General features: G+C 50.7%; 2 protein-coding genes and 1 long non-coding RNA gene across 8 annotated transcripts; 1 reads left to right on the top strand and 2 right to left on the bottom strand.

Moving 5' to 3' along the window:
• Positions 1-4,013: 4,013 nt before the first annotated feature.
• Positions 4,014-19,780, bottom strand: LOC126501267 (uncharacterized). Of its 4 annotated transcripts, none has more exons than XR_007591629.1 (5): positions 14,732-19,780; positions 12,574-12,841; positions 12,282-12,369; positions 5,180-10,010; positions 4,014-4,491 (listed from the first exon to the last, which is right to left on the bottom strand). It is a non-coding gene; the product is annotated as an uncharacterized lncRNA (long non-coding RNA). The 4 variants fall into 4 exon arrangements; XR_007591628.1 differs by lacking the exon at positions 14,732-19,780 and adding an exon at positions 14,038-14,496; XR_007591626.1 differs by lacking the exon at positions 14,732-19,780 and adding an exon at positions 13,921-14,496.
• On the top strand, positions 13,048-70,472 carry Col18a1 (collagen type XVIII alpha 1 chain). Its single transcript, XM_050141814.1, is given in 41 exon segments — positions 13,048-13,752; positions 29,431-29,975; positions 36,516-36,602; positions 38,533-38,589; positions 40,230-40,359; positions 44,596-44,666; positions 44,909-45,094; positions 45,970-45,996; positions 46,728-46,790; positions 46,903-46,980; positions 47,227-47,280; positions 47,432-47,590; positions 48,043-48,105; positions 48,868-48,894; positions 50,263-50,394; positions 50,887-50,949; positions 51,769-51,795; positions 52,970-53,005; positions 53,553-53,624; positions 53,903-53,938; positions 54,198-54,287; positions 55,211-55,240; positions 55,342-55,368; positions 55,680-55,742; positions 55,956-56,030; positions 56,907-56,933; positions 57,132-57,185; positions 57,537-57,611; positions 58,787-58,855; positions 59,252-59,294; positions 59,793-59,855; positions 62,709-62,752; positions 63,066-63,194; positions 63,658-63,802; positions 63,885-63,958; positions 64,240-64,368; positions 65,525-65,557; positions 66,549-66,794; positions 67,376-67,573; positions 68,106-68,221; positions 69,227-70,472. Coding segments are annotated over 41 exon segments (4,557 nt in total). The 5' UTR covers positions 13,048-13,052; the 3' UTR covers positions 69,441-70,472.
• A 1,595-nt stretch (positions 70,473-72,067) lies between these two features.
• Positions 72,068-86,136, bottom strand: Slc19a1 (solute carrier family 19 member 1). 3 transcript variants are annotated; one of them, XM_050141824.1, is made up of 6 exons: positions 86,005-86,136; positions 80,653-80,882; positions 78,281-79,025; positions 77,874-78,069; positions 75,805-75,946; positions 72,068-72,967 (listed from the first exon to the last, which is right to left on the bottom strand). In XM_050141824.1, exons 2-6 carry the CDS (start codon positions 80,833-80,835, stop codon positions 72,704-72,706), a joined length of 1,530 nt encoding a protein of 509 aa, XP_049997781.1. In that variant the 5' UTR covers positions 80,836-80,882; positions 86,005-86,136; the 3' UTR covers positions 72,068-72,703. The 3 variants fall into 3 exon arrangements, with proteins under 3 accessions (XP_049997781.1, XP_049997792.1, XP_049997801.1); XM_050141835.1 differs by lacking the exon at positions 86,005-86,136 and adding an exon at positions 85,468-85,559; XM_050141844.1 differs by lacking the exon at positions 86,005-86,136 and adding an exon at positions 84,857-84,942.
• Positions 86,137-141,786: the final 55,650 nt, after the last annotated feature.

Below are 141,786 nucleotides of genomic sequence, written 5' to 3' on the forward strand. Positions count from 1 at the left end.
CTGAGGCCCCACTAACCCAATTACGGCAAGCCCTCGTCTCCCCACCCTTGGGAATCTAGTAGCGTGAATATGCGCTCCATCCTTCCGTGAAAGGATCCAGTTAATAAACAACTGTTAAAGCCTTAAAAGCCAAATGGGGGCATTCACCAAGGCTGTCTAGCCAGGGCATCCAGGAGGCCTCCGTGCTATTTACCATCTGCAGCCCACAACTACTGAGGACCCCCATCCTGGGCAGGAGGCCTCAGGCTCCGGCCTCTGCTCTGGTCCGTGTGTTCTAGGTACTCAGGTCCTGGAAGTGAGGACGGTGCTGTGCCTATACTTGGTGCGTGTGAGTCACGCCCCACGAGAGCCGTTGCCCTCCCGTGTGAAGGATGAGGTGATTATGTCCAGTCAAATATTAATTTGCTGGGTCAAGAGTCTTGGCTTGGGGGAAAGCCCAGGCTCTCTGTGTGAGGTCACAGAGAGGGACAGTTGATTCTGGGCAGCAGGGCAGTGCCCTTGGTATGTGCCCAACCCACAGTGCATCTCCCAGGGGCCTGGCATCACTTAGCCCCAAGGCTCCTAGGAAGGAAATGTCATCCCTGCCTAGGCTGTTGTGCTCCTCCCCTCCCATACTCGTCCTGATGGTCACTCACAGCCACCTTTCTGCACTTGGCAGTGGGCCTCTCCGTAGCTGGCACTCCAAGGCTGTTGATACAGAGATCCTCCACTGTGTGGTACATCCAAAAACCCAGAGCAGCCAGGGTGTAGTTGCTGAAGGCTAAAGGAAAATATGTCCACATGATGGGAGGAGGAGAAGGGCACAGAGTGCTACTGTCCTCTCTGTTGTCATGGTAGGGGGTCTATGTGACAGTGGGCGGGGGGTCTGACCCCGGCAGCTATGTCTAAAGCAAGCCTCAAGCGCTGGGAGCCCATGTGGCTCCTTTAGGATGAGGAGCGGTGGGGGCCACAGAGGCCGCTGTTGCGTTGGGAAAGCTTGTTAACTGTATCACTAAGGGAACTTGTAATTTAAGGACATTATGAATAACTTCCTTAGAAAACGAGACCGAAGAGATGTGAAAGAAACATTTCGTGAAATCCTCGAGAAACACCGGCCTCATTAAAGATCAAATACGTTCAGATTAAGGATCTTGGGGTTTGGAAATGTGGGTGTTTTCTTGCTTTTTACAGCTTTGTTGACGTCATTCACAAGCCTGCAACCCACTCATTTAGAGATATAATTCATTGTTTCTGGCGCATTCCGAGGTAATACTATCAACTTTAGAACCGTTTCCTTAAACCGTTTGGCTTTCAGCCCCTTCCCCAGCCCCTCCTCTCCATCAGTTTCTGGTTTCTGCCAGAGTATTGCCAATCCTGGGTATTCTGTGTGAATGACTCACAGCGTCTGGCTCCTTTCACTCAGCAAGGTGTCTCTGGGGGAGTCTAAACCATCTGTCATCCATAGCATAGCACATGCCGGTGCTTCGTTCCTTTATGTGGCTGGATAATATTCCATTGTTCAACGAACCACATTCACGCCTGTCGGTAGTGGATGAGTAGTTTGCTGTTTGTACTGGGCCATCTTCCCGGCTCTGCTATCTTTCTGCCTTTTTTTTTTTTTTTTGACTTTTCGAGACAGCGTTTCTCCATAGCTTTTGGTTCCTGTCCTGGAACTAGCTCTTGTAGACCAGGCTGGCCTCGAACTCACAGAGATCCGCCTGCCTCTGCCTCCCGAGTGCTGGGATTAAAGGCGTGCGCCACCACGCCTTTTGACTGGAAGCCTCAGTGGTGAAAACTTGCGTTTTCAGTGGCTGAGGGTTTAGAGTCTTTGACTGTACTGGTAGTTTATCTCCGTTGAAAATGGTGTTTATTTGGATTCCTTGATACTAATAGTAGAATTGCGTACTACTCTTGTGTTGTGAGTTCTTTGTATATCCCAGCTACAAACCCTTATCAAGCACACAAATGCAAGGCTTTCTTCCATTCTCGATGCCATTTCACGGCCCTGAGGCATGGTCTGCCTTTCTTTCCTTTGTTGCTCAAGCTGTTTGTGGTCATGTCTAGGAATTTGCCACATCCAAGGCCACGAAGGTTTATTCCCATCTCCTCTTCCAAGAGTTTTGTGCTTTTAGCTCTTACCTTTGAGTCTTCTTTGGTAAATGGTGTGAGGCTGGGGTTGGCATCGTCCCTGACACATGCCTGCCTTACTGTACTATCTGTTCAAAGGTGACTCCTTCCCCACTGTCCAGTCTTGGTGCTCACGTCAAGAGGCAGCAAACCGTAACCAAGTGGGTTTCTTTTGGTTCTGCTGTTCCGATTTGTACACCTCTGCTTGTCCAACTCTATGGTGCCTTTGCAGTTAAGTGTTGAAACTCAGACATCTCGGTCCCCCAGCTTTGCTCTAACACAGGGCTGCGCACAGATGAAATCAACTTACGTGATCAGTGAAATGAACGTGTTCCTACAACGATACTAACTTGTTAAACTAAGTCTGCAAGAAATGGACACTTGATCGACATGTGTGAGTGTTAACTGCCCAACTGGACAGAGTCTAGAATCACCTGAGAGAGAGGTCTCTGGGCGTGCCTGTCAGGGATTGCCTGACTACATTAATTAATAGGGGAAGACCCATCTTCGGCTGGGACCGTTCTCTGGCAGGGGATCCTGGACTGTATCTCTATCCCAGAGAGGGTGAGCTGAGCACTGGCAAGCATGCATGCTTCTGACTTGGCTATACTGTGCCCATTTGCTTCTGACTCCTTCATGGTGCCTTAGCTTTCCGATGTGATGGATCCGAGAGCTGTGAACTAAAGTCAGTCTCTCCTCCCTGCAGTTACTCTTGTTAGGGTCTTTAATCCCGGCAACAGGAAAAGGAAGTGAGACAACAAACCAAAAGCAGAAAGGGAGACTGAATAACTCGAAAACGGTCTGTCAAGAAAAACCAGCCACCTACCAGAGCTCTTCACGAACTCTCAAAAGACGTAAGAATAGGGACCTCCCCACCTCCCCACACTTCCAGAGAGACAGGGCTTCACCATGTAGCCCCAGCTGGCCCACCCCTGACTCATTTTTGAGAAAAGACAAGATTATTCCTGATAGCAAAGTTAGGCAAAGACATTGAAAAGAAAGGGAGGGAGGAAGGGAGGGAGGGAAAGAGGGAGCAAGGAAGGAAGGAAGAAAGAAAGAAGAATAAACTACAGTTACAAACATACAAACATGAACATGGAGAGAGAAAAATTTAACAAAATGATAGCAGATCGGGCTAGACATGGATGGTGCACATCTTTAATTTTATCATTTGGGAGGCAGAGGCAGGTGAGTCTCTGAGTTTCAAGGCAGCCTGCTTGCTCTACAGAGCAAGCTTCAGGCCAGTCAAGACTGCAAAGAGAAACCCTCGCTTAAAAAAAAAAAAGCAAACCAAATGTGCAACACATCAAAAAGATTATATACTCATGACCAAGTGGGATTTACCCCAACAAAGCAAGGTAGTCTTAACATCTTGAAATTAATACAATTGCATTATATTGATAGAGTAACAATATCTCATGGATTTCTCAACAGATCCAGAAAATGCATTTGACGAAATCCATGCCCTGACCCCCCCACCAAAAGAATTTCATCAACTTATTAAATGACATTTATGGAACACGGAGAACTAGCCCAGCTAAGGCTGGACACTCCCTCTGAGGTCAGGACAAGGCAGGGTTGTCCGCTCTCACCCCTCCTATTCACCATTCACCATGGTCCTGAAGGAGCAGCCAGGCCAGTTAGGCAAGAAAAGGACATAAAAGACACCCACATTGGGAAGCAAGAAGTGAAACCATCTCTGTTTGTAGATTCTGGGCCTTGAATTATAAAAAGTCCCAAGGACTCCACCAGGAAGCAGTCAGGACTAATGAGTTCTGCAAGCTTGCGGGACACCAGAGCCATAGTCAAGAGCCAGCGCATGTGTACCCTGGCAACAGACAGCCCTCAAAAGTCAAGAGAAAAAGCCTGCTTATAATAGCTTCAAAAATTCATAAAATAGCAAGGGATAAAGTTAACAAAAAAAGTGTAAAGTGTATTTTGAATCCATTGAACAACACAAACATTACACAGCAGCAATCAAGGACCTTCTGAGAAGGCATCAGTAGTGCAGCCCAGCTGCTTACAGATCCGTGCAACGCTCACCAGAATTCCAGCTGTGCAGAGAGAGCCTCGTGGGACCCAGAATAGCCAAATAATCTTGGTTCTTGGAGGCTGTGTTTGGGACAGGTGTGGATGGTTCTAGAGTCTGCAGTCATCAGGGAACACTCAGATCGGTTTTGGGCCGTGAACATTAAATTTCAACTCTGAGAGGTTAGGTCCCTCGTGGGCCCCCACCCACAGCTCTCTAGTTTAGTTGTAAGGCAGTGTCTCACTCAACTTCTCCTGGAACTTTGCCTGGTGGTTTTGAAGGCTCTGTAGGAACAATGTCTTGAGCCCTGGGGGGTGATGCATCTCTTCCCACCTCTGCTGAGTCATCTTGAGTCCCTGAGGTGAAGAGAGGAAGGAGTGTCCCAAGAGGATCAGAAAGAAACCTGTTTCCCTAATAAACAGTTGCTGCATTCTTTTGGATCCCCGGGAAATTTAGCCACATTTCTTAAAGGCTCCCGCTTCCCTGTGCACACACCAACACATATCCATGTACATGAATATCTGTACACATAAGTATCACCTGTGCATAGCATATACTATACCATTCTGCCAGGGTTTCTATTGCTGTGAAGAGACACCATGACCATGGCAACTCTTGTAGAGGAAAACCTTTCCTTGGAGCTGGCTTACAGTTTCAGAGGTTTAGTTCATGGTGAGGAGCACAGTGGTGTGCAAGCAGACATGGTGCTAGAGAAGGAGCTGAGAGTCCTACATCTTGCAAACCCCAGGAAGTGGTCTGTAACACTGGGAGTAGCTTGAGCATAGGAGACATCAAAGCCCACCCCCACAGTGACACTCTTCCTCACAAGGCCACACCTACTCTAACAAGGCCACACCTCCTAATACTGCCATTCCCTTTGGGGGTCATTTTCCGACCACAGCCCACACATATATTCATGAACATGCCCATACATGTACACATGCAATCCACATACACAGAACCACACATGTCTCTCTGTACGTTTCTGTTTAAATAGAACCCAGGCACAGAGAGCCATATGTGTCTCTGGATACTGCCACTTACCTACAATCCAATGTATGCATATCCATGCCTGTGTCTGTGTCTCCGCACAGCCGTGGGAGTCCACATATGGGCTCACGTCCTTGTATGTCCACTTGCAGGCCTTTTTCCTGTGATAAGCTGCACCCTTAGCACTCTTGCTTGTGTCCTCTGAACATTCTCTTTCCTGAGAAGCTTGTGACACCTGTCTGTCATGCAACTAAGAGGACATATTCAGATGTTCCCATTACCCCATCATCCCAATATGTGCTATAGATGCTTTAAATATGTTCCTTTTAAAATATTTTATTATTTTAAAAATTGTGTGTGCATGCATGCAGCGCCTATGGAGGCCAGAAGAGGGCGTCAGACTCACTGGAATGGGAGTTACAGGCAGTCCTGAGCTGCCTGATGAGGGTACTGTGAAATGAACTTGGGTCCTCTGGAAGAGCATTATGTGCTCTGAACCACCAATTCTTCTGTTTTTGGCCTCCTAGAATGGCTGCATGGTGGCATGTGTTGGTGACAATAACCGGGAGCCTCCTCCTTACCCTGACTTGGTAGACACAGGCATCTTTGGATACCCATGTATCTGGGGGAGTGTGACGATCTCAACGGCTTCAGCCGAGATCGCTGGACAGATGGCTGTGTGTCTTTGCAATGGTTGATCAGGGGAAAGGACTACCTAAAGGGCTGAACAGCCCTGGAAGCCTGGTCATGTCGTGTGTCCCCTTCCACCCCTCACTGACCCCTTTTGCTTCTGTCCATCATCCTGATTACCCTGGCTGCCTGCCTCAAGAAGGCTTAGTGGAGACCCCATTGGACACAGCTTTCCTATGTGTTCCTAGACACCCTCAGCCTGTGGGTGGCACTGGGCACTGCTTGGCCTTTAATCCCGAGCCAAAAGTATATCACTGGTGTGTCACTAGTGAAGAATCTGGGTTGAGGACTGGGAGATTCTCCTTCCCACCTGCACTCTCCCGTGCTCTACCAGGGCCTGGGTGATGATGATGGGGGTGGGGTGGGGTGGGGGTTGACTTGGCCTCTTGCCTGGTAGGGGAAGGGTTACAGGACTGAGTGGAGACAGAAGGAGGGTTCTAGGCCGGTGGTTAAAAATTACATGGGATGTTGCAATGTGCCCTCTTTTGCCTTGGATGTTGGGTTGTGTGTTTGGTGTGGGGGTATATGTGTGTGTGTGGGTGCTGTGCAGGCTTCTCAGGTGACTGAGCTACCAGGGAGGGAAGAGCCTGGAGCCTTGTTGTGCAGCCCTGGTCACCTGGCCTTTCATTGTCTAGCTGCCACCCCCACCACACCGCAGCTGCCACTGCCTCCTCCTCCTCGTCTTTTTCTCCTCCCCCTCCTCCTCTTTCCTCTCCCCTCCTCCCTTCTTCCTTTTCTCTCTCCCTTCTTCTTCCTTCTTCTTTCCTGAGACAGGGTTTCTCTGTATAGTCTTGGCTGTCCCGGAACTTGGGCTGGCTGGCCTTGAACTCACAGAGATCCTCCAGCCTCTGCCACCTGAGTGCTGGGATTAAAGAAGTGCACCCACCACCACCGTCCAACTAGCTAACTCTTCTTACTCTTTGGCAAAGTTCCAGGGGACTCTAATAGCCAGTCAAGGACCAGAAAAGGCACTGCCTGACTGGTGTGGAGCCCGGGCTGCGAAGCCCGTGGAGCTTCTCCAGCTTGTCTGTGAGGCCTTTCTGAGTGGAGGAGCCTTGAAGGGGCATCACCAGAGCGTCCGTCCTTTATCCTTGTGTTGGAAAACTTTGCCATGAGTGCAGTGCCCGGGAGAGAGTTTATGGCTGTGCTCAGATGGTGGGGGTTGTTTCTGGCACAGAGAAGAGTGGAGATGAATTGTTTCTGGCACAGAGGAGAGTGGAGATGACAGTGTCCCCTCAGAGGCTTGGGGACACTTGCCAGGTCGGACTGGGTCAGTGAGTGGGACCAGGACACTGTTCCAGTGCTGACTGACCTTCTCAGGCCCCCGTGTAGCCTCTGTTTCCGAAGGAAGGAGTCCACAGAAGACTTGAATCTTACCAGAGTGGTCTAGTTCACACGGGCTGGTGGACATGGGGGAGAGCCACGAGGAATGCAGGCAGCGTGGGCTGTGGCGACTTCCTGGCTCCTCCACCACTGTTCTTCCCTGCTCAGCTTTGGGACAGGCAGTGGCTAGCCCTGAGAGGCCCGTGGAGGTGTATGGACTCCAGAGATTACTATGGGCTAAGTCTGAGGGTGGCTTCGGCACAAGATAGAACCCACCTGGCAGTGATGGACGTGCTTCTGACCCTTGAACTCCCAGCTGTCTCCCAGAGCCACCCTGAGTCTCACAGCCTCTTCTCTCTTAACGGCTCACTCTGCTAAGAGCCGGTTCCTGCTCAAATGTGGGTGTCCTGGAGTTTTTAATGAAAATAAAAGACTACATTATTCAGGAATCCAAACCAGACCAGACGGGCCAACAAGACAGAACAAACCCTTGCTTGGGGCAGGGGTGCGTCTTGCTGCTGCAGCGAGAGGGTGGAACCTTCTGGAAGGGACTGAGTGCTGGGAGGAATGATACACACAGAGCTAATGACTCCTTTCAGATGGGTGCTTGTCCCCCTTGTCCCCATGGTGACGGGAGGAGGGTGTGGTCCCCAAGGCAAAGTGACCCTGTCCTATTGAAGATTTGGTGTTTGCTGGGAGTGTAGAGGCTGTGTTTAGCTGAGCTAGAGGGATGCCCCATGGCACACAGGAGGACCAGGGGGTTTGCAAGTAGGAAGTAGCAGAGTAGCAGTCTGGGCTCCTGGTGTTGGCGGGGGAATTTGCCGGTTTGAAACACAGCTGAAATGGTGCCTTTAGGTTCCCGATTTGGTAGCTCTCGAGTTCCCAAGAACCCTCGTGTCCCTGTCATTCCAGAGCTGGCACTGATGGTGCAGAGGGAGTGGCTTCTTGCATGGCAAGAACTTGCTGTGGCACACCCAAGGACCTTGGCAGGCAAGGGTGAGGGACCGCTCCTATCTTGGTACCTTGATTCTGAAACGGAGATAAACTCATTTGTCCTCCCAAGTGCTTCTAGGTTCGCTAGAGGTGACTGTTCCCCAGAGTTTTGCTACTGTCCCCTTTGACCAACTCTTGAGCCCTGTTGGCAGGAGGAGTCACATGTGACTGTAGTCGCCAAGGGCCAAGGGAGGACTAGCATTGACTGTCGGCTGTTGTAGGGAAGCTTGCACCAGTCCTGGAGGCCACATAGGCCCTCTGTCTCAGGAAGTCCTCCGCGCTATGTTGGCTGCTCGGTTGCCTCATAAGCGAGCTGGACAGAACATGGCTCTCTAGAGGTCAGAACAAGTGTGGTCCCGTGGAATGGCTTGTTTTCCAGGTTCCACACTATAGTAGCTCTGCGAAGAGGAGCCTCAGCTATGGCTTCCGGGATGGTTAGGCTTGACAGACTACCTGAGCTATGTCAAACAAGTCAGGCACGGGTGCCTAGGGATAGAAGTGGCGTGTTTCCTCACAAGGTGACAGGCAACAGCAGGAGAGCCAGCCCAAGGGCAGACTCAGGTGTGGTCCAAGAAGGCCTCAGGCTTTTCCTTAAGTCATGGGTTGCCAGTGGACGTGGGCTTCTAGGAAAGTTGTTCTCACAGCTTCCGGAAAGAAGAAAGGGAGCTGCAGGCCGAGGGTTGGGAATCTGGAATGTGCGGGAGGCCTGCTTCTGAGGCTTTGCTTTCCTGGGGGACACTGTGTGTTGATCCCCAGGTTTCTGATCAATTCTTCCTGTTCTCTAGGAGCTGGAGTGGGGGCTGATGGGCAGTACTCTCAGTGGCTGCCTGGGGCGGGGGGGGGGGCAGTGTGACTGAGCTTGTGATGAGTTAGTTCCTCAAGAACTCAGATGTTTGCTCCAGGGCCACAGCCCCCCTCCCCAGCCCCCATGTTCAGCCTTCAACCTGCACCTGCCAGGGAATGAACCTGAGTCAGATGGGCAGGGACTCCAGCCTGGGCCTCTCCCCTCCTCACCAGGTTCTTAACCTTAGACAGTGCCCCCTCTACCTTTCCTTGGGTGTAGGGATCTCTTTCTCTTTAGCTTGGGTTCTCTCCCTGGCCTTGTGGCTGCTATCATCTGGGCCAGGCAGTCTTCATGCCTCTCACAGATCCTGCCATCTTGCATGACACTATGCGGTCCCTCTCCAAAGGGCCTGAGGTCTCCCTTGACCAGGCAGTGGCAGGGAAGTAGCTTGGTGCTGCTCCCAGCTCCTCAGTTTCTGTCTTCTCTCCCAAAAGGGTGATATGGCATTTGAAACCCTGACCTGGTCTCCCGTGGGTACACAGAGTGATACCAGATGGGACCCTTTACAAAGGACTGGGTGGGGCTGGGTGGGACAGAGACGACAACCTCTGGTAGGCTCGGACCTTGGCTCCCTGAATACACGTGTTTTTATGAGCATGTGTGTATGTGTGACTGTGTGAGCATGAGCATGTGTGTTTGAGTGTATTGAATAGGCATGTACGTGTGTGTGTGTGTGTGTGTGTGTGTGTAAGTACACCTGTGTGGGAATGTGTGTCCGTAGGTGTGTGCACATGTGCATATGTATGGATTGCACAAGACTCCTGATGGAAGCCAAAGCTTGGGCCTGAGCTATGGATCCATCCATGGTGCTTGTGAGGGAATTGCTGAATATTTTATGTTTCTGAAATGAGCAGCAAGGTCAGGGAATGCTAAGCATGAGTGAGTGCTGGGCACAGTGGCCACTCAGGGCCAGAGGGCCTCTGCCCTCCTACACACGTCCTTTGAAATAGGAGCTGCTGCCATTTCATTGCTTCCACTCCTGGCTCCTGGCTTTGCCTGGGAATTTCTTGCTGAGTCCCTGGGTGCACAGCCAGCCTGCCAGGCAAGAGGTTCGAGGAATAACCATTTGAGTGAGACAGGGGATGAGGACATGACTTGAGTTTAGGGTCCTCTTCCCTCTTCCCTGCCGTGGGGCTGAGTCCCCTCTCCCCGCACATGTAGGCGAAGGGTTCTGGACTCTGTCCTGGGATTTTCCAGCGACACTTGGAGGCATGAAATCACATTAGGGAATTTTCAAGCAGACTGTTCACTGGGCACGTCTACAACAGATGTGAGCGTCGTGGGGGATTAACTTGGAGACGTAGAAAGCAGGGGCACAGATGTGTGCACATGACTGCCCGACTGCCAGAGAGGGACTTGGTCTCCAGCTGTTTGCAGCTGAATTCTGATCCAAACAACAGCCCTGCCCTTTAAACAGCCATTGATCGATGACTCCCCACATTTGATGAGAGGACAGTTGGGGACATGCCTTGGGGCTGTTTCATCACAGGGCACCATTGCCACTGCACTCAACCTTGGGGGAGGGTGGCAGTAACTGGAGACAGTGTAGAGACAGTAGGTTCCAGGAAGGGGCGGCTGGCTGAGGTTAGAGAAGCCACATTATGTAGACCCTGTGGTCAAGCTATGGCATGTCATTACACGAGAGTGGTTGTGTGTGTTTTTGTTCATGTCCAGGCTGCCAGGTGTCATTTCTTCACTCTTAAAGTTCTGGGCTCTTGAGCCAGGCCCATGGCCTCTGTGTCTCTATTTCTTCACTCCGCTGAATGGGCTCTTACAGGGCACTAGCATGTGTCTGGCTGGTGTGGGGATTCTGCTGGGGCCACGCTTGTACTGCCTTCTCTAGGATTGCTAGCTTCGTGGAGTATGGATGGAAAGACATTTCTGTCCATCTAGATTCTTTCGTTACTGGGGAAACTGAGGAAGGAAGCCACAGAATCTCTTGAGTGACAGCTGGAAGCAGCGCTGGAGTGGGGTCCGGTCCCACTTTGAATTATTGCTGGGAACCCCAGGCCGAGGGCAGGGAAGGGATGAATGAGGTGAAGCCAGTGCTGGGGAGAGAGTGGCTGAGCTCTGTCCCCTCTGGTGAGCCCTTCTGTATGGGACTAAGGGTGGCCATCCTTGGCACCGGCTACTTTCCAGTGTTCATCTCAGGGTGATCCTTGCCACCTTCCTGCCTGCTGGCTGTCGGGCACCTGTTTTTATGGTGATGTTTTGGCCTCTCATTCTCAGGTATCTGCTTGGACCGAGTTCCTGCCCCTCCTCTTCTGTAGCTAACCTGTTCCTTTTGGTCCAGTTCCTTCCCATCTACTGAGGGGACTTCCCTGAGGGCTACTTCCTGCCTCCAGGCTCCTCCTGGTCCTGAGACTGCCCTCCACCTCCCTTAGGGCACAGGCTCCAGGCACCATGCCATCCCTTGGAGTCACTCATTTAGCATCCTGCAGGGACACTGAGGGCCTGGAGGAAGCCTGAGCAGCTGTCCCTGCTGTCCCAGGATAGCTGGGATCCATACTGGCTTGGACTTGGTGCAGAGATGGGAAGGAGAAATATTCTCGCATAAATGCAGACCTTTCCTGGGCTGGAGGTCCTAGGTGCTGCTCTGGTTGGAAGGGTCCAGATAGATATGGGGTACCTACGACATCCTAGAGAGGCCAAGCCCATCCCATCAGACCCAACATCCACAGAAATGAAGCCAAGGAGACAGAATGCCCCACAAGCCCCCACATTCCATGGTCCTGCTTCCAGGACCCCGCAGGGCACAGCTCTCTGCCTCGCTCCCATCATGATTGAAATGGATGAAACACGTACCCCAGCTGCACCCAAGATAGGTAAATGCAGTAGAGTAAGGAGCATGGATGCCGTGAGCGGTCCTGGTCCCGTCCCACTTCTCATGGGACCAGAGCAAACTGCGGGATTGACAAGCCGCCTCCAGCTCCTGGTTTATTCAGCACACAAAGCACAGAGCTGCGGACTGACCTGGAGAAGTGTGCACCTGAGCTATGCTAGAGCAACCTCAGTGTCCTGACTGTCTCTCCCGGAACATGGCCTGAGGGGATGCCCGATAATGGTGGCGCCCCAAGGCACAAGAACTTGGCCCCTAGCTCTGTTTTAGCCCCTGGACTCCACTGAGGCTCTGGGCAGGACTCTCTCCTCAGCCTCACTTTGAAGGACTTGGGGTGATTAGAATGTCCCCACAGGCCACTAAGCGATGCCATGCCCTCTACACAGAGCTGGACTCAGTAGGACAGGAGGCAGAAGCCCACCATTGACAGCATATCCCTTGGATGAACCCCATACATTTTCCTTTACCTTCTTCTTGAGGCTTAACTGCTGCTCCAGTCGGTCAATTGGAAGCAACTCCCAAGAGAAGAGTTAGTTCTGAAACACTTGCAAGGACCTAGAGACACCAATGAAAACAGGGCAGGTCACGTGAGAGAATTTAAGAATAGAGAAAGAAGTAATATGCCCATCAAGGCCCCAGTGGGGACTCTTGGCATCCAAGGGACAGGAATTGATGGCTAAATTGATGGATTTAGGGTTTGAGCAGGTTAACTGGGGGGCTGGGAGTGGGGAGGGGGTGAGGGAAGGAACAGACACCCACCCTGTCTCTGAAGCAACAGCTGTAACAGCAAGCTGAGCATTCTTCCAACTCCATTTCATCACAGAATGGTGGCCAGCTGCCAGGACTTCCGGGTGTTCTCCAATGCAGGCAGTAGGAGCTGGGGCGCGGCCTCCGTGTCCCCAAGGACCCTGGCCAGGCCCCCCACACCCACACCCACACTCTCAGCAGAAAACTCAGCCGCTCTAAGTGGTATAAACTGGAGTTCCACCGGGTGTCCCTTGACTGCCTTTCAGCTCCGTGGCTGCTCCTGGAGGTGCAGAAAGGAAGGAGTTAAATGGAATCTGAAGGTACCAGTTGGTGGGTCACCTTGATTCTCAGGCTGGGTTCCTTCCCTTCTGCCAGAGGGAAGTGGCAGAGGAGTGAGACTGGGAAGCCTGCGTGGGGGAGGGTGGGGACCTGGCAGGCCCCACCTCCAGGACCACAGGAGCCGCCCCAGCTCAGAGGCTTGCACTGCTCTGATGGCTCCCGACCCCAGCAGACGCCTCTGGCTGCTGCTGTTGCTGCTCTACTGCTGCCCTGAGCCTGCCAGGCCTGACAACAATCCCCTGAATCCCTTGAATCCCCTCAGGCCTCTGGCTTGGCTGTGGCCCACCAAGACCGACCATCCGGTCTCCAAGTCCCAGATCAGTTCACCTGTGCAGTCCACAGGGAGCCCCACCACGCACGTGGTCCCCCAGGATGGCCTTACAGATCAGCAGACGACTCCTGCCGACCCCAGGCTACCCCTGGAGGATCGGGAAGCTGGCCAGAATGGGACCCCTACAGCTCCTGCCCTCCCCATTCCCCCGACGGCCTCTGCCGCCGCGAGCCCAGACATGAAGGAGGAGAATGTTGCCGGCGTTGGAGCCAAGATTCTGAATGTGGCCCAGGGCATCCGGAGCTTCGTTCAGCTGTGGGATGAGGACACGGCTACCGAGAACTCTGCTGGGACAGAAACCTCGGCTTCCACGATCCCTACGGTCCTCCTCACTTCTACCGAGTTTTCCAGCGCCCCCCAGGAGGGTGAGATCACTCTCTGGCAAAGTGGAGGTGTTCCAAGTTCTCCAGATGTTCAGACAACTGAGGCCGGCACCCTGGCTGTGCCCACCCAGCCACCTCCCTCCCTGAATAGCCTCCAGGCACCACTGAGAAGACCCCCAGGGCCACCAGCACCCCCAGGTAGAGCTTTTCTCTCTCCTACACGAATCAGGGCTCATCCCTGGGGGAGCCAGAAGCCCCCAAGGCAGCCCCGGCATCTGGAGGGGAACAGACTCTTGCCTGTGGCATCCAGGCCCAGCCAGCAGCACCAACACTCTGATGTCCACTCTGACATCCACGGGCACATACCTCTTCTGCTTCCCCTGGTGACAGGTCCCCTGGTGACGGCTTCTCTCAGTGTGCACGGTTTACTTTCTGTCCCTTCCTCTGACCCCTCAGCCCAGCTCTCTCCAGTAGCAGCTTTACCTGGGCTCCCTGGTGCTTGGGTTTCCCACGTGGCTACCTCTTCAGGTTCTGAGCTTTCCAATGACTCTGCAGTGCTGGGAACTGGCTCTCTGACCCCTACCAGCCGATGCCTGCCTCTGCCACCCACTTTGACCATCTGCAGCCACTTAGGTATTGGACACTTCTGGCTGCCTAATCATCTAGACCACAAAAACAGTGAGGAGGTGGAGGCCACTGCACAGGCATGGGGACACCTCCTCCAGACAAACTGCCATCCCTTCCTTGCCTGGTTCTTCTGTCTGCTGCTGGCTCCCTCGTGTGGCCCAGGCCCACCACCTGCCCTGCCACCTTGCCGTCAGTTCTGTGAGGTCCTGGAGGATGGATGCTGGAAGCACCTAGATGAGGGCAGGCTGCCTGTCAAATGTGCCTCGCTCCCTTCTCAGGAGGATGGGTACTGTGTGTTCATTGGGCCAGCTGCAGGTAACCAAGTGGCCACCATCCCCCCCCCCCTTTCCTTTTGGCTTTGTCAAAAGAGCTCAGCCAGGGCTGATGAAAAGCTTGACATAGGATCCCCGCCCCTGCCTCACCGAGCCTGGTGATGGCACTGGAGAGGTGCTGGGGTATGGGATTCTGTGAAGGGGAGGAGGCTGGGGTCTGGGTGTGGCTATGCCCACAGGTTCTATGTCTGCAGCAAGAGTGACAGACAGGTCATCACCTGAGACAGAGAGACAGTCCTCGCAGAGTTAGCCAGGTGCTGACTCGGTCACAGGCTGGAAATGGAGAACCAAAGCAATAGTGTGGTGGAGGAGCTTTGACTCCTACTGAATTCCAGCTGTTCCGTCCTTGTTCCTAGCCTCTGAGCCACGCTCTCTGAAGCTCTCCCTGTAGCCCCAGCCAGCCTAGTCAAAGGGCTGAAAAATGCCAGCCACACAAGGAGACCATAGGCCCCGGCCTCCTATACAACCCACGTGCTTCTGCCCAGCCAAGACCTGAAGCTCTGCCATACAATGCTATGTGATGGGTAGAAAAGAGGAGGGGGCCATTCTTCAGAAATTCCCAGGATCAAGGCAGGGCAGGGACAGATGGACCAGGTCCCAGGTAGCTTCCTTTTGTGTCTGCTCAGGGACCAGGCCTCTAGATAGTGCTCCCAAGCTGTGCTCCTGACTCCCCAGCTACTGTTTGCATTGGGAGGCCTTGGCCAGCCTGCAGGGCATGACATCTGTCCTCTGCGGGAGGGGAAGCGGCCTTGCCCTCTAGCCAATGTGCTCAGGAGCTGGGAGGCTAGGCTGGGCTCAAAGGGGTGTCTGCTGTCGGTTTGTAGGCATGCAGCCACGAGGGTTCCCTGGGACTCTGCCGGGAATCATCTTGTTGGATGCCAGCAGGGTGAACTTGGATGGTTCCTGGCAAGTTGCTGGCTCAGAGCCTGGTATAGCAAGTAAGGGGCTACAGGTAGGGCAGGGTCAAGCCCTAGATAGATAGTACTCATTCCCAGGAAAGAGGCACACGAGGAACTGCAATGGAGGAACAGGTGTGTGGGGGACTTATCGTGACACAGCTGGGTAAAATCTGAGCCTGTAGCCCTGGGGTCGCCTCCCAGGGGATGAACAGGACTCTGGCTGAGAAGATGCATTCAGAGGGTGAGTGACAGGCTACAGGCAGAGGAGCTGGATGTGTGGCCCCGTTCCAGGAAGGACCTGGGCTGTGCAGAAGCCCAGGGGATGCTCAAGGCTTCATTAGGGGCCACAGCTGGACCTGAGAGGGTGGGGCTGGTGTCACAATGAATCCCACACACATTCCACCCTTGAAATAGCTGAACGTGGACTGGGTCGGGCCGCCTCCCGGAGGAGGCCCGCACCTGGCCACAGCTGGCAGAGCCCATCCTGCGCGGTCAGCTCCACGGGGATGTGTCTTGACAGGAGAACAACCTACCTCATCTTCTGTTGGGGCCACGCAAGATGATGGGGAATCATGTGGGCTGCTAGCCAGGGTTAGGAGGGCCTGGCCATGTGTCTGTTTCAGGGGCAGCCAGAGGCTATAAAGGCATAGGTCCTGTTAGGTGCTGGAAGGAAGGCCACGCCTCCTTTGGGTGAGGGCTCAGCCACATGGGGTGCAGGGTCAGAGCTGGCACATGAGGTCCTTATAGTGGAGCTTCATGAGACACTGATGTCTTTAACTGCGGCTGCCTGGTCAGCCAGGGGCTAAACATCTGGACACTTTGGGCTGCATCCCCAGCAAGGTCCTGGGGACTGGTCCATCAGCACTCATGCTCCCCATCCCTGTAGGCCACATCTGGGTGCCAAGCCTCATTGAGCAAAGGCCCCTTTCCAGGCAAGGTGGGTGGGAGAGACGTCCATGGAAACTCAGGGTTCAGAGTAGGAGAGTCCTTAACTCCTCTGGCCTCTCAGCTTCTCTTTCCCGGGCTCCTCCGCTCCAGAGGAGCCCCACTCCTGCTGGGCTTCTGTGGCAGGCTGATCACTCCTACCCCAGCATGGAAAAGGACACCAGAAAGAAAGACAAGGACGAAGATTTCACCCCTCCCCCACAGTGTTTCTCTAACCCCTTAGTGGCATCTGTGAGCTTGTAGAGTGGGAGGTGCTGGGGCAGGGACAGTCCTTGACTACACCAGGGGGCAAGGGGATTGGGAATAATGAGTTCCTACCAGGGAGCATGCACTTCCTCCTCAGGGTCTGACCAGATCCATGGTGGGGCTTTCCCACTATAATGTGGGCCCTGCCCCATTCCCCTCCCAGGCCAGTGGGTGTAGCCTGACCCTCTGCTCACTCTAAGCCCCTGGCCTTGCACACCTGGCCTTGTACTCACACTTCAGCAACCCCATGCGCCCAGACTTACACACTTGACGTCAGTTAACTTGAGTTTCTGTTTAACTTTGATCTGAAGAGACAAGGTGTTTCTATGGAAAAATACCTAACCACCTACCTATATACGCCTGGTGCAGCAGGCCTGGCCGTCTGCGTCTACACACCTCGCCTTGCACACCTGGCTCTGTCTAGCATCCTGGGGCCTCTGTGCTCGCTTGTCTAGCCAAGCTTGTAGCTCCACACCCACGTCTTTTCCTCTGACCCCTGAGGGAGACCAGGAGGGTATCAGTGGAAACATGACAGCATTCAGCTGGTATGTGAGGTGATAGCTGGGAGTTAGGGTGACCCCACGGGAGCTCCTCTACATGGCCAGATCTGCTGGTCAGCATGCAGCTGGGCCCCTGGGAAGGGTCCTAGGTATATCAGCTTGTCCTTTGGGTATATGTGGGGAGAGAATGAGGGATGTGCAGGAGTATAGCACCCAGGGTCCTCGCCCCTGCTTCCACTAGTACTGACCTCCAGCCGCCTATGAGTAGGGCTACTCTTGGGTCCGCTGCCACCTCCAGGAAACCCTTTGGCTGAGTGGGGTCTGGGAATGATGCAGAACTTGAGTCAGGGGCTACATGGACCCAGGCATTTGACCTCACCCTCACCCCTCCGTGTCTACCCTGTGAATGACAACAGAGACAGGTAGAATTTCCCAGGGAGCCTGAAAAGCTCTTGGGAGAAAGCAAGGTCTGGGGGCGGGGGTTCAAATCCTGTACTTGCAACAGGCTTGCAGACATACTAGGTGCAACTAAGAATCACCCAGTGTGACTGAACCTCTGGTCTTCATGGACCATGCTGGCAGGTCGTGGAGCATTTGGAAAGCGGTGGGAGTATGTTGTGGGGGGCTATGCGGGGTTTATCACTCTGAAAGTTCGCAGATGCCCCGGGTGCTCCTTCCACCCAGGACCCCATGGGCTCCCAGCTATTCTCACCTTGGCTTTTATCTGGCTCCTTAATCAAATGTGAGTCTTCGAAAGGCTGCTGATCTTTAGGACGCTTCAGTTAACTCGGGTTTCTGTTTAACTTTGATCCAAGAAGACAAGACCCCTCCGTGGAAAAATACCTGAATGCTTATCTCTCACTCCTGGCAACCTGCAGATAAATACTGTGTGTATGGTGCGAGCTGAGCTATTCACAGACCTCGCTTCCTCCCAGATTCCTGTGCAGCTTGGGGCTCTCCAGGCTTAGGACCCGGGTGAGCTGCAGCCATAGAAGGGCAGGAGCCTGGAGAACCTCCTGGACCTGATGAACATCCAAGGATTAAAGTGTGCAGTGCAAAGACTTTATATGCAGATATGAAACAGTGACCACTGAATTGTTTGGCATATCCATCACCTGTAAGGGTTACATTTAAAATCTGTTCTCTCTGAGCAGGTGTGTGTGTGTGTGTGTGTGTGTGTGTGTGTGTGTGTGTGTGTGGTACTGGGGATTGAACCTAGGGCCTCACACATGTCAGGCAGGGTCTCTGAACCACACGCCAGCCCTCTCTAAGTCTCTGCACATGGTATAAACTGTCCTCTGTAGTCACCCACTACACACCAGGTCTGCAGAACTTGCCCAACTGCCAGACTGGAGCTCCTTCTTTGCCTTGGACTAATGTCTCCCTGTTTCTACACCACCAGCCGGAAAGCCACACTTGGGTTCAACGTCTTTAGGTGGTGAGAGTCCATCTGGGAGATTACATGGTGTTTGTTCTGTGACCAGATTGCTTCATTTAGCACAGTGCTCACCGGGTGTCTCTATGTTGACACAGGATGGGATTCCTTCATGTTCAGTGTTGTGTGTGAGCACAGCACCTTCTCATTCTCTTGTCCATGAACACCCCTGTGGGTTCTGTATCATGGTTGCTGTGACTACCGAGGGCTACAGTAAAACTGGGATATGGGTGTGTCTTCCACAGCCTGGCCTCAGTCCCTTTGGATGCTAGAGATCACAGTGGCTCTATTGTGTGTGTGTGTGTGTGTGTGTGTGTGTGTGTGTGTGTGTGTGTGTGAGTGAGAGAGAGAGAGAGAGAGAGAGAGAGAGAGTCTCCCCTGGTGACTGACCTAGATTCCACTCCCGGCAGCAGTGGAAAGGGTTCCTCCTTTCTCTCCACCACCTGTTGCTTCTTGCTAACAGTTGTGTGGTGGTGTTCTGTTGTGGATTTTGTCTGTGGCTCTGGTGACCTGTGACCTGGAGCAAGTGTAGACCACTCGGTTCTTCTTGGAGAAGTGTCTGCCTGGGTCTTTTGTCCATTTTAAAGTCCAGTCGCTTGCTTTTATGTTGAGCTGTGTGAATTCTGCACCAGCTCTGGAGATTTATCCTTTCCTCCCGTGCTGTTTGGCTGACAGACTTCCAGTCTGTGGGTCATCTCTTTCTCCTGCATTTTCTTAGTCACGCTGTCAACATCGAGGTGTTGGCGTCTTTGTCTACAGGGCTTACCTATGGTGGTGGCTTTCTGTCACCGTGGTGTTTACCTGTTAAAAGCTTAAGGGAAGAAAGAGTTGCTTTGGCTCATGGCCCGTATGTGTCTGGCTGCATTACTTATGGTCTGTGGTGAGGCCCAATCAAGGGCATGGCAAAACAAAACTGCTCACTCTATCTAGGAACAGTAAAAGCAAGGGACCAGGGACAGAGTGGCCTTCAGAGACAGACCAACACAAACCTTTCTTCCGGGCTCTATCTTTAACCGCCCATTCCTGGGTTAACCAACCACAAGAAGTGACTCCCTTCATGACCTAGTCACCTCCCAGAAGCAGCACCATGTGGGGGCCATGCCTTAACACAGGAGCCTTTGGGGGACATTTTTCATTCAGACCACAACACTTGCTTCCCGATGGGGACAGCTGAGATGGGATCCAGCCCAGAGGGCCTGGTCCCACTGCAGCAGCTCAGGCAGGTGGGGACGGTGTGTGTCGTGATTCAGCTTTGGCAGAAGATACTTGAGGAGGAATGGGAGCGCGGCCTCTGCACGCCTCACCTCAGGACACAGCAGAGTCTCCAAGTGAGCCCAAAGACTGGCTCCTTGATACCATCCTTTCCATTGGCAGATAATCCGTCTATCCTCCTGCCTTGGGGAAGTCACTGCTTTCACATCTTTTTATGATGATAAAATGTACTTACCATAAAGCACATGGCACGACCACTGCTCCATATAGAGGAGAGTGCTATCACCACCAGCCGCCCATCTCCAGAGCGCCCGTATCCCCAAGCTGGAACTCCATCTCTCTTAAACACTAAACCCACCCAAGCCCTGCTATCCATGTATCTGCCTTTGGGGAGAATGTGTGTTCTAGTCCTTGGCTCTGTTTTGACTCGGCTTCCTCTGTTGTCAAGTCTGAAATGCTCTCCTGCATGCTGGGTATCAAATGTTACACTAGTTACCACTCACGTTGCTAAGGCAATACACCTGTCAGAAGCACCTCAGGGGAGGAAGAGTCTATTTAGGCTCACGGTTTGAGGGTGCAGTTCACCTGGCTGGGGAAGTGTGGCAACAGGAGGGAGAGGCAGCAGGAGTTGCACCACCATCAGGGAAGCAGAGAGCTCAAGTTGCCTTTTCCTTTTTATCCAGTCTGGAGGCTCCAGGCTGCCGTGTGTGAGCTGCAGCATGTGTAAGCCATACAGACAGGATGGTATATAACCAGGATGCTATACAGTCAGGATGCTATACAGCCAGGATGCTGTACAGTCAGGATGCTATACAGCCAGGATGCTGTACAGTGAGGATGCTATATAGCCAGGATGGTACACAGCCAGGATGCTACACAGTGAAGATGCTATTCAGCCAGGATGCTGTGGGCAATGGCAAAGTGGGTGCAGCCCTGATGGTAGAAAAGGTATGGGCTTTGGGATTGAGAATAGCTTTCCATCCATTTGAAAACCAACTGTGTGTTGTGTACAAGTGCGCACGCGTGTGTGTGTATGAATGTATGCTTAAACTGTCATAGTGTGAGAAGGACCTGCCAACATTAAAGCCTATAGCTTTGGAGCAAATAATCATCTGGTCGTATTTGTGATTTCTGGGTGCTGATACTATCTCATTGTGCTGTGGGTTTGTCTGTCTTTTTTCTTGAGAAAGAGTCTAGTATAGCTTAGGAGATCCTGCTTGGGCCTTTCTAGTGGTGGTTACAGGATATTCCAGCTATGCAACACTACTGGGTTCACATATCTGTCTTATGCAGGAGAGACAGTGTTGGTGACTGTAGTTTGGAGGAAGTTTTAAAACCAGAGATTGTGAGTCCACCAACTTTACTCTTGTCAAGAGTGCGTTGGTGTGGGAGGTCCTTCTGTCTATGTGTTGCTTTTATTGGTTAATGAATAAATAAACTGCTTTGGACCTATAGCAGGGCAGAACTTAGGAGGAAGAAGGCAGAGTCAGAGGATGCCAAGGAGCCGCCACCAGAGATAGACATGCTGAAACTTTGCTGGTAGGCCACGACCTCATGGTGATGTACAGATTAATGGAGATGGGTTAAATTAAGATGTAAGAGTTAGCCAATAAGAAGCTAGAGTTTATGGCCAACCAATGATTTAATTTAGACAGTTTCTGTGTAATTATTTCAGATCTAAGCTAGCCAGGAGGGAGGGATGAACAAGCGAGCCCACCTCCTCTATCCTTGAGATTTGGGTTTTTCAGTTTTGAGTTTCAGGATGGGTTTTTCATGTTTTGTAAAAGCTATCATTGGGAAGCCTGAGTTTTGTGGTAGAGCATTTCCCCACATGGGCAACATCCTGGGTTCAGTCCCCAGTGGTGCCAAGAACCAAAACTATCACTGGGATTTTGATAAGGATTGCTTAGAATATATAGGTCACCTCAGATGGCTTTTACGCCGACTGTAGTTTGAATGTGTCTCGCCAGAATGCCGTTGAGGGGTGTGGCCATGGAGAGGTGACTGTGGAGTTTGGGCTCCTGAATGAGCTTAACACCCCCCGTGAAAGGAGATGGTGTGTGTGTGTGTACTACCCTCTGTTCTTTACTTTGTCTGTGCAAGGACACAGCCTTTTGTCCCCTCCTGAGGACACAGTGAGGTGGTGCCATATTGGAAACATAGGCTAGGTCTTAAAATGCCTTGGGCCTGGCATCCAGTGCCGTGAGAAATTTGTTTCTGTTATGTACAAGTTGCTTAATCTTGGTTTGCTTCAGCAGAACCGTGAGCGGGGGCGGTGTTTCATTTATCTGCCTTTAATGTCTTTCGGCAATCTTTTGTGATTTTCACTGCACAAGACTTTCCCCTTCTTGGCTAAGTCAGGTCCTAAGCATTTTATTCTGCTCGGTGTTACTGTGTTGTGGAATTTTCAGACGGCTTGTTGCTGTGGATGAACATAATGATTTCTCTGTTAGCAGGGGTGTCCCTTTGTTCTGTTATCAAAATTGGAGGTCACAGCCTGTGCCCCAATTCAGGTCTGGGCACCCATCCTCAAAAAGCAATTAAAAGAGCCAAATTAAAAATGGAAAGCATAAAAGGGAGATTTATTCAGTGGCCACATTGGGAAGAAGGAGGAGGAGGGGATCCAGCAGACCTCATAAGTCTGTCTTCAGGTCCTGATGCGAGATCAAAGTTTAACAGAGAGCCAAGGAAGTACACATCTAAGCAGCCCCAGTCAAGATGTGGTCCTTCCAATCACTGGTCCCTCTGGGATGTATGCTGGCTTCTATCTCATCCTGGAAGGTGGTCTGACAAGATGTGAGGACCTTATAAAATCTCTTTTCCAGGAGACAAATCCCCCCTTTGGCAGGTGCCTTTCCTTCTCCCGGTGTGGAATTCCTGGAGGAAAATTCCCATTTCTTTGGGACCATTTGTATCAACAGTCCGACATATTGAGAGACACAAGGGTCTCTTTAGAGTAGTTTCATTTCTGCACAGACTGCTTATAGTCCTAAGAAGCTTGTAGAGTCTTTGGGTGCTTAATCAAGGTTGTACTGATAACCTTGTTCTTTCTTTCCAACCTGCCCCGCCTTTGCTGTTCCTCCTCCTCCTCCTCTTCTCCCTCTCTCTCTCACACACATGCACCAATATACACACACATCACACCATACACAAAGCTTGAACAATGGCTAAGAAGATAGCTTGCCTTGCTCTTGCTTCCTATAGACAAGGTTTCTATCTTTTTGAGTCAGGGACTCATGTAGCTCAGACTGACATCACATTTACCACGTAGCCAAGGATGACTTTGGGTTCCTGTTCTCCAGTGCTCACCTGAGGAATTCTGCAATTTTAGGGATGTACTACTTTGTCCACTTGGGAATTGAACCCAAGGCCCCATGCAGTCTAGGCCAGTGCTCTACCAACTGAGCTACATCACCCAGCCTGCACGTGGTGCTTGTTGTGGGCTTTTCACATGTGGCTTATCTGCTGCTGAGATCTCTAGTGTTTTCAGAGGGGAACGGTGCTGCAGCTTGGCCAGTGCTTGTCCTGCATCTGCTGAGGTGTTGGTTATTTCTGCATTCATGCAGCGTGATTGCACTGATGGAGCTCCTGTGCAGACTGCCCCTGAATCTCAGGAATACACACACTTAACTGGCATGCATGGGTCTTTCAACATACTGAAAAACATGCTGGTAATTTTGGTGAGAGTTTTTGAGACACTCTTCATTGGGATTACTGGCCTGTAGATTTTTTGTTGTTGTTGTTGTTGTTCTTAGCATCTTTGCCTGGCTATGGAATTGGAGTAATACCCATTTCCTAGAATGAGATAGAAAGTTTTCTCTCATCAGTATTTTGGGATAAGTTTAGAAGAATTGATGTTATTTCTTTGAATGTTTTACAGACTTCTCAAAAGCAACACCCTTGGGCCCAGGCAGGGCTTTTGTTGGAGATTTTTAAAAATTATTCTTCCAGTCTCCTGCCTAGCTGTGGGTCTGTCCAAACATCGAGTTTCCTCATGGCTCAGTCTGGTAGCTTTTGTATGTCTAGGAATTTGCCCCCTTGGTTTTGGTTTTGCCATGATCTCTCACAGCCCGTTCTACCCACAGTTTAGTGATGGCCCTACTCTCCTGACCTTCGCCACGAGTCACTTTCTTTTCTGGGTCTGCTTCACAAGGTCCATGGGTTTTGTTGATCTTTCCAAAGAGCTGGCTTTGGTTCCATTGATTTCCCTCAGATGTGTTCCTAATCTTTGCTTTGTTTTGTTCTCCCTTATTTTTCCCCTTCTGTTTGCTCTGGTATAGGTTTGTTGTTGTTGTTTTGGTTTTTCCTTTTTTTCTTTTTCCTAATTCTGTATGCACAGTGGGTTGTTCATCTGTGACCACTGTCTGTTAATAAAATGTTTGTAACCACATCCCCTTTCAATGATTTTTTTTTAAAAATTGCCCCACCAGGTTTTCTGGGTTTTGTTGTTGTTGTTTTTTCTTGGTGTGTGTGTGTAGCATTCTGATTTTTATCGTTTCTACATATTTTTTTCGTGTCTTTCTCGATTCTTGTGTCCTAAAATGGCTGTTTAAGGGTGTGAAGTCTAACTTCACAAATTCGTAAGTATTCCCATTTGTTTTTAATGTCTAACTTGATCTCAAAGTGGTTGGAGAGTATATGTTATATATGTTGAGGCTTTTAGTGGCCTGACATGTGCCTGTCTTGGACATGTTACATCTGCACCGGAGAGGAGCCTAGGTGCCACTGTGGCTGGCGGTGCCCTGTGCACGCCCACAGAGATAAGGAGTTCTTCCTTATCTTCCGTATCTGGTTGTTCTGCCCTTTAGTGAGAGAGGGTGTCAGTCTCCGCCATTGTGGAGCTGTCCGCTTCATGCATGTTAGTGGTCTATTACGTCATAGCACCCTCCTGTATTGGTCCCTTCCCTTTTGTAACACATTGGTTTAAATTCTATTCTCTGATATCATAGTTACTACCTTATATTCTTTCCACACGGGTGGTCCTTTCGCTTTCAATCTGTTTGGATCGAAAATGTTTTATGCAGACAGCGTATGACTGTGTTTTTTTTAATTACTTGGCCAGGCTCTATCTTTAAATTTTCAAAATTACATCTATCTATTTATATTTATTTAAATAATTTGTGTGTGTGTGTGTGTGTGTGTGTAAAACACATACCTGTAACATGGCTTACATGTAGAAATTGGAGGACAACTTTAAATTTTAATTGCCAGTTCTTTCCACCGTGTGGGTTCCTGGGATCAATAGCAGACACTTTTACTTGCAGAGCAATTTCACTGGCCCAAATCTCTTCTCTTTAGATCGACACTCAATCCGTTTACATTTATTGTAATTGCTGCTCTTGAGGACGTCACTGCTGTTGATAATGCTGCTTTGTGCTAATACTTCTGTTCCTCATTTCCTGCTCTACTCTCTGTTTAGGCGATTTAAAAAAATAATTAAATTGTTTTTATTTTATGTGTGTGTTTTGGTACATGTGTGTATGTGTACTGTATGTATACCTGGTGTCTGCAGAGGCCAGAAAAGGGCTCAGGATCCCCTGGAACTGGAGTTAACCGTCATGAGTTGCATTGTACAGATTCATGTGTACCCGCGTGGGCAGTTCCCAGACAAAGGTCAAAGGCCGGCTTCAACCTGACCCTGTTCTAGGCAGTGTGCTCGCAAAGCTTGCCTTGTCCCTGTTGTCTGCATCTTTCCCCTCAGGCCTCCTGTGCAATTTTTGCCAGACGTTTCTTCGCTGTGCCGTTGTCTGTGTTTACCTGGACACTTTTGGCCTAACTCACGTCTGTCTTCCACCTGAGAATTTACAGAATATTCAGGTCGCTGATCCACCTGAACCCAAACCACCCTCTCATTTATGCTTTTTATTGATCATGGTATTTCCTTTCCCTCCAGCTTTTGCCTTTTCCCTGCTCTGGCTTGGTTATAGTTTCTCAGTTCCACAAGGACTCTGAATATCTCTTCAAACAGCTCCATTCAAGGCTTCACAAAACTAGCCCCTAAGGCCTCATTCCACAACGAATCTAGTGCAGCTCAGCACCTACAGCTCAGAGCGGAGCCAGGCCTGGGTGGATGTCATACAACTCTCCATGCCGGCGGCTGCGTAGTTCAGATAACTCTTGAGCCTTTCCCTACAGCAGTGTAGACGGTCGCACGCTGGAATGTTTCTGGAGGTTTCTCTCCCACCCACTGGTTTTTGAATAACTACTCTGAGGCTTAATATTAATTACAAACTGTTTGGCCTATTAGCTCAGGTTTATTATTAACTAGCTCTTACAACTTCAATTAACCCATTTCTATTATTGTATATTTTACTACAATGCTCATGGCGTGTTACCTCACGTCTTGTTTCCCCGGCCGCTGCTGGCATCTCTCAGACTCTACTTTCTTTCTCCTCCTCTCTTTCTGGGATTTCCCTCCTGGCTCTATTCTGCCCTGCCATAGGCCCAATCAGCTTCTTTATTAACCAGTACTGATAAAACATTTACAGCATACAGAGGGGCATCCCACATCACTGGACTACTTGCTGGACTTGTACCCCTGGATTCTGCCGCTGTGTACTAGGTGACCATTGGGTACCCAGGCAGGGTCCAGCACAGATGTTACCGTTCATCCCATGTCCCCACACAGCAACTGTATGTTTGTGTCTGAATAGACCACAGAATTTAGAAGCAGGGAAGGACTGCCACGATTCCCTCTGACTTAAGGAAAATGTTTGTCCCTGGACTCTAGGAGCACTGGATGCTCAGCCGGGACCCAGGCCTAGGTGATTTGGGGCAGGACTGTCGCAGTCTGTGTTTTACATGGTTGGGAGCCCAGAGAGACTAGGGATAGGCTGCCATAGCCTGAGTCCTATACACAGCAGCCCCAGAGCATATGCGAGGAAGTGAATGACCAGCCCAGGGGTGGATGCACAGTCTGTACCCAGGCTGCATCCCTGGGAGAGCCGGTTGGCGAGCTGGGGGGCCCTGGCTGTCAGAAGCCCGGCACATATAGAAAGACAGGTCTGCTCCATTGCATTGGAGGAGTCAAGGACCCCTGAGCAGCCCATGGGCTACTGGCTTAGCGGGAGGCCGTTCTCCAGGGCAGGCAGACTGGATTGGCCAGGATCCTTGATGAGGGAGGGAGTATCACCCGCTTAGAGATGCACTCTTGTCCTGGTGCTGATGATCCATCCTGCCACGGTCCCTGTGACGGGTCTTTTTCTCATGATGTTTGCCTAACTGAGCCCTCTTGCCAAAGGGCTATGCCCTCTGCCCTCATGTTCTAGAACCAGGCCCTGCTGCTGAGGTTGGCAGTGAAGATGCCATCAAGTCAAGTGTATGGAGAGTCGCACTGGGAAATGGACTGGCTGTTGTCCCGGGAGGGAGGCTGGCAGAAGCTCCTCTACCACCAGGAGCCTAGTCCAGTCAGGTGGGAGTACCAGATGTTCTCCCTATTGGTCCCTTGAGAGCCAGGTCTTGACTGTTCTTGTGGGGGGATGTATGTACATTATTTGTGTTTTAATAAATAAAGCTTGCCTGAAGATCAGCATGCAAAACAGCCACACTAGTCAGCTATACAGGCCAGACTGTGGTGGAATACACCTTTAATCCCAGCAGCCACACTAGTTAGCCATAGAGGCAGAACAATAGTGGTGCACACCTTTAATCCTAGTGCTAGAGCAGAATATAAGATGGCAGGAGACTGGTCTCATGCTAAGTCTCAGTCTGAGGATTAGTGGAGGCAGGATCGTTCATTTTGGTCTGAGGTGGAGGTAAGAGCCAGTGGCTGGCCGCTTTGCTTTTCTGATCTTCAGCTTGAACCCCAATATCTGTGTCTGGGTTTTTATTATTTGTGCTACAGGGATGCTGGACATAATTGGTTCCACATGTAGCTCAAGGGTGTACATGTTTAAATACTGCCCTTTCAGAACTATATCTGATTACTTCAGGGGAGGTGGACTTAACCAGGTAGCACCCCCATTCTTGGATTAGAGGTCAGATGGGTGACTGGAGGAGTCTCAGCTTGCAAAGGGACCACAGTCCTCCAGAAGGCCTCTGAGCCCTCAGAGCATGGCACAGGCCTTGCTCCTTAACCACAAATGAGCTTCCTGGCCTAGGCAGCCAGGCCCTTCCCCCACCACGATGCTGTAACCAGGGAGCAGAGCCAGTGATCTTACTGCCCTGGCATTTGGCATCTGCTCCCAGCAGAGCCGAAAAGAATTTCATAGAAAGGAAATGGAAGAGCTTGGGAAGAGCTGGTTGTAGGTCTCTAAGGACCCAGGGATCATCATGGCACACACTGGTGCCTTCCAGCCCAGAAAGCCAGCAGCTGTAGAGTCCTGTGTGCTGGGCTAGTGAGGCGCCAGGGATTTTTGCTGTCCTAGAAGGAGGGGCAGAAAGGCCTCATTTCCAGCACTCAGGCAGCAGGCATGACTTGGCTGCAGCATTTCAAGTGAGAAGGAAACACTGTAGCAGCTATGATTGTGATGGATCACTGAGCTCCCAAGGCTAGCCCGCCACCCTTCTCTGCTCTCATCTTGAAGGCTGCAGACACTCAGCTCTTGCAAGCCGTGCCCCCACCAAGCTGTGTCCCCTCTGCTCCTGGCCAGCACCATGTCTGGTCAGCACTCAGGGCTTAAGAGCATGTGAAAGGATGAACATGTGACTTACGGGGACCCTTGCAGCAGTTCAGGATGCCCCCTCGGCACACAAAGCTATTCTTTGTCCCCTGAGGGATGCGGTCTATGGCAGCTCTTGTCTTCTGGTTTTGAAGGGCTTGGTGACTCCATTTGTCCTGTGAAGTTGGAAGTACAGTATTTCCCATCTCCTACTCTGTAGAGGCCTTGTTGGTCTAGCCCCACAGCCTGACCTGAGGCATGGTATCCTTACACACTCACATACTACCAAGCACGCCTGCCTCCAGCTGTTCCTTCCTAGGAGAGCTCTTGACCGTGAACCTTCTCCTTGCCCAAGCGCCTCCCCCAGGCTTTTGTAATGCTGGACTGCTTGAGTGTGTTGAGTGGCCCTGGTGGCCTGGCCTAAAGACAAGAAGGGCTCATACATCTGTGCCCAACTCAAAATGGTTCCAGGAGTGAAGTCTGTAAGTGAAATGGGTCACTGGCCACCCTGGGGCACTTTAGAAGAGTCGTAAATCCGGGGGAGTCTGTACCGGGCTGCCGCTGCCAGCTGTCAGACAGCCTTCTGCACCGTAGTGTGGTGTTAAGCTTCAGGGAGCAGAAATGGCCACGGGAGAGCTCCTGAGGAACAGGCATGTGGGGAACCAGAGTGAGAAACCATAATGACAAGAGGAAGCCAGAGAAAGCCGACTTTGGAGCCTGGCCATTTGAATCTCCCAGGTTCGATTTGTCTCTAGCTGACTCCCAGACCAGGTGGAGCTTCAGACAGGAGTTACCTTGTGTCGCCTCCTCTCTCTTTGCCTCTCTCTTTGCCGTAGAGAAGTCTTGCTCCCTGTCTGTCCTCCTATAGAGTCAGAGTGGGGGACTCCATGCCCCAGCCCCTCACATCCTTCTTGGGATATTTGCTTTGGCCCGGGAATCCATGAAAACAAGGAGAAACTCAAAGAGACGGCCACGCAGACCTGGATAAGGGGTGGTTTCGTGGTCTGTGTCTCCTAGGGTGCCACCGTGACCGAGTGTGTTCCTGTGCAGCCGCCTCACCGGATGTCTTTCTCTTTGCAGAGAACATCGCTGAGGAGGTGGGGCTGCCACAGCTCCTCGGGGACCCTCTGCCCCCGCAGATCCAACAGATCGAAGACCCCGACGTCGGGCCAGCCTACATCTTTGGACTAGACTCCAGTGGTGGCCAGGTGGCCCAGCACCACTTCCCTAGACTCTTCTTCCGTGACTTTTCAATCCTGTTTCATATTCAGCCGGCCACAAAGGCCGCAGGGGTGCTGTTTGCCATCACAGACGCTGCGCAGACAGTGGTCTCGCTGGGCGTGAAGCTCTCGGGGGTGCAAGATGGCTACCAGAACATCTCACTGCTCTACACGGAACAAGGTGCCAGCCAGACCCGCACGGGCGCCAGCTTCCACCTGCCTGCGTTTGTTGGCCAGTGGACACACTTCGCGCTCAGTGTGGATGGCCGCTCTGTGGCTCTCTACATAGACTGCGAAGAGTTCCAGAAGGTGCCGTTTGCTCGGTCCCCGCAAGGCCTGGAACTGGAGCATGACTCTGGCCTCTTCGTGGGTCAGGCTGGAGTAGCTGACCCTGACAAGTTCCAGGTAATCTATGCTGCCCTGCTGTGTGCTGAGCCAGGGGAGGAGGGGGCTGGGGGACCAGGGAAAGCAAGTTCCTCCAGTTGATGCTGCAGCCTGGGGCGACCACTCTTGTGGCTTCCCCACTTGTGGCTGCAGTGGCTTCTGTTCCAACTTTTGTTCTTTGTTTGGTACCCTGGATGCCCCACTGGGCTTTTCTGAGTTCTTTGAGACCTCAGGGTCCACAAAATGGCTGCTGGAGGCCGTTTCTTCTCAGGCTCCTATCCTGAGTATGAGCCAGATATGAGCCAGGGCCTGGGGTGAGCTGGAGACAGCAAGCTTAGGCTAGGAAAGTGTGGGGCTTAGTAGGAGCTCAGCTACTTCACCTGAAAAACAAGTGCTCAGGCATCTTGTGAAAGAGACAGGCTTGGGGCCATACACCTAACCCCACCAGGGAGCCAGAAGGAGAATGATCTGGAGTTCCAGACTCATTTGAGACCCTCCCTCAAAACTAATGACCAAAATTACTCACTTAAAGCCAGTCACCCAGAGGGTCTTCCTTTATCTGCACACAGTCGAGGGAGTACCCTGCTGGGAATTGGGGACTGGGACGCCACACAACAGACCTGCTTAGGTCAGCTGCTCCGGGACGTTTATTATTTTAATGAAGACTGCCACTCTCTCAGGGCCCACTGGGTGACAGTGAAAGGCCTCTGACTCTTTCCCATGTCCCTGCGGGTGTTGTCCCTTCTGTGTCCTACGTTTCTCGTAGGAGGGCACTCTTCCTGAGATCCCAGCTGGGAGCCCAGCCTCTTGAGAACCAGTGCGTGGGGACCCTCAGCTGGCACTGACTCATGGCTCCTGAATCCAGTACGCCAGCCAACAGCAGCTGGACGCCCCTGCCCAACCCAGACAGGGGTCCCTGTGTGTGCAAGGAAGGACATGTCCCCAGGGACAGACAGTCAATTATGACCCAGACAAGGGCCTGCTGTTGTAAGTTGTTCTAAGCCCTGTGTCCACAGCTCTGAAAGCTGACCTTCTGCCTCTGGCAGGAACTTTTAACCCACGGAGTTCAAGAGCTACCGGGACTTTGGCACCAAACTGGGCCCCTGTGTGTTTTCCTTCTCCTCTCCAAACGCGATTCCCAGAAAGCCGAGCATCAGTGTTTCCAGAGTGAGACATTTGTGCCGTGTTGCCGCCACCAGTTCTCAAGGGGAGGGCAGACCTCAGAGGTTCTGTCCGTCTCTGACTTCCTCAGCAGAGCTGGTGAGAAGCAGGGTACATGAGACTCGGTGGTGCTGATGGAGGGGCACAGCCACCCTGAGAGAGGTGGCCTCATCACTGCCTGGGTCTTGCCGGGCTGTGTAAAAAAGGTTTGCCTGTTGGATATGTAGATACGCTGTATCGTTTTCGTTTTCGTTTCTCGGTGTGTTTGTGAATGTGAGCTTCTCCCCTCCCCCCCACCCTTTGGATTTTGGTGGGAGAATTCAGTCATTCCTAATTGATTTATCCAGCTCTCCATATCTGAAAGAAACTTAGCTCTGGCTACGTATACACACATCTTATTCCCAGCCTGCCATTTGTCTGTACACTTAAAAAAACACCATTGGGGCATTTAAGGAGTTTGTTTGGTTAATTTTGGGTCAGGAGAGAAAAACCCACAACCTTGGATATGAAAACTCTTTGGTGGTTGAAGGAGAGAGACAGAGAGCATTCGGGGAACTGGTCATTGCAGACCATAGACACCTCCCCCCGCTGACCTCAGCAGTCTGACCCTGCCTGCTGCTGTACGCTAGGTCTCAGGATCCTTTCCGTTTAAAGGATGCCGGCTGGAGCGGGGGAGATGTGCTGGTGGCAGAAAAGGAGATACAAGTTGGATTTGCAGACTTGGTGCTGTGGTATTTGGGGGAGGAGTCACTGTATCATGTGACTCATGACATGGCCAAAGTTAGCCCAGAGCTCTGGGAGTCAGGGAGCCAGGGAACTGGAGAGCCAGCGCGCTGGGAGGGGAGCCAGTGGGATGGGGAGCTAGGCTTCCTCTGAGTCATTTCTGCCCTACTTGCATCCACACACTGCCAGGGAGAGCTGGGCTGTGCCTATAGCTACCTAGACCTGGCCCTTGCTGGGTGATGGTCCTCACAGTTTGATGTCATTGTCTTCATGTCTGTCCGTTTGAGTTTGGTCGTGAGCATCATTCTGGTTACCAGTTCCCTCAAAGCGTGGCTTCTGGCTGTGTTTCAGTGCAGGTGTTCTGTTGGTTATGTTGTAGTTATAATTCTTCTCGACTATTTTTTTCCTGTCAGAGGTGCCTCTACTACTTCTTATTCTCTTGACTTTCTTTTGTCTTTCTTTCCTAGTGTGGGTGCTAGGGAGGACTAAGCCCAGGACCTCCCACATGCTGGGCCAGTATTTCCCATGGAGCCCAGCCCAGCCCTGCATTGTCTTTATGAGGTCTACACATTGGCTTAAGTTTCCTTTTGTGTTTGTCTTTCACCTCCAGTAACCTCCCCACCAACTCCTGGTGCCTTTGACCCCAGGAGACCCGCTAAGCACAGTTTTTCCAGTGTTCTCATTCAGCTGGGCATCTCAAGGTCAATTTCCATTTCCTTCATCTAGACTTGAGGCTATGAATTTTCCTAAGGGTGCAACTGTGGCTCCATCATCAGAGTAACGGATGCTTGTGCTGGTGCGGAGAGGTGGCCCCAGCCCTCAAGTGTGCGATGTCAGAACAGGCCTTCCTGTATGGGAGCTGGAGCAGGCAGCAGAGGGCAGAATCTGACCCCAGTAGTTCCACTCCTGATTGAGGAGAACAGAGCCCTCATGGGTCCACTCTCAGTCCATCTATCCCCGTGCTTCTCAGCAGTCTGTCCCACTGGCTCCTGCTCAGTGTTCTGGCAAATAAAGCTCCACGGACCCCTCTTCTTGCATCTGAAGTAGCCTGTGGTGGGTACAGTGCCACAGCGTGTACACCATTTTCTTCCTGGGCATTGTAAGAGAACCAAAGGAGGCTGGCTGTGATGACGTGGCCTGTCGGGACCTGGTCACGGGAGCGGAGACCTGAAGCCAGAGGCCCGTGAAGCCGTGTGGGGCAATGAGTGTGAGGGCAGCAGGGATGGATGTCAGGCATTAGCAAGCAGAGCAGGCAGCACGCTGGGTCACACCGCAGCAGGAACTGGCCGTGGGAGGCCAGAAAGGGAGGGAGGGAGGGGAAGAGGGGCTGAGGGGAAAGGGGTGGGGAAAAGAGGCCACCCTGAAGGCCATGGGGAAACTAGGATGCAGCCCATGAGACCACACTAGCAGGAGTTCCCACTTCATGGCTTCAGCCTCTGACCTCTGCTGGCTGGGACACTGCTTCTGCCATGGCAGGCTCAGGTGAGCCAAGACGGCGCTGTGCCTCCTGTTGACGGGAAACTGTTTTGAGTGACTTCCCCATGGCTAAAGCATTGTTGGTCGGCGTGGCAGGAAGAGTTTTACGTGGCACTCGTCTCTAAATGTTCACAGTCCCCCATTTTCCAAGGTCCAGATTGCATAACTTCTGGGTCCAAGTCCATTCAATATTTGCAGTGGGTCTTATGGTTTTTTTACAACTGACATTGTCCCCATTAGCCATTGGAAGAACTCCAGGCGTGGGTGGAGGAGTCACAAGGGCAGGATACAGTGCTGAACTCAGCACAGACACAAGTCTTTTCTGCCCCCTGGAGGCCTTTTCCAGACGCAGGCACCCACAGCCTCGGCAGAGAGTGTGGCCCCATCCACAGCAGTGAGCCCGTCTGTATGGAACGCTGTGTCTGTTGCTGAGACCACTCGAAACGCCCCTGGCCCGCTCTGCCCTTAGGAAGCAGTTTTCTAGTATCTAAACCCAATTCCTCCTGACCCTGGGGGCTCTCCACTGTCACCAAGGCACCAGCTGCAGCTCTGAGCGGGCTTCTGAAGATGTCCACTCTGTCCCCAGATACTGTTGACCCCGAAAGCTGGCTGACAGGAAGTGTGCTTCTCCCTTCCAGTGAATGTGGCTGTGACTAACTGGTGCAGGGCTCCTGGGCATAGGTGATACCCGCCCTTACACACACACACACACACACACACACAGTCATATGCTCCTTCTCACACAATCATATGTACTTACTTATATGTTGTCCTGATGTTACTAGCTTGGTAGAACTCCCAGAATCCCCTTGGACCCAAATACAGGCAGATCATTCTTTACCTGCTGGTCCAATGCTGTTCCTCTGATCTTTTTAGCGGGTACAGATGCCAGTTCTGTTTTTCCCCTGACCTAGAGGCCACCCAAATCTCAGACCACCATAGCACATGGGATAAAGGGCACGGAGTCCCCCCTGTCACAGTGTTGGTCCTGCGAGGTCAAGCCCTGTTTCTTGAGGCCCACAGGGTTGACATAGACTAGAGCTTTCTTTCTGTTGCTCCTTGCCAGAGACTGTCCTCCTGTGACCTTGGATGGAGCCTCGGTTTCTTGATGCCCAGTACATTGAAATCTGTGGCTTGTGAGGATGGGCTCTGTTGGCCCAAGGGCTTTGTAGGGATTCTGCCCCTGTCCTCTCAGGTGCCAGGGACTCTGTAGATTGTGGTGACTTTGGGGAGAGAGTGGGGGTAGGCAGGTGAGGGTGGAGAGCATGCAGAGGGACCTGTATAGTCTCACTAGTTTGGTTTAAGCAAGGGACACTAGTGTCAGGCCTCAGGCTACGTGTGTATCCCAGCTACTGAGGGCAGCACCTGGGAGAAGGTGGTCCCCACATCCCATCACATGGGTCACTGAGAGCAGCTTCTCAGTCTGCTGCTGTCAAGTGATGTCACCACCTCCCTCTCACATGCCTGGGGATAATCCAGTAGACATCAGTGTCAGATAGCATCAGATAGCTGTCAGGATTGCAGGTATCTAAAGACCTGAAGCCAAAGCACCCTCAGCGTGGGCCTGCTGGGTGCTGCAGGTGTGAGTCGTCCCATGAAGGTGTGAGTCCCATGTATGTATCAAGCGTTATTCCCATGTATGTACCTGGTATGATTCCCATGTATGTACCTAGCATGAGTCCCACGTATGTACCTGGCATGATTCCCACGTATGTACCTGGTGTGATGTACCCCATGTGTGTATGCTTGTTCATGGCCAATGAAGGCCTTGCCCTGGCTGGAAATGACCAAGTCAAAGTGTTTGTGGTGTACAGGGCTCTCCTGAAGCCTGCCTCCCTCTCCCCTGCCATAACCATCTAGCAAGCCAAGCTGTGCATATACGTGTGTGTGTGAAAGAGAGACCTATGCAAGCATACATGTACACTACATACATACGCATACACATACACTTTGCTATCTTCAACACTGGGAAGAATTGTGAAACTTGGGGTTCAGGGTAGACCTAGCCCCAAGTGGCTTTGACCCCATGGGCAGTGTTGGGGGAAATATTTTTCAGAGAATCCAAACTAAAGCAAGCTTTGAGATGAGAAGAGACGAGGGGGGCACCTCAAGCCTCAGGGATATTCACCTGGGGATGGAGGTGGGACTGTTAATTGTCATATGTCCCTTGTGGGGGACAGGGAGGTGTGGTTGAGAATCAGCTGATGAAAACATCTGGATTGGGGACATTCCCTAGAATAAAGAGGACACCAGACTTAGTCAACACAGCATGGGCCAGCCATTGCTGACTCCAGCAAGGCTCCCAAGCTAGGGTGATGACTACATTTTCAAGTGGCCAGAAGAACCAAGTTATATTGTGATGTGTGAAACTGGGTATGGAATCCAGATTTCAGTGTCTCCATGTCAAGTTTCGTTAGGACAGTCACAACCTTCCCTTAGTGTTGATATGTATTGTTCACGCAAGCCGACTGAACAGCCAGAGGGAGGCTCTCCCCATCGGGCCACATCCACTCAGTTCTGGCTGTGACAGGAGTCTAGAAAATCTCTTTGGAAATGAGGAAGTGCCGGCTCTATTTAGTAAACTGAAATTAGCGCAGTAGAGTGCAATCAAAGTAAGAACCTAAACACGGGGAAAGTGCGTGTGAACTCCCTCAGACAGACACCCCGGAGCCTGCAGAAGAGCCAGCGGTCTAGGCAGGAAGTGTGAGATGCAGCTACGTTCATTGTTGGGTGCATCTGATCATCACGGCCTCCCTGGTCTTGGCCCAGAAACTGCCACAACTTGAAAACCATTCAATGAGTCTGCTCCTCAGTCTTCTTGACAAAAGGGAGCTTCCCTGGTAGCATCAGGCTAGGCTGGGGGCCAGCACGAGTCAGAGGCTCTCTCCCTGTTTTTGTAACCGAATATCTGACCAGGAACCACTTAAGAAAAGAAGGCAAGTATTTATTTTGGCTTTGCAGTTTGAGAGGTGTCTGTGACCGTGAGAGGGAGCAAGACTGGGGCAGCTGGTCACATTGCAGCCAGGAAGCAGAGTAGGACTGGAAAGTGTCAAGGCTGTCTCCCAGTATCCCAATTCTGTGATCCTCCACCTCCTTAAGATTCTACCGCCTTCCCAAACAGTGCCACCAGCTGGCAACTGAGGGGCCCAACACCTGATCCATTGAGCGACATTTCATTTTCAAACTTCTGCCTCCCTCCAGGGGAAGATCTCAGAGCTGAAGATACGACAGAACCCCCGGGTGAGCCCTGTGCACTGCTTGGATGAAGATGATGATGATGAAGACAGGGTGAGTGTCTTGGGGGGGAGGGTATCTTCCCCCTGTGAGCAAGGGTCCCAAAGTGATATGCTGGGAAAAGCCAAAAGATGCCAGTAGGGTACCAGGAACCTATGTGTTGTTCAGACACCACTCCTCGCCTTAACTTTCCATTTTGGACAACCTGGAAAATGTAATGTCAGAGACCAAGCCACAGTGACACCGTGTGATGGACAGGTCACACTGTGGAAAGTGCATACGTGCTTGGTTGTGTGTATGTTTATATGCTATGTGTGATGTGTGTTTATGGGAGGGTATGTCTGTCTGTTGTGTGATTGTGTGTAGCTCTTGATGTACTGTGTGTGTCTTTTGTATGGTACATCTGGTCTTTGTATTTTTTTCTGCTTGCTGTGTATGTGCCTTCGTGTTTTTTTTTTTTTATGTCTGCTGTTACCTTTACGCTGTGTGTTGTCTCTCTGCACAGTGCATCTATTATGTGTGGTATGTGAGCCGAGTAGTCTCTGTGTCTCTCTGCGTGTTGCTGGTATGTTTGTTTTCGGTGTGCTGGGCATCTTTCATGTGATCTATATGCACTGTATCTCTGTGTGTCCCTGTTTTCTGTGTGTGCATGTGTACAATATCATGACACCCGAGGAAAATAATCTACTGTTGCCAGAGGGCAGGATTGGGAGGATGTCCCACTGGAGATGATAGCGCATGACAACACCCCAGTCACCAGTTCCGCTTGGGCAGAGCCTGGATCTATGTTGGAATGCCAAAATGTTGTTTGTCTTTTACCCTCTTGGCTCTTATGGGGGCCCACCACTCCCAAGTAAATTATACTTGGAGGTTTATTATTGCTTATAAATGGCTGGCCTTAGCTTGACTTATTTCTAGCCAGATTTTCTTAAAGTATCCCATCTACCTTTTGCCTCTGGGCTTTTTCCTTTTCTTCTGTAATCTTCCTTTCTCTCTTACTCCATGGCTAACTGGGTGACTGACTGGCTGGGTGGCTGGGTGGCTGGGTGACTGGCCCCTAGTGTCCTCACCTTGTTCTCTTGCTCCTCCTTCTCGCCCCCCCCCCTAATTTCTCCTCCTATTTATCCTCTCTGCCTGCCAGCCCCGCCTATCCTTGTTTCTGCCTCACTATTGACCGTTCAGCGTTTTATTAGACCATCAGGTGTTTTAGACAGGTGACGAATCACAGCTTCACAGAGTTAAACAAATGCTATATAAAGAATGTAACACATCTTTGCATCATTAAACAAACGCTCTACAGTATAAACAAATGTAACACATCTTAAAGTAATATTCTACAACAGCTATTACCTTTTCCGGGAGAAAAATCAGAGATGCGATTGGCTTCTGTCTAGTGCCAGTCTCTAGTGCATGGGTAACGTTCACTCACGAGCATGCCATCCAGTGGGCATGACACATGCTGCCCGTGCTGGGTGTCTGCAAGTCCATCCCTCCTGGGCCACCTTGACATCGAGATGTCACTATGGGCTCTATGGGCCCAGGTAGTATTTCTTTTTTGGGTTTATATTAAGTTATCCACCTTGGCAAGAGGAAGGGCTGGCCCCTGGCTTCCCCAGAGCTCCTGGAGGCTGTAGGGAAGGGAGAGCGTGAAAGCAGCCTGTCCAGGCAGATGATGGGTGGGGACATTATTGTGACGTACGTACGCTCCACGTATGTTTCTTCAGTGTCAGACTGGACTGGGGCAGCTTCCTACCTCCCTTGCCTGTCCCCGAGGGATGGCAAGGACAGGGCACTCATGTCACAGAGCCAAGAGTGCACAAGCCTGATCTACAACCTTCTGGTCTACAACCGGGCCATCCTGGCTTGCCCGAGCAGCAAGTCTGACTGATTTCGACCCAGGAGGAGTCTTATTTGCTGTCCAGTTGCTATCCTGTCATGGGACCTCTGGTCCTGACTTCTTTCTCGCTTCTCTCACGCCCTGCAGGCATCTGGAGACTTTGGAAGTGGCTTTGAAGAAAGCAGCAAGCCACACAGGGAGGAGGTGAGTGCCTGCAGGTGGTGAGGCCATCCCTTGGTTCAGGCAGGGGAGGGGAAATATGGTCTGTGCATAGCGTGTGTAAGTGTGTATGACATCCCAGCAGTCCTGCGTCATGCAGGGAGGCACCAGTCTGAGGTTGATCTTGTGTCCCCCCTCTGGCTCTGCTGCCTCTTGTCCTGAGCCAGAACTCTCCTCTAAAGAGAGCTTTCTCATCAGAGGTGACCCAGCATTTTGTTGATGCTCTTGGCTGGTATGGGGCCATAACTGGATTGTGTCTAACATGAGGGCCAGACAAGTGACATTCCAGGGAATTTCATTGCATGCTTTTTCCAGTCCAGGGTCCCAAGAGCACAGAGGCACTCTAGATAGGAAAAGGATGTTTGAGTGAACCCCCTCTGGGCCCCCAGCATCTAGTATGAAGAGTCTGTCTTTAAGGTGGACCTTGGGTGTTAGGGCCAAGAAGACTGCAGGATGCTAAGTAGCCTAAAGATGGCCACCATGGCTCGAAGAGGTGCTGAGGCCTCCTTAACATATGGACTCGGGTAGGGACAGGCAGTTTTAGGGATAGGGAACATAGTCATCTGGAAATCTGGGACTACATTCTGTGTCCCTTGATGGTCATAAACTCTTCTCCTCACAGATGTGGATTAGATTTGCAAAACTCTGCTTCTATACACGGTGCCCTGGGCATGGCAGATGCTGGAAGCACAGATGTGCTTATGAGTGCCATGTCACATCGGTATCGTCTTGTCTGTAGACCAGCTAATAACTAGCTTGGGCACTCATATCATTCTGCCTTGTAACCTGCTCACTCCGGCCAGGAGCCTGACCCTGCAGTCACAGGCAGGGACTGTGTGAGGGGTTCCATGAAGGGCCTAGCCAACCCCTTCAAAGGATGAAAGCTGCGGACCTCTGGTGTCCCATGCCCACCCCGGTCTGTGATGTCTGTGTGATGACAGTGTCAAGAGTGTCCAGAGGAGTTCTTGTTCAAGCCCCAACACTACCCCAGCCGAGATACTCCCCAGGGCCCATCTACCTGGACCTCTCTGTTACCGATAAGAAGTCATCAGGAATATAGGTCATGCTGCTGTGTGCCACCAGGTCCCCTGGGTGAGTTTGAAACTGGCACAAGGCAGAGGATCTGCAGCGTAGATGAACAGCCTCCATTAGAACAATAAGAAGTCAATGCTGGGCCAGTGCTTGGGGGGGGGGGTGGCGAGGGAGAAGTCTCTGTCATGACCCTCCTTGAGAGCACACCTGTTCCGTACACCCTACTGTGATACCTGAGGACCCTACTTTAGGCATCTCTGGTGTTCTCCAGCCACAGGGAGTATCCGTACTGGGCCCGGAAAGGCTCTTTGTCCCTGGTCCTCTGGTGATGTCAAGTTTTAGGAATTAAGGACTATTGAGGTGTAGGACCCAGCCTCTAGGCTGATGAAAACCTTCAGCAGATAGCTCTGCAGAAAGTCCTGGCGATTCATCTCAACTAGAGTGGTGGTTTCCTCATCTTCCTCAAAATCCTGTCAAGCAACCCATTTCATAAGCTGTAAACCCCAAAGCCAGACGGAACTGCCAGCTCATACATGCACGGGATAGTTGTGCTTCTGAATAACACAGCCAGGTTTCCTGTTCTCCTCTTGCAGGATATATCTCTAGCACCCAGGCTCCCCCAGCCACCCCCTGTCACTTCCCCGCCCCTGGCTGGAGGCAGCACCACGGAAGATTCTAGAACAGAAGAAACAGAGGAAGAAACCACGGTAGAGTCTATAGGAGGTAAAACTTTTCTGGATGTGCTCTGTGTGTATGTGAGTGTGTGTGTACATGTGTGGTGTGTGTGTGCATGTGTATGTATGTGTGTGTGAGCATGAGTGTGTGTATATATGTGTGTGTTTGTGTGTACACGTGTATGTATGAGTGTATATGTGCATGTGTGAGCATGTGTATGTGAGTGTGTGCGTGTGTGTGTGTGTGTGTGTGCGCGTGTGCGCACGCGTATTGGATGAAGACTGAATCAGGACCAGCCCTGTCCCCACCTGCCGCCCTTCTGCCATCTAAGAAGGTCCTGTTGAGGCAGGTTTCTGGCTGGGCCCCAGGAGAATTCTGAACCAGGTAGTTGTGACATGTCCTTCATCAGGCTCTCTCTCTATATTGTCTTTGTCTGTCGTGTGTAGGAACCTTTCCAGACATGCCATCTCCTGGGTCAGGGCCAGCAGGTTTGCTAGGAGAGTGTAAATTAGTCCAAGAGAGGAGAGATGTAAGGGAAAATACATCCTTAGTCCAGGCTGTGCCGCAGGTCAGCATATAGGGTGATAGATGTCTCGCACGGAAGCCGATGTCTGGGCGACATGCACAAGGCTCCTGGTCTGCAGGAGGCAGGGCTGGGAATGCCTGAGGCGTGTGAGCTATGAGTGGTGTGGCTTGGGCTGTTCTCTGCGCTGCTGATTACAGACCTGGTAACATAGCAGCATAAATGCCTCCTTCCAGCTCTGTTGGGCTGAAGCGCAGTGGAGCCTATGAAAGTCTCTGGGAGTTTCTGGGAGTCCCCAGGGCTTCCATAGGTTCTAAGGAGAACAAGCTCCAGCTCCTCCTGATGCTGACCATACCCAAGTACTCCCAGCTGTGACCCCAGGTCTAGATTTCCACCGGTCGCCAGCCATGGCTGCCTTTCTTTGTTGACCCACAAGTCAAGCAAGGCTGGAAAGGAGCCACTTCCTGACTCATGAGTGGGGACTTACATCTCACCTGGGCTGCGTGAGCCCACGGGCCTTGAGGTGAGCTCTGCCTTGACTCCCATCTGTCAGTGTTCATGGATCTCAGGCCACTGCTCTGCCTTCTGTCAGCACAGAGAGCTGTCCTTTCCCGGAACTTCACACGCGGGGAAAAGCAGTAAGCATCTGGGTTTGCTTGGCACTGTGTCCCTTTGATAAGAAGCATTCACATTATAGAGAATCAGTGGTTGGCCTATCATCCACAGTATGGACGGACCACAGTGTATTTGTCCGTTTACCTAGTGATGGGCGTATACACTATGTCCAGCTTGAGGACCTGGTGATGAGCGTATACACTATGTCTAGTCTGAGGACCTGGCGATGGGCATATGAGCCATGTCCAGCTTGAGGAGCTGGTGATGGCCGTATGCACTAACTATGTCCAGCTTGAGGTGGCTTCAGGAGATGTTGTTCTGGGTCTTCTGTCTCGGCTGCTGCTGAGCCATTTGCAAATGATTTGTGTGTTTACTACCCACCCCAGTATGTGGGAGCCTGTGCACCTCACCTCAGTGAGGTCATTAGATGTGGCTGTTATGGAAGTGGGGTGGCCTGCCCTGCGCTCTCCCTTGTTTCTGTGATAACCAGCATCTTTTCGTGGGCTTACGTCTCAGTAGATGTCTAGATCTTATGCCAAAGTTTAATGGGCTGTATGATGTCTTATTGTTGAATTTTGAGATTCTGGATTTAAACACAATCATTGTCTTCTTCATATTATCTCTCTTCCTTTCTTTGTTTTTCCAAGACAGGGTTTCTCTGTGTAGCCCTGGCTGTCCTAGAACTCACTCTGTAGACCAGGCTGGTCTTGAACGAACTCAGAGAACTGCCTGCCTCTGCCTCCCAGTGCTGAGATTAAAGGTGTGCACCACCACTGCCGGACTCCCTTTTTTTCTTCATCTTCTCCTACCCTACCCTCTGAGGATATATACCTATATCTATATAAATATCTATATTAATACCTAAATATATAGATATAACATCTCTATCGATATCTATAGATGTCGATAGATAGAGAGATATCTCCATGTATGTGTGAGTGATTGTGTGTGTGAGCAATTGTTAAGCTAGTCTTGAACTTGTGACCCTCCTGTCTTTGCTTCTCAAGAGCCACAATACCCACCTTCATCTTCTCAACAGCATCTCTAGAAAAGCCTAACTTTCTAATTTCTGCTGAAATTCAAAGATCTCACTTCTAGCGTCACCTGAAACTCTGCCCGAGGTGATCCAAAGACCTACTTTCAATCTTGAAAAAAACTGTTTCCCAACTTCTGTCGCTGTTGAAGCCCCCTTTCCCCTGCTGAGCTGACTCTGAGATGTGGGGCACCAGCCTCCCACACTTGAGTCTATTTCCGGTCTCTCCTCTGTGCTGTAGATCTCCACGCCCGTCTCTCTGTATCATCCTGTCTGTTGCCCACCTCTCTGAGCCATGGCTCTCCCTGTCTGTCTTGTTGCCACATCCGCAGAGAAGAAAAAGCCTGCTGGAGTTTCAATGGGGCAGAGAAATGACTCTCGGGACCCGTTGTTGCCTTTTCTTTAGGTCTTGTTTGATTTCTCTTAGCCATGTTTGCACAGTTTTAAATGCCCCCTAAGGCAGTGCTTTTTAGGTTTGCAGAACCTGAAGTTCCAGGAAAGCTTTGCAGCTGCAGGGAGAGCCCATGCTGCCCTCTTGTGGTTAAACACGGTAGTGGCTCCTGCAGGTGGGGCAGTTCGGCTGTGGTGGATGGAAAGGCTGGGTCACCCTGATCAGATACCTGGCTCACTCCTTACTAGGCAGCTAATGAACCCATGACCCGGTGTGGACAAAGTCCATCAGCAGCGCCCCTCCCCCAGAGAACAATGTCAGCCTCAGAGGCAAGGAGTGGCATTTCCTAGAGCCCTGAGAATGAGTAAGAGGCCTGAGCACGCTGTTTGTGCAGCTCTTGGGACGTCCACTAGATTGACCAATCCTCATTTGTGGCTACAGATCCTATATCCTGCTAGGACTGAACTCATCCGTGAATAACCGTGTGATCATCAGTTCTAACCCAAGGTGGGGGGCTCGGTGCCGCAGCCAAGGAGCACTAGATGCCTCTAAATAGTAGAAACTCTACTTAGAGACGTAATTGGTGTCTAAGAGGTGTGACATGTTGGCGTGATACAAGTTTATACTGTCTGCTGCTAGTGAGATGTGGTTAAGATCTGCCTCCGGGTATCACCCTACAACCCTCTTATTAATCACTAGGGAATGGTACTCTGTATTTTCAAGAAGGACCTGTCTTGTGGTTCCAGTGAGGACAGGCTCCTGAGGGAAGGCAAAGGAAGGAATGACAACTGCTGTTGTTGGCCAACTTCTATTTCAGGCTTGGGGTCAGCCATGTTTCTGTGGCATTTTCTGCCTCTGACCTTAGAAGTGTTTCTTGTTTGTGCACATCTGTAAGACCCACTCTCAGCTCAAAGACTGTCCAAAACCCGTTAGCAGGCTCACTGGGCCCAACTTTGGCTCCAGCAGCACTCGTGTGTTGGACACATGTAAAAGACATGGAACCAACATAGCAGGAGATACTCGTTTGGCATCTTCATGGTTACTGTTCTGAGAGAAGCCAGGGGAGTGTGGACCATTTATCAAGTCACTGCTCCTTTATCAAGGTTGGATCCCTGAATGTGACCGTGACCGACTTGTGAATGATAGCCTTGCCCTTGCGAAACACCACAGTCTTCGAGGCAGAGGTCATAGCAAATGCCACAAATGTCCAGACAGTTCTGCAGAAGAAGTGGCACGTGTGTGTGTGAATTCACCACTGTGTGTGTGTGCATATGTATGTCACATGTGCCTTGGTGTGTCAGAGGTACCATGTGGATGGTGGGTTCTAGGTGAACCTCTGGGGTTCATCTCAGAATTGCTGCTGGCTTTCTGTTTTTCAAATTGCACGTTGGAAGAGGAGAACGTGATAAGAAGGAGTTTTGCTGGAGAGATGTTAAAACAAACTCAGGCATCTTCTCGAGGGTTTCGGTTGTCACTGGACTTACTTTAAATGGCTGTGGTGACTTTGGTGCTTCTTTCCTGTTGCCCATGTTAGGTGACCATTGCCACTCAACATTCCCCTGGTCCCTGTCCTCAGGGTTTTTGGTGGGCGGAAAGGCAAATGGCCGTTCTCATAGCCTCGTCCCCGGGGCTCTTGCTGGGTGGAGAAGCAAAGCTTGGGCAGCAAAGCCAAGAGCCTGGGGCTGCTTGAAGCTTGACCATGCCACCTCTACCTCTTCCCAGCTCAGACCCTTCCTGGCACAAGCGGTACACGGGAAGAGAGCGTCCAGAATCATGGAAGTGGCTTGATAAAGGTGAGGTCACTTGCCCATGACCTTGTCTCAGGGCACCTGGGAAACTTGAGTGGCTTCTCACTGTGACCTCAGGCCCACACTCCCTCCCCTGGCCTGCTGCCCTGTGCTCTACAATGCTTCCACCCCCAACCTGCACCTCCGTATTCCCTGGAGGCCTGAGATTCAGGCCCCTGAGAATGTAGCAGCAGCGTGAGGGGAACTTGTATGCAGATTGTGGCAGCCGATATCCTCTTTGTCTCTAGGGAGGTCTGAAGGGACAAAAGGGGGAGCCAGGTGTTCCGGGCTTACCTGGCCCAGCTGGTCCCCAGGGTCCTGCAGGCCCAGTGGTACAGAACCCCAGTGCACAACCTGTCCCTGGAGCACAAGGACCCCCAGGGCCTCAGGGGCCACCAGGAAAAGATGGAGCTCCAGGAAGGGATGGTGAACCGGTGAGTCCTGGCTTCCCCTTGTGATCTGGGCTGGAGCTGAGGTCTCTGACTGGGGCTGGTGGGAGAGTTGGTTGGGATCAGAGCAACAGCATCCTCGGATGCTGGGATTTCTACCAGCCTTCTGCTGTGCACTGAAGCCTGAAGGTAGTTAGAGCACGGAGGTCAGGGACGCCCAAGTCAACCCTGGACCTAAACTCTACTGCAGAAGTGCTGTCTGTTGTGGGTCTGGGTCACTCAGAGATTTGCCATGACCATGAATGTATTTTAATAAAAGGAGGCTTTATTAAATAGTGGCGCCAGGTACTCATGGCTCCAGGACTGCAACCAAGAGAACTCCCAAGATGCAGCATCTAGTTATGTTAATCCATGGCTTATGAAGTCAGACCTCACATGATTAAGTGTATTCTGTGTACGTGTGGGCGGGGTCTAATTTGAACATAAATGTCTTGCCCTTGTCCTAGTCATTGAGCAGAGTGAGCAAGTTTGATTACAAAAGCGAAATAGCAGTTGGTCTTATGACCTATCTTACTAGAACAACAAATTTTACAAGATCAGTCCATTTCAGAATAGTCTTCAACCTGCCTTTAATCCCAGCATTCAGAAGGCAGAGGCAGGTTGATCTCTGTTAGTTTGAGGCCAGCCTGGTCCACAGAACAAGTTCCAGGACAGCCAGGGCTACACAAAGAAGTCATGTCTTAAAAAATAAAAATAGAACAACAAAATACTCTTCAATGTCTGAAGGAAAAAGGAAAGTGGGTACCAGGTTTACATGTTAGAGGTATTTTTTTTCCCACTTTTTGGTCTCTCTGTGCCCAGTCTTGTGTAGTGGCTTTAGGACAGTTTGAATTCATAGTGTCTTCTCTTGCACGTTACAGGGTGACCCTGGTGAAGATGGAAGGCCGGTAAGTTGGCTTTTTCTCTGTACCAGACACTGTACACACTGTCCACAGGATCCACAGGCCGTCTGCATACAGCTGAGGGCTATGGTTTCCCAGAGAGGACACTTTAAAAAGGCGGCTTAGCTTGGGTTGTACTTTTGATCTAACTAACTACAGGTGGCTAAAGGCAGGCACAATGTGACTCCAAAACCACAGAGTGTTGTTCCCAGATTTTCGGAGGGGCTTGGGTGCGGGCTCACAACAAAGAGTTGGGGGAAGTTGGAATGCAAGAGAGGGGCCGCAGCACTGAGGAGATGGGGTCCCCCACACTGCCAGAGTGGCCACAGGGAGCTCTTTGTGCCAGACAGAGCTGTGTTGAAGCTACACGCAGTCCAGGCTCAGTGTTAACCGGAGGTTTCCCTAAGCCCAGTGTGTCCATCACGTTTGCACAGACGCATGTGCATCCCATACACACGCAGTGGACTTACACTCAGATCTGTGGTTCCCTTAGATGACTTCTGAAGAGGATGTGTGCCATCCATAGCCAGTGGTGTCTCTTTTAAATCCTGTTTTTCTCCTCTGGGGTCATCTCGGTGGCATGGCCTTTCCTGGTTTATTAGGCCTCCAAGAATTCCTGAAGGGCTTGACTCCTATCTGCCCTCTGCTCCTGAATGAGAAGCATTTGGGGCTCAAGATTCATTGTATGAAGGAAGAGAGGTGCTTCCCTCTGTCTAACTCCTATCCTTGTCTTCCAGGGTGACACTGGGCCTCAAGGCTTTCCAGGAACCCCAGGAGAAGTGGGCCCCAAGGGTGAGAAGGTACGTGTGTGCAGACCACAGCATGGCTCCTTTCTTGTCCCAGCTCCTAACTGAGAGTGGGGACCATGTGTCCTCAGTGTCCTCGGTGTGACAGATTCGCCTTATGTCCCAGGGAGATCCTGGTGTTGGAGTTCGAGGACCTCCAGGACCTCCAGGGCCACCAGGACCCTCCTTTAGACAGGACAAGTTGGTAAATTCCCTCCTCCACACCAGGTCCCAGTACTCAACCCTACAAACCGGTTCCTGGTAGTGTTGGCCCAAGAGCATGGGTACCTGCTGCAGGCTTGGGATGGTGGCCAGTCCGTGGGGCAAAGCATGATGTCCCACCTGCCATCGCAGGCATCTTTGGGTGGTTAGGGGGCAGCTGGGTGATGCTATCTGGTACTCGGGATGATGCATTTATGTCCTGTGGTGGCTTCTCTCGCCCTTCCCTCAGACCTTCATTGACATGGAAGGATCTGGTTTCAGTGGTGATATGGAGAGCCTCAGGGTAAGTGGCTGCACCCCACACCCACTGTCACTGGGCAGGATGTCTGAGACATCAGGGGGGACCCTTTGGGGTGGGGCAAGACTAGCAGGGGATGTGATCATTGTCCAGCATGCCTTTATATTCTATGATGTACTGTATCTCTCGTGTCCAGGGCCCACGAGGCTTCCCTGGTCCCCCGGGACCCCCTGGTGTCCCAGGACTGCCTGGTGAACCAGGGCGCTTTGGAGTCAACAGCTCCTATGCTCCAGGACCTGCAGGCCTTCCTGGTGTGCCTGGGAAGGAAGGGCCCCCCGGATTTCCTGGCCCCCCGGTAAGTTCTGCTGCCTCCCCTCCCCAGAGCATCCTCTTGGCTAGGAACAGGGGAGGGGAGAATCACATGAGGTCTCTCGCTGGATCTACCTCAGGATTCCCATGCTCCAGCCTCGAGGTGGAGGCTGGTCTCATTTGGGGTCACTCTCAGGATTGGGGGGGTAGGCTACCCTCTAGTTCTAGGGGCACTGACACACTAGGTGACTCTGGGACACACATTTACACACTCTAGACCGAATGGATGCATGAGCCTCCCACCTTAGTCTCCCCAGTATAATCAACAGCTCCAATAAAGAGCACACACAGGGGCTTCTACACTGTACCTTCTGAGCTGTGCATACACCTAGGGGCGGAGGGAGTTTATATCCTGGCTCTCGGGAAGGCTGGGTGCCAGCTGTTACCTGCTCACCATGGATCCTGTCCACCCCATCTCTTTGTTCTTCTGTCCTCCAGGGACCTCCAGGTCCTCCAGGCAAAGAGGGCCCACCAGGAGTGGCCGGCCAGAAAGGCAGTGTTGTAAGTCAGCTCCTATGGTGTAACTCAGCACACACTTGTAGCCACTGGGTGGTGGGCACTGCATGCTTGGGGTCTGTGGAGAATGTGTGCCATAGGGTGAGCCCATGGACATAGCCTGCATCCTCAGCTTAGGAAGATGCTTAGTCGTGGGGCCGGCAGGGCTCGGGTTCAAGTCAGGGTCTCCATATATGTCTTCCCACTACAAATGGACCAGCAACTTAGGGGTCGGCCCTTCATTTGGTTGAAAGGGTGATTTCAGGTTTCAGTGTAGCTGGATTGATAGATGTCTTCAGAGGCCAGCCTGTCTCTGCTGACCACAATCTACTGTGGTCTCGGGCTGCGGGGGGAGGGGGATCAGATGGAGAGCTGCTCCCACCACTTCCTGGGATGGGATGAGGAAGACCCGCATGCTTGGGGAGCATCAGAAGGTCCTTTTAAATGGACTATTCCCAGAGCTTGTCTCTGCTCTTAACTAAGCCTAAATGGCTCCCAGGCTCAGGAGGTGTTCTGAGAGGCATTCTTGGGGCTGGTGGGCTTAGGTGCTCTGACCTTGGGCCCCCCTCCCTGCTGAGCTTCCCAGGGGTTAGCGTCCCTAAAAGACAAAGGAGAGGGCAGAAACAGGCCCAGAGAACACTAGAGTCAGCATAAACCAAAGACAGGACCCTTTGAAGACAGGCAGTCACCACGGGGCTGTTGGTTTGTTTTTCTCTGATTGCTACACACGTCTGAATTTATTGTAATCCTATCCTTTTTCCCACATAGGGCGAGGTGGGCATCCCAGGACCCAAGGTATGAGTCAGTTTTCATTCTGGCAGAGTTGGGGCTACCTGCTTGATAAAAGTATTTAGGCAGGATGTAGGGGGCACCAGCCAGTGAATGCATAGTCTGCATGCATGTGCATGTCCACTCTGTTCTGTTCTGCAAATGCAATGGAACCAGAGGTGCTGGGTTTAGAAATGAGCTCCCAGTAGGCAGGTACAAGGGAAGGCTCCCTGGGAATTCCTGGGGTGCCTCAACCAGGTACCTCAGGATCTTAGCTGCCCAGTTCATCGAGGTCCTCAGTGGCACCCCCAGGATCCTCACCCATTGTTGCACAGGGAATGCCATGCTGGCTCTCCTGTGTTCTGAGAGGCTTCCTGGCCGGTGTTCAAAGGCCGGGGCTGATAGAAGAATCCATTGGGCGGGGGGGGGGGGGGGGGGGGGGGGGGGGGGGGGGGGGGGGGGGGGGGGGGGGGGGGGGGGGGGGGGGGGGGGGGGGGGAGCAACAGGGGCATAAGAGGATAGATGAACATGTCAGAAAGAAATAAGAGATGGGCTGGCGTCGGCTGAGTATGTAAATCTGCACGCACGCTTGTTTCTCTGCTGCATGCATGCAAATGTCTCTGCACAAGACGCTGGTATCTGCACTCACGTGCTCCCGTCTGTACACGCGCACGCCCTTATATCTGCGTGCACACACAAGGAGAGTCTTCAAGGATAAATAAATGTTTTACTGAGGTTAAAGAGGAAGGTTAAAGAGTGAACCGCTGTACCTGGTACCCACCTGAAATAGAGTAGCTACATCCATAGCTGGAGATCTCACACCCACATAGACGCCTGCATCCTCATTATTTCCGAAGGTACCCAAAGGTGGCATCTTGTGTAGCCCAGGCTGTCTTTGAACTCAGGTAGACCCTTTATAAGAAGGTTCACACCAAGCGAGGCTTCCTGTGTTCTAGCTGGGTTCAGGACATCTCTCATACAGTCACACGTGCCTCTCAGCAGCCCAGGAGAGAATGGTGGTGGTCTCAGTTTCCACTTCATAGAGGTGACTTGGCTGCCAGTGGCCTGTCCCTCCTCCTTACCTGCTTTATCTGCTTCTTGCTATCCCTGTTCTCAACTGTCAAAGAGCTGGGACCCAAGGTTACAGGCCATGGTGGACAGCCTGCTTTGTGATTCTTGAGCTGTGGCCAAAGCCATGACGTCAGGCTTGTGTGCCTGTGAATCTCACTTCACCCTGTTGTTTTAAGTCAGTGAGTTGCCTGTATGGCTTTTGTGGCAGGTGATTTTTCTCTGGGTTTTCAGGTTTTTGAAAAGCATTACAAGGAAGTTCATTGTGTTGCCTGTAGCTTTGCTGAGGCCCAGAGCCACGGTGACCTTGTCCTTCTGTCTGTGCAGGGGAGCAAAGGAGATCTTGGGCCTGTCGGTGTGCCTGGAAAGACTGGCATGGCTGGACCCCCTGGGCCAACTGGACCACCAGGACCTCCAGGCCCCCCGGGGCCACCAGGGCCAGGATTTGCTGCTGGATTCGTGAGTCACTGGGGGGCACCCAGAAAGCCTGGGCCATACAGCTGCCTTTCCTCCAGACAGCTCACAGCTTGAGCAGAACCCCCTAAGCAGGGCACAGCTCTTGTCACACGCGGGTTTCTCCTGTTCCCATCTTTGGGCTCCCATGTCTGATCCCAAGTACCTGAATGGGTTAGATCAGTTCTGGATTGGCCTCGCTGCACTCAAAGCACATGTGTTTAGGCTCAGATGTCTGTGGGTGCTGTCCCCAACCCTTCCACGCTGAAAACTTGCCTATGAACCCAAGTACAATTTCTCTTGCACACGTGCAGGCCAAAGCCCTGTGACTGAGTAGGATGCGTACCCATCAGGGTTTGAATAACACACACACACACACACACACACACACACACACACACGCATCCACTTCCCTTTCCCCCATCTCCCTTTTCCTGGCTTCAGGAAAGGCTCTTAATAAGGCTCAGGCACTGAGCGTTCCTCTTGTGCTCCCTCCAGGATGATATGGAAAGCTCTGGGATGCCCTTCTGGCCAACAGCCCGAAGCTCCGACGGGCTGCAGGTACTGCCCATGGGCTGGGGTAGGAGGAGGGTCCCAGGCCAGTGGTGTCTTTGGGACAGCCTTATGTAGGGCAAGGAGCCACCAGAAGCCTGGGGATGTGAGCCATAGTACCCTCCACCCCAGAAAGATCTGTTCACAAACTGTTCCTAGGGGTGGGGGGTCGGCAGGCCTTTCCCTCTCTGATTTCTTCCATGGCTGTAATTTGAAGAAGTGACAGATATTTGGCCAGAGTAGACTGGAGTTAGTGGGGCATTTGGGGGAGTCACCCCACATTTTTCTGTTGACCTGTGTGTAGTTTGGATTAGGTCAGCAAAGAAGCTGAAGTCCCAAAGTCCCCAAATGGCAGGTACATCAGGGCCCTTGTGTGCAGGCACTCACAAACTCTACAGCCCTGCCTAGGATACTGCTTTTCCCTGAGGAACAGCAGTATGTCCTGGTGGACACCAGGCTGACCTCTAGTCTCTGGGGCCACCACTGGCAGATGCTACCGTGACAGTAGTTAAGTATTGTTATCATTGCTGTTATCCTTTGTAGCTTTTTCAGTATATAGTTTTATTTTAAAACAATTTCAAACGTAGACAGGTTCTAAGGACAACAGAAAGAACTCCCATGTAGCTTTCAACCGGGTACTCAGTTAAAGTTCAGTTGCCCCCCATTATAGCTCTTACAGTAGAAGATTCTGCTTAGAAATCCTGTCACGCCAGCCTCGTTCCTCAGTTTTTGTTGTCCTTGGGGTCATGAGGTTTGGAAAGGGCTAATGAATGTGGGGTAAAGCAGATCCGGGTCGCTCACTAACACTTGTTTCCTTTACTCTGGCAGGGACCTCCAGGGTTGCCAGGACTCAAGGTGAGTGAGGGAGGCCTTTCTTGGAGATCTGCCCAGCAAGTTAATACATTGTGAGCTCAGCATGAAAGTTTGCAAAACACAGCAGGTGGCTTCATGGAAAAATAGCCACATGCCCCTTCCCGTGCACTGAGCATTAGCGGGGTCATGCCCTATCTTTCCAAGCCCAGGAAATGAGATTCCTGCCTGCACACATCTGAACCATGCTAAAATTTTGAGGAGACCAGAACCTCTCCGTGGTTCTCAGCTTTAGAGACCCATAGGGTGGTGTCCTCTTCCCCTGGAGGATCTGAGAGTTTTGTTATCCGCTTTCCATGTCATCCTTAGGGACACCAGCCACAGACTAGGCCCCATCCTTGGCCCCTCCTTCCCTTGCGCTCGAGTCAGGCTCCCCAGGGTGGGGGCAAGGGTGGAGAGAGGCAGAATAGTCCCCACCAGGGTGTCCTTACTGCCTAGCTGGCCTCTGCTGTTGCCCTACTTCTAGAATGCTTTTCTTGACTTACAAAACACTGAATGAACATTTCAAAGGGATGGATTTTTAGATGGGTCCAAATTGGATTTTTTTTTTTCTGAGTCAGGGTTTCTCTATGTAGAACTGGCTATTCTGGATTATGTAGATTAGGCTGGCCTCGAACTCAGAGATCTACCTGCCTCTCCTTTCTAAGTGCTGTGATTAAAGGCAGACATTTTTTTTTTCTTTAAGGAATCTCTTTAGAGGACTTGTTTCTTTTTTTTTTTTTTTTTTTTTTTTTTTTTATTGTTGTGTTTTGTTTTGTTTTTTTTTGAGACAAGGTTTCTCTGTAGCCTTGGCTGTCCTGGAACTAGCTCTTGTAGACCACGCTGGCCTCGAACTCCCAGAGATCCTCCTGCCTCTGCCTCCCCAAGTACTGGTTTTAAAGGCATGTGCCACCACTGCCCAGCTAGAGGACTTATTTCTTATAGTGAAGATGGTGGTACTTGCCACCAGCTTCTACAATATCCAGAACTATCCAGTCCCCATGATGCTAGGATATATTTTGTTCCTTCCACCAGTGTGGACCCCTGGGTCACCTAGGGTTCTAGAAGGGCCCAAGTGCTGGGGCTGGGATATCCTGGGTGATTAACAAAGGAGTATGTAGCTTGGTTTGGGGGTGAGCCAGCTGACACCCCAAGATCATAGAACTTTTTGTCCACTTAGGGGGATCCTGGAGTGGCAGGGCCACCTGGAACCAAGGTAGGTACTTCCCTCAGGGTGGGGTATATTGTCCACTGGGGATGGAGAGGGGCCTGTAAGGACCAGCAGGCATGCCCCACAAACCTCATGTGTCGAGCACATCTCAGAGGCAGCCTGAGAATACCAGGCATGGAGTGAGATGCCTGCACAGTCCTGGCCTCATTCCCCCCGCCCCACCCCGTCTTGCCCTCATGGTTCCTTATACTTTTGTTTCTTTATAATTTAATGTGCCTGATTCAGAGAAAACTACCTAGGTCAAGCCTCCGCCTTAGGGCACAACCCCATACACCCGCACCAGTTGTGGGAAATGAGCTTCCTCCCCTCCCCTCCCTACATGCCCTTCCCTGCCACCATCCTCCCTGTCTTCATCTTCCTCATCCCACATGGATGAGATGCTACATCCATGGAGGGAGGTATATCCAGGGGCTGGGCCAAGCCTGCAGAAACCTAGGCTACGGTCACACCCATGGTTGCTGTGACCTCCTCTCTGAGAGTCTCTGCTGCCGGCTGCAGGGCTGACTCTGACCCTTCTATTTGTCTATCCCAGGGAGAAGTTGGAGCAGATGGAATCCAGGGCATCCCTGGCCTCCCAGGAAGAGAGGGTGCAGCTGGGCCCCCGGTGAGTGAGAGGCGAAAGGCATAAAAGAAGCCCCCAGGAAGAGAACTGGCATCTCAAGTGGCCCTTGGGGTGTCCTAGACATCTGTGTCCCCTACCTGCTACACTGTGGCCCCTGGAGCCAACTGCAAGGCTGGACAGGGTTTGGGTGCCCATCTCTATTCTCCAAGGTCAAGGCAACACAGATTCCCCCGTCTGCATTGGAAGCCAGGCCCAGGTAGGCTGGTCCCTGAAGGGATTCTGGTTCTGTCTACGATGACCCATTTTCTCTGTCTCTGCAGGGACCAAAAGGAGAGAAAGGGACCCAGGGAGAAAAGGTGAGTGTCTGTAGCCTTAGGTGCGCAGTGAGCAAAGTTGAATCACCTAGGCCTCAGGGTGAGGAATCCCATCATGCCCCAGCCTCATGCCCAAGCTACCTGGCCACCCATGAGACCTCAGAGAGTTGAGGAGAGACCCTTAAGTCAGCAGGGGTAGCTCTCAGCTACTGTCTGCAGACCTAGTACCTGGGCTATAGGTAGGCTCTGGGGTCCTGGCCGGAGGAATTAGAATGTTTACTTCTCTACGGTTCTCTTCCAGGGAAACCCAGGAAAAGACGGAGTGGGGCTTCCAGGCCTCCCTGGCCCCCCAGGACCTCCAGGGCCTGTGGTCTATGTGTCAAATGAGGATGTAAGTACACCGTGGAATGCGGCAGGGCTCATCCCTCAGTCTAGGGACTGCCCATAGTTGACCTAACCGCATCAGAATGGCGTGAGGAGCGCTGGCTTCTCAAAGAGAAGGCCGTGCTGGCTAGAAGCTCTCTCCTTGCCAAAGCTTCTTGACCTTCTCGGTTGTAAAGGCTACCACTGCCCTTTTGTGGTGCCTACAGCAACATATTCAAGTGGCCTAGCCTCAAAGTCAATGGGTCCCTCCTAGCCCCAATGCAGAACCCGGTGGTCAAGCTGCTGCCCGTGCTCAGTTCTCTGCAGCAAGAAGCCTAAGTCTCTGGTTGTTAGATGCAGGGCCCATGGGAGCTGAGACCGCAGGGAACAGGCCGCCCTAGACAGAGCTAGAGCTTGGTTGGGGTGACAACTGGGCTCAGATCGCAGCTACAGTTGTCAACAGTGACCCTGGCTGGTTACTTCACGTTCTGCAGCCCTAGTACCCTCAGTTCTGAGATGGGGACAATACAGTCCTGGGAGAAAGGCACTGAACGGTCACAGGGCTCTGGGACCAGGGGAAAGCCAGAAGCAACAGCTGGCCCTCTTCATCCAGGGGGAACTGGTGTGAGAGTAAAGCATTATAAAAGCCCCCAGCAGGTGGGGCTGCTTGCACATGGTGGACCGGAGTGTATGCCCCAGGCTAAGTGTGGAACAGGACTGGAGAGTGATGCCAGCCCTGGCCCCTCCATGCTGGGAGGAGGGTCTTTCGGTCACTTGTCACCTGGGCACCTGCAGAGAGAACCCAGGCATACTGCGGAAAGCACAGGATTTTCCTAAATTCCACTTTGGACATGCTTTTGTATGCCCGTGGCTTATGTGATACAGGTGACTTTAAACTCAAATGCAGCTTTCTTTTCCTCTACTTCTTCTTTCCCAATGGCGTGGGGACAGAGAGCAGTGGTGAGCACGCCAGGACCTGAGGTAAGTGCCATCTTGTTTCCACGGAGGGTCCCGGGGAGCTGGGTTAGAACACTCGTGAGAGCAGTGTGTCCCTAAAACTCACGGTGCCCTTCTTTCCACAGGGCAAGCCAGGGTAAGCAGGCTTTCCTGTAAGTGGCTTTGCTTTGGAGCTGCATGCTCGCCCAGCAATGTTCTGCACTAGGGGGTGGGCATGGGCTCTGCTTGGTACACACAGGATGGTAGTGTAAGCTTGGGTCATTGTCCTTGAGGACATGATGCTATCAGGAAGATAATGGGGGCTGAGGGTATCGCATGGTGCCCTCGCCATCTATAATTGTTGAGGACACTGAAGGGGCTGCCTTGTGAACAGTGAGCAACCACAGGGACAGAATATGGGGGAACATGGGGTCCAAGGGATATTGGGTCAGGGACCCTCATTTCTCTCTGGTCTTCATTGTAGGGACCTGCCGGGCCGAAGGGTGACCTGGGTTCCAAAGGCGAGCAGGGTCTTCCAGGGCCCAAGGTAAGGGGCTGGGATACCACCTGCTCCGATGGCTCCTGAGGCAGGCTGGGCCCTGGGGGTACTGGGACATGCCATCTTTATTACCTTAACTCAGAAGGCTCTGGTCACAACCTTCCCACGTAGGCCAGGACCCCCTTCCTCTGTTTCTGTCTTGGGGGTATCTGAAGCCTTATGGCTGAGCCCTGACCTGTCCTTCCTGTTCTGCCATTTCAGGGTGAGAAAGGCGAGCCAGGTGCTATCTTTGGCCCTGATGGCAGAGCCCTGGGCCCTGCCCAGAAAGGAGCCAAGGTGAGAATGGGGTTGGGGTTCCCTGACATTGTGAAGACAGCATGAATGGGGGCGTCCTGACAGAGAGGCAGGATCACCACATACTCAAACCTTTCCTGGGGGGGTTTCCCAAGCCCCCCATAGCCTAACTCTGTTCTCCCTTTGCCTCTTGCAACCATCCTGGGTGTGTTCTCACGACCCCCAAACCTGCCAATGGCTTGTATTATCTCCTTGCTGCTGTTGTCTGAGCTCACCTATAGGAAGGTTAGTGATATAGGCCATGGCCCAGTGTGCTCACTCTTCCGCCTGGCCTTTGTCTATGGGAGATGAAAGAGCCCAAGGCCTGCTGGGGGCACCCCATGAGTAAGCAACCATCCACCCTGTATAACTGAGGTATCTAGACCTCCTCCATCCTGTGGTCCCGAGCTTGCAGCAACCTGAGCCCAAGCCTTTGCTCGGCTGGCAGGACTTGCTCCTTGGACCGTTTTAGACTTCTACCCCAGCAAGTCTTCCCAAGAAGGTTCCAGGGGAAGGGCCTTGGGAAGCCTTGGTGGCTATGAGGAATGGATCCTCGTTGGCCTACAGTGTTGTCGGGAGTGAGCTGACGATTGTTCAGGCCCAGAGAACCCCATGCTCACAGAGGCTCTGTAGCTGAAGAAGACCTGGATGACCTTAGCTCTACATTGTCCAAGCTGGGTCCCACCCTCACCAACCCAGGGCGCATCCATCTGTGTCTCAGACCAGACCTGGTCCCAGTGCTGGTTTCTGTCCTGTCCTGGCATAGCCAGCAGTTGGCTGCCAGCCTAGCACATCCACATGGGCACAGGGACTCCAGAAGGCAGTGGGCAGGGTTAGCCATAGAGGTACTCCCTGACGCACCTCTGATTCTCTATTCAGGGAGAACCAGGCTTCCGAGGACCCCCGGTGAGTAATGCCCTTTTGTTTACACTGGGTTTGTGGCCCAGGGTTTGTATCAACTGCCACATTGAAAACATGGGGTGGGGTTTGGTTGCCGGCATGACAACCAGCAGTTCCTTAGAGATGGCAACCCTGGCTCTTTCCTGGGGTGGCCCCTCCCTCTTCACTAGGAGGCCTCACTCACCCTCCACATTCTCTCTGTAGGGTCCTTAAGGGCGACCTGGGCACAAGGGTGAAATCGGCTTCCCTGGACGGCCGGTGAGGATTTGGTGGCCTACAAGTTGGACATAGTGGGTGGAGAGCACCTGGGGCCTGCAGAGGGCTGGGCTCAGGAGAAAGTGGACAGCGGCCCCTCCTGTCCTCCCCTTGGGTACAGCAATCATATCTACGTGGCCAATGTCTTAATACTTATCTGGGCTAAGAGTACACTTTATCTGGCACCCCATAGAAGGCCCTGGGCAAAAAGGGGGCTCTGACCTGGGACCTTCTACTCAGTTTCCTGCTTCCTCTAGCTACTGGGCAAAAGTGTGAAGGCTTGACCCTGGGAGGGAGGGGGCTATGTACGGGCTGTCCAGTACCCAACAAGCCCTGTTACTCTGTTCTGCTCAGGGTCGTCCCGGAACAAATGGATTAAAGGGAGAGAAAGGGGAGCCTGGAGATGCCAGCCTTGGGTTCAGCTTGAGGGTAAGTGTCCTGCAATGGCAAATGGATGGCTTGGAACACCAGGGAACAAGAAGGGCTAGGCCAGGGCCTCTCAGGTCATCTAGCAGGCTGTTTGAGATGGCTGATGATGTAGCTAGACATGTTTGACCTGACTATACTTGCATAAATACATGTGTATGTGGGCACACTCACCACTATATGTACATATCTGCATGTTCCTATACCCAGGAGAGAGAAACATGGGGTCTTAGGGCATACCTTCTCTGGATCCACCAACACAGGTTTGTGTCTTTTAAAACATCTGCTGCCTTAGGGACTTAAGGGATTTTGTCTCATAGCATCGCTTGCCTTTCCATTGGAGGCAGCCACTCAGAGACTCAGGGGCTCCCCCCAGCATGGCTGTCCAGCTCTGACTCCCGCCTCCCACCTGCTTTGCCCAGAACAGAGATAGGAACGGGAATCCAGATATGAATACTTCAGAGAGTTCAGAGCAGAGATAGGCATGGAAATCCAGATATGAGTACTTCAGAGAGTTCACATTTGTGATGATCATGGCTGCTGCTGGTTTCTTGTCAGCCGCCTCCCCTGTGCACTAATGCCTACTAACCCAGTGCAAAATCAAGAGCAAGCTGCGGCATTTGCAGAGCTGCAGGACCGGCAGTCATGGACCAATCTCATCCATCCCAATGGAAAAGATTGGCTCTTGGATCTCATCCTCAGCTAGGATTTTTGAAATCAGGTTAAACACCGTTTTCCCTGCAGGGAGTGTATCCCTTAGTCTGAGGTATCAGCAAGTACACAGATGCTCACAGCCCTCCCCCTCCCCCGTGGAGCTGTCCTGGGGAAGGTGGGCCATGCAAGGTGCTTGGTCATGCCAATTCCTTACACGGGTCCTCGAGGGGCCTTTTGCAGAAGTAGTATATAACCCTCAGAGCATGGGCCAGGCTGTCCCTTTCATTCAAGTCAAAGCCTTCTTGAGGGACTTAGCTGCTCCTGAGGGATCTCAGGAGAAGCAGGCCCAGCTGGCAGGCACATGGACAAGTCAGCAATGCAGTCTTGATTTTTACATCATCAAACGCATTCAGCTTTCTGATCTGGCCGCTTCTCAGAAGAATTTGAGCCCATGTCTGCTACCCTAGTCTACACTGATGGTTAGCTGTGACCTTGACTAACCAGAACCTTCTGTCCCTCCACAGGGATTGCCTGGCCCCCCTGGGCCTCCAGGCCCCCCAGGTCCTCCGGGAATGCCCATCTATGACAGCAATGTAAGTGGCCAGAGCTTCATTCTCCAGAAGCTTCTCTCCCATTGCTGCCTCTGGAATCCTCTCTGGGTATCTCTGGAATGGGTCTGTCGGGTAGGCTGCACCTGGGGGCAGTGGACAAGCAGTGAGTCCCCACAGGAGTAACTGCGGCTTGGAGACAGCCTCAAACCCAGCCTTAACAAGGGGCAGAGGTGACCTATGAGGGCAGGTCACTGTGACAAGGACTCTGGACATAGACCCTGCCCCCGTTCAGAGCACCTGTGGAAAGGGTTCTTGTTTGGTTCTGGAGAGGGGCCCTGGGATTTCTTGCCTTGGGGACCCTGGTAGTCTTGCTTTCTAGAGCACTGTCCTTCAGCACCCCTTCCCTGCCCCCACTCCCTCCCCGCTTGTTCTTTGTAGGCATTTGTGGAGTCTGGCCGACCTGGTCTACCAGGACAGCAAGGTGAGGGCACTGGGGATCACAGTGCATGCAGGAAGTCTGGGGCTCCGGTAGGAAGATGGCAACGGGATAGTAACCTCAAACTGATTAGGAAAAAATGGAGCTGTGGGACTTGACTCTGCTCACTCTGGGTGTCCAGTTCCTGGGTCACGTCCTCAAGCCTACCCTACTCCTAATATCTATCACACACCTGGCATAAGCTGCCCAGGGAGTCTAACTAGAGGCTCGGGTGCCGGGCATGACCATCCAAGATTTCTCAGAGAAGTGCAGGGACAGCCCCAGCCATCTGTCAGTAGGGACATAGAGCAATGGCTCTCCCCAGCACACACATTTGCTCTTCATGAGTTCTGATTCTAACTATGTCCCCTACCCCCACATCCTTCCACAGCCTTTCTGGTCTAGCCTCAGCTTATGTACACAATAGCCAGGACTGGGGACATTAGTGGGAGGGGCCTTGACCGGACTTTCCCTGATAGATTTGGTTGGGGTCTCTTCCCCTAGGTGTGCAGGGGCCTTCAGGACCAAAGGGTGATAAAGGAGAGGTGGGCCCACCTGGGCCTCCAGGTGAGCATACTTGCATGGTCTAGGCTGAGGGTTGTGGGGTACAGCCAGCCCCAGGGTGGGGCACTAGAACCTGGGGGTGCTGGATACCCGTTACACCATGGTTGCTGCCCAACGCCCTGGAGGGGCAAAGCACATGCTTTCTCTAAGTTCACTAAGTCCTGAAAAGACCTGGATCTAGGGACCAGTTTCCACCAAAACCATCAGGGAAAGCAGGATAAAAGTTGAGACGCTTCCTGTGAGATGGAGGGAGGACCAGCCGGGAAGAGAGCTGAGGCCACTCCCTTGACACACAAAAGCATTAGCACTCATGGGCGAGTGGGATCCCTGCTCAATCCCAGCCCGATTCTCCCCATCAGCATCACTCAGAGTGTGTGGTGTGGTAAAGAAGACACAGGCACTGGAACCAAGACTGAACCAGAATGGAGAGACCAGATCCCAGGCCTCCTGGGAAGTGGGTACCAGGCTGGGACCAAGACTTAGAGTACCATGCCCCAAAGCTAAAAGGAAAGAGAATCAGAGAGCAGAGGGCTCTCTGGGTAAATCCTGGGACACAAGAGTTCAGAGAACTGGGGAGATGATTTCCCCCGCGGACACCAAGGGTCAGCTGGGAGTGGCCATCTCAGCACCTTGCCGATGGAAGCACAGATTGAGAGATGAAGTTCACAGAGGGAGGACACAGCAAGGGTCTAGCGTGCTTGTCACTGGAGAACCAAAGAGAGACAGCAGTTGAGGGCAAATGGCCCAGAGTTTTGAGACTGAGAAAACATTTGCAGTGTTTCTCACAGTCAAAAGACACAAAAGAAGACCGGCAGAGGTGAGGAAAGCCGGAAGACCCTGCGTGTTTCAGAACATCAGAGGGAGGGTCATGCCGCAGAATTCCACAGCCCAGGAGTATGACTCTGCACCAAGAGGGTGGCCTAAGCGGCAAGCAGCCTGATGTGCAGCGCAAGGCTCCTGGGAGAGACAGAAGCGGTGCCCAGAAAGGAGGAGGCAGGCAACAGCTGACCAACACAGCAGGCAGAGGACAGGCTGCATGGCCACAGGCCCGGACTCTCTGGAGCAGTCTCTCTGATGTTTAGCTGAGGTCAAGGGTACAGATGAACTTGAAAGAAAGCCAAAAACAGAAGAATGTGCCCGATGCAGGGATAAATGATACAAAAACACAGAGCAAAGCTTGGTGCAGATCCAGACAAAGAGGGAGAAGGAGCCCAGAGCAGAGGCACGTAGAAAACAGTGGGCAAAATAGATCTGAACCCCCAGGTTTTCAGCAGCTGAACATGGGCGCTTCTGTCGGCAATCAGATGGGAGTGGACTGGCTCCCCAGAGAGACACAAAGAGACCTCTCCCTTAGGACAAGGACAAGCTAGAGAGGATCAGGATAGAGGGAATTGTGGCTGGAGAAGGGAGCGAGCAATGGTCGGCCAAGTGTGCATGTGTGACCGAGTGGATCTTAGGAAATAAGGCTGGAATTTAAGAAGCTCTCATCTTGATCCAAGTCCATCTGCCAGAATAATCCGGTAACTGAACCCGTGTGCCTACAATCACAGAACCTCGGGATAGGGAAGACAAGGAAGAAAGCCATGCCGTCATTGGAAAAAATTAACCTGGAGTTGGAAGGGCTCAGCAGCCACCAATGCTTGACTACATCACCTCTGGCCATATGCCAGTCACAGGGACTTGTCCCTGCAGGCAGAAGCGTGCTCTGCAGGTTTAGAGGAGGGTAGTCTCGTGAACCTAGTACAAGCCCATGGTGAGGGAGCACCTGCATTGGAGGACTGCCCCAGCAGCAGCTTGCACGTCAAAGGAGAAGCCAAAGACCCCGAGGCAGCCTAGAGTGGTGATTCTGGCAAAGCCTCTCTCAGATGAATAGCTGGGTCCTCTAACTCTCCCACAGGCTGGGTCAGTGGGACCCCTTGCTCGTAGGTCATGGAATCCCATAGACTATGGCCCAGTTCTACAGAGGTCCTAGGACAGGGGCTGAGGCTTGAGTCTTCCTAGTGGCCACCGTCACCTCCAGTCCCAGGAGACACACCTGTAAGATGGCATGGAATCACTGCTCTTGACCATCCCGTGTAGCAGCAATGGGCCTCCAAGATAGAGACTCCACAAGGACATCAGCCTTGCAGGGGGACAGAAAAAGGAAAACCTGACCCAAGGTTGCTACCCCTGAGAAAAAAGGGGTTAACCCCTCTTCACAAAATACAGGCTTAATTGGAATGTTACTGTGCCTCCAGGCTGAGGTCCTGGGAAGCGAACGTCACATTTGATGAAAACAGGAAGGCATTTTAGAGACAGAAATAAATAAAGTCATGTTTTATTTATGTATAAAATAACAGAGATCAAAGAAGAGTAAAGAAAAAATCCAGAGATGAAGTTAATTCTTTGAAGATGCCGAAACATCTCCCCACCCCTGCAAACTCCCAGAGACAACAGGGAATGCTTAGAGGAGGGACCCTGGGCCTTGCTGACTCTATGCCTGCAGGAACAGGACCAGGCTTCTTGAAGCAAGGGGCCTAGGGAAAGAAGAAGCCAGTTTACACAGATACCAAGTCTCCAGTGTACACAGCCCTGAGGATCTGTGGGGTGACAGAAGGAATGACTGCATCTCTCCAGGCCACCGGACAGACAGCCATTAGAAAAGCCAATGGCCGGTCATAAACATTTACAGGTGCAATTCTGCAGAAACACCATGACACCATGACAAAAAAAAATCCATTAACCAGGAGTAATTTAAGAAGATGTGTGATCCTTACACAAACCCATGAGGGCGGGTGGGGGAGGGGAGGGGAGTACAAACCGTAGAGTCGATACTGTCATCTCGGTTCGCTTCCAACCTCCCTTTCTACCCTGCAGGGCAGTTCCCCATCGACTTCTTCCACCTGGGAGCGGAAATGAAGGTGGGTGAGATTGCTGGTCAAGTTGATGGGGTGGCTGGTGTCCAGGCAGGTGCCTCTGTCCCTGGTGACAAGAGTGTACTGACATTCAACCAAGCCACTTTCTTTTCCTCTGGCTCCATGAGGAACACTGGCCTTACAGTAGCGTCCTGTACTCTGGACACTCATTGTCCCAGGCTGGTGGGGGTGGGGTCGAGACAGCAGGAGGTGGGAGCCGAGCTGGATCTGGAAAGGGGACCAAGGAGGTGCCATGACTCATGGGGCCAGTGCCAGCCTGTCATCCCCACCTGGCTCAGATAACCATTTCCACCTGTAGGGTGACAAGGGAGACCGAGGGGACACTGGACAGAAAGGAGAGCGGGGAGAACCTGGGGCTGCTGGTGGTGGATTCTTCAGTTCAAGTGTGCCTGGACCACCTGGCCCGCCTGGCTACCCTGGGATTCCGGTAAGCCTGAACCCCAGGCCTCCTGCAGGCATCCACACATCGTGCCTGGCTATGTGCCCTGAAAGACTCAGACCAAACCCTGCAAACTCAGCTGTCTAAGACCCCACATCTATTGGCTCCTCTGGGCACAAAGCTGGGTGGGCATATGGATCCTGGTGGCCTCATTTGTTCCTCGTGGCCACTCTTCCTGCTGCTACCCATCTGCTACTGTCCCTGGCTTTGAGCAGCATTGAGCAGACTCCAAGGGTGTAACTTCGCAGTTGTCATGAGGGCTGAAGGGAACAGGAACACTGGGAGGCCTTGGGGATGGTTCTTTGTCCTGGGATCACATCCCCAGCAAAAGGAGCCCTGTAGTAGGTAGGGCTATACTGGTCTTAAAGGTCCCAACTCCGGGGCTATGAGCAGATACAGTCCCAACCTGGTGCATGAGGGATACAGTGGAAGGTTTTCTTGTTGTTCCTAGGGTCCAAAGGGAGAGAGCATTCGGGGCCCACCTGGCCCTCCTGGCCCTCAGGGACCTCCTGGTATTGGCTATGAGGGGCGTCAGGGACCCCCAGGACCGCCAGGACCGCCAGGACCTCCCTCGTTCCCTGGTCCTCATAGGCAGAGTAAGTAGGAGATGGGAAGTGGGCCTGGGTCACTGAGGGCTACCCATGGGGCCAGGAGTTCCCAGCTTTATCTCTCTCGTAGCTGTCAGTGTTCCTGGTCCTCCAGGCCCTCCTGGCCCTCCGGGTCCCCCAGGAGCCATGGGTGCCTCCGCTGGGGTAAGTGTTCAGTTGGCCAAGGTCTGAGGATCTGGATAAGGACTGGAGAGGTGGGTGGCATTTCAGGAAGTCCTCCCCATCAGTCAACTGGGTGCAGAGACCAGTGTCTGGGATCATGGGGTTCCCAAGGTACCCACTTCTACAACCTCTGCTCCTTCTTGGGGATAGCCTGACAAAGATGGGTGCCTACCGAGAGTCACCCTCTGGTCTCCCAAATCCTGGGAGCTCTGGGTGCTCAGGATAGTAGGTCCGACATTGGGCTTGGGTTGGGGTTCCAGCAGGTGAGGATCTGGGCCACATACCAGACCATGCTGGACAAGGTACGCGAGGTGCCGGAGGGTTGGCTCATCTTCGTGGCTGAGAGGGAAGAGCTCTACGTACGTGTTAGAAATGGCTTCCGGAAGGTGCTGGTGAGTTCTCAGGGACCATCCCCCCAACAGCCACAAGAAGGATGAAGGTTTTCTTAACTTTAAAGAATAGTAAGCAGGTTCCTCTGCACTTTTGGGGTTAGCAGTAAATGAATGTTTATTAGTTACTTTTATCATTGCTGTGAACAAATTCCCAGCAAGAAGTACCTTAAGGGAGGACAGGTCACTTTGGCTCATGGTTTGAGGTACAGTCCTTGGGAGTGACGAAGGTGCAGTGGCAGGGATGTGTCAGACAACTGGTCATATGGCTTCTGTCGTCAGGCAGCAAGCAGATAGGAAGTGGGGCTATGACCTACTTCCTCCAGTGAGTCTCTACCTCCTAAAGGTTCCACAGTCCTCCCAGACAGCACTGCCAATTGGGGACCAAATGTTCAACATAACCCTGGGTTAGGTTGGGGGCAGAGGGGGATTAGAGTTCACATTCCACCCACAGCAGTGTAACATGAGGTAGGGTCCTAACTCTAGAGCCCAGGTGGCTCACGGCCAAGGTCCTTAGCTGTCCTCTACAGGGCATGCAATGCGACAGAGCATCAGGACTCGTCTTGGCATGGTGGCCTCAAGATGCATGGAGGCTACATATGCCCTGGATCCCAGCACTGTGTTACATAAACACCAATGCGGGGCCGGCCAGATGGCTCAGTGGGCATAGACACATGCCACACAGACCTGTCAACCTGAGCTTGATTTCAGAACCCACAAAAGGTGAAAGGAGAGAACCAGTTCTGCAGAGCTGTCATCCGACCTCCACACGCACATGTGGCATGCGCACATGTATATTATGCGTAGACACATACAATAATAAACACCACTGTGATGAACGTCCTTAGTACTGGTGGGATGCCTCAAAATGCATGATGGCTGCTGGGTACCAGCTTTTGGGTTCTGCATCTATGGGCCTGGCAGGCCTGTCCTTCAGTGCCTTCCTGACCACCAGTCCTTCTGTCTGGCCTGGGAGAGTCTTTGGCGTCAGCAGTAGGTCTAACCAGTGCCCAATGTTCACTTAGTGCCAACCAGTGAGGTGCAGTCACATCCCTGTCTCTCCAGGCCTCTTCCAGAGGGAGGGGCCGTGGGAAGAGGGTGACAGATGAGAGGCTCTGGCCTGAAGCCTGCTGTAGTAACCCCCACTGTTGCCTTTCAGCTGGAGGCCCGGACAGCTCTCCCACATGGGACGGTGAGGAACCTTTTCTCTCTGTGTGGCTGTTAGAAGTTAGCGTGGGTAGCAGAGCTCGGGAAGGTCACATGGTTCCTTGAAGTCCAGGAGCCAAATGAATGTGGCTGGGCATTTGTGATCGTTCTGTGCAGTGCACAGGACGATCTACAATAGCGTTAGTTTTCAGCTTGGAATGAATGGATTTATAAAGTATACAACAAACAGAAGTAAAAGAATAAATAATAGAGTATAGACAGATAAATAAAGCATTTTCAAACTGGGTACTCAAAACATTTGGCAGAAATTGATGATGGGGGGGTGTGCTTTAAGGCAGCCAGCTGGAGTTCCCAAGAGAGTTCTGGGGAGGTGACGTCACCAGGCTGGACATTCACAGCAGCCAGCAGAAATTGACTGGGGAAGTTGGGGCATCCGCTGGAGTTCCTGACTGAGTATTCTCCCCATGGCTGAGCTTCCCACAGCTGACCGGCAGGCATGTTTATGCTGTGGGACAAACAATGGTCACCTTGGTTGGAAATGGCTCACTTTCTAGCCTTCAAAGGCACCGTGTTTTACTCTTGGGCTGTTTCTCTTCCCTCCATGCCACACAGTTGGTGGGGCCATCTCCAGTTGAGGGACCTTGGAGGGTACTTTGAGATCAAGATGCTTGGGTGTGAAATGGGGGAGGGGGCGCAACTTCACTTCCAGAGCCAGCCTCTCAGTGAGTTCAAACATGTGACGATTGACTAATACAGTGTAGGGTCTTAGCCTGAACGGTAGCCAGGAACCCCAAGGAGGCTGTGATGAGTGACGACTGTCTTCCAAGCACAGGGAGGACTGGGGACCTGCACAGAGGGCAGTGCTACCCACTCAAGTATCTCGGGCTGGCTCAGGGTCCAGCTCCCTTCCCATCACCTTGGGCCCAGCCCTGTCCTACCCAAGAGCACAAGACAGACACGGGAAGGGATCATATCAGATGAGGAGCTACTCCAGGCACTGTGCACTTCCTTCTCAGGGCAATGAGGTAGCAGCTCTGCCCCCACTGGTGCAGCTTCACGAGGGCAGCCCGTATACCCGGCGGGAGCACTCCTATTCCACAGCTCGGCCCTGGCGTGCAGATGACATCCTAGTCAACCCACCACGTCTGCCGGATCCACAGCCTTACCCTGGAGTTCCACACCACCACAGTGCCTACGTGCACCAGCCGCCAGCCCGCCCCACAAGCTCACCTGCTCACACGCACCAGGACTTCCAGCCAGTGGTGAGTGTCCAGGGTTGAGGGGCATGTGTTCATCCAGCCCTAGTCCTGGCAGGATGGAGCAAATCCCCCCCAGAGCTGCCGGAGGAAATACTGTGGACAGAGATCTATGGGTGAGCTTCTGACTAATGTGGGCTACGCATCCCCTTAGGCCAGGGACTTGCCTTCCCTCTGGTGCCTTAATGACTGTCCATGAGATCAAACACCTACGAGCCAGTCCCTGCTAGTCCTTAATATGGCAGAAGGAGAAAACACTGGTTCATATGTGTGCTGTGCCTCTGCCCTAGAGGATGCTGGGACAACCAGGGATGGGCAGCTGCTCCAGTCCCAGCAGACTGAACTGGTCCCTGTCACTGCTCATAGCTATTAACAGCTCTCTTAGGGAGCTGCTGGAACCACAGTGCCTCAGACGCCCTTTGATATCCTGGACTGAAAGGGGCCAGCTAGGGCTGCTTGAAGGCTTTCGCTGAGGTTACTGCTGTCTTGCACACTCAGTGGGGTCTGCCTGTGTGCCCTGTGCAGCCTAGAGGCTAGATTACATGTGACGTTGCTTATGATATAATCCTATGTGACCTTTCCTGCAGCTCCACCTGGTAGCACTCAACAGCCCGCTGTCAGGTGGCATGCGTGGCATCCGAGGGGCCGACTTCCAGTGCTTCCAGCAGGCCCGAGCCGTGGGGCTGGCTGGCACCTTCCGTGCCTTCTTGTCCTCTAGGCTGCAGGACCTCTACAGTATTGTGCGCCGTGCTGACCGGGGGACTGTGCCTATCGTCAACCTGAAGGTGGGTGGAGTCTGTTCTGAGAAGCCCTTAGCATGTCCCCAGGTGGACCCATGCCTTATCCTTAGGTGTGAAGTCATAGCGGGATCTCAAAATGCCCCCAACAGTCCCCACAAAGCTCCCCTGACCCCGCACCTCCCAGGGCCCTGGTTCTTGTCCCATGGATGTTTCTAGTGGTTCCTATGTTACTGACCACATAACTCAAAGTGGCCTGGAACCATTTCTGTGTGCCACCTAGCCTGGCCCTTTGCCACAGGACCTATCGTGTGGCTTTATTCCTGGGCCTTTATGATAAAAAGAGCTGGGATTCTTGATGTTCTTATAGCAGTATTTCCCAGAACCAGTGGTGTGGACTGAGAGATCCCAGTGTCTCAGGCTCAGGAGGACACCTATGGGTCTCACCTACCGTGATGGGGTGTACCTTTGGAGAAGGGCTTCCTCTGCCTCAATGTGTTCCTTGGTCTCTTGTGATTGCCCTAATACTCATTCCTCTGGCCTGATGTGACAGTGACTGAAGTCTGCTTGTCTCCTGTAGGATGAGGTGCTATCTGCCAGCTGGGACACCCTGTTTTCTGGCTCCCAGGGGCAACTGCAGCCTGGGGCCCGCATCTTTTCTTTCGATGGCAGAGATGTCCTGAGACACCCAGCCTGGTAGGTCTCCTAGTGTTAGATGGAGGGTGTCAAGACCTCTATCTCTAGACTGACACAGTCTATACAGAAAAATCACAGGGCTGGAGAGATGGCTCAGTGGGTTAGAGCACTAGCTATTCTTCCAGAGGACCTGTGTTCAATTCCCAGCACCCATAGGGCAGCTTATAACTGTCTGTAACTCCAGTTCTAAGGGATCCTATACCCTCACACAGACATCCATGCAGTCAAAACACCAATGCACGTAAAATAAATAAATAAACCTTAAAAAAAAAAAAAGTCACAGACCCTTAGAAGACCATGAGAATGTCTGGCCACAGTATGTTCAAACACTAGCCCGTCAGTGCCCTCAAAGCCATGGTGGGTATGTTTGTTCATCAACTGTGACTACTTAAATTAACTCTACTGCTCACCATGTAAGTGTCATGGAAAAGGATGGATTCTGCAAGACAGCTCCAGTGCCCTTAGCCCTTGGTCACAGAATGCCCTGGAAATGCTGACAAACGGCTGGGCTATCTTCAGAATGGCGTCCTACCCAGGGTCTCTGCACCTGGCAGCTCAGACACCTGTTCCAATGACTGTGCTCTCTGAAGGGTGGCTCGGGGAGCTAGACAAAAGTCCCCAGGCGGCAGTTGAGTCCTGACCATCTGCTTTCCCCACTCACGAGGGCCCTCCTGGCCCCTACGTGAGCTGTGGGCAGAGCTGAGTGGCTAAACTCTGGCAGCAGGGTTCACTGCTAGCATTTCTCAAACAAGAGTTTCAGAAGCCAGGTCTTGTCGGTGGGTTAAACGCTAGCCCAGAGGTCCCCTGGCTCAGGCTACACCCCAACACCCTCTTCCTCTGCAAGAGTACACATCTGGGAGGTGACCTAAGTCCTTAAGGGGCCCTTCACTGTCCCGTCGCCCCACTGCCCCCAAATATAGCGGCTAGCCTCCCATCTTCTTTGCCCCAGAGGGCAGACCTGGAAGGACAGGCCTGCAGGTTGCTGACAGCCTCTATGCCTTGCAGGCCTCAGAAGAGTATATGGCACGGCTCAGACCCCAGCGGGCGCAGGCTGATGGAGAATTACTGTGAGACATGGCGGACTGAGGCCAGTGAGGCCACAGGTCAGGCCTCCTCCCTGCTGTCAGGCAGGCTGCTGGAACAGAGAGCTGCGAGCTGCCACAACGCCTACATCGTCCTGTGCATCGAGAATAGTTTCATGACCCCCTTCTCCAAGTAGGGCCTCTGCCAGCTAGAATGGTGGACAGGGAGGCACAGGACGGACACAGTGCAGGGAGCATCTGGTCAGCGCCCAGGGCCTGGCTGGGATAAGAACCTGTGTAGTTCACACTTTATGTAATCCTCGAGAAATAAAAGGAAGCCAAAGAGTATATTTTTTTAAACATTTAAAATAGACTTCCTGCTCTTCCTCTCCCACTTGAACTGGCCAGGCTGGGGTCACAGATCCTCCTCCATGCTTGGTGGAGCTCTAGGGCCAAGTCAGGCCATAGCTGGGTGTCGGCAGGGGACTGCCCTAGGGTTGCTGCCCCAAACCTGCTGACTTCCTCTAACCTGGCATCTTTCCGGGCACAGAGCCTTTAAAAGGCAGTCCCATGTGCGTGCTGGGGACAGACCCCGGGACAGTGCAGGACAGCTGGGACTTTCCTCTCAGCACCCGGTGACTGCCAACAGTACAGGCAGGCACCTGCTCACCCAGGTGCTAACTGGGACCACCCATGCTGATTGGTGGGAACCACCTCTCCTGCTTCCCCCGTCTCCAGTAACAACACTCCCTGCCAGAGCAGGTTTCCAAGCTTAGTACTCACTGTGACGACCGGATCTGAACCCTGTCCTGTCACTGTGTACAGAGGCCAGGAGTGTGGTCAGGCTTAGCCCACGTGCTCATTTTGCCTGGGGGCCAGACGCGACATGGGGCCCACCCTCAGGCTTGTCTCTCAGTCTGGCCTCCCTGGTGACCCATGAGATCCCATCCAGAGTGAAACCCAAGCCCAACCAAGGCCAAGAGCTAGGTCCCGAGAGCACCCTGTCCTTGCTCACCAGCCCGAGGTCCAGGGATCTTGCAGCAGCTGCACCAAACACCTGACGGAGAGACATGTGTGCTCAGGGCCACAAGTGGCCGATCAGAGCCACTATGCCTGCCTCAGGCTCTGATGCCCAAGGATGGGGACAAATCCAATGGGGCTAGTTCTGTGACTGTGTGATATGAAGCCATTTCGAAGAGGTACCAAATAAAAGTGACCTTTTATACAGACACTTGGTTTATAGCTGCCTTCCCATTACGAAAAGGACAAATCATCCAAAATGAGACCTGGGAGCTCATTTTGTCCCTGCGCTCCCCAGCTGGAGGCCCACAGAGGGAGTACAGGTGAGTGTGGATATAGTCATGTGTCCATGGATACGGGCCTCTACCAACAGACATGCATGTGTACATGTGGTGGCACACGTGGTCAGGTGTGTATACGCACAGGTTTGGATGGGTAGGGTATACAGAGACTAGGCACAGTTATACACAAATGTGCATGGTTGTCACAAGGGTGCAGAGGCATACAATGGCAGGCATAAATGTGTGTGTTGTGTACGTATGTGGTACACGGAGGTGTGCACGGTATGCCTGGTTACACAGATGTCTGTGCACATGTGTACAAAGGCATATGCAAGTGTGTATGTACAAGGTGTGCGGGCATACACAGGTATACAATGTATTGCACAGATGTGTACAAATGCTGTCAGTACCTGCCACCTGGTATCCAGCAATGCACATAAGGTGACTTCAAAAATCATGTCGAGGAGGCTAGAGAGATGGTTCAGCAATTAAGAGCACTTGCTGGTCTTGTAGGGGATCAGCGTTCAGCTCCCAGCACCCCCATGGCAATTTAAATCCCATCCATCCATCCATAACCCCAGTTCCAGGCAATCTGACACCCATTTCTGCCCTCCACAGGCACCTGGCACACATGTGATACACACACATACATACACACACACGTGCATGCACAAGAAAACACTCACATGGATAAAATAAATCTCCAAATTTTGCAGAGATTTGTTCACTGGGCCCAAGACCCACCTCTTTTCATCCCGAGGCTGACTCTAAGAGACTGTGCTTGCCAAACAGAGAAGGCCATGTCCAAAGCCTCCAGCCAAGTGGAGAACAGCTGGTGGCTGACAGAATGGCCCAGGATAAGAGAGGTGACAGTCTTCAGCCAGTATGGGTCACCAGGTGAGGGCTAAAGAGCCGTAGGCCAGGGTGGGCAGGTGCTGCGGGGGAGGGCTTTGGCTGCGAGAGGCTCATCTTGCTGCCCCGGGTTAACAGGCATAGCAGGGGTGGCCACACACTATCTCTGCCTGAGGCAAAGGACAAGGCTTGTGTCCGTCAGTAGTGTCCTACAAGATCCCCAAGCCCAGAAGGGATGGAACTAGCCCTCCCCAGAAAGGCTCACAGGGTGCTGCGGCAGATGTGAATGCAGCTGGCCCAGTGTTCTCACAAACCATCGCTAGTTGGATGTCTGGCCAGCCCTGATTGTAGCCTCTTCCTCAGCCCAGGGTCCCCAAGATGACCTTTCTCAAGTGGACCTCTGGGTAGGTCCTAGAGGCACAATTGGCTCAGCAGCCCCCATAACCAGCAATTTGGTTCTCTGCTGAGTTAGTCAGCCAGAACGGATATGACGGATATGACGTGCACGCCCTAGGGGTGTCAGATCTTGCAGTGGAGCTGGAGGTCAACTCAAGGACACCGAGGGCCTAGTCTCTGCAAGGTATCCTTGCTTTGGCTGAGGCTAATCAACCCCTGACTCCAGCTTTTCACTAGAGAAAAACCAAAAGGAGCTCTCCATTTTAATGACAGATTTTTTTTATTTTTATTTAAAAAAAATTCAGATAGTCACCCAGACAAGCACCTCCCATGATAGAAGTGACAGGATAGCCAGAAGCCAGGATATAGAAGGACCAGCACCCTGCAGGGCCAGCGTGCCTTGGCTGGAGTCTGGGCTACCTCACTAGCCCTGGGGACAGAGAGAATTTGTCCTGAGCTTCCAAGGGCTAAGGGCGAGCTGGCCTGGTAGGCGCAGTTGACCCCAATACAGGCTCTTCCTGGCAAGCAATAGGCAATTCAGGTTCACAGTGGCTTGGCATATGGGTCCCATAAAGCCAGGCAGCTGCTCTGAGTGTTCCCAGCGGGCTTTGGCCACAGCTAAAGCAAGAAGTAGGCTGGGTTTAGGGTCCTCAGACGCTATCAGCAGGGACAAACTATTGTCCCTCAGTTAAAGCAGGTGGCTCCTAAGGTGAATCCTGTGAACATTCTGGGGGTTCCTGAAGGCAACAAACTGCCCACATGTCTTGGGCAGTGGGACTCAAGACAGTAGAGTCTTGTCTACAGCATCCCGCCCGGGCTGGTTCAGGATGGAGGTACATGGGAGGGGTTGCTTGCTTGAGTCAGGAGTTCTTCCCGCTGAACTGGGATGAAGCCAGGAAGGTCAAGATGGGTCAGGCCTTGGCTTCGAGTCTCAAGCCTGTCACGCTGTCCTCCACACCATCCTCTGGGAGTAGCGGTGGTGCTGAGGGTTGTGGTCCCTTTAGGTTTCCATCCTGCAGGCTTAGTACCTGCACAGAATTCTCCAAGGGGCTCAGCTCCTGGGGCAGGGGCAGGGGCTGGTGGCGCCGCCGCCGGCAGTACCTCAAGCCGTCCAGCGCAGCCCCGACAAAGCAGATGATGGAGAGTACCAGGAAGTACAAGGAGTAGATAGTGAACTGAAAGAGAGAGTTTGGGTGACCTCGGGTTTTGTTCCCCCACCCCTGCCTGCCCTTGCCCCATCTAGGGGCAAGGTTCATCATTCAGCCACCAGGTGGCCAGAGGAGTCATAGGCCTTGCCCAAGGGCAGATACCAAGGTGCTTGGTCCCTTGCCCTCTATCCCCCACAACATGGTCAACTACAAAGGGTACCTATCACTTCCCCAGGGATTTTGTGTCTGACATCTGTGTGGTCCTCGGGGACTGGTCCCCAGGCTCTAATGCATGAAACTGACTTTCTTAGCCCCCAGGACAATGATCCAGGCTTCTCCTAGGTCCTGGCCTAACCTTGACTTGCCTGGCACAACCTTGACTTGCTTGGCACAGCAGTGACCAAGAAGAGACAGGCATGCACGGGTCATGCCCCTTCCGGAAGGACCAGATATGTTCCTCCCAGGGAGGAACCTAACTACTGCCAAATGTCCATGAAGGTCCTGGAACTTGCAGTGATCCAGTTGAAGGCAGGTGAGTATCCTGAAGCCTCTTGGGACACTTTCATAAAAGATCGCATTTGGAGTAAACCAGGAATGACTCATGAGAGACTTTTGTTCCCAAGAAGACAGGATGGACATCCTTTCCCCGTTCTTCCCGTGTCAATCAAACCCCTGGGTGCTGTGGGCAACACTCACTGGGGTGGGAGGAGAACACCTATCTCTAGGGTTGATAAGGGAGTAGCAATGGCTATGTAACAACCCTAAGGGTCCTCGTGTGTGTGTGTGTGTGTGTGTGTGTGTGTGTGTGTGTAACATCTTCTGGATTCTGGCTAAACACCACATCCTGAGTCTAATGCAGGAGAACAGCACAAGGCACCTGAATCGCTGCATGATTTCTGGGTAGGATGAAGCCAAACTTAAAAAACAGCAAATATCGAGGCTGGCTCCCAGCCACAGTCCCAAGTTCCACCCTGGTTCTCAGTGGTCTCCGGCTCTGGTCCCACTGCCTGGACTTCTGCCCTGGCCCTTGTCTGAACTCAGGGCGCGAGGCAGGAGAGGGCAGAGCAGGAGACTGTGTCTCTCTTGACTGTGAACAAAACCCAATGCTCGGAAGGACGCTAGCCAGGGAAAAGCCAGTACCCGTCTCACACTCTGACCGGAGGAAGCAGGGACTAAAGCCAGAATGCCCCTCGTCCCTCATGGGGTCCCCGGCTACAGTCTGTGCTAATGAGTAGGACTGACCAAGGGCCCCAGAGAAGGGAAGGGGTTCTCTGGTGGTCTTTGGGAAAGAGCTGATCCAGTCCCCTTCCTACTGAGCCCCGTACCCCATTCCTCTGAGGCTCATTAACAAGGGGGCCTCTTGCAGGGTAGCTGGAATGGGTGGGGGTCATAGGCAAGAGTGGGAACACAAGGCAGCACAAGTCTCTAAGGTCCCACCCATGTGACTCCCACAGTCTGAACGAGAGGCAGGCTATGGAGGGAGCACACCGGCCTTAGAGGCCAGTGACTGGAAGACAAACCACATGGTAAGCGTGAGCTGGGCCACACTAGGTGCCCCCCGGGGTTTCTCTGGACGGCTCTTCCCCACTTGAGGAGCCACTACTCATCTAAGGACAGAGACAGTCTCCCCCAGGAGGAACTTATGCCCTTCCAAGCCAGTGAACTGTTTCTTAGCCCAACCCACCATGGACCTCACCCAGTACTGTGAGTCAACCCAAGGCTCCTGGGTACACAGAGCAGCTGGGTGGTAACGGGGAATTATGTCCGCTTCTCAGTCTGGATCTACCACCCTGTGGGTCAAGAAAGACTTGCCTGTTCTGGGTTCAGCCTGACGGGGTGTGCATTGAGGGATTTAGCCAGGCTGGAGCAGATCCAAGCTTTACATGGCAAGACTCTGGCATCCCCACTTCAAAGGTCTATTCAAATCGTACCAGCCAGCTTCCCAGTGGGATGGTCTGTTCCTGCATGTGCAAACACCTGCTCCATCTGCGCCTCCTCACTGGCCAGCCAGACTCAGTGACAAGGCTGTACCAACTAGGGATCCTCAGCGGGTTGGGACTTCTTCATGACATACACCAACCAACCTTGGCAGGCCTCCAGCCAAGGGAAACCTAGGCTCCAGGAAGACCAACAGTTCTCACAGGTTGCTAAGACACTGCCCAGCCACAGCCTGGGGCAGTCACTAAGGAGCTCAGTTACCACTCCTTCTCATGTTACCAAGCCTGGGCTTGGAAGATGCCCAGTTCCTCCATCACAACACCCCCCTCACAGAAGAGTCAAGTTTTCTCAGATACAAGAAAAATGCTGGCTGTGGTGGGAAAACTGTAAGTATCCCAAGAGAAGTCAGTAGGCCAACGCCACCTGATGCCAACTCCAACCAAGTGGCTCTGCCTTAGCTCCCTCCTGGATATGGACACTTCAGATATCATCCGACCTGGGCTTAAGGCTATCAGGTCTTGACGTGTGAGATAAAAGGTAAGGAACTGTGACGGTATACTTTCAGTGACACAGGCCCCAGAAAGGACATTCAAGGTCTGATAAAGACTCCTCAGAAATGGCTGACAATTCGGTCAACCTTCGAGGTCCAGCCACTTGGGGGCTAAGTCCAACCTGGACAGGAGCAGGGTAGAGGCTCGTGGGTAGATAAAAGTGGCTAGCCTTGCCACATCAAGTGCCCCTGGAAATGTGAGCCTGTCCCAACAGTCTCGCTCCCTGCTCCGATGTGGGCCACGTTCTGTATCACTCCCGTGACGATGGATCTGTGCTCCCTGAGAAGGGATCACAGAACGTGGATGCCAGGAGGCCTTACTGTGGCCACATAATGGATTCCCTCCCGCAAGGGTGAGAATGAAGGTGGGGCTTACCTGTCTCAGAACACTGAGGCCCAGACCCCGTTTGTCGGAGACCACAAGTGTGATGACGGTCTTGAGCACGGTGGCAAGGAATGTGTTGATCCCAAAGACCAAGGCGCAGAGCTCCTTAGACAGGGAAGACGCGATCTGAAAACTGAGAGGTGAAAAACACACTGTGGCCAGGTGATGGCTGGCGCGCGCCTTCAACCCCAACACTCGGGAGGCAGAGGCAGAGGCAGGCGGATCTCGGAGTTTGAGGCCAGCCTGGTCTACCGAGTGAGTTCCAGGACAGCCAGAGCCACACAGAGAAACCCTGTCTCGAAAAACCAAAAACCAAACAAACAAATGAACAAAGAACCCAAAACATACTCAAGCTACTCAAACTCACTGAGTAGGACAGGGAGAGGCAAGAACAAAGTCAGACTGGACACGGTGACAAATGTCATTCATTGTCATTCACCCAGCACAGGAGGAAGAAGCAGGTGAATGTTGTCATTCCAGGCCAGTCTGGTCTACACAGTGAGATGCTATCTAATTAAACAAACAAACAAACAAATAAATAAACGAAGAACACAGAGCCAGGGAGACTCCTCATCTACTCGGGGATATACCAACGTACCAAGTCACACAACCCCACCCACCACCAGACTCACGGTTAAGTTCCTGGATACACAACTCTAAAATCCCCATCCACAACCACCAAGTCCCCTACTCCAGCCCCAATCTAGCAATACTGTGCACAGCACTGCTCCTGGTCCCAGCCTCTCCCTACACACACCCACCAATGAACGGTAGCTGACCCAGGGTAGGAATGGGGCTCAGGATGTGTTTAGAGAGACTGACTCCAGGAGACTGGGAACAGAAAGGTACTCTCAATTCAGGAGGCAGGAGTACATGGCCAGAGAAGTATGCCAGTGGCTATGTGGCCAGAGAGAGAAGTATGCCAGTGGCTGTGTGGCCAGAGAAGTATGCCGGTGACTGTGGCCAGAGAATGTGAGCGGGCTGTCCAAGGAGGGAAAGTGTTAGAATTATGCAGCCCTGGGAGGTAAGAGCCAAAGTCTTTCCAGAGGGGTAGAGGACAGGGAGGCAAAAGAAGGCAAGTGCCTGTGTGTGGTGTGAGCACATGTACATATGCTATGCACAGTGCAGTGTTAAGTACATATGGTGTATGAAATCTGTGTTTATCTGACTATCTGTCTATCCATCCATCCATCCATCCATCCATCCATCCATCCATCCATCCATCTATCTATCTATCTATCTATCTATCTATCTATCTATCTATCTATCTATCTATCTGTAGCATGTGGTATGCTAACCCATGTACATGGACAATGTACACATAAATTGTATGGTGCCAGTTCACATGGAATGGATGGTGTATGTGTGTTGTCTGTTCGGTGATATGAGTATATGTCTGAGAGTCTATTTTGAGTTTCTTTTAGACAAGGTCTCACCATATATCTGGCTGGTCTGGAACTCAGAGATCTGTCTGCCTCTGCTTCCTGAGTTCCGGGATTAAAAGCGTGCACCACCACACCCAGCTCTATAAGCATGTTTGATGCCTATGTGGCATGAGTTGAGTGTGTCCTCAACACTCAGCAGTGTGTGCTCTCTCAGTTCCAGTCTGGATAGGGTCTCAGGAAAGGCATGCTAGTGCCATCCGGAGAGATCACCTGCAGTCAGAGCCAGCAAACTCTGCAACAGTGTTCAGAGGAGCTGGGAGAGCACGTGGGGCAAGCCCAGGAAAGGGGCAGGCCAAATGCCGGCAAAAAAGTGTAACAGGGTCTCCAAGGTGAGGATAAGGGACAACAGGAGAAGGAGGCGGGATGCTAGTCAACTTTAGGTAGCCTACGGGTCAGCAACACTATAGAGGTTCAGGAAGGACTGGCGGAGATGGGAGGGAACTGGGGGAGGTAGCGGATTCACTGTCCTTACGGGGGTTGTGGGGCCCAGAAAAGCCAATGCAGTAGACACAGCTGAGTGTCTAGACGGGTTAGACCTCCCACACAACTGTCCGCATTGCCTTGTGCTCCCCAACAGAGCCTTCCAGAAGCCTCTCCCCACACCATCCTACTCACGTGGCAATGGGCACAAGGAACTGGTAGGCCCCACGGAAAAGCACGTAGGCCACGTAGAGTATCCAGATGTTGGTGGACATGATAACCATACAGAAAACTAGCCCAGCCTGGATGGCTATAACACTTGCGATGACCAGCTTTGACCACAGAGCCCAACGGATCTTCACGAAGCCCGCGGAGAAGGACATGATGGCGCCTGGAGGTAGGAAGCATCAGCCATGGCTGAGCTTGGGCAAGTAGAACCATGGGACAGATGGGTAGGGGTTCAGGCTTAGTTAGGGTGGCTCTGGAAGAAGGGCAGGGTAGGGCAAAGCACAGGACAGCCTATGTTGGTGGTCTAGCCCAGGGCAAGTGATAGGGCTGGACTATAGCCCAGCTGGGAAGGGCAAGGGGCCTCCAGCGCATACTCAGCAGCGTGGAGGCAGCGTCTACGGCGCCATTGTAGTTGAGCTTTTGGTCAGCTTCTCTCCACAGGACATGCGTGTAGTACGAAATCAAGTAGTAGCCAGCAGAGTTGAAGACCCACCAGAGGCACCAGAGGCGCAGCTGGGGCTGCCGTGCATTTTCCACCAGCTCACGGAGCATGCACACCAGGAAGGAGTCTTTGCACATGCCCAGCACTCGCTCCAGTTTCCCGGGCTCTGGTCGCTCAGGGCCCGGGTGCATCTGGTCCAGCTCACAGGGCGAGGCTCCTCGCACCAGTGCACTGCGGTTGAAAAAGAGGCTGTGCTTAGGTCGCTTCAGGAAGAGGGAGAGGCCCAGGCTGAAGATGACAAAGCCCAGGGAGATGTAGTTGAGGGACTGGTATCCCAGGGACAACAGCACCTGGCCCAACACAGAGCTGGTGAAGACTCCCAGCAACACGGCTGTCCTTGAGTAGCTGGCCATGCGCTGGTAGCGGGAGGGCTGCACCAGGGAGAAGATGTAGGAGGAGTAGGCGATGCGTGCGGCCATGGTGATGCTGTAGAAGACTTCCATGAGCTGCATGTGTAGTACAGAGTTGCCCAGCAGCAGCAACAGCCAGACACACACAAAGCTCAGGCATTGCAGGACCAGGACGGGCTTGTAGCGCAGGTAGTCTGTGAGCAGGAAGATTGGCACCAGCACGGTCATGTGAGAGTAGGGCAACACCGGAATGATCTCATTGGTCACCTGCGGGTAGGCAAGTACTGGTTATTAGCGACACTGGCTGCTCCACTGAGTCCAGTAGGGTTAGCAAGCCAAATGCTATCTTGCCCCCGTCTCCCTAATGACGACAAATGTACCTTCCATGTCCACACCCTGGCTGTTCAGGATCCAAGGGAGTCTAGGAACCAAGACCGTCTTCCAGCCTAAGAAACTGCAGACCCCAGGCCCAACCCACGGAAAGCTAGCAAACTGGGAGAAACCACCATTCAATGCATGCGGGTCATATTAACCCAAGCTTTCTGACTGGCACTCTTCTTAAACCTAAGTAGAAAATAGTACAATGGCCAGGAGACCCCAGTACAGATTTCTTCAGTTCTTTACAGGAAGAAAAGGAAGAGTAAGAGAATAGTAACGGGGTTGGGGTGGGGGTGGGGGAGCACAGCAGACAGCTAGGCAGGACACAGGGGAGGGAGGTGAGACTGGAGGAGGACAAGGCCATCCCGCTACCCCACCCCATAAGGCAGAAGTGGGCATGCTGCCTGCAAAATCCAACCTTCACGGCCTTCACCGAGGCTAACATCTGGAGGCCACCCTCACCTGGCTCCTGCTGTGGCTCAAGATGGGGGAGCTACCTGCTGCAGGGCGGAGGTCAGAAGGCATTGTCTCAGACACCACATTGCTGCCTGGGGAGGTGCCGGGGCCCAGTAGTAGCATGGGCAGACCAAACCAGGTGCCTTAGGCCCTCTGGACGCTCGGCAGGGAGAGCCTCTATCTCAGTGAGGCCCAGATGTCTGCCTGACCTCTCCCTGGGAGGCAGACATGCTTGGTACTTCCTTCTAGGCCAGGATGAGTTTCAGCAGGGAACCCCCTTAGACCTCACGTTAGATCTGGCTAATGGGCACATACGGGAGCCAGATGGGCACTCCCGGGCTCCCAGAGGCTGGGACTCAGGTCCCAATGACTCCCACGCTAAGGCTAACTCAGCCCAACCAGTAGCAACAAGGACTCAAAACAGAACCTGGGTCAGTATGGAGGGGAGGTCTCAAGCTGAGATGGATTGCTGACACCCCCAGGCCAGCTGCAGGCTACCTCAGGCAGCTAGGGAGCCAGACCTCAGAGACCTCTCTTCCCCCTTCTTCATCTAGCCCTATCAAAAGACGGCATGAAGCACACGTTCAAAAATGAACGGCTTCCCGGTCTGCTTGGATTTAAGCTCATTAGCAGAGTTTCAATAGGACCCTCTGTTCCCGTGGCTGAGTAAGAAGAAAATGCCTTCAATAATCTCTTTACATAAACAGCTGAGTCCCTCCCGGAGGCAGGTGCCAAGCAAGGTGGGGCGTGGCTGGACATGGGCTCTCTCACCAGGATGGCAGATGAGCCACCCCGGCAGTAAAGGTCAGCACTCCTTCATCTGCATTCTTCCTCATCCCCAAGGCAGGCACAGGTTTCCTCTCTTGGAGCCCAGCGACACGTAGTCTGGCTGGGCTAACAAATCAAAGCCAAGTGAGCAGGTGGGGGGTTAGGGTGGACCACACTCAGTCTCTCTGGCCTCTGTAGTCTCCCGCAGCCTTAGCTGCAAATATATATATCAAACCAGGAAAAGAACTCCTAGCCCACACCGCTGTTCCCCTACCCTCCAACGACAACATGCCTGCATGATTGTGAAGTTACGTTGCAGGAGGTAGGGCGTGATGAAGCTCTCCCCAGGCCGCAGCTGCGCCATGAAGCCGAAGAAGCAGAGATAGAACACGAGGCATCGCCAGGACTTGAGTTCACGGTTCTGCCTGGGATCCTCACATGCCTGTTTTTCTGCTGCGTGGCCATTGGGCACCATATTGCCCAGTTCCTCATGAGACCAGGTGACCAAAGATGGCACTCCACCTGGAAGGAAAAGCCAAGAGTCTGGGGTTAGCAAAGGAGCCCACAGGGACACTCTAGTCCCCAATCTCTCTGCTGAGACCCAGTGTCAACCTCGGGGGCTGCTGGCCCCACACCCAAATCAACCGGCTCTGTCAACCTGAGATCTACTAGGAGCCTAATCCCTCAGACCAGGCCAGCACAGCTTCCAGGAGTCTTCAAGCAAAGCCAAGCCTCAGTCACCTAGATCTATTTAACTGTTAATCAAAGTCACATAAACTGATTATCTTACTTTATTACGTAAGTGAATAACATTTAAAATCCAGGTTTGGAAGCACCTCAGCCTCATTCCAGGGGCTTGGTAGCCTGTGGCCCTACAGGTCTTAGGAACAGCTGGCGTCAGTTGGTGTTGATAGCGACTGTTCTAGCGGTATCCTGGGCGGAGCAAGGACAAGAGGAGGGGACTCTGCTAGGCTAGGACACCAGGGGTGCCCCAAGACACAACAGGGAGGTCAGTGGGGGTGGCTGTGAGTACACAGATCTGACATGCATTCTCCCCACAGCAGGGGAATGCAGTTCTAAAGAACACTTGTCATAAGAAGGAGGGGCAGTGGGGGGAGGGCAGGAGTTCACCAGGAGTTTAGAGTCACCATGGGCAAGGCAAAGCAAGCTCTGGAAAGGATTATGGGACAGAGTGGGAGCTGACCTGTGGGACTCCATAGTTCTCTGTAGGACTTCGAGAGTGAAACAGACAGAAGCCTGAGGAGGGGGTGGAGCTGACACTCAGATGACTACAGGCTTCCTCCCAAAGGCAGGTGGAGTCCAGCCACCAGTGGCCTGTCTAGTTGCTGACCCTCTGACCTCACGCCATACAGGCCCAAAGCACTCTCAGGTATTTGTGGTGCATAAGGACTAGCCTGTACAGTGTGTTTTTCTCTCCCTGATTCTGTCCCGGACACAGGCTGCTCTGGTGCAGGTGGTCATTGCCAATCTCCTAACGGAAAGGCAGCAGCAGCATCCCCTCATCAGGACCCCACATTATCCTGGCTCATTTGTACAGCCGCATGTATGCCACAGGTTCATGTGCTTCAGGCTTTCTGTACAGGGCACTGGTGTAGGTCAAAAGGGAGTTATCATAAAGCTATTCTGCTCCTGGAGTAGAGGGTGGGTATCATATATAGGAGCTGGGGAGCTAAGATAGGTTGGCAGTGTGTGGCACGGGAGTTGGGGGGGAGCTATACTGACGGCCTGCTCCTCTATAACAGGTTCCTCATTACAGTCTGCTCCAGGACGTATCTGCAGATCCGGACTAGGGTAGAATCCTCTCCAACCCCTGAGCAGAGGACAAATGAAGACTCTCTTGATGTAAGAACTTCAGGGGTTCAGATTCTCAGTCCACGGACCCTACACTAAGACCTAGGATGTCCTCTTGAGTTCCCACAAAACACAGAGGCTCAAGAAAGAAAAGGGACCTGTGGGGTCCTCAGTGCGTGCTGTCCCACTGGGACTCAGAGTTATACCATGCAGCTGTAAGGACTGCCCAGGAGCCCTTCCTGTAAATCCTGTTTCTGTGATAAGGCAGAAGCTGGGTAACACCTGGGCCCCTAAAGAAGCAGGGGTTTGTGGGTTTGCTTGTTGGGAACTGCAAGGAAGGGCAAGCCAGGGTGCAGAATTCCAGGGGTCCAGAAGGCAGGAATGTGGCCCCGGAAGCTACAGGGTCTGGGACAGGACACAAATGGAAACAAGCAGCCAGGCAGGGGGCCTGGCTGGAGAAGACACAAACACAGGCTCCGGCACCTCAGCTGGACAGACTGACCTCTGTCCTGCCTGGCCTTGTTTTTCAAAACTTCCCCAGAGCTACACAAACAGCCAAGGAGGACAGGGTACCCAGGAGGTTCAGTCCTTGGCATTGACCCCTCCAGAGAGGCCAAGGCAGATGCAAATAGAGCTCAGCCGTTCCCCAGCACATATTGCTGGGGCTGGCCAGATTAAACAATTGTCCATGGCAACTGCATTTGCTCAACCAAAGCAGTCCCCAGACTCAGTGGTGGCCAGGAATGTAGCTAAGTCTAGGACTCTGTGGCCAGAATGGGCTTAGGAAGCCCCAGGAATTGGCCCTCATCGGAAAGGTGCCATCCCCAGAGGTGAAAGGAACATGTCTACTTGGTGTCCTTTGGTATTCAGAGACAGCAGACGTTATCAGACACCAGTAAAGAGCAAATTCCATATTATCCCATACATATAGCTTCATAGACTCCTGAGGCTTCTACACCCAGGTGGATGGGGGTCGGAGCTGGACACAGTGAATTTATCACGGCCTTACCCAGGGGTCTGTCTGAAGATCTGGCTTCAGAACTTCAATGCCCAGCCACAGCTGGAAGAGGGCCACTCCAACAACTCCTGGAACCCACATGACATGAACATCTAGGATTATCAGATTGGAAGAGCTACACCACCCTGACTGCTGCTCAGATGGGCAAGTGGCTCTCGTGCTCAAGGCCCACGAAATGGACTCCTGTTTGTCCTCTAAGATCCTGAAAACCCTACCTACCCACCAAGCCCACACTCAGATCTGTTCAAGGGGACATGACCCCATCACAGCAAGATCCTCTGAGATCTCAGGGACTAATCTCAAACCACATGACTGGCAAGGATGTGCTCACAGGGGGCACACAGGCATCTCCTATTTCTGGGGAACCAATTGCAAGGCTACAGTCCAGTGCCCAGACCATGCCTTCACCTTAAACACCTGTTCAACAGAAATGCCTACTTGTCTGGTGACTAGGAACCAGGGACTGTTAAAGCCCCGGACTGTTACCTAGGCAGAGACTGCCAGTCGGTTTATTCCACTCTACCCTAGGCAGCATCATTCCTACAGAGTCAGTCGGGCTATGATGCAATGCCTCCCTTCTCTACAGCAGCGCCCAGGTTGCTCTTCCTGGCAGAGCTAGGCTCAGCTCAGACAAAACCCATCCCGAGAGGCAAGATGGGAGATGCGTCGTCGGCTTAGCTGAAGAAACTGAATGTAGAAGGAGCTCATGCCACGCAGGCATGACAGCTGAACCTGGACTCCATACCCCATACGAATGCAGTGTTGCTTCATAACCTGCGACCTCTTCCAGGCAACTGAAAGAAACCCTTGGCAGCCCTGTAGGGCTGTGGTATAGGGGAGGGGCTTGACACAGTCCTTTCTGAGCAACCTAGAGAAGACCGGGTAGGGAGTGTGGAAACACATCCATTCACAAAATTCTTTCCATGGCACCCCAAAATCAAAGCGAAAGTAAGTAGCACCTTCATTTTGTCTCAAAACAGGAAGGTTTATTTTAATCTTGGAAGGCTCGTGTTAGGGGGGTGGGGCAGCCCTGTTGCCCCCCATTGTGAAAGCTGAGTGCTGAATGTATCTTTGCCACAGGCTCTGATGCGCAGAGTCACCCCTTGCCTCGGCCCATTCAGAACACAGGTCTCTCTGAAAGAAGTCGGCAGGTGCAAAGCAGTCCCTTGTTGTGGGGCACATGTGGCTCTGCTAGGTCGCAGTATCTGCCTGTGTTCTGCTTAGTCCATCCGGGCTGCTGGGGTTCATGTCCTCAAGTCTCCCTGGGAGGAGGCTACTTCTTTAAAGTCAGGCAAGCAACTGCGAAGATTTAGTCTATCTTCACTGAGGGAAGCCACAAAACAACTTCCTTAACAGCCTGCTTAGGTTCTGACCTGCATACTGAAGACAGGCAGATGGGGCCTGGGCGCCTTCACAGAGTGAGGAGTTTTCATGAATATGGTTTATACTCAGGCTATTAGCCACACTCCTCAAGAGTTTTCAAGAGGAATGTGGACAGAGTCCTGGGAATGATTCCTGTCACAGAGATGCTGGAAGCACACCAAGCACTGGCTGCGGGTGGCTGTGCAGGCTGCAGGAATCTCTTGTTCCAAGGGGAAGTTGTTAGAGCTGTCTGGTGCCTAAAACCTCTAAGCTAAACAATGGGGCTTGGAGACTGGCCACGTACCAGGCGTGAGCAGCGGGGGTTCCTTGCGGACAACACGTGCTCTTAAGGCGGCTGGGGCAGGCGATTCCTGACCTCAGGAAGGTACTTTAAAGGCAAAAGAAACTCGGTTCCAGAGGGATGACGAGAGAAATGGCGCTCAGAGGTCCCACCAGGCAGCCTGGGGAATTTACCCTCGGGAGCGGTCTGCAACTATGCGCCCAGGGTGCCCGCCAGCACTGACTATTGCGCTGGAACCTAGGCTTCCAATGCTGAGGTCCTCGCCTGTGCTCGGCATTCACACGTGGACTCTGACACCCCGCAGACACCGGCCCGCGGCCCGCACCCAACTGCCCCTATGCATCCCAAAGATCTCTGCCGGTCTTCCACCCAGCTGACCCCGCATGCGCTTTTCTTTCGCTCCACAGGCTGTAGGTACGCCCCAAACCTTACCCGGAGCTTCTCAGTGCCTCAAGCGACCCCCTAATACCCTTTAGTGTAGAACTCAGCCAGAGCCCCGCTTTCACCGTCAGGAAGCCTGAAGGACCAGAACCGCGCCTTGTGCTATCCTGTTGTTCCCCAGGCACTCACAGTTTGGATCTGTTTCCCCAGCTCTGCACCCCACAGGCCCATACCTGATTCAGTCAGCAGCGGCAGCCTGGATCGCGCACATGCACACTACAACACCCACAAACCCGCGCGGGCCCTAGGGCAGCGTGGAGGGGCGGGACTACCTAGACTGACCACGCCCCAAAGCGTGGCCACCACGGCGGGTCGGGGACCCGCAGCCGCGGAACTACTAGGGGGGGCGGAGCAAACACCTGGCCACACCCACAGAGACTCCCACAAAAGAGTCGTGCATGCGCTCTCCACACTGCGCGGTTAGTCACCATCTAGGTCTTGTGCTTCTCGGTGGCTTGGACGGCCCGCAGCGCGTCTGCCAGCTTGTACGCTCAGACTCCACACTCTACACCTCTAGACTCCTTGCCCCTTCAGGACGCTCTCCCTGCGTCCCCTCTCCCGTGCTCCTTCCCCACGCCACTGCTCTCCATACTGCGCTTCTTCCCCGCCCCTCACCCCTCACCCCTCACCCCTCACCCCCGACTACTCTTCACCCGACCCCTCGGCCCCAGCGCGCCTGGCCGGCCTGAGCCCCATAACGAGCCCCTTACCCGGCTGGACTGGGTCGTGGCTCACAGCCGACTGCCGGGTCTGATCGAGTGCTGAGCACAGAGGTGACTGCCGGGCTTAGGCCCGAGGCCCCGCCCCGGATCCGCCCCTGTCCCTACTAGCTGCAGAAGTCTGCTCCGGCTCTTTCGGGCTCCTCTGAAAACCCGTGCCCGGGGTCCACCTGCTAAAGTAGTCCAGGGACCTGGGCACTGGCCAGCCATGGACTACGGGCTAGAGTTGCACTGTCTGCACCACCAGTGCACGCCCCTCGTTTGGGTACCGATGGATTGTGCTTGGCTGTGTAGGGAGACCCCAAGCCCAGGAAGGGAGCATCTGGCGCTCCCTCTCTCCCTCCCTCTCTCTCTCTCTCTCTCTCTCTCTCTCTCTCTCTCTCTCTCTCTCTCTCTCTCTCTCTCTCACACACACACACACACACACCACCCGCCTTCTATCAACCAGACTTTGTTAACAGGGACAGAAGAGGCCTAAGTGTTTTAGGCCACCGACCTCACCCTTGCCCCCATCCTCTGACGTCCCCGCCCCTCCCAACCCCCTTCCAGCAGGGATACTAAGCTAAGACTCTGCAAATGGAAGGACGCTGGCAGCTTGCGACGAGGTAGGAGGGGGCGGGGTCCAAGCCAGCCTCTCTCTTGATGGGCTTTGGTGGAGTACTTGTGCAGGGCAGGGGTCACAACCATACCCAAACGGGGAGGGGCATGGGTCCAAAGGGGAATGACTCATCAGCAACTCTGGCTTAACAGATCCCAAGGTGGTAGGATGCAGGGTGGTGAGACTCACGGGTCACCTGTGGGTATGGGGGTCCCAGGTATGGATGGCTTCAGCTCCTCCCCCAGCCAATGGCGGCCACACCCCTCTGGACTTAGGTCCTCAGTAGTACTTGCAAACGTACTGGCCACCTAGTTACTGGACAAGGGGAACTCAACCCTTGAGCCCAAGGCATTGCCTAGGAAGCTGGGATGTTTCTCAGGTTAGAGCTGTGGAAAGCAGTGGTGGTATCACGAGGCATCCTCTCTGCATGTTGGCAGCATCAATGCATGTGCCCTGCCTGCTGCCCCATTTCCTGATGTGCAGAGTGGAAACAGTCACAAAGCCTGCCTGAGAAACCTGCAGGACCCTTGACGTTACCATGCCAGAGTCCTTGTGAGTAGAAAGGACAGGAACAGCTCTCAAATTATTTGTAAGCAGGAAGAATTTTAGGGAGAGCTGGAGGACTCCCATATCTGGCCATGTCAGTTTTCTGTACCATCAGGACATTACTTACAGCCTGAAGGGCAAGGCCTCAGGGCACCGGTCCTGAGTAAGTGGCGAAGAGAAGCCTATAAGAACCTTGCCCCATGGACAGGATGGAGGATGGGGGGGGGGTGACTTTCTGTGTGCCAGACAGGTCTGTGCCCTCGTGGGACTCCATGGGAAACACAGGATCAGGTAGTGGTACCCAGTCCACATGACCCGTATGTCATGGAGGGGTGAGCTCACCCTGACAAGCTCAGCATGGACTCCGGGGTACTGGGCTCCCTTCAGCCCTGTCTCTCACTGTGTTAGGATTCCTGAAGGAGCTGTTCCGTGGGGTGGGCTAGGGGTAGAATGGTCTCTGAATCATTTGGAGACAACCACTTAGGGAAGAACACGGAGGCTTCTAGAATGCCTCCTAAGACATCAGATGCTGGCTCTGAGAGATAGCACAGTCCTCTTGGGGAATGGATCAAGTATTTTGAGGAATGGCTTCTTGGATATATGATAACCTATCATTTGTTTAAGCGCTGGTGTAAGCACGCAATTGCTTTCAGTCTGGGCTGTGGGAGTGAAGGCTGGGACCCAGGATGGTGCCATGTGCTGGAGGGGTCAGGAAAAGTCAGGAGCCCCAATCTCAGAAGCTTCTAGCTTCCAGCCACAGTTGTCGTTGCAAGTTCACAATCCACAGACATATGGAGGAGCATGGTTGGGCTCTGCAGCTGAATCCCATATGATATCAAACCCATGCAGAGGGTCCCAACTTGTCCCCTAATATCAGCATTATTGTCCCCAGAGAACAAGTGTCCTTGCCCACCCAACATCATCCAAAGTCAGTCCACCAACACCCTACCTCTTCAGTAGAAGTGTGAGAGGCAAGGCTGTCTTGCGGGGTCTGGGCTCTGAGGTTAGGAGCAAGCAGTTCACCTCAACTTGGGGGTGCCTCTGGGGAGCCCTTTAATTCCAAACCCACTACCAGTAAGACTGAGTGGCACTTCTGCTATGTTCCGCTGTGCAGGGGAGTTTGAAGAATGAGATGGGCACTTGGCACTATCCTAGCCCCTGGCTGGCAGGGCTCACGAAGGAAAGAACCCCAACTGTCAATACCTCCCACAGTCCAGGCTTACTTGAGAGCATTCGGGTCCACCTAGGACAGATCCAGGAAGAGTAAGAACAGAATGAGGCTCCCCTGCCAGGCCCACTCCAGCCAGGGAACCCAGCAACCGTGCTCACTGTTAATGGTCCCAAAGTCCATAATGTTCCAGACCAAGGACCTGGCCCCTGGGGCCGGCCTAGCCTTTGCCCAGCTCCAGGAAAGCCAGGGCTCACATCTCCACAGCACCAGAGCCAAGCCAAGCTCTACTAGGATGACTGCTTTCCAAGAACCCACCTTCCTAGACCAGTAAGCAGCAAAATGTAGCCCAAAACACAGTGGAAATCTCAGTGTATACTGGTGGGATAAGCCATCCCTACCAGTTTGAACCATGCCTTTATGGCAACTTGACATAAACGAGCATCATCAGGGAGGAGGGGGCATCAATTGAGAAAATGACTCCATAAGATCCAGCTGGAGGGGCTTTTCTTAGTTAGTGATCGCTGGGGAGGGGCCAGCCCATGGTGGGTGGTGCCATCCCTGGGCAGGTGGTCCTCTTTTGTTCTGTAAGAAAGCAGGGTGAGTAAGCCATGAGGAGCAAGCTGGTAAGCAGCACCGCTCCATGGACTCTGCATCAGCTCCTGCCTCCAGGTCCTGTTCTGTTTGAGTTCCTGTCCTGGCTTCTTTCAATGATGACCAGTGAGTGATATGGACATGGAAGCCAAATAAACCCTTTCATGGTCTCATCACAGCAGTAGTAAGTCTAACTAGGGCAAAGTGGGGCCAGGATAGTGGGGTGTTGCAGTGACGGGCCTGACCATGCTGTTTTGGGGAGGACTGTAGAAGATTTTTAGAACTGGGATATAGAAAAGCCATTGAGCCAGGCAGTGGGGGCGCGGGCCTTTAATCCCAGCACTCGGGAGGCCAGAGACAGGAGGATCTCTGTGAGTTCAATGCCAGCCTGGTCTAGGAGAGCTAGTTCCAGAACAGACTCCAAAGCTACAGAGAAACCCTGTCTCGAAAAAAAAAAAGAAAAGAAAAGAAAGAAAGGAAGGAAGGAAGGAAGGAAGGAAGGAAGGAAGGAAGGAAGGAAGGAAGAAAGAAAGTCATTGGATGTCGAGAGCCCAGTGGGCTGCTGTGCAGGAACTTGGAAGTTGAGAGCATTGAGAGCAGTGGGGATGACGGAGGCCTGGCTTGTGAAGTTTCAGAGGGAAGCAAAGATTCCACTGGGCTTCTTGTGTGAAGAATCTGTGGATTTGGTCAGCTGGAGCTGAAGAATCAGCTGGGATTAATAAGAGACGAGAACCAAAGGGGCAAAATCTTCTGGGCAGTGTTTGAACACGCAGAACTGCGTTCCGGGGTAGCTGAGGCTGTTCCTCACGTTGGCAGCTGAATGTGGTAGTGTCAGAGTCGCCCAGGTGGTGTTGGTTTTGAAGGTGTGAAGGGGTCATGGAGACCAGCTGAAGCTTGGCAGTGTGTGCCAGGGTTGGAGCCACGGGAGAGAGGCGATTGGTGAAAGGGCACCCCAGTTGCAGCAGAAGACCCCAGCGTTTTGGAGACGTCAATGCCACAGGATTGCCACCAAGAACAGCGACAGTGGATGAGTGGAGCCAGCCAGAGCCTAGAAGACAAACTGTGTGTGCTGCAGAGGGAGAGCCAGAGAGGTGACCTTTTTGAGGAGCCTGGAAGACCGTGAGTGAACCCCAGACATTAGACATTGAGTTATTTATACTGTTGGAGTTTGGTTTTGCTTTGAGTTGATTGTGACCATTCCCTGGTTCTTCCCCCTTGGAGTGAGCAAGCATTTATTTTTGGTTTTACAGGAGCCCGTAGTGCCAAAGGGCAGCCAGATGGCCTTCAGCCAGTGGAGGAGTTAAGTCCCACTGCCATCTAGGATCGGGGGCAATGGTCAGTTTAAAGCATATCCAGTGAGGGGGAAGGGATCTAAGGTGACCATCCAACCTTGGCAAAGTGAACTCTGGGCCTAAAGTAGAGAGCTAAGGGAGGGGTGCATGGAAAAAGAGAGAAAGAGCAGAGAGGGAACGCTTCGAGGCATATCCACAGCACAGGGTAGAACACTAGGGGCCTGGTGCTATGTGTTGGAGGAGCATACGTACCATCGCTGTGGCCAGGATGAATCCCGAATGCCTTAAAGGCAGTGGAATGTGAAGATCCCTCCTCCACAGCCCCTGCTTCAGTGGCATGCGGCTGCTGAAGCAAGGTTTAAACCAGCATATGGACATGGGCACATGGGTCCACAGGCCTAGGATGGTCCTTCTATCAGCACTGACATGGGCATAGAGACAGGAAGAGTAGGCAACGGTTTCCTCTGCCAGGGGGGCTCTACACTCACTTCCAGGTCAGTGAGAGCTCAGGATAGTGTTTGAGAGGCCCTAGTGGAACAGAGGGTCCCAAGCTCATCTTAGGAGGTTCTGCTTTCCTTTTCCGGGCAGGTCATCTCAAACCTGTCACTGTGGATGGTGTCTCTCGTTCTCAGGATGGTCTGAGTAGGCACCTTAGGAGACCTGCTACCCACTCCCAATCCTCAGGTCCCCTTAGGGAGCCTCCTTTCTAGCATAGGTCTGGATGCTTTCAGTGGGGAGGAAAGGCATATGCTAGACCCCCATCAGCAAGGAAGGAGGGTAGAGCAGACAGCCTGGTGAAGGGCCTGCTGTGCTACACACACACACACACACACACACACACACACACACACACACACACACATGCATTCACACACCTCTGAAGTCCTGAAAGGTGATGTGTGAGGCCCTCTTTGTCCCTGGCCCCTCAGCACAGCCTCGGTGTCACAGTCCTTGGTACCACTTAGGGCTTCAGCATCCAGGCTGGCCTGGTCAGGCCTTTCCTCCACCCCTTTCCTAGACGTTAACCTTCATCTCATTTCTGGCCAGGGAAGAAAATAAGAGGAAACAAAAGTGGCGAGCCTTCAGAGTTCAGCCCCGGCCCTCTGGTCGGGTGGTCAGGTGCACTCCTGAACGCGTGATGTTTGTCTTTCCCCTGATACCATCCTTCGCCCTCTTCCCTCGTTCTGTGGGTGCCTGGGCTCATAACTCCATTTCTTGTTGGTTTGTCTGTTATGGTTTTTTTTTTTTTTTTCAGATAGGGTTTCTCTGTGTAACAGCCCTGGTTGTCCTGGAACTCAATTTGTAGACCAGGCTGGCCTTGAACTCACAGAGATCCTCCTGCCTCTTTGCCTCCCAGGTGCTGGCATTAAAGGTGTGGCCATCATGTCTGGCTTAGGCAGCTCTCATGATGCTGAGGAGTTGGTCTCTGCTGGTGCCAGTGTTGTACTCCTCAGAGCCACCTGGGCTGGGGAGGGGTTAACTGGGAGAGCAAACAAACAATTAAGGTGTGTCCACACAGAGCTGTTAGTAACATGTGCTCCCTGACTGCTTTTTTACAATGTGCAGTTCAAGTGTGTCTTCATAATACAGAATATGAAGGTGCCCCCATCTGTCCCGTTGTCCCCTATGAGAATGGGATGGTGTATTCTGAGCCAATATGAGGGACCATGGCTCAGGAACGCAGACTCAGGCTGCTCTGAATAACATACTCCAACATAGAGGCAGTGGCGTGAACTTTTATTCTCACAGAACCAAAGAAAGTCATAAATCAAGGCATTTTCCAAACACATCAGGGAGGGAGGTGACAGAAAAGCAGGGGAGTCTCTGCTTTAGGCTTCAAATGCTGTCCAGTGATGTTCATAGCTGGGGGCTTGGCCGAAGCTGTCAATATATTCTAACGAGGAGTCCTGCAGAAGATGGGGAGGAAGGGTTGTAGGAGCCAGAGGGGTCAGGGACACCACAAGAGAACCCACAGATCAAATAACCTGGGCTCACAGGGGCTCACAGAGACTGAGCCACCAACCAGGGAGCCTGCATGGGACTGACCTAGGCCCTCTGCATATATGTGACACTTGTGTACCTTGATCCTCTTGTGGGACACCTAACAGTGGGAACAGAGACTGTTTCTTTTGCCTGCTTTGGGGACCCTATTCTTCATACTGGGTTGCCTTGTTCAGCCTTAATACTAGGGGAGACACCCAGTCTTATTATAACTTAATATGCCATGTTTGTTTTCTATCCATGGGAGGAGTGGATGCCGGGGGACTGGTGAAGAGGGGAGGTAGGTAGAGGGATTCGGAGGGGAAACAGTGGTCAGAATGTAAATAAAATTATATATATGTGAATACATACATACACACACATATTCTAAAGGTTTTACTTAATAATCTAAAAGGTGTTGGGTCAGACACAGCCAAGGGCAATGGGCTGCTATTCAGGAGACTAAAATAGCCCAAGATAAACTGGCTCTGGATCCGCAACATTCCGGAGCTTCGCAACATTGAGGCTCCAATCAGTGGATCAGTCTTGTGAAATCGCCAACGCAAGCACGTGGAACGTCTTGGCTTTTCTGAAAACTACAGTTCACAGCGCAAACAATCCTAATGGGTCTGTTGGCAATCCCAGGAGTCGGGACGTAGAGAGAAAAGGGTCAAAAGTTTATGGTCGAAAACAAACCAAAACTAAACTAAATGCTGGGCTTGGGAGTGCACACCTTTAATCCTAGCCCTCAGGAGGCAGAGGCAGGGGGATCTCTGTGAGTTTGAGGCCAGTTTGGTTTTATGTAGTGAGTTCCAGGAGAACCAGGGCTGTGCAAAGAAACCATGTTTCAGACAAACAAAAGAGTTTACCTTCAACCCCAGCTACACAGTGATTTCAAGGACAGCCTAGGGTTACATGAAACTGTCTTTTAAAACATGGCAATAGAGACCACAGGACAAGAAAGGTGTTTGTAAAGGACTGGCTCTCAACAAAAGCATCTCGCGGAGGAAAAAGACAGTCTTTAGATGTCAAGGAGTTCAAGAACCCCCGAGGTCCCTGTGGGAACAGAGTAAACAAGGTGAAAACGGGAGCTCCACGGCCGGAGCTCACCCAGGATGCCATCCCAGGCCCTGTAGGGGAAGAGCAATACATCTGTATTAACAACTTCAGACGAGCCACGTACCAACTGCTCATCAGCCAGCCAGGAAGAGAAAGAAAAAGGCAAAGGCTGGATCCAATAGTCCCCTTCAAGGTCGTGCACTCAGTGACCTAAAGACTTCCCTGTTAGGTTCCATCCTTTGAAAGTACCATCCCCATTCTGTAATGGGGAACACTGGGAACAAAGCCTTCAACGCACAGGCCTTCAGAGGACATTCAGCATCCAAACTGTTATGCTAAGTTCTGGGACCTCAACTAGAATGCCAAGGGCAAGAATCCTTCTTTTAGGCAGGCATTCAGAATCCAGAAAGCAAAGTCTCCAAAATGAAGAATTATCAGGCAGACATCAAAGGGTACCAATAAATGAATAACAAAGCAACCACATCTGGGAGAAAATAGACATAGAGGGCATATGTACAGAATACATAAACGACCCTCATAGCTCAAGACTAGGAAGATGAGATGGCCGGATTTTAAAATAGGAAAGATCCGTGCCAGCAGATGGGCTAAAGGCACTTGCCACCAAACCTGAAGACATGAACTCAATTCCCAGGACCCAGATAGGAAGGAGAAAACTGACCACTATGAATTGTCTGCTGTCCTCCACACGTGTGTTGTGGCAAGCACACATGTACATGTGTGCACACAAGAAATAAATGTAACAAAAACAAATTATGCAAGATTTCAACAGATGGGTACTGAGCTTGTGAAAATATGCCTGATGTCACTATCATTCATCACCGATCAATGGGGACCACAGCGTGTTCTCAGGAAAGGCTAATATTTAAAAATCAGACAATGCTAAGTGCTGGTGAGGACATGCAGCAAACTCGGGAGTGAAAGCAGTACGTCTGTTTTAGAAAGAGTACAGTGTGTACAACCCCCTGTGCCGCTCACACAGGGGGCAAAACGTGTTCCCACGGCGCTCATGCACACAGGGTTGTCACACTTGAATTCAAAATTGCTGACAATTAGCCGCAACCCAGGCATGCCACAGGACATAGAGGGCAATCCCAATGCCTCCATGGAGACAGGAGCACTGCGTGATCCCTCAGTGCCACAGGAATGCTGAGTCTTGGTGACAGGATGCCTGGGCAAGAGTCCCTCCTGTGTGTGATGTCCAGGGACAAGGTCCTTTCGTGGTAGGAAGCCTGTGGCTAGCAGAGGATCCTGGGAGGGCTGGGCTCTCGGCTCAGGTGGGAGCCTTCTGACAGGCAGAATGGGAAGGGCGTGAACGTTAACCACAGCCCCTTTAATCAACGGTGCGGTGCGTGCGGCTCTTGTCTGTGAACCACACCTCAATAACATTGATTTTTCTGTTCTGCTGTACATGGGCGAAAGGCCTGGGGTGGGGGCAGATTGCAGGCTCCTCTCTGTCCTACTGGATTCAGGCCAACCCAGCCATGAAGAAGACAGCAGCAGGAAGCTGGGTCCTGGGAGGCCATGGGTGGTAGGGACAGTGGCCAGCTGGATGGTGATACTCTGGCCTTTGGTCACAGGCGGAACACAATATCCCAGAGGCAAGATGTAGGGTTCAGGTCTGGTATGTTTCAGCCACACAGATTTCCACATGAATAAAAACACTAAGGAGAACTAAACAATTAACTTTCTTCAGTGTGTTCTCTGGTGAGGAGCATCAGCAGTGTGACGTGGTCTCATGGCCGTTAGTCTAGTAGCAGGATGCTGGTCTTGTTTGATTTCCTCTGGTCCATGACTCAGTTAGATGAAGAATTAAAATATTTTCAATGCTATGATCTTTTTCTCTGTGTATACATGCATGTGCAAATGTGTTCCTTCTCATGCACTGCCAGATTGGGTATCTTTATCTCTTTAGTGTACTGTTTTTTTGTTTATTTAGTTACTGTTTGGTGTTACAGAGTTAAGATCTGTGGTTTATGGTTTTTTTGGGGGGGTGGGGGAAGCTGAAGAAATGGTTCAGAGGTTAAGAGAACTTGCTGTTCTTACAGAATCTGGATTCTGTTCCCGGTACCCACATGGCTGCTCACAATAGAGAGAGGGTAGGACAGAATAGTTTTGGTCCTCAGTGATGGTAGGACTCAGCTTGGGGCAGGATCACTTCTGGGCTTTGAGGATTAGCTGGCCTGGGTAGTCTCTCAACTGTGCACCCACTTCCTGTAGTCAGCTGGTGCTGGGGACAGAAGCTAGCCTGGCAGCGCTGTCCTGACAATCAAGTCGGGTGTTTTCCTCAAGTTCTGTGCTTTTCTGTAAATCCCAAGGCTGGTGGTTTCTGATTATAACCAGCGCATCCTGATAAGCTGCCTTTTTGGAAAGCCCGGACCCTTGCCTTAGCCGTGAGAGAACTAACAGCGGGAAGAAGCCTGGCAGCTCTGTTTTGTATCTGACTTCTTCACTTTGGCCCACTACACACAGGCATGCTAACCACCCAAGGAATGTGTCCAACCAGACACCAGCGAGACCACAGAAACCAAGAACAATCCTCAGAACACACCAGGGTGTGTTCTCCAGACACTGTCCAGACCCGCAGTCCCCTTAGGTTCCAGGAACGTCAGAGCCAGATAATCACATCACCTGGGATGATGTCATCGCCCAGGGGAACACTCACCTCAACAGGCATCCGCTGAAGCCTCGGGCAGTAAGAGTTCTCAGAGCTTCCTTGCTGAACCAAGACTGAACCAGTGATCAAACCAAGCGGCTGCACCTCTTTCCCTTCCCCCAATCACACAGGCTGAGATGACGGGGCGGGTATGTGTGTGTCTTCATTTTCCCAACATTGTTTGTGAGTGGCTAGACCCGATATGATGAAACCCTCTAGCATCAGTTACTGGTCCAGGACTGCAGTGATGCGATCTTGCCATAAAACTCAGCGGCGCTCCTCATGGGGGAAACAGGGTACCCTTCACCTGGATGCTGGGAAGCTTTTCTGTGCCACCTCGTGCGGCTGCCTGTGAATCTGTAATGACCTTAAAACAAGGAATCAATCAAAATAATCCCAACATGGGCCTATTAACCAGGAAAGAGTCAGATATTCAAGGCAGGGTGGGAATCGGCCTTGGCAGGCATCTGTTGCATTTGGCTGCGGTTCAGGGAGATGCCGTAATCAGGCACAGGTTGGCGACACCCTCTAGTCTCTTATGCCACTGGCGTCCAGTGTAGTGTCAGACTCCTTGACCCACTTCACAGGAGCCACCGTTGCCGCCTGCACGGGCACAGATGGTGAGAGCTCAGCAGCTGAAAACCAAGTGCCAAATGTTGTCTTCCTGCGCGCTGGGGAGCCAAGGACCGGAGACCTGGGATGAGGGAGCTTGTCTGCTCTTCCTGGTCTACCGGGCCTTGCATGCTCTTCCAGAGTGCAGAGATGGGTAGCATACTAGACATCACTGAGCAGGAGCTGCCCTACAAAGAACTCTCGGATCTCAGTGTTTGTGTCGCTCCACTGTGGCAGGAAGCATTCCCTTCACTGCTAAAAGCGGTGATGTTGAGCTAACAAAACCCAACAGAACAGATTAGAGATGGTTGCCAGTGCATGTAGGTGTGCGGCTCTGCCACTAGGGGGCAGTGTGGTTACATGATGGCTTCGGGCCAGGTGGGGGGGGGGAGGGATCTCAGCAGGTCAGGTTGGGCCTAATGTCTCCCCTTGGGATAATGTCTCCCCAAGTTCAGGCCAAGATAGTCCCAAGACATCTCTGGCTTCCAACCCAAGGATGCAACTGTCCCAAAAACTCCCAGGATGAGGGACATATCACCAACACCATCCACAGCGGCATAAAGGAGGTTCTCTGCCCAGGACAGAGAGGTAGAGAATCTTTCACCTCCAAAATCTTGGCCTGATGCTATCCTTGACTTGGAGGTATCCTTGGGGCCCTCAGATAGAAGGAACCAGCCGCCGACCCTCATTGTTGCCAGCAGGAAGACATTTCAGGCGACAAAGAGCATTGAATCTCTTCTACACTGGCCTGGGACGCACAGCTTCTTACCTCCCTGCAAACCCAAGGGTCTAAATTCCTCAAGTTCAAACTGTGTGTGTGCACAACAACCTAATGCAGCACCCCCAAAGTTCACCTGGCTCTATCCAAAGATGAGTCTAAGGATGAGGGGAGGCCTTTGTTAGCTCAGGGAAGCTTAGCTTTGGACATGGCCCTGCTAAAGCTGGTGGCTGGCAGGCTGTGGGGCCTTCCCTGGAGGGTGTGTCTTCCCCAAAGAGAGTCTGGGAAGCCAGTGTGTCTCCAGAAAGGAACTGACAGAGCTCATGGGGACAGTCTCTCCTTGTTCTAAGGTAGTGGTTTTCAACCTGTGGGTTGCAACCCCCTTGCCAAACCGCTGTCTCCAAAAATATTTACATATTTTACATATGCAAATAGTATACAATATAATAATATACTACATAATACACAATAATATTTACATAATATATTAAAATTCATAACAGTAGTAAAAATTACAGTTCTGAAGTAGGAATAAAAATAATTTTATGGTTGGGGGTCACCAGGACATGAAGAACTATATCAAAGGGTTGCAGCGTTAGAAAAATTGAGGCGCACTATTCTAGGGAGAGCAATTGTTACACATCTAAGACTTACCACATCTGAGGCTGCATCTCCCTGCTAACATGATCCCCAGGGATCAAGTCCAAGTGGATGAAGAGCAGGATGGTCCTCGTTCTCAGAGCAGACCCCCATCCCACCCTAACGGGCCTCATTGTCTGCTATGAGTTTATTCTTTTTAATGGACAGTAAAATGCATGTAGCATGACATTCATCATTTGAAGCACTTTCAGGTGACCAGTCAAGCAGCGGAAGAGTCCTTTACATTGCTGTACAATCATAACCACCGTTTCTAGAATATCCTATTGCCCCAAACTGAAGCTCCGCCCCCCCCATTAAACACAAACCCCTTCCCTCTGTCCATCCCGTACAGCCACCTCTTTTCTTTCTGTGTCAATGGGATGATGATGGCAGGACCCTCAAGAGTGAAATCAATGGCCTCTGTGGTGGTTTGAATAGGTAAGGACCCCATAGACTCGTGTTTGAATGCTTGGCCTAGAGGGAGTGAAATTATTAGGAGATGTGGCCGGTTGGAGGAAGAGTGTCACCAAGGGAAGGGCTTTGAGGGCTCATGTATGCTCAAACCACACCCAGTGAGAAAGTTTACTTCCTATTGCTTGCGGATCAACATGTAGAACTCTCTGCTGCTTCTCCAGCACTGTCTCTGCCTGCGTGCCGCCATGCTCCCTGCAATGAGACAATGGACTAAACCTCTGAAATTATAAGCCAGCCCCAAGTAAATGTTTTCCTTTGTAAGAGTTGCCATGGTCATGGTGTCTCTTTGCAGCAATAGAAACGCTAAGTAAGATACCATCTTCCCTGTGACTGGCTTGTTTCACTTAGCACAATGTCTTCAAGGCCCTTCCATGCTGTAGCATGTTCTAGACAGCTTTTCCCTTCTAAGGATGCATGCGTAAGAGTCCCTTTCCCTGTCACCCATGATGGATGTGTGGGTGGCTTCTGCCTCTGGCTATTGCTAATAGTACTGAGTTTCATTTTTCCACGACCACCATTGCCAGATTGGTAAGAATTGCCCTAGTGTTTGGGTTTTTCAGTGTCCTGTCTTGAGTTAGCCAACACTATCCGTTGATTCTCTTTCTTCTAGTGAAAACTGCTAGAACCATCAAGGTTCCTCTGCCTCCCTCTATCACTGAGGGTACCGTTACTTGGCAAGGATCAAAGAACCACAGTTTCCCATTTCTGAAATACCGCACCCTTATATTTCATCAGTATTTCTTAGCAATGGTTCCTCATGCTGCACTCTGGGAACTTGATTTTCTCTAGTTGTTTTTCTTGAAACTCAAGGTTGACATGGAACCCTGTCAAAGTCTGGCACTGGGTCCCTGGCTCAGCACTTTCTTTGAGGCAGAGGTGCTGAGGTTGGATGCAGGTTCCAGGCAGGCCCCCTGATTTGGGAACACCTGAGCCTGTGAGAGTCAGGAACTGGACTACAAAAGGCAGGACTATAGCTTCAGGGACTGTAGCCCCTAGGAACCCTGGGATATGTGGTTCCCGTCTAGGTTGGGCTGCCATCTAAGATGGAGAAAATGTGAGCTAATATACCCACTCATGTTGGGTAGGGTGGGCTACCCTCTGCTTTGCCCATGCATGCTGAGTGTCTGTAGCTGTCCCCTCTACTCAAGGTCCTCTGATGCCAGCTGGCCTGAGGGACCATCCTAGCTGGTGGGGGTCATGGCTGTTGTAGACAGAGCTGGGGATCCATGATTACATAGCTGAATGATGCTTCTTGGTGGTGGGAAATCACTCAGCACTGATCCACGGCCTCCATTGGCTTCATAGGAAGATGGCCTGCCTGCCTGCTGGCCTGCCCGCCTACCCACCCTGTGTCCCCGAGACTCTTACCACTCTGCTGCCTGAGAGGGTTTGAGCTAACGCGGGTTCCTGCTGTGGACACAGAAGGCAAGAGGACCCCCCCCCAATCCAGGGCCCTGACTCCAGACCTAGAGGTTTTTCTCACCAAACCCAGTCTACATTCTTTGTCCTCGGAGCCCCCAGGATCAAGACAGGTAAGGAAGGGCAGGGTATGGAAGAGGAATGGTGGTGTGGAGGAGGCCAGGCAGGGGCAGTCCTTTTACACTGCCTCAGCATCCTGGCTCCCACATATTTCGGGGGGGGCGGTGTAGATGAGATGAGAGTGGCAGAGGTACTGAATTTCAGCATTTTATGGGCAGGGACCAAAGAACAACTCTTCAAAGTTCATAGGTCATGCATGGTAAAGAGCCCCAAATGGCATGGGCACTGGTACAGGACTACACAGAGCTGGGAAGCAGGACCAGGGACTTGGGGAGCCAGGAGGAACAGCTTCTCAGGCCCCAAAGATTCTGTGGAAAGAGTAGGGAGTGATGGGGTTCTATCATGTAGGCAGAAGCCTTTAGCGCCCAGTCCACATGATGCAAGCATCACACAGGCATCCCCAGGTGGGAATGCAAGCTGACAGGCATATTGCAGGCAGTCAGCGAGGCGCGTAGGTCTTGGGAGGGAGTCAGGCCCTGATGGCCACCCTCAACATCTGCCATGTCCGTGTTGTTTCCAGCTCGTAAAGAGGAGCCTCCAGTCTGAAAGTCTTGGGTGTAAAGCCTGACTTTTTACTAATTAAGAGTTTACAATTAGTTAAAACTAATTAAAATGGATTAAATTTGTACTAATTAAAACTAATTGAATTCTTTTCGAAATGCTGCACAGACTAAACCAAGCGATGCCCAGCCTCCTGCCGCTGGAAGTGCAGGAGCTTCTGGGATGTGACAGCAGGGACAGTGGTGATGGTTAGGGTGAGGGCGGCTAAGGCGGGGGCTCCTTTGCTGGACTGTCTGTCAGTTCTGCTATCATACAAGCATACTCAGGTGGGACCGCCAGCCTTGAGCCCACCTTGTGACTGGTTTGGAGGTGTGGCTAGCCACCTCCAGTCACTGAGTTCTGATTTTGCCCCAGGGAAGAAGAAAGGACTTGATTTCATCGTCATAGAGTTGGGGACTCCTGAGAACTGCCCGAGGGCTGAGAGGATCTCCAGGGGAGTTGGGTAGACAAGTCCACCAGGACTCATTCAGCAAGCTGGCAAGCGGGGGAGCCATGTTCTGGTGACTGGCATGCTGGGTTGTGCAGTAGATTGACCTGGGCTTGACTGTGGTATGAAGTGGCTATGGACTCCCTGATTCACCTCCACTAGCAGCCTTTGCCTGGCCTCTTGTAGCCAGGACCTTGAGCTAGCGGGTAGTGACTATCTGTAATGCTTCTTTCCCCTTGCCCTCTCTGTCTTCCCAGAGTAGGAACTCTGGGCTTAGCTTGGTTGCTGGTCTCTGAGGTGGTCCAACTATACCAGGGCAGGGGTGAGGCGGGGCTGTTCCAGACATCCCATGCTGGACCACCCTCTGCCCTGCCTAAGTAACCTTTTAAATTAAGTAGAATGCCTACTCTGGTTTCCATGGAGCCAGACATACTCTAGGCACTTGGTAGCTGCATTTGGACACTCCAGAGAACCCTCGGGTAGCCCTGACCTAGAGAGGCCCCACAGACTTCTAAACGTGTCTCTGGTGAGCATCACAGGGACTTGAGCATCACGGGGACAAGAGGGAACCAACATACACCTGCACACCTACCCACGCATACGAAACAAGAGCAGCAGCCTCCTTCTTCCAGAGTTTGAAAAATTTTATTCAGATTTCTGGTTTTTTTTGTTTGTTTGTTTGTTTGTTTTGAGGTGTAAGATCCAGGTTGACCATGAACTCACAGTGATCCTCCTGTCTCAGTGCTGGATCATAGGTGTGAGCCATCAAGGCTGGATTTTTGGCCAGGAAAATTCTTAAAGCTTTTGTTCTATTAAATGGACAGCTTATTTGCATAATCCAAAGGTTAAACAAAAGTGCAGACCCTTCTACTACCCATACCCTGTTCCCAGTGTGGATAGTTTCCCGTCTGTGGCTCCCATTCAGAGAAACACGGGGCCTGTGTGGAGCAGAAGTTCCCAGGCAGAGCTCACAGGTAGAGGCTTCCATTTAGGAGTTCTAGGTCGAGGTGCCCAGGTAGAGGCTACCAGGCAGAGTCTGGCCAGTACACACATGCACACGAACACACACAGACATGCACACGCGTGCACACACAGACATGCACACACACACACGCACACACGCACACACGCTGGACAGCAAGCCAGTGGCACTGCTGTGCATGTTCACTGAACATCTTGGAGATTGCTCCACACTCGCTCTCAAAGCGCATTCTTGCTCTTTTTTAACAGCAGCGAAGAAGGAACCGCCTGAATATTCATGGTTTCACTCGCACACTGGGATATTTATAAGGTAAATCGCTAGACACAGAGTTCACTGACACCGTGGCCCAGGGCAAGGCAGAAATATATATTTAACCCCATCATTCCACAGCCCATGCTTCCCACCATGGGGTAGGCACCCAGGTGGTGGTTCGCAGCTAGAGCCCACCACACGGGAATGAGCTCAGTATTGGGACAAGAGAAAGAAGGGAGTCCCTCAGGATTCAGGCAAGCTCCGGAAATGATGGGGCCACTATGTCATTGAGCCAAATGCTCTGAGGCTTGACTTTTCAAATAAGTGACCACAGCCCCACATGGTGACTGCAGTGACAGAGAACCCCCTCTTCTTGCCACTCTGAGATCTCCTGTGCTATGGGATGTCTTTGATTCTCAGTCACTCTTGGAATCAAGAGAAGAAAGAACCAAAGACAGGAAGCGGTTGAACTCTATCCCCTCCCCACCTTCCTGTTGCTGCACTTGTCCGCTGTACATGGAGTGATGCTGACACCAGGCAGTCGTGTGTGGTAGTGCAAGTTCAGGGCCTGGATGACTCATGGCCACGGCCTCAGACCCAAGACTAAAGTAACAAGGGACAGGTTGTGACCTTAGCCCCTTTGCCAAGGCACTGCATGAGGAAGTCAGACTCTAGTTAGGGCAGGGCTGTGTGTCTGTCCTTGTGTGTGAAAATGACATCACAGTCCCCTTTCCCAGGCATGCACCACTGGGTCACTAAATCAGAGCTGAGGCCAGGTCTGGAAGATGTACTTCCAAACATACTCTCTGAATCCAGCAAGACTCCCTCAGTTCTACAAGGAGCGTTCAGAACACCAAGCCTGCTCCTAGGTCACGCACGCCTCAGAGGGAAGTCCGAATAATTACTAGGGGCCTGGTCTTTGAGAGGGTTTAGAAGGGAGTTCTGAGATTCTCTATCCCACCTGAGGGATAACTGTAGATTCTGAGCCCGAATCTCTCCTTCCTCAAATAACTGAAGGTTGGGTACTTGGCACTGTGGTGCTGGGGACCTGGATGTCAGGGATGTGGCGTTGCCCTTGGTGATGGGGACTAGATACAGATCAGGATAAACCAGGGCAGGGAGGCCCGAGCTCTTTGGGGATTGATGTCCTAAAGCTAAGGACGCAGAGGTAGAAGCCTGAGAGGCAAAGATGGCTGAAGTCATAGATAGAGGTAAGAGATAAAAGGCGGTCTGCCAACCTCTGAACCCTTCTTCACACACACACCCTGCCCAGAGGAAGCTGGGCAAGCGCTCTACCGCCTGAACAGCTGCATCTTTAGGTCCCTGGATCTTGGTTTCAAATCTGCGTTCTGTGACAGGAACCAAGGTTCCACGGACAAGTGACTGAGTCTCCAGCCTGAGCGATGAATGTACATGACGAGCCTGGAGCGTCTGCTCCCGAGGGGTATGAAGTCACATGACAGCAAGGGACCACAACACTGATGGGCAGTAGAGAGGGCATGGAAGCCATAAGGGAGACAACAGAGGCCAACACTGGGAAGTATTGCCAGACTATAGAACCCGTGGAAAAGTAGAGTCCATGCCAAGGTAGTAGGTGAGTTAATATGTAAGGGAGAACACAAAGTCCGCGAGACCGTTCTCTAGGGGGCAGGCGCCAAGCCCCACTCTGAGTGTGTTTGCTGGTACACTCTCTTCTGAAGACACCGAGAAAGGAGAGATAGAGCAGTTGAGTGACCTGGACACTTGCAGCAGGGGCCAGGCCTGTAACGCTGTGCTGAATTGGGCTTACCGTGTGCTTCCTTACATGGCAATGAAATTGATTCTCACATGTGGCTTTTTTTGAGACAGGGTTAGTCCCCATTGTCCTGGGTCTCACTCTGTAGACCAGGCTGGCCTCGAACGCAGAGATCCACTTGCTTCTGCCTCCTGAATGCTGGGATTAAAGGCATACACCACCACTGCCTGGCTGTACTTGGGGTCTCTTTTCCCCAACAACCAGGAGCCCAGATGACTCTGAAGAAAGCAGTGAACACCCGCAAGTGTTGGTGCAGGACATTCTGCACCAGTATGGCCAGGGCAAAACCAAGGAGAGTGTAGAAACTGTCACTGCCTGGAAGGGCCCGAGGGGGTGTGGATTGTCTTCAGTGTGTCTCTGAATGTGATCTCCGAGCAGAAAAAGATAGGAGAGGGAAACGAGGAAGCTGGAAGGACAGGTTTTGGCGGCAGTCCCTTAGTCCTGGTGGATAACTAGGCCAAGTTTCTCTTTCCAGTGGGAGGTGCTGACGGCGGGACTGGTATGGGTCCTGTGGGGACTCCGAGGAAGCATCATAGCTTCCCTGTGCATCAAAAGCTGCTAGGGAAATAGGGTTTATTTATTTTATATTTATAAGTTATTTTTTATTTCATGTGCATTGTTTTTATTTGTTTTGTTTTGTTTTCCCCTGAATGTATGTCTGTATGAGGGTGTCAGGTCCCCTGGAACTGGAGTTAAAGATAGCTGTGAGTTGCCATGTAGGTGTTGGGAACTGAACTGGGGTCCTCTGGAAGAGCAGCCAGTGCTCCCAACCACTGAGTCATCTCCGTATCCCCAACACTGTGCCTTCTTTTTAAAACTTAACTTCTAAAAATCTGCTTTTTAAAAAAGATTTATTTATTTATTATGCATGCAGTGTTCTGTCTGTATGTATGTCTGTATGCCAGAAGAGGGCACCAGATCTCACTGTAGATGGTTGTGAGCTACCATGTGGGTGCTGGGAATTGAACTCTGTACCTCTGGAAAAGCAACCAGTGTTCTTAACTGCAGACCCATCTCTCCAGCCTCGAAAATAAGGTTTATTTTAAAAGAAAAAAGATCATATTAGAAAAGATTTTGCTGGTGGCAAAAAAAGTCTATGAAAAGTTGTCATTCATTAGGGACATAGCAAACCCCTGATAGGTAGGTAGCCCAACACCTGTTGCAGGGATGAAAATAAAAATGAACCGAACAGGGCTGAATGTACCGCCTTGGTCCAGCACCTGCCAGGCATGAAGAAAGCCTGGGCTCAGCCCCAGCTCCATTTAAAAAATATGTGGTCAAGGACAAAAGCAAGCAGAACATGCAGAGCGGTGTGAGGAAGAGGGCGGCTTGCCCTCTTAGTAGTGGGAAAATAATAGAAAAATAACCACTCCGTCTATAGAACGCAGCACGGCAGTTCCTTCGAAAGTTAAATGTGGAGAGGCTGGAGGGATGGCTCAGTGGTTAAGAGCACTCACTAGCTGCTCTTGCAGAGGACCTGGGTTCGAAACCCAGCACCCACATGTCTGATTGCAGCCGTCTGTAACTCCAGCCCCAGGGTATCTGATGCCCTTTTTCAGCTTCTTTGGCTACTGCACACATGTGGTGCAAAGACATACATGCAGGCAAAGCACCCATACACACAAAGTAATCAAATAAAATATAATGATGGGCCTCTTCTGTGGTCAAGCCATGGCTTTCCAATGTTTCCCAGAGAGAAATGAGAGTAAGTTTTGATCAGCTTTATGACATGAAAATTTATTTTTTTTTCTTTTTTTCTTTTTTTTTTTGGTTTTTCGAGACAGGGTTTCTCTGTGGCTTTGGAGCCTGTCCTGGAACTAGCTCTTGTAGACCAGGCTGGCCTCGAACTCACAGAGATCCACCTGTCTCTGACTCCCGAGTGCTGGGATTAAAGGCGTGCGCCACCACCGCCCGGCTTGACATGAAAATCTAGACCCCAACTCTCCTTGTGTAGGTGAGGCTAGGCTCATCTAGAGCGGGAAACACTATACAACTACGAAAGTGGATGATTTACTGACCCACACGACGTGGGCAATGTTTAGAGGGATCACACAGAGTGACGGAGCCAAAGTGCCCCCCCCCCCCGCCCTTTGACCTCCACAAATCTATGAAAAGGGCAGGTTTATCTACAATGGCCAGATCAGGATGACAGCTGCCAGAAAAAAGGAGCAGATTCCAAGACCACAGAGAAATTCTGGGTGGAATGTACACATGATGTTGATCTTAATGTGTGTGTGTGTGTGTGTGTGCTCGCTTGTGTGTGCTCGCTTGTGTGCACAGGCACATGTTCAGGTGTATAGCAGGACAAATGCATGTGGAAGCCACAGGTCAACTTGGAGTGTTGTTCCTCAGGAGCCTTATTTTTCTGAGACAGAGTCTCTTATTGGCCTGGAACTTAATGATTTGGCTAGTCCAGCTAGCCAGCAAGCACCAGGAGTCTACCTGGCTCCACCTCCCCGGTCCTGGGATTACAAGTATGAACCATCCTTTCCTGAGATTTTTAAAATTTTTATTTATTGTGTATACAGTGTTCTGCCTGTACTTCTGCCTATAAACCAGAAGAGGGCATTATGGATAGTTGTAAGCCACCCTGTGGTTGCTGGGAATTGAACTCAGGACCTCTGGAAGAGCAACCAGTGTTCTTAACTATTGAGCCATCTCTCTCTGTAGTCCCCTTCCCAGGATTTTTACATGGATTTTGTGACCACACTCAGGTTCTCAACCTTGTGCAGTTAAGTGCTTTACCACTGAGCCATCTCCCCAGCCCATGACGTTGATCTTAAAGACAGTTTTGTAAGAGCTGCCGTGTCAGATTGTATGTTAAGAGTGCCATTTTGGCCACAATAAATCTGAGAGGGGGACACAAGACACTGGGCATGAGGATTTGGGGGCAAATTATGATGTAGTACTGTATGTTCATTTTCTTTCTGGATTTTAATTTTTTTTATCATTTTATCTTACATATATGGGTATTATGTCTGCATGTCTGTCTGGGTACTATGTGTGTCTTGGTGACATTGGAGTCCAGATTCCCTGGAAGTGAAGCTACAGACAGTTGGGAGCCACCATATGGCTCCTGGGAATTGAATTGGATTCTCTGGAAGATAAGTGTTCTTAATTACTGAGCCACCTCTCCAGCCACTCTTTTCTGGATTTTAAAGTGATAACTAACTCGAGCCCCCAAATCTACAAACCCAGCAACCTGTGCTGGTTCACGTAGCGGAAGCTCTACCACTGGGAAGGCCAGGCCTCGTCCACTCTGCTTACACAGCCCGCAGTCTGGGTAGAGTGGAGCAGAGGCCGGAAGTTGCATGCAGCTGCAGATGTCTGTCTTTGAATATGTCTGGGTTTGAAAACAAACCCCGTGTTGTTCACTTCCTGGGCAGACCCAGGGTAGGTACCTGGTAGATGGCTTGGAAGGAGGACCGGAGTCTGTAACAGAACCTAATGGGGGAGGCCAGGCTGGGTCCCCACCACTGGCACACCGACGGAAATTTCCAGAGATATTTCTACCCCCCTCACATCTTTAATTTTTCAAATGGACCTCTCTCCAGTTGCCAGGTTAGCTCCGCTGCCAAGGCCAGGCGGACGCTGGCAGCTCCCCAGGGAAGCATTTTAATCTCCTGCATCAAACCAGACCCCTCTCCCATCCGCCATCTGCCTGTCTCCAGCCACCTCCACTCAGGGAAACCAGGATGGGGCCGAGAGCCTAATCGGATCACAGCTCCCGAGCTGTGCACTAATCAGATTGCTCCACAGCCTGGCCCTGCCAGGGGAGCCTTCAGACTCCAGTCTGAGCCGGCTCAGCGTGCACACCCTCCTCCCGTCTCAGTTAGAAAGGAGGGAAGGTGTGTCTGGCATCTCAGAACTGCTCAGAGGTCTGCCTTAATGCAGTGTGCTTGGGGTAAGATCCGGCTCCTGTCTGTGACCTTGGCAGAGCAAAGCATTCTCTCTGGGTCCAGTCTCTGTCACTGGTACCCTGTAGTCAGTAAAGAAATCCTTTGTGGCTGTCATTCTTGAGCCCTCTTGGTATTTTTATAGGATGTAAACAACCAGCCATCACATTCCTCTCGTGTAAAGTGAGTATCTTTCACGGCCCCGCTGTTTTGCTTCCAGGGAGAACAGGTCAAACTTCCCCAGAGCAAGCTGTGCAGCTGGGTCAGAGGTCAAAGCCAGCCACTTGGCACATGCAAAACAGACTGTAGAGGGATTGTAAAGGAGGCAAGGGCCTTGGCAAGAATTCTGGATGTGGGTTGGGCAGCAGCTCTGGCTCTAAGGGAAGGGCAGAAGGCTAAGGGAAAGGAATGGAGGTAGCAGCATACCCGGTTGCCTCAGTGACTGGGAACCTGCAGTGATTGCTTTCTACTGTGTGCTGTCTGGGTTTGATAGGCCAACTGTGGCCATCCTTTCCCTGTGACTTCATATCTATATCCCCTCCTCCTGCTCTGCCTGGCTGTCCATCTTCCCCCAGGCAGATACACCCTCCACAATGGGAGTGTCTGCCCTGGTGATGTGAAACCCTGGGCCCAGCCTCTGCCCAGGTCCTGTTCTGGAGCAGGCAAACCCCTTCTACCATCAAGGCAGCCACTTCTATCATCGAGGCTGTTTTGTGGTCAGTGTTTGGAAGTCGCAGATGGAAGTGCCCCCTCTTTCTTGGATGGCCCTGGGTAGAGTATGAAGTCTGAAAATACTAACGTGATTGCTAAGGCTACTTTGATACTGTGAGGAAGGCTCCCTTGAGAATACCTTTTAAGAAACCCTGCCTGCCAGAGCAATGAAACTGGAGCCCAGACAACTTAGAACCTGTCATCTAGACTCAAGAGTCAATGTTCAGACCACACTACAGTTTGGACCTGTAGCTCTAGCATTCTTAAGGCTTGGGGTCCAGGTCTACATATTGTTTACCTTCAAAGAAATAACTAAGTGGCTCGGTTTCACAAAGAACGGAAGGAAGAAAACATAAGGCAGTTTGCTCTGAACATCCTTGAGATTTGAGGGTGCTTCTGAACAGTCCTGATGTCTCTTCTCACACAGCAAAGCCCATGGAGCACTTAGCTGCTGGAGTTATCTTTCTTAATATCCCTATGGCACCACTCTGAACTTGGCCCTGTGTGAGTCCTGTGTGGCAGTAACTGTGCCATTGTCCTAGAAACATTGTGAATTGAAGCTGTACCTCTCTCCAGAGATGGAGACCCGTGTGAGGAGGATGCTGATCCCCTGCTGCGGTACCCAGTGGGAAGGGCAAGGTGGTAGCTCTGAAACTCCAAGCTCAGTCACTTTCCTGGGCCTGCCTCCCTCTCCTCTTCCTTCTCTTATCCCTGCTCACACCCTCCCTCCCTCCCCAGCAGGTGTGCTGTTGTTGGAGGAGAGTGGGCAGGCAGTTTTTGTAACCAGCATTTTCCTGGTTACAGGTGTTTTCCCCTTCCTAGATCACACAGAATGGCTTCAAACTCTATACTCCCAGCATGTATCTGTTTCTCCCTCTGACTTTTAAGAAACGTCATCATAAACGTTACCCTTGCACATCCACAGATTGCACTTCGGTTTAGGGGAAAAATCTGCCATAGAGTCAGCAATTCATTTTTTTCATATCTGAATTGTTTTTAATTTTCCAGAGAATGGCTGTCCTGGTGTGCGCCATCTCTCATGACTGTGCCGCCTCTGTTTCTCTTTCATGTGCACCCTGTTCTCCAGTTCACAGATCAGACTCGTGACTGTATCTAACCTGCGTTTCACTCTGAGAGGGTGAGACCTGGAGTCTTGTACTCAGGTTTCTGGAGCACCCGCCTTCTGCCCATCTCATTCTTTTTGTGACTTCCTGCTACACTGTCACCGGGCAGAGCCTTGTGCTCCCATTGTTCTATTTCCTGCCTGTCTGGGTGAGTCATCTTCCCTGTGCTACCAGGCCTGGGATGTGCAGAGCCTCACCTCAGCCTCTGTCTCCCAGCCCTGCTCTGTCCTAGTCAAACTGCAGTGGTCGCTGAATCCTGTGATGTCTCAGGAGTCGGGGGCATTACCCACGTGTCTCTGGGGCATGTCTGCCCGGTGTGATGTGTGATGTCTTTACAGGACTGTGGCATTGGAGAAAGGCGCTAGGAATCCCAGGGTTTGTCCAGGATATGACCTGGGCTCCCATCCACACACATCACAGCCTCCATCCGCCCTCAACCCTATGCCTGCCCAGGGCTGTCAGTAGGCAGGGCTTCCCTGCTGCCCTTTCCCCGACAGCCATCTTCTTGTTGACCCTTCCCTTGTCCGTTTTCAGGCTGCCTTAGGAGGGAATGGGCCCCCCAGTTGCTGTAGCTCCAACAGGGTGATGGGATGCTCCAACCTCACTGAGTTCTGTGAGGAGACATGGGGTCTCTGAGAAGCACTCTAGTCCGCTGGCGGCCGTGAGTTGGCTTCCTGATCTCTCTCCAGGTTCCACGTTTCCAGGTAGAATGTGTGAGCGAGGCATGAGTGTTTGGTTCTCTGTATTAAATTTATCTTGGTGAGAACCTACAGAGGGTTTCTTTCTTGAGAACAGTTGTTAACATCGCAAGTTTAGGAAGTTCGGGGTTTTGTGGCATTTCTGTCTGTCTGTCTGTCTCTCTCTGGGTGTGTGTGTCTATCTCCATCCCCTATTCTCTGTCTCTGTCTCTCTCTCTCTCTGTCTCTCTCTCTCTCTCTGTCTCTCTCTCTCTTCCTTTCTTCCTTGCAGGAGAAAAATCACGAAACACCTGGCGCTTGTTTCCCATGCTGGAGCCCGAGGAGGATTTGACTGATTGATGTCAAAGTTGTGGGGCAGCCACATGGGGGGGGGGGCAAAAGTATATGGGTGGCCTTTGGTGACCTCCCTGTTTGGTGGAGGGCAGCAGACCTGAATGGCAGCAAACAGGCTCCCAGGTACTGGCCCAGCAATCGAAGGCACTGTTGCCCATAGTCAAACCAATGTAGGGGATATGCAACTCCGGGACAGGCTCTATGTCCTCCAGCCAAGGCCCCCACTTCATACCTGGTCATAGACCTCCTCTTGTTGCTTCCCCACAAAAATCTAGTCAGAGGCTAGGTTCCATGCCAGCCTGGCCTCCTCTACTACAGGGTCAGAAAGATGCCTAGCTCCAAGCCAGAGCATCTGTCACGGGGCTCCTGTCACAGGGTATTTTCTGACTGTGGGTTTGGTCTGGTCTAGACATTTCTCTTGCTCCTGACCTCTTTAAAAACATTAGTTTTAGGGTGGGCGAGTTGGCTCAGAATGTGAATGTTTTTGTCACCCAGTCTGGCAACTTGAGTTCCATGAGACCCACAGGTGGAAAGAGAGAACTGACCCCTGTAGGTTGGCTTCTGGCCACCATACATGTTCTGTGGACTGCGTGCTCACACAAATACACACATGGACAGACACATATGCACACAAATCAGGCAGTATAATACAAATTCTTACATTGTGCTTCGGGCCTTGAGCTGCATCTCAGTTGGCAGGGTGCTTGTCTAACACACATAAGGCCCAGGGTTTGATTGTCAGTGCCTCATAAACCAGGTGTGCCCCCTAGTTTTATGCCAATTTGACACAAGGTATAGAAATCAGAGGGGAGGGAGCATCAATTGCAAAAAAAAAAATGCCTCTGTAAATGCCGGGCGGTGGTGGCACATGCCTTTAATCCCAGCACTCGGGAGGCAGAGGCAGGCGGATCTCTGTGAGTTTGAGACCACCCTGGTCTACAAGAGCTAGTTCCAGGACAGGCTCCAAAACCACAGAGAAACCCTGTCTCGAAAAAAAAAAAGCCTTTGTAAGATTAGGCTATACACAAGTCTGTAAGGCATTTTCTTAATTAGTGATTGATGGGTTGTGGGTGTTACCAACCTGGGTTGATGGTCCTGGCTACAGGATGAGCAAGCTGGTAAGCAGCACTCCTCCATGGCCTCTGCATGAGCCCCAGCCTCAAGGTTCCTGCTCTGATTGAGTTCCTGTCCCAACTTCCTTCAATGATGGACTCCAGTGTGGAAGTATAAGCCAAATAAACCTTTTTCTCCCCAGCCAACTTGCTTTATTGTCATGGTGTTTCATTGCAGCAATAGAAACCCTAAGACACCTGGATGGTGGTGTATGCCTCGATTCCTAGCTCTTGGGAGGTGGAGGCAGGAGAAGAAGAAGTTCAAGGTTACTTTTAGCTCCATAACAAGTCTGAGACTAGCTTCTGGGTAACATGAGACGCTGTCTCAAAAATTTCAATATAGTCAAACCCTTCAGTGTTTCTATAGGTTAGCAACTATCTGAAGAAAATAGCCAGCTGACCATAAACACTGGTGAGAACTGTCCATCCTCCGAGTGGCAAAGGGCACGAGGAAACAAAGCTCTCAAGGTGGGACCTTCTCCAGAAAGAAGCACCTGCCCGTGCCATGTCCCATGAGGTGCCAAGGAACCCTCTCACCCGCAGGCATCTTGCAGATACACAGGAAAGGTGTGAGGAGCTTTGGAGAAGCAGCTATGTACCCTCGTCGCTCAGAATTGTTGTTCATACATTTTTTTTCTGAAACACACAGGTCCACCATGACACCAGGGAGTCCACCTGGGGGCCAAGATGAGGCTGAGGAGCTCCGAGAGAGTGTAAGTGGAAATTTGGTTCATGGGACTTGAGGTGATATTTATCAATCAAGTTAATTGATTCATCTTGAAATGCAGTCATGAGACGTCTCCCAAGAGCTGAGGCTGTAGCTCAGGTGCAGGCCCTTTCCAGACCACTCCCGTGCCACCTGCCCTCCCAGGTTCTCAGGGCTCGTGGTTAGCTTTCTGCTCATCATGGTCTGTGTCAATCTTGGGGAGGAGGCTCTAGACAGTTCAGTCTGCAGCTTTGGTCTAACGGGAAAGACCCTGCACTCAGCCTGAGTGTGAACCTGTTGAGGTTCACATTCCACCTGTCCCCACCGAGGCCACCTGTCTCCCGGCCCAGGCCACCTGTCCTGCCCGAGGCTATTGCAGGCTTGCCTCCTGCCTGCCTTATCCTCTCATTACTTTATCTGACTGACTTACTCTTCTGTCCTAACTGGATAGGAATCATGCATAGGCTAGCAACCTCAGACCTGTAGGTGAACGCGAATAAAGTAACCCCACACTAGCTCAGAACAGAGTATAAGGGGTTCTTTATTTAGGCAGGGCTCACAGATCACAGTCCCCTGCACAAATGGGGAACAGGAACTGAATCCAGCAGCCAAGCAAGAGAGGAGAGACAGAGAGAGACAGAGAGAGCACACAGGTGTGCAAGCACACACATTTTTGATACCTAAGGCCACAACCCAACCTGGTCCAGCATCTCAAAGGCCATTGGCTGAAGGAGGTTCCCCAGCACTTCCCCCTTTTGTCTAAATAAAAAAGTTCTAAACCCAATACAAAACTATATACAAAAGAAGAGACATCAAGTATAAAAATTAGAATTACAACCAGCATTAACAATTTTAAGCAAGAAACATATACCAAATGTTTTAATAATTATTCTATCCTAAGGAGTCTAAGTCTTGTATTAGAAATAGCTTGGCTAAGTCATGAGATGAAAGTAACTATGACTATCTAGTCTTCAACCCCATTGAAGATCCCATTGAAGGGAGCTAATATTACTTGAATAGGCAGGAAGTGCAATCAAGCAGCTTCCAAAATGTGCAGTAAATGACAGAGACTGGCTACCTGGGCAATCACCCAAAGTCTCATTTGCAATATTGGAACTTTGGCCATTTTCAGAGGCAGGAAAATTTTCAAAACTGTCTTACCCTGTCTTGGCAAGGTTTGGCAGTCTTTTTTTTTGTAACCTGCTTGTCCAGTCCAGACACCATGCATTTTGTCAGTGGTTGATGCATGGGCAGTTCCTTGCCCAAAAACCAATTTTGCCAAGAAGAAAACAGGTTCTAAATGGAGTGTTTTTGGTGCTCAACATTTTCTTGGGAATAAATCAGTGCTGACAGGAGCAATTGTGTCTCACGTCAACAGAACCCTAAGTTATTTAAATGACCTCAAAATGTAAACAATATATAAGAATCTTGATCAGAGGTAGAAACATATAGTGCAATATGATAAATATGTCCTAAAATTATATCAATATACAAAATATCTTAAACAGAGGTAGAAACATGCATACATACAATGTGGCAAAATAATTTTGCATAGGTGTATAAATATTGTAAACAGAAATCGGAGCATATTCAATATAACAAATATAATTTGAATTTGTATTAATATACAAGAATCTATACCAATGTAAGTTGCCTATAAATAATAGCTCACACGTATTTGCTCTATTGCTCACTATTAATAGTGTGAGTATTGTCACACTAATCTATCCATTATCCCATTCAATTTTCCTTTTCTTTAGAAAGTGAGATTCCTGAGCCTACAAAACTTCCACCCCAGTCCCCAATCCTATATCAGTTATAACCAACCCCTAATTGATGTATGTTCCTAACCCTGAGGACAAACTCTGTTGGGAGAGGGGCCGTCGTCTTTTAGAATTACTTCCAGTTATCATGGGGGTGATGTTCTTTCTATGAGATCCTGTAAAACTAAAATGATGGTTAAGTTTCAATTTGCAATTGTATAATTGCAAATAGTCTCTGAGTAGTCAATAGGGTTTTTTTTTTAAGTTTTAATTTGGAGTTCTGACCAGAACATTGTAAGAAGGGGCACCATTTCAGCTAACCAAGTTGGAACCATCTTGACAGCTGGTACCCAAAACCAGTCTTAAAGTAGTGCTATCAACATCATGACATCGTATCAACCAGGTGGAGTTGCTGTTGTGGGCCCCATTTTCTTAAGGATATATTATGAAAAACGAAGCTAATTCCAAAAATCAAATAAAGGATGTATAATAAAAATTATGTAAGCCTTGCAGAATACCAACTATTTTGTAAGCAAAGTGGTTATTAAATTCCTGTATGGTGATATTGTCTGTAATTGTATAACTTTGAAATTTATTAATTTATTAATACTTACCTCTGTTAGAAGATTTCAGTAAACTGTTGTAGGTGTAATAATCTTTATTGGCCAGAGGGTGTCTTGGTTGCTGCGGCGTGGTGGAGAGTCATGACCATGAACAGTCCCATTGGTGCTGCGCATTGGTGTCTGATTGAATACTGACAAATACGCTCTGCTTGCCAAATTAAGATCAATTATTAAGAACAATTAACGCAATTCTGTACACGGAGAGAGTTTTTTGGTGTCAAGAATATCAAGAAACCCAAAGCTTGCCAGCAGTCATGAACCTTGAACAGGGCCTGTGTGCAGTCGGCGGACATGACGGTGGAAGGGGGGGGGATGGAAGGGGCCCGGATGTGTCACGGTGGGAACAACAAAACCCGGGCGGCTGGAGAGGTTGCAGCAGCGTGCAGCAGGCAGGAGGCAGCTGCAGGGAGTGATGAGCTGGTCCCAGTAGGTGCAGGCTCATACCCACTTTGGACGGCAGATGTAGGTGAACACGCTTAGAGTAATCCCACATTAGCTCAGAACTGAGTATAATAAAGGGTTCTTTATTTAGGGGGGACTCACAGATCACAGTCCTCTGCATGAATGGGGAACAGGAACCTAATCCCTCAGTGAGGCGAGAGAGGAGAGAGAGTAGGTGTGTGAGCACACACCTTTTTGGTACCCAAGGCCACGCCCAACCTGGTTCAGCATCTCAAAGGTCATTGGCTGAAGGCGGTTCCTCAGCACCTACCCTCCAGTGTCCTAGGCCTAGGGCTGTCCAAGGGCTGGCGGAGCAGAGACTTAGGGCTCTGAGCCCTGAGAACTGGGGACCTGTTATTCTAGGACTCAGAGATATCACACTGACCTTAGCAGGTGTCATCATCCTCAGCTTCCAGAAGCTCTGAAAGCAGCAGCGGAGACCACTTTGCATTACTGTATGGCAATGCTAGTGTTGCAGCCTCAAATCTCTCTGTTCTACATCCACAACCACTCCAGACCTGACTAGCTGAAATCCTTGTTTTTTTTTTTTTTGTTTTTGTTTTTGTTTTTGTTTTTTTGAGACAGGGTTCTCTGTGGCTTTGGAGCCTGTCCTGGAACTAGCTCTGTAGACCAGGCTGGTCTCGAACTCACAGAGATCCGCCTACCTCTGCCTCCCGAGTGCTGGGATTAAAGGCGTGCGCCACCATCGCCCGGCTTGAAATCCTTGGTTTTAAGTGTCAGCCTGTCCCTAGAACTTTCCCAGTTCCATGTTTTCAGCTCTTTGCAGTCCTTATCTCCATCACCACGGCCCCTGTCATTTCTGCCCTGGCCGCTCTCTGAAACGCCAGTTGAGGCCTCATTGCTTCAGCCACCACCACTGTCGTCACCACCGCTGCTGCTGCTCCTAAGTTGCCAGCTCAACCCACTCTAATGATACGGATCAAAAGTGGGCAAGTAGATCGCCCCAGAAAAGCCTTTCAGGGACCTAATGATGCAGCAGCAGGAAACAGCACGAGAGGGGGTCCTCCCAGCTGGCTCAAAAAGGGAGCCAAATGGCTTGCTTATTATGGTTTGTTTTTCACTAGCTTCTGTTGGGACAGGAGGAGAAGTGCTCTCTGCTGTGGCCTGGGTGAAAATGGCGGTGGGGTTATCTGGAGCAGGGCTTTTTAAACTTTTCTGCTCATGATCTCTCTCTCTCTCTCTCTCTCTCTCTCTCTCTCTCTCTCTCTCTCTCTCTCTCTCTCTGTGTGTGTGTGTGTGTGTGTCTGTCTGTCTGTCTCTGCTTCTCTCTCTGTGTGTGTCTGTCTGTCTCTGTCTCTGTTCTCTTTCTCTTTTCCTCTCTCTCTGTCTCTCTGCCTCCTCCCCCCCCACACACACATACACACCACTAAACTTCCAAACCTGTGAATGTTGATGATTGATTTCAAGAAGGGCTTAGCAGGACCCTATGAAAGTTCCCATCAAGTTACCTCAACCTGGGTACGTAGGTAGGTATCAATAGATAAATCAAACATCTACCTGGGCGTGGTGGCAAATGCCTTTAATTTCAGCACTCCAAAGGCTGAGGCAGGTGGATCTCTGTAAGTTCAAAGACAGCCTGGTCTACATAGAAAGTTCTAGGCCAAGCCAGGACCACAAGCCAGGGTCATATAGTGAGACCCTGTCTCAAAACAAAAACAAGTCAAACATATATGGACTACAAATCATAAATTATATTTTGAAGTGACTTTGGTATACATATAATTTAACAATTTATTAAAGAAGAAAGAAAACTTGAATGCTGAGGTGATGTACTATGTAAAGAGCCATGGGCATGGCAATTCCTGCCACCTCCTATTTTGGCACATCTTGCTTGCTTGAGCTGTGGGTCCCACTAGCTTGACTGGGCTGTTGGCGGGATCCTGTGTACAGCTCTTTCTCCTCTTCAAAACAGCTTTTGGGGCTGATTTGTATTTTAAACACAGAAATGCCATGGCTCCCAGCCTTGCACACTGCATTACGTGGCCTGTCCTGGTTCCATTAGCTAATTATGCCTCTTATCTTTCATTTGTAGAAATAGAATTTGGCTGGATTCTCCAAGCTCTCTCAAGTCACAGTGACTCTCTTGTCCCTCATTTGTCTTCACAGTTGACAGCAGATCTTGACCCAGCCTTCTTGGCCCCACCCTGCCCCTCCCTGGGAAGCACATGGTTGCCCTTGACTTGTACATTACTGTTCTTATCTTTGTGAAAAAAAAACTTGACAGAATAACTGAAGGATGGAAAAATTTATTTGGGCTTGTGGTTTCAGAAGGTACACTCCACCATGATGGGGAAGGCAAGGCAAGACAAGGCGTGGCTCACATCATAAGAGCTAGGAAATAAAGAGTATCAACACTATGAGATTTCCTCCTCTTTCTCTCTTATTCCTGCCACCCCCCCCCCAGCCTGTGGAGATAGGATAGCCAGGGTAGATTTCAGTTCATCCTTTCTATAAACACTCTTATGGACATTCCAAAAAGATGTGCTATACCAATCTCCTAGGCGATTCCAAATTCATTGTAGCAGAGCTCAGCTCCAGCCCTGAGTAGGAGCAAAACAGTGCCTAGGATCCTTGGGTGGCCGCTGGGGTCTTTGGACTTGTTCAACCTGCTGCAAAATGAGCTGGGAGCTTCCTAGTTTAGGCTCCTGGATTTCATGAGCCATTGGCCTGCAAGTTAGTTTTGTTGGCTTCAAGGTATAGGGACTATGAGATACCCCCTCAGTTCCTGTAACGTCTGGCCACTTTCCTCAGGGTGAGATGTGCCCAAGTACCATACAGGCTGAGCCAGGGAATTCTAGGGCCGTTCAACAGGTACCAACTGATGAGTACCATCAGGGGACACTCTTACTGATCTGTGTCTCCATTCTACCGTCTTTCCGACTGGATAGACTTAGGTGGGTCTTGATGGAACACAGGAAAGCAGTCTCTCCCTACCCCAGCAAATGCCTTTTGAAGATCCGACTCCTCCCAGTTGTACTTGCCTTGCACCAAGGAGGACCAATCAGCAATGGGTTACTGACCCAGTGTATTTGTGACCCTACTTCTTGACCCTGGCCTTCCGCAGAGCCAGGCTTACTGGCCTGGGATGTTTGTGACCTCACTCTCCTAGCTGCATCCTTCCTGCGGGGCCTGGCCTGACATCCTTATCACATATTCGCATCCTTAAGCTCTGAGCCCCACTTAGAGACTGTGCCAGAGTTGGTGCCCCACTGCTTCCCGTGGTCTGACTGTTTTCCTAAGAAACCAGGAAGGCAGCTGGCAGCTGGGAGAAGGCTCTGTCATCTGCTGGCGTAGATAGAGTTACTGAGGGCAGACTCGGCAGACCAATGAAGGAAACTTCCATATGGCAGAGGTGTAGCATCAGGCCCCACCCAGTTAACATAGGCCTGTGTTACCAGGATACTTATCCCCCAGCAGGACAGTGGTAGCCTTGTACTTATGGCCCCGGTGACAGTAAATTTGCACCATGTGGCATGATGCTCTCCTGGGGCTACTTCTCAAGGACCTCAAGGCTCAGCATGGAAGTAAACCTCTTATGAGCCTCCTCCACCAGTTGTCTTTATGTCCAAAGTCTCTCAGAGGGTTTGGGAACAGGGGCCAGTCAACTGGGTTTTGCTCACGTGGCCACCTGGCTTGCCTGTGGCTCCCCATGGACTAGGGAGTAATTTTCAGCTTTTTGCTGAGAAGAAAGGGTACCTAGGGGATTGCTAGTGTAATGTCGCTCTCCCCGAGCCCTCTTTGGTAGGAATGGGAGGGATTTATTAGGAAACATGAGTTTTGAGCTGCTGCCAAGCTACATGAACCTTGGAGGTGAGGAGCGAGGGTCCCACTTTGCCCAGATAACACACAGCCAATGCTCTGAGAACCGGGTGACCCTCACTGACAGGCACTGAAGCTATGGGGTGAGTCCAGGACCTCAGGAGCTCCATGAGAAGAGGCTTTTCTGATTTCATGAGCCCCTCCTTCCAGAAGAGTATGAAAAAAAAAGTTCGTTTTCCAAATATGTTGACAAAGAGAACAGTGTGTTAATAATATATGTGAAATATTCTCTTTGACCTAAATGTTCTTTTTTTTCTCTCTTCTTAAAATGTTAATAATAATTGCAACCCTTGTGAGAGCTTGGGCCTGGTAAGGGAGGCAAAGGGAGTGGAGGGATCTTGGAGACAATGTAGGGGAGAATTAGGGCACGGGGGCATCAGGATCCACATGGGAAGCAGCACACAGCCTGTGTGTGTGCGGGGGAGGGGGGAGGGAGATTGACAGGCCAGTGTATGACCCATGAAGGGAGTCAATCCTTCTTCAGAGGCTCAAATCCAGATCCCCGAGACTTGCTTCCGCATGAGATACTAACCCTTACCTAAGGACCAAGAGATCTCTGTTTGGACCTGTTCTCAGATGAGCCGTGGCAACCTCAGGGTGCATGTCTGATTGAATTTCAGGGCTCCCAGATCTATCCTGTGACCCAAGGCAGACTTGTGGCTGCTTCTACAGTGAGTTATCACTTGAAAGCCTGCTCTCCCTGCCCCATAGCTGGCTGGCTCTTTGTGCTGAGCCCTTGTGTTCCCTTCTTCCTGGGCCCCACGGCTGCATCTCAGGTGTTCCTTGAGAACTGCAAGAACTCATTGGTGCCTTAAACCCACTCATTCAGACATGATCGTGTCTGCCCATGACTGTAGCTTCAGGAGGGAGGACAGGAGAGAGGGTCACAGTCCCGTACAGATCCCAGGGGACACCAGGCCTGCTTCTGGCCTCTGGCCCAGCTGAGTAGCATCACCACTTGGCTCCAGGCCACTCTGCAGCCTCCTTCTCAAGGGCAACCATGGGAGCTGTTTCGGAGGCGGCATGACCTTGAGTGTGTGTGAAGGTTCCTGCACACAGCACAATTCTGCCCCAGGTGTGAGGGCTGGGTGGAGGGAGGAGGGAACATGAGCGATGCATGAAGATACTTCTGGTTCAGAACCCTCTTAAGAGAGCCCCTAGGACTAGTTTGCAAACCGTGGACGCAAACCAGTAAGTATCACAGTGAGAGACAGGCCTCGGCCTTATCAAATCTTTGTCCAGCTCTTCTGTGAGCTAGTGCTCATTCAGCCTCTCATCTACTCATTCATCCATCCTTCCATACTCATTCATTTATTCATCCATACTCATTCACTCACTCACTCACTCATTCATTTACTCCCTAATTGAATCATTGATGCTTTTCTTTTCTTTCTATGATCATGCATCCTTGGGGTCACCCTGTGGTGAGGCAAACACGTCTGAAGCACTAGCAACTCAAGTACGTGAGTAGTAGTTCAAGATGGGTTCCTGTCTGGTTGCTGTCCAACATGAGGAGTGCCCTATCCCCTCTCTATCCTGCCCTTCTCTGGGTGCCCTGGAGAAGGTGGGTGGAGCCTAGTGGAGGTAGTGGCTTTAAGGGTGCTAGAGGTTCTCAAGAGCATTTTCACCCTGCAAGGTCTGTCATGTTTCAGTACATATTTCAGTTTCATCATAAATAGACCAATGTTCAAATACGGCATTGCTTCTCCCCTGAAGATAGACTTTGGGTAATTATTTCTGTCACCAATCTGAATTGACACAGTAATTGGGAAACCAGCTGGATACTGTTCATAAGGAAAGTTAATTAATCAAATTTTAAACTATTTTTTTTCTTCCCTTCCTTTTTTTAAAACAGGGTTAAAACTAATTAATATATGTGCATGATAAATTTTAAACAGGATAAAGGTGGTTAAAAAAAAAACTGGAGACAATCTTTCTCTGCCCTATCTTACACAAGTCTTTCAGAAAATGATTCACAAGTCCAAGTGTGTAGGAGAATGTATGAGCCCACACAAATAAGTTAAAACCATCAATGAGATCACACTATGTAATATAGCTCTGTGTCTTGACATTGAATACATAACAAGCTGGAGTGCCTCATACTTTAGTTTGAATACGACCTAGCTTATTCTTTTGAACTTCCCTATTTTTCCCAAGTGGGTTGCTGCCTGTTATTGGGAAGATGTGTGAAACTTCTCTTATGACTGGTACTGTTTGCTTTCTGTGTTTGGAGCCATGTTCTTAGGTGCATATGGGTTTATCACAGTCTTAACTGGGGAGCTGTTCTTGTCATTGTCAACCATCACGGTGCCACCTAGGTTGACTTTGGTGGGCAGTCGTCATGATTTAAAAGTTCTCAGCTGGGTAACATTGGTTTAATAAATCCCCAAGACTGATGGGCAAGCCCGTGAGGCAATTTCTTGATTAAGGATTGATGTGGGTGAACCCAGTACCACCGTTGGGTGGGTTGTCCTGGATGCTCTAAGGAAACAGGCTGAGCAAGTCATGAGGAGCAAGCCAGTAAGCTGCACTCCTCCATGACCTCTGTATCAGTTCCTGACTTGAGTTCATTGCCTTGAGTTCCTGTCTTGACTTCCCTTGATGATAGACTACAAGCTATAAGCTAAATCAAACCTTTTTATCCTCAAGTTGTACCCCCCTCCCATTCAGTGAGGCAAACCCAGAACTCATGGGTACGGCTTGCCACACTAGGCAACTTTCTGGGAGGATCCATGTCATCACCCTCTGAGGCTGGGATTACAGGTAGGCACTCCATCCACCAGACATTTTACATGGTTTCTGGGGAATCTGAGGTCAGGTCCTCACACATGCGTGATGAGTGCTTTAACCACTGAAGCCTCCCCAGTCCCTCACCCTGGTGAATTTTAAACCAAAGGCTGTAGTTGAGTTCAGAGTGGGAGGAAATGCAGCCACACAGTGGGGCAGGTATCTCTTGATTCCCTAAAGACATTTGTATCTGTAGCCTCAGGGTACTGGTCACGGTAAGGCATGGGGAATAATTAGAAAGCAATGGTCTAAGCATCTACTGCCTTTTTTAAAAAATATATTAACTCTGTAGCAGAGCAGTCAGCTGCTAGTACTTATCCTCTATGAAATCCTCAGACCAAATGGGGTGTCCTGTCTCTACAAGTCCTCAGACTGAATACGCTGAGCTCCTGTCTCCTCTCGCCTTATATTCCTCTTTCCTCCCAGCCATATCCCTTCCTGTCTCCAGATTTAATTATATAGTCATATTAATTTAGTTCATGGTGATGACTGGGATTCACAATTGGTTCACACTGAAAACTCAACAGAGCTCCTGATGCTGGCATGAGCCACCTCTGGCACACTGCTAATCTGTATTTTGTTTGCCAAGAGATTTTGTTTGTTGTTGTTGTTTCTGAATATACTCTACCTTGCAACCCACAGATCTTGTTTTGCTTTGTTTGCGATATGTTATTTAAAGTTAAATGTGAGTTGTGGGCCAGGTTGGGATACCCTGTATCAGGGATGGGCACTGGGTACCGGATGGGAAGTCAAGGGTGCTGCCCCAGACCATTGTTGGTGTGAGTGACACCCACACAGACACAGGCTTCACACCCAACCATGCCTTCTATTCCGTGCTAACAGTGCTTGTGACACTATAATCTTCCTCAAAACCTTGGATTTCCTGTAAATCTTATAGGCGCTCACTCAAACAGTAAATACTGTTATAGATTCTTTAATCTCATGGAAACAGTCAATGAAGTGATTTTGTGTGTGTGTGTGTGTGTGTGTGTGTGTGTGTGTGTGTGTAGTACTGGCTGTCCTAGAACTCACTCTGTAGACTTGTCCCCAAACTCGGAGATCCACCTGCCTCTGCCTCCTTAGTGCTGGGATTAAAGGTGTGTGCCACCACTGCCTGGCTAGAGGCACTTCTTAAAAACTTCTGAAGTCTCCATAGGGTAAATCACATGCAGTTGACTTGAAATACCTCAATCAATCTTTGTTACGAGGTATTTTCTTACTTTGAGAACATTCTGATCCCTGGAACACATAGAAAATAGTTCTAAACTTAAGCAAGTGTTTATGCCTTTGTACTTTTTTTTTTAACTTAAAAAAAATCCTTAATGGGGCTGGAGAGGTTTCTCTATGGCTAAGAACACTTGCTACTCTCACAGAGAACTTAGGTTTGGTTCCCAGCACCTACACTGGGCAGCTCAAAACTGCCTGGAATTCTAATCCTAGGGGATCTGATGTCATATTCTGGTCTCTATGGAGACCAAGCATAAACATGGTACACATGCATGCACTCACACATATGTATAAAATAAAAATAAAAAATATTTTAAAAGCCCTTTATTATTTCATTTATACAGACCAGTATCCAAAGACTCAAAGGGATTTTCTTGCAATTGTATACACACACACACACACACACACACACACACACACACACCCTTAGCTTCCCCTTCTCCCTTTCCCTCTCCTCAGACCTGGAGTCTCATCTAAAGACTTTTGAAGGTTTGAGCCCAGTGCTGCAGTGGTCTCAGAGTAGGTGATCCTTCATCAATGGGCTAATATACTTGTGGATTTATAATTTGATGGATTGTTGGGAGTTGGTGGAAACTGTAGGAGGTGGGCTTAGTTGGAGAAAGTAGGTCATTGGATGTGTCTTTGAAGGACATGTCTCATCCGTCCCTACCTCCTTTATTCTCTCTACGTCTGGGCCACCATGAGGTGAATATCTTTGCTCATGTGTTCCTTATCATGATGATCTGCCTGTCCTGGGCCCAGAACACTAGAGCTAACTGTCAATGGACTGAAACCATGGGTTCAGTTAAATCTTTCCTCCTTGAAGCAAACTTCAGATATTTTGCCACATGGTGGATAGTAACTAACACGTTCTGCCACCTTCTCTCCTCCATCCCCTTCTTCTCTTGAATTCCATCCTGCAAATTCCAGTTCCTTTGGTTCCATGAGAATTCTAGCTCTGTCTCTAACCCAGCAAGCCCACCTCTGTGCCTTGCTTCTGAGCATTCTGCTTTGGGTCAGGGAGACTTGCTGCCTTGACGTAGCCTAGGGGACCGATGGGTCTCACTTGTTTCCCACCGACTACATGGCAGTCTCTGTTCAATGTTGCCTTCTGTACACTGTCTAAGAGACTGTTCATATACTTTGCCCAGATTTCTACTTGTTTAATGTGAATAAATCTGGACCCGATTATTCTGTTATGGCCATTAGTGGAAGTCAGTCTTAGTTTAACTGCAGACATTTTTGTCTTGCATCTTTTGAAAGATAATTTCGTGGAATAAAGAATTCTCAGTTAAAGTTATTTTCTCTCAGTTCTTTGAAATACTCTTTCATGACTTCCTGTGTTGCTGTTTAACTGGCACCGTTAAATTACCTTTGGTTTTTCTCTCTAGCTGCTTCTAGTCTCTCTTTGTCTTTGAGATTTTCCCAGTTTGGCTTAGATATATTCAGGTGCAACTTGTTTGCTCTTCTTGGATTCATGGGAGCTTTAGGGTCTGACTGACACGTGGGACTTTTTTTACTTGGTTCAGCTCTTTACCATCGCCTTGGCTCATTCCATCTGTTTTCTCATTCTAGTGCATTCCGGCCAACGCCACGTATCCGTGACGTACTAAGTGCTACCTCTAACACCTATATTTCTCAGTTCCACCCCTCTGTGATATGGACTGGTGCTGTTATTGTTTGAGTATGAAATAGCCCACACATGTTCAATAGTTTGAATAATTGGCCCTCAGCTTATGGCACTATTTTGGGAGGCTGTGGAAACTTTAGGAGGTGGGTGGCATGGGCCATGGGATGCAGGCCTTGTGGGATGTAGCCCAGCCTTCTGGCTGAGCAGTCTGGCCTCTGACTAGCACTGTGAGGTAACCAGCTACTTTCCTGTCCTATTGCCACAGCCACAACCTGCTCCAGCTGCCCTCCTTTCCCTGCCGGAAGGGACAATAAGCTCTCAACTATGAAATGAAATAGCTGAGATGAAATAGCTGAAATGCCTCTCCCCTAGGTAGTTTCCGGCAGGCATTCTGTTATAGAATGGGGAAAGTGACTGATACACTTCAAGTTCAGATTTCACGCACATCTGTGTAGGGTTTGTTGCCACCCCATTCATTGGTTTCAAGCCCATGCAACCTTTTTTTAGTCCCGATTGTGTGTTTGTATCTGCCGCCTTGGTTTTGATGGTCTCATATCTATCTATTTTCAGTACCTTATTTCTTTATTTTTTAGACAGGGTCTTGCACATCCCAGGCTTAAACTCAAAGCCCTACTACTCCTCCCCATGTTCTCTCTTCTTTGATTTTTTTTTCTTTTTCTTTTTTGAGATTACTCTCATTCCGTGTGGTTCTGATGACCTCATATCTATTTTTAGTGTCTTATTTCTTTATTTCTTAGACAGGGTCTTGTGTGTCCTTGAACTTGCTATGTAGCACCTGGCATATGTCATCATACTCAGCTGATGTGGTGCTGACGATCTAACCCAGGGGTTTCTACCAACTGAGCTGCATCCCCAGCCCAATCCCTTCCCTTGTTTACTAAGCATCCTTTCCAGAGGACACTGCCAGCTCAGGGCCAAACTGAGCCACATTCTGTCATGGGTTCCTGGGAGGTAGTGACTCATACCTCATGCCGGCTGTTAGAGCGGGCTCTCTCTGTTTGTAACTTTCCCTGACCACTTGGCTGCCTCTGAAGGAAAGGTTTCCTCTGAAAGCATGGTCCTTTCAGTCCAAGTGTTTCTCCTCATGGTCCCTGTAGGCCCCAGGCTCATTGTTGTCGTTTAGAATCGGGGAGCTTGTTCCCAAGAGTCCTAGTGCCCTTGAACTCGGCTGCTGTAGGTGTTTTGGGACCCCACGGATTTCTTTCCTGACGGTTCCTCAGTCATGCTTTAGACACTGGGAACAGCTTGTCTGCCATGATGATTCAGGGATTCTCTGTTGGAAGGGCTTGACTGAGAATCAACTTGCCAATGGAAAAATGGATTATTTCTGAAAATGTCCTTGCCTCCAGTTTCCCCCTGTGGGGATGATGTAAAGAGAGAAGGTAACTGGGGAGTTGCTGGGGGTAGGGACCTCCATAGCATTATTGCTCTCTGTCCCTTTCACATGTTGGGGAGTGGAGCTCATGAGGCATTGAGGTTGGAGTCCAGACCCAGCAAAAGGCCATAAGCTCTGCCTGCTTTCCCATGAGAGGCAGACTAGAGGGGAACAGACCTGGGCTCCAGCGGCTACAGTTTGGACCTCAGCACCAGCCTGTTCATTCAGAAGCTCTTGTGTACCTTACCCCATCCTGGGTTCCACAGGCTGCAGCCATACCCAGGATGTTGCGTTCTGGACTTCCAGGACAAAAACCATTTCTCTATTCCCATTGGAGGAATCCTTCCCAGGTGTCACTTGAACCCTTTAAGGGAAGCCTGTAAGAATTTCTCCCTAATGTTTGTTGTTGTGACCTTCCTGTCGCTGCCTGGTTGTTCTCGTTCCTGCTATGGAAGCACATAGCTGTGCCTGCTGCAAATATGCATGCTCAGAGCCCTGGTCTGTTCTCATTAACTGTAAAGCTGCGCTGGGAGCCGGTCCGTGGTTCTATGGAAGGATGTAACAGGCCTCACCAAACAGAAGGTGGGCACTGGTCAGGGAGAGCTGGAGGCAGCACCTGGTGGGGCTAGGGACTCTGGTTGAACCCACCACCATGAGGTTGTTGTCTGTGGTGATCTCTGCCAGTAGGGCCTGATTCATATCCCGTCTGTCCTTGTTACATAGAACCCCATGTTCTGCCGGTTACTGAGCAAGGCTTTGGAGTTTTCTATGAAACTGTAAATGCATCTATCCCCTTCAGACTTTGCAACTTCACTTTCTGTATTTTGAGACTTCTACATGCAAACGAACTTAGCCATGTTTTCCTGTAGAACAGCCGCCCTAGTGTACCAAAACCCCTGCCCTTACCTCCCAGGGCTCCTGGCCCTGTTCTCCACCTGTGGGTGCCCTTGTTCTGCTCTGCTCTCTTTTCACACCTTCGCTCACACCTTTTGGTCAGGACAGAACAGATGTCCTATCCAACATTACAGTCCTCACCTTCCAGCGGGAACCTGGCTCTTTTGCATTTCAATTAACTCCATGGCTTAAACTCAAAGCCCCACTAATTGTATTTTTTCCACATGTTCTTTCTTCTTTTTTCTGTTTGTATCGAGTACTCTTATTCCATGTTTATCCTCTCAGATCCAGCCAGTTATAAATAATGATTCTTTCCCTGGAGACCTTTGGGACTGGGTAGGAATGGCTTTAGTTTGCTGTAAAGGACTCTTGCCATCTCAGGCCAGGGCCGCAAGGACTGGGGACTCTTCAGAGGCACTTTCCACATCTACCTCATCCTCTCTGCCTCTCCTTCCTTCAGCTCCCTTCCTCACCCCAAAGCCTACTTCTGGGACCCCATCCTCCTTCAGAGTGGGACCTCATGGATGACACAGTGATCTTTTCACAGCAGCTTCTCCCTCACCACCTTTTGTTGATTTTCATCTTGTAGTCTTTGGCATTCCTTCCCTCCCTCCTTTCTTTTTCCCTCCCCTTCCCTCCCCTCCCTCTCTTCCTTCCTCCCTTTCTCCCTTCCCTCTCTTTTTCCTCCCTCCCTTCTCCCTCCCTCTCTTCCTTCCTCCCACCCTCCTTCCCTTTCTTTCTTTCTTTCTTTCTTTCTTTCTTTCTTTCTTTCTTTCTCTCTTTCTCCCTTTCTCCCTTCCCTCTCTCCTTTTCTTCCTTCCTCCTTCCTTGCTTTTCTCCCTCTCTCCCTCTTTCTCTGTCCCTCCTGTGATACTAGGGATTAAACATAGAGTTTCAAAAATGCTAGGCAATACACTATGACTGTGCTAAATTCCCAGCCTTCTTTTTTATTCAGAAAATGAAACAAAAACTTTTGAGCTATCAAGACCTGAGTTAGATCCCTGGTACTCACATGGTTACAAGGAGGGAATGGACTCCTGTAAGTTGTCATCTGTCTTTACATGAATGCCATGGTGCGTGTGTGTGTGTGTGTGTGTGTGTGTGTGTGTGTGTGTGCGCGCACTTTAATGGTTGGTGTGCAGGTATAATATGTTTGTGCATGTGAGCCATGGTGCTTCCAATGACTTTTGTTTTCTCTCTGGATACCCTGGCCAAGCACCCAGGATATTAATGGATATTGTCTTAGCCCTTCGATGTGTTCTAGAGACTTCTGCACAGTGTAGAAAGGAACGGACTGGGCAGATGCTGCCTGTGGTGGATGACACTCCCATTGTCTTCTCCAGGGAACTGAGTCTCACAGTGACAACAGACTCTTTTGGGCTCTCCTGGAGTCAGATATAGGAGAGAACCAGAGAACCAACAGAACCAATAAGGTCTTCTTTAGGAGACCCTGAAGCTGCCCGCTGGGGCTGGAATGTGCTGCAGCCCCAGGGAGGAGCCTGCCTGAATCTTCCTGACATCACAGCAGAACCTTATGGACAAGATCAGCTCTTCAAACAGACCCTCTGCCTCGTCCTTTCCCATGGAACAAACATATATTTAATTTAAAGTTTTTAAGGCAATGGTTTAAAAACGCAAAAGCTCACAAACAGGCTTCTGCTTGGCAGAACAGATCATCCTAATTGGAGTGGAAGCCGCGTGAGCATCCTGCTCTCAGACGGGGTAGCGGGCAGCTGACAAGGACACACTGTGCACTTCCATCCCATTCCGAGAGTGCTCGCAGGTCTCTGGGGTAGAAGGACCCATGAAATATTCAGAAAAGAAGTGAATAAAATATATAGGATCTAGACATGGGTGAGGGCAAGCTCTGGGTCCCATAAAACCCGTGAGGCAGAGAACGTGCTGGAAGGGATGACCAAGCTCTCCAGTCCCACCTGGAACATGTATGAGGTAAGCTAGGTTCTGGGCATAACAGATACATTTTGGTGTGCTGTAGTTTTGACGATGGCAGGGGAGGAGAACTGGATGGAGACACCCATGCCTACTAGCACCACACCACATAGCTCTGGACCCTTTTCGCCATGTCCCCAGGTCGTGATAGATCCAGGCACAGCTGCTCTGTGCAGTCATCCACTGTCAGCATTGTGCGGTGCAGACAGCCAGGAAGGCTAGAACGGATGCAGCTCAGTCTAGAGATTGTCCTCTCCTACAGAGTGTGTGTCTCTGAATTTTCCAGGTTGACACCAAACTGTTGCTTGCCCTCAGAGCCACTTTCACCATTTTTAGTGTTACATAGAGGGAAATATTCATAAAGTGGAAGACAAACATTCTTTCGAAAACAGCGCGGCCTGGTTTTCTGCTTCTTTAATGTATGCTGTTTTTGCCAGTGAGCTCACAAACCCACAAGAAAGCCTGGCATATGGTGTAAGATCTCATCTTACTCATGGACATGTATTCATGGGCAGCATTTTATAAAAGACATGCAAAGCCCAGGGAGCTACCTGTGGCTTCTGGGCAGACCAAGAACTTCTTGACAGTATCACCTGCAGGGCATCTATATGTGTAGGGCACGTGCCTCCTGCCAGGTTTGCCCTCGCATTCTGAGGTCAAGTTCTGTCTGGCTTCAGACATCTCCCTCCATGGTGTCCCTTCTTTTCTTCGGGCCACCTAGCATCCATGTCACAGTCGCAGCCTGCCATACCAGTAAGGGGCATGCAGTATATTCACCCGTGTCCCCAGAACGTCTCTTGGTCAACCTCGGGTGTAGGACCAATCCTAGAGTTGTCCGCTTGGTAGAAGGAGCTGGTAGCTCAAGGATTTGGCTTTGCCTGAAACCCTTGTTACTCTCAATTCCGAGGTCCTCATTCTTCACCGAGTTTGCCCCAGCCCCAGCTGAGCCCTTGTCCCCTCAGAGCTATCCCCATCATTACATATATACGGCATTATATAGATGGAAAAATCATCGTGGGGAAAACAAGCGTATCTTGGAAAATAACGTGGCATGTTTTTCATGGTGAGATCTGGGTGATAAACACTGCATGGGAGGAAGAGGTTGGACCAACTTTTATCTCCCTCAGACCTCACTGCCAGGGCAAGAGAGGCTGGGTCACTACCTTTGAGGACCTTGATGCTTCCCTAGAGACAGAAATAGCTGAAGAGGAGGCAGGCTTTCTTTAAAAACAAACAAACAAAACCCTCATGAGCCCTAGCTCCTACATCTCTTTTGGACTCCAAAGGTGGTCTGACCTTCACTCAGGAGCCATTGAGATTTGCAGGTTGGGGCTGAAGAGATGGCTCAGTGGTTAAAACACATGTTGCTCTTATAGAAGGACCTGAGCTTGACTCCCAGCACTAAAGTCTGTGCCTCAAAGTGGCCTGTAATTCTAGCTCCGTGGGTATCTAGCACCTCTGGCCTCTATGGGCACCCATATTTGCATTCCTGTGCCCACTCAAGACCCCCACATAAGCATGATTAAAAATAACCAAATAAGCCAGGTGTGGAGGCACAACCCTTAAATTCCAAGCATTCAGGAGGCAGGGGCCAGAAGATCTTTTTTTGAGGTCAGCCTGGTCTACAGGGTGGGTTTCATGACAGCCAGGAATATATAGTGAGACACTGTCTCAAAAGGAAAAATAAATCTTAAAAATCTGAAGTTTAGTGAGGCCAAAGGGCTCTGTGGTGAGGACCTGGCAGACAGTGGCCTGCACCAGAGGTGTGTCCTGGGCCTGCCACATCAAGCCCTGTCCTAAGGCCCAACTATTTCAGGCACCATAACTGCCTGAGAGAAAGAACACCATGTGTTTATATATAAAAAAAAGACTTATTCAAGAATGTTCTTAGCAACTTCATTCATAGTAGCCCAGAACTGGAAAACACCCAAGGGTTCACTGAAAAGTGAGCAGGTAACAATGACGGAGAGGTATACAACAAGGCAAGATGAGTGGTATTGATGTCGGCAGTACACAATGAATTTCAGTATAATCACCCCTGGTCCGAAAGAGGTCAGGTAGAATGTGATTCTGTGTACATAAACACTGAGTACTCACATGTCCACAGTGGCAGAAACACGTGGTGTTTGTCTGTGGACTCCAGAGGATAAGGAGGAAGACCATCATGGGCTGGAGGAAACTCTGGATGACAGACGTCTTCCTTATCTGCGTTGTGAACGTGGTTTCATATAAGAGTGTACCAAGGTCAACACATTGTAAAGTTTAGCTATGTCTAGTTCGTATATGCCAATTTTGCCTCAGGAAACCCAAAAAAACAAACAAGGTAGAGTAAACACAATCCATTTAATGTATTCATTTAAACATTTATTTATTCAGAGACAGTCTCGCTCTGTATCTTGTGCCTGGGTTTGGAGGGCTGCCTGTTTGTTTTTAAACCATAGTATACTTTACAAGCAGGAAAATGCATGCATGCATGATACACACATGCATACAAACCATGCATGCAGAGACACACACACACATGCATACAAACAATGCATTCATGCATAGATACACACATGCATACAAACAATGCATGCATGTATAGATACATACACATACATACAAACATGGGGACTTCAGCAATCTGTACCAAGCTCTACTCCTTAAAATAGCATCTGTGTCCCACAGCTGCCCTCATCCCCTCATCAGGTACTATCCCATCCCCATTAGCAAGATCTCCTTCCAATTTCCAACTTCAAGTTTTCTTGATGTCACATGGAATGTGTGTTCTCTTGGGTTTGACCTCTTCCATTTACTCTGCTCTCTGGGTATCATGTGTGGCCTGCTCATACCTGGGATGGTTAAGTAGTGTCTTGCACTGTGGATGTGCTCTGGTCAAGTGCTCACACACCTGTTGCTGAATGCTGGCACTATCCTGGTTCCTAATATTTGAATAAGACTGCTGTAAACACTACCTCTAAGGCTTTTTGTGGGCAGAACTCCTGTATCTTTGGGGGTAGCAATTATCTAGAAGTGGAATTGCTGAGCTTATGGGGTGGAAATAATGTCAAGCTTTGTTGGAAACTCTCAAAATGTTTTATGTAGTGTCTGCGCCATTTACACTGCCACCGGCAAGGTATGAGTTCTCACTGCCGCACATCTGTGCCTGCACTTAGTCTTGTCTGTTTGTAGTTTTAGTTATACAGGACAGTGAGCAGTGTTCTCCCCTTGGCTTGATTTGTGTTTATCAGATAAGTAATAGTATTTGCTGTGAGACTAATATATGATAATTGACAGTCAGGCTCACCCCCCCCACACACACACACATAAATGACAGTGTTGGTGACATTGTCCTAGTGTTTATTAGGAAAACAGGTCTCTTAAGGTGGTTTCTGTTCAATCTGGACCATCTATATCAGCTCAGATCCACACCTTGCTGACTGTCATAAAATCTACTTGCTTTTATTTGCCATTTTGTTCTTCTCTCTGTCTCTCATCCCCAAGAGATATCCTTTGCCTTTCTACCCGTGGAGTCATTGCTTGTATTGCCTATGTGGGCTTGCTCTGGTGTAGTCTGCCAGCTTTATTGGATTGTTGTTTTTTTTTTTTTTTAAATCTGGATGGAAGTTCTTTGTCTTACAAATATCCCATCAATGTCTTCACCAGTCCAGGTTTGTGATTGCATTTTCTCAACGGTGTCTTTTGATAAGCATTTTTTTATCTTGATGCAATCCTATTTGTTGATTTTAATTTTACTCTGAGTATCATTTTTATCCTGCCTGAGGAATCTCCACCAATGCCCATATCAAAAACCATTTTTGGTGCTTCCCCTGGAGGCTCTGTAATGTCTTTGTCCCTCCTCTAGCTCTTCCCATTTATGGTCCACCTCACATCAGTCTTTCTGTGGTGTGCAGTAAGGGCTATGGCTCCTCCTCCCTCCTGACATCAACTGTTGCAGCACCCTGGACAGAGACCATTTCTTTATCTATCCCAGTGGCTAAGTCTGTGGGTCTCGCTGATAAGCTATGTTCTAGAGAGATGGGATCAAGTGCGGGGCACTTCTCTTTTCAGTGTTGATATGAAACCAAGGCTCTTAACTCAAAGACAATAAAGAGACAGTTTATTCTGAAGTCAGAGTTGAGTGATCATGGCACAAGGTTACCCTAATTTTCATGTTCTAATATGACAACAGTCTTGGGTTTGTTTGTTTTTCAATAGTAAAGGAACAAAGAAAGCCCTAATTAAAATAGGTGTGGTGGTGCATGCCTTTAATCCCAGCACCTGGAAAGTAGAGACTGGCAGATCTTTGTGAGTTCCAGGCCAGTCAGGGCTACATAGTGAGACCCTATCCCAGAAAAAGAAAGGAAAGAAGAAAAATAAAGACATAAATCAAGGTGGCTTTTAACAACAGTGGCATTAATGTCAGCCAAGCTGGGAAATGTCAGCCATTAGATCTCAGATGTTGCCTGATGGCACTCTCAGCCTTTTGATTGGTGGAGAACAGGGCTTTGTTCATTGTTAAGTTAATACAGTCCAAAACGTTTCTCTGTTTGTCGGTCACAGCATGGTAGGTCACACACAGAGGTGGACAAGGGATGGCTATTCAGGGGGCTAAGGATAGCCCAAGATAAATTTTGATCAGGTTCTGGACCAGCAACATTCCAATCTCTTTGTAATCACTGCAGTGCTAATCAGTTAGCTTTGCAGAAAGTTCACTTGTAAATCAGTATGGCAGTGTCTCAGAAAATTGGGAATCAATCTACATCAAGACCCAGTGATACCACTCCTGGGCATGTACCCAAAGAATGCATGCTCACACCACAAGGACACTTGCTCAACAATGCTCATAACAGCATTATTTGTAATAACCAAAACCTGAAAACAACCTAGATGCCCCTCAACTAAAGAATGGCTATTTAAAAAAAAGTGGTACATTTACACAATGGAATATTACTCTGCTATAAAAAAAAGGACATCATGAAATTTGCAGGCAAATGGACAGAACGAGAAAAAAATATCCTGAGTGAGGTAGTCCAGATTCAGAAAGACAAACATGGCATGTACTCATTTATAAGTGAATATTATATGTAAAGCAAGGGATAACCAGTCTATAATCCCATGATCCCAGAGAAGCTAGGTAACAAGGAAGACCCTAAGAGGGACACCTGGATCGAAAGGGAATTACGTTAGATCTCCTGGGTAAATTGGGGGTGGGGGTGGTAGAGAGGAGGGGATGGGAAATGAAAACATGAGGGAATGGGATGGTCACGGGGGGGGGATGGGAGTAGGAGAGCAATAAAAGAGAGATCGTGATAGAGAGAGCCACTACAGGGTTAGGGAGAAACCTGGTGCTAGGGAAATTCCCAAGAATCCTTAAGGATGACCTCAGCTAAGACTCCTAGCAACAGTGGAGAAGGAGAAGTTCACTTCCTCTGTAATCAGATTGGTGAATACCCCAGCTCTCATAATAAAGCCTTCATCCAGCAACTGATTGAACCAGGTACAGAAATTCACAACCAAGCACCTGGCTGGGCTCTGGGAATCCAATCTAAGAGAGAGACAAGGGAATATATGAGCATGGGAGATCAGGATCATGATGGAGAAATCCACAGAAATAGCTAAACCAAGCTCGTGGAAACTCATGAACTCTAGACTGACAGCTGTGGAGTCTCCATGGGACCAAACTGGGCCCCCCATATGTGGGAGACGGTGAAGCTTGGACTATCTGAGAGTCTCCTGGCAGTAGGACCAGGCTCTATCCCTGGTACATGAGCTAACTTGTTGGAGCCCATTCCCTATGGTGGAATGCCATGCTTAGACCTAATGTGAGGGGAGGGGCTTAGTCCTGTCACAACTTTAATGAGCCAGACTTTGTTCACTCCCATGAGAGGTCTTACCTGCTGGGAGGAGTGGCTGGGGAGTGAGCAAGGGGGGAGGTGAGGGGTATGGGAGGAGGTTGGAATGTAAAATGAAACTTAAAAAAATAAAAAAGAGCCAGGCAGTGGTTGCGCATGCCTTTAATCCCAGCACTTGGGAGGCAGAGGCAGGCGGATCTCTGTGAGTTCGAGGCCAGCCTGGTCTACAAGAGCTAGTTCCAGGACAGGAACCAAAAAGCTACAGAGAAACCCTGTCTCGAAAAATCCAAAAATAAAATAAAATAAAATAAAGAAAAAAAAAATAAAAACAAAAGTTCACTGGAAACTACAGTTTCTTTTTTGGAAATTCTGTTCACATCATTTGTTTTTTTTTTTTAAATCACGAACAGAACGGATATTTTTAAATGTTTTCTTCCCCTAGCTATTGAGTAGGTCATATGATTTTTTTCTTCTTTATTTTGGTGTTGAGTGATGATGTATCATCTTTACTATGTGTGCGGCTCTCAGAGGGGTTTCCATGCCAGTTCTGTGAGGAGCTCTGACCTGGGGGTTGTGCCATCAGGTGATCAACATGCTTGTCCCATCTGTTTTCTGGCTGCGCATATATAGAAGGCATTTGTTCTTCCTTAAAGGTGACAGTTATCAAGTTATTAAGCCACCAATCAGGCTAGACACGAAGATTCCACATCTAAAATACACACAGGAACTTTCAAGGTTCGGGTATCTGCCAGTTTTGATGGTTCTGTTTCATCTGGCACCAAACTTCCGGAATCTTCTTTGTATGCAACTGATGACCAAAGACCCATTAGGGATGTTCAACTCTCAGGGCTGTCAGCTGTAATAACTGCGTTTCCTTTACTTGTTTCTTCCTCTGCCGATCTCATTAATCATTCAGGAGATCCCAGCTTGGATTTGGTTGATTCTCCAACCCTTTCCACGCATGTTGGCCCCCGTTATTTCTTCCTGTTCCCTCTTAGCTGAATGTTTTAAGACCACTGAGATAGTTCCCCCAGTTCTCTTCATCTTTCTGTCTTGCTGTAGAGGTTTTTGTGCCAATTTGGGGGGTGGGGGAGAAGAAACCAGAGAAGCAAGAAGCCTCCGGATGGACTTATGAGTATAGCGCTGCTTCTTGCCGTGTGACCCACTGATGTCAGAAGCAGGGGTGGAAACGTTGCCATGGAGGGTGGGGTGGAAGTTATTCACAGTGGCTGCAGCTGCTGCTTTGGATAATGAGGAAAATCCATTGTCTGTGTGGGCTAGGTGATACCACAGCTATCCTGAGCTAGTTATTAGCCACGGTTATATCCCACAGAGAGCACCAAGCTGTAAGTACCTGCCAATTACCTCAGCTTGACAGGTCTCACTTCCTAAGACCTACTAAGGTGAAGCAGGAGGCTTATATCACCAGTCTTTGAGACACTTCTTTTTCTTATAGACAGGGTTTCTCAATGTAGCCTTGGCTGTCATGGGACTCACTATGTAGACCTGCCCTCAAACTCACAGAGATCCACCTGCCTCTGCCTCCCAGGTACTGGAATTAAAGGTGAGTGCTACCAAGCTCGGCTAAAACACCAATGCTTCTGGGGACTGGCTACATGACAGCACTTCCGGAGCAGGCAATGGGTTGCTCACGTTCCCGGGAGTTTCTCCAAGTGTACTGAACAGGAGCAGAGAGAGTCTTCCTTCCTTCTCCTAGGTACCATTTGGTGCTAGTGTGAGATCACCTCTGAAGGGGTGGGAAGCTAAAGGTCCACTCTTGAGCATGTGTGAGGGGGTGTGGCAGACCGGAGGGCAACAGGGTCTCAACCACAGAGCTTCCCTGCCTGTAGAGGCAATTGGGACCCCACAATACCAACGTCTGGGGACACCCTCATTTTAGTAGCAGCAATCTATCTGGGGTCTTGCTGGGGCATTCATGAAGCAGTCACTTCCCGTTCTTTTCCTACATGTTGTTCCCACGATGAACAAGCACTGTCAGAAGGCGAAGAGGGGTATAGCGGGTGGAAGATGGAACTAAAAGGAGAACAAGAGGCAGGGAGCAAGCCGGACCCTTCCCTTGCCAGGAGGAGCGCAATAGGGGAGTCCTATGGCTGGGATCCTTCTCTACTGAGTCATTTGGCTTGACCCAGGGATATTGTGTATGACCTTTGGATGCTGAGTATTAACCGGCACTTTGACAGAAGCTACAGCCACCTTGGAGACAGGTTTCTGGGCATGCCTGTGTGCCTTAAATGAGTTAACTGGGGTGGGAAGACCCACCCAGCTGTGGGTGGGCCATTCCCTGGCTGCCATTCCAGACTGTATGAGAGGAGAAAGGGAGCTGAGCCATAGTGTGCATTCATTAATTCACTAGATGTGACCAGCTGCCTCAAGCCCCTGTAGCTTTGTCTCCTCCCTCTTCAAGTTGCTTTCATTGCAATGTCTTATCACAGCAGCAGAAGGTGTGTAGCGTCTCAGGGCCCGCCTCTTAGAGAATCAGGCACTGGCATGAAGCAGGTGGTATCTGGGCCTGGGGTGATCCGCTGCATGCTACCTGCGAGTGTTTCATGCTTTAGCTCCTCACACATGCAGGTCACTTGGAAGGGACCAGTTTTCCATGACTTTGGAAATAAATATCTTCACTTTGTAAAACCTCTCTTGGGACAAAGTATGTGCCGGGCAGCTTAAAGGGGGTAAAAATAAGCTTAAGCCAAATACTTGGGTTTCAAGTGACAGACAGCAAGAAGGGCAGCGTTTTCTGTTTCCAGGATTGAGGGCTTTAATCCAAAGCCCTACTCATGCCGAGACACAAACTCCCAGGAGGGATCAGCCACGTCATCCCCATCAAACTCAGTCACAGATTTTTCTCCCCTTGAACATTTTTAATTCCGGTTTTGTCCTGAGATGAGTGTCATCTGTTATCACTCGTAACACGCAGGGTGGTGGCTTCTCAGGCTCTCGTGACTGAGCCACTTGAAGGCCCGTCCTGCAATGAGGTCACAAGCGTCCCAGGATTCATGCTGCTATGGTTCTGAGCGGCTAATCCCAGGCTTATGGGGACCTGTCCCAGCTTTGGGCTGATTAAGATTCTGCTGCTTTTCCCAGCGTTAAAGGGGCAGGGACATAGTGTGGCTTTCGTTGCTGCTGCTTTTGCTTTTAAGTAAAGTGTAACTCGATACCTACCTCATGGCCATGTGCTGGACAGCTCTCTTGGCAATCACCAGCTTACCTTGAAGCCAGCGAAGAAGGTCCTTGTGAGAGGGAGGGAGAGGGCATAGCCCAGCCGCCTCCATTTAGAAATTAAGGTGGCTTTTCTAGAGTCATTTATTTGTTGCTGTGATAAAAAAAACACTCTGACTAAAACCAACTTGGGAAAGGAAAGGGTTTATTTCATCTTAGTTCTTCAGGTTCCCTTCTGTCTCGGAGGGAAGCCAGGCATGAAAGCTCAAGGTAGGAACCTGGAGGCAGGAACAGCGGAAGAATGTTGCTTACCGGCCTGCTCTACCTCCACAAGGCCTTGCCAACATGGCGGTGCAGACTAGTGGTTTCGCACAGTGGTTCAGACCCCAGGGGGCCCAGAAGAGACAGAGTGGCAAGTACTGTCCTTTCTAGTCTGACTCAGGGTCTGGTTGGTCACCTTTGACATGCTTTGAGTGGGACCAGTCATGAGAGTCCAGGGGAACTGTTTCAGCCTTGTGTCTTCAAGAGCAACTAGCAACTTTAGAGGAATATATGGCAGAAACATGGCCCCTGCATTTGTATAACATAAACTGTTACACCAGCTCCTCTATGCTTCCTTTTGTCACCTCCACCGCTTAGGGTGAAGGGCCGATTGCAGGGGGATGCGGTTCTTTCTTGGGCATTCAAGCAGTTCCCCTGGTAAGAGCAGAGCATACAGATATGGCAGCTACTATGTGCCAAGTGCTGGTGACTCAGGGATGTTCATCTGACTCTCCTGCCAGTCCTGAAACCAGACTTTTCTCACACCTGTTAGGGGTTCAAGGCAAGGGTTTGTTTCACAGACTTGTCAAGAGAATAAACAAATATCGTCATCTATAACTCCAGCCAGCTGAACTTGTTCTAGATGTCTCCAGTTTCCCTTTTGGTTGACTGTAGCTTTTTCTTTCTTTCTTTCTTTCTTTCTTTCTTTCTTTCTTTCTTTCTTTCTTTTTTTAACTTTTGAAACCTTTTTCTGGGGCTAGAGAGATGGCTCAGTGACTGGGTTCAATTCCTAGCACCCACATGGCAGCTCACAACTGTCTATAATTTCAGTCCCAGGGCACCCGACAGCCACGGCAAGATATTAATACACATAAAATAAATAAATTAAAAATAAAATCTTTTTTAGCACTACGGGTATGGATGGGTGCTAGCTAGAGTTCATGCCTAGCATGCATGAGACTCTAAGTTCAATCCCCAGTAAAATGCATGCATGGATGTATGAGGACACACACACACTCATATGCTCTCTCTCTCTCTCTCTCTCTCTCTCTCTCTCTCTCTCTCACACACACACACACACACACACACGCACTCATATGCTCTCTCTCTCTCTTTCACACACACACACTCAGTCATACACTCACACACATCCACACACTCACACACATCCACACACTCACACACATTCACACACTCACACACATTCACACACTCATACACTCACACTTATACTTTCACACACTCATGCTTACACTCACACACGCTCACACACAAGAATGCACAAACATGCATGCAAGTTAAATTTTTTTAGTATGATGCTCTTTAAATTTTTTTGGTTAGTGAACCTATCACATGAATTGATTTCCTCAAATATATGTGATTAATTTAACTTGAAATACTAAGCACAGTATAAAATATACCCAAACTCAAAAGGGTTGAGATAAAATGAGTAGTTAAAAAAACTTACTATTTTACAAAAAAAAACCCCTGCACTGTGCATGCAATTTAACACAATTACTAATTTAAAGTTACTAATTTAAAATGAGTAATTATGGCACTATTTTAGGAGGCTAGTGTGAATGAATATGCTCTATTATTTTAAACACCTAGGTTTAGTGTCTTGTGAAACTGGGATTCCAAGGGTCTCATCTGAGACTCTTGCTTCAATAGCTGGCTGTCAGAGCTAAAAAAAAAAAATCTTGGAAAAATATGCAAATTGAAATGTAAAAAGTGTGTTTCTGGCTGTACTTACAAAAATCACGGTATTCTTTGCTCAGGCCGTCCATCAATTATGCAAAGGCTTTTGGTGAAATTCGGCTGGTAAATTTCCATTTTCCCCGACATCACTGTCCTAGCATGCTAACTGGAAAGTACACCGTTGGCACATTTTTAAAAAAACTAACACAAAACTCACGGACATCTTTCATCTGGAAGAGGTTTGTTTACTTATTTATCTTGGCATATTAGAAAACTGTCCCCTCATCTTAAAATGAACACGCATGGCCACTGTTCTTTATAGGACACAGGTTTAACAGATTTTAGAAACAAAGATACTTGGCCTTAAACCCAGTTCTGGATGTCTGTTTTCACAGTAATATCGTGTCTCTCACTTCTCCAAGGGACAATTCTTTTTCACTGGTTGTTGAAAACCTCATTTTTATCTAGAAGGTACAGATTCTTTATAAGATCGCCAAAGTTCTGGTGGTAAGGAGGAATGGTAGCCTCAGTGTGTGTTACGGTCCAGGGGCTGTGTGCACCCATGTTCAAGTGCCTGTGTAGTGAGAGTCTTCTAAAGTGGCCTGTCCACTTTGTGAGGGACAGTTAACTTCCATCATCTAACAGCCATACCTAGAACAATTGTTCCTGGGCCCATGGGAGCCTCTCAGGGCTCATCTGTCCCCACCCTGTCTTTCCCTTACATCTCAAGACAGTAGGGCCAAACCAATATCTCTATGAAGATCTCATAAGTTCCCTTGTAGATCCCAGTCCTAGAGTTCCCTGCCAACTTTGCTAGCATACTATCCAAAGATGGGGTGCCCCCCCTCCAGCCAGTGGCTGTTTCCAGGGAGTGATAGAGAGACTTGGCTGGGCAGGTCATCCTCTTAGGAAAGGACAGTGTTGTGTGATGTTTTACTCTTTTCTTTGGGCTTTTGAGGGAGCACTACTCAGTTCCCAAATAAACCACATGCAAAGGCTTACTTTTAGTTATGAATGACCGGCCTTAGCTTGGCTTGTTTCTTGCCGACTTTTCTTAAATTATCCTGACTACCTTTTCCTTTGGACTTTTTCCTTTTCTTACTTCTGTAGTCTTACTTTCACTCTTACTCCGTGGCTGGCTGGGTGGCTGGCTACTGACATCCTCCTCCCCTTCCTCGTGTCTCCTCTAGTTATACTCTGCCTGCCAGCCCTGCCTATCCTTGCTCCTGCCTCACTATTTGGCCATCAAGCTCTTTATCAGGTGTTTTCCACAGGCGAAGAGTCACAGCTTCACAGAGTTAAACAAATGCAGCAGGAACAAAAGCAACACATCTTTACATCATTAAAGAAATGTTCTGTGGAATAAATAAAAGTAACACACCTTCAGATAATATTCCCCAACAGGATAGGGCTGGCATGTGAAGTGGGGAGATCTGTATCACCTGCAGGGAGGGATACTCTGTACCCCTGAGAGTGGACACTGGCCCACTTCTCCACAGTAAAGAAGTCTGGTGTGGGATGCCCCTCTGTATGCTGTGACTATGCTTTATTACTATTGGTTAATAAAGAAGTTGATTTGGCCAGTAGCCAGGCAGAATAGAGTCAGGCAGGAAATCCAAACAGAGATAAAGAAGGCAGAGTCAGGGAGACACCAGCAGCAGCAGGAGAAGCAAGATATGAGGTGACAAGCCATGAGCTTTGTGGTGAAATATAGAATAACAGAAATGGGTCAATTTAAGTTGTAAGAGCTAGATAA

Source organism: Alexandromys fortis, unplaced genomic scaffold, assembly GCF_014885135.2.
Source record: "Alexandromys fortis isolate MF-2015 unplaced genomic scaffold, M_Fortis_MF-2015_v1.1 scaffold_9, whole genome shotgun sequence".
Classification (NCBI taxonomy): Eukaryota; Metazoa; Chordata; class Mammalia; order Rodentia; family Cricetidae; genus Alexandromys; species Alexandromys fortis.

Bases quoted from the DNA above. Each gene is read 5' to 3' on its own strand.
- Slc19a1 (XM_050141824.1), bottom strand. From the start codon at position 80,835: ATGGTGCCCAATGGCCACGCAGCAGAAAAACAGGCATGTGAGGATCCC. The intron at 75,947-77,873 runs GTGAGTAGGATG...TTCACCTCTCAG, and splicing joins TTCCTTGTGCCCATTGCCAC to TTTTCAGATCGCGTCTTCCC. The intron at 72,968-75,804 runs GTAAGCCCCACC...TCTCTCTTTCAG, and splicing joins GCCTCAGTGTTCTGAGACAG to TTCACTATCTACTCCTTGTA.